Below are 144,179 nucleotides of genomic sequence, written 5' to 3'. Positions count from 1 at the left end.
CCAGCCATCATGTGTTGTAATGGCTTACTTATTGGAAATGATTACATGTGTAACAGCTAGCCTAGGCCTCACTCTGTGTTTTTATGATCCCAGTTCACAGAGTTATATCTCTCAAATTGTTGGTTCATTGAGATAATCAACTTAATATCATCAGTTTCATTTTATAATAATTATACAGACACAAAAAAGGATGTTGGGTTGAATTTCTGGATAAATGATTTTGAAACTAAAAAATGTGTTGCATTAAAATAGTTGTTATACCTATGGTATATATTAAAACGATTAAGGGATACCATACTAAAAATACTGATTTTCTTAAATAAGGGTATGAAAAATTATAAACCAATATTTTTACATTTAACCTAACAAATTATTTACCAGACTATTAGAATAAATAAAAAAGCATTTTTAGATTTTTTTTAATATAAAAAGAGTTAGGCAAAAATCTGTTTTATAAATGTGTTAGTAGTTATTATAACTGTACAACAATATAAAATCCTAATAGACTGTGCAAATTTATCTAAATTAATTTTGTATGTTATTTTGATTTGGTCTAAAAAAAATCAAAATAGTTGGTAAAAATTTCACCTCTGTAATTTTAAAAGTTATAAGAACTTTTGTGTATGAACTACGAACATTATTTTCTAGCAGGAATCTGTATTTTAAGATTCCACCAAGTTATAAGAGTATAATTTCCATAACAGGTATTTGTAGTAAGTGAAAGCTTTACTAATGTAGTAAAAGTATAGAAAACATATATTGTTAGTATATAATACAAAATAATATATTCAAATTCATATTTCTTTACTCATCACTGTATACATTCAGAAAATACAGATTAAATTGATTCTTTGTATTAGCTTAAAGTACCCAATGCAATTAAAAGAAACTTATTCTAAATTTATGACTATCAAATATTTTAAATTAAATTTAAAAAAATAAAACATCAATTTACAATGAAAAATATTCTAAATAATATTATTATTTGCAGTTGGTAAAGTAAAATTGGCTTGTGTTTGGTAAATTCTGTTCTAAAAATTCTTCAAAAGAATGTTGAACTAGGTGGTTTTTAAGATTTCACTTTTTTCTATGTTCTTTATATCAGAGGGAGTAAAATACACAACTTTAAACCTATATAGATTGTTTTCTTTTTCTATAACTTCAATTTATGGTCCTTAACCTATCCTGGTATTGTACTCATGATTTACAGAATTGGCCTTCCCATTATATATTTTGCATATGTTTCTGTTTCAAATATGTACTCATTATACTGTAAATATGTTTAATTCAGAAAATGGATGTTATATAGTTTTTTCCAATTTTAATTAAATATTACCGTGATAGATTTCTTTTGTAGTTTTAGGATCTTATCAAGATTTTTCTAATGATATTAATTTCGTAACTAAATGTGTATGCATTAATGCAAAGTAAATCAGTTTCAAAGTACCTTGGTTGCAAATATTTCAGATTTGTTTGAGGGCATATAGCTCAGATGATATTTTATTATTGCACAAGCTTGTTCCAGCTTTGTTTTTTATCAATTAACAAATCCATAAATTTGTTTCACCTACTTCCAATATACTATTATCTAAAACTTTTAAATTGAAAAACTATGTTTAAATTAAAAACATGTTAAATTTATTCTCTCTATAGCTATATAACAAGAGTACAAAATAAGTTTTAGTTTAAAAAAAAACTATTTCCGCTGCCGATCATAGTTCAGTTTCACCTAAGTATTGATGAGCAAGTGAAGTCCAGTATTCCCATTACTGTAAGTTTGATTACACATCTTGATCCATACTTCTAGAGTAAGTGGATATTTCAAAATTTGATATTGTACTCTGTTTTAGAAAAAACATAAGTATTATTTACTAACAATCCTTAATGAAATAAAAGTTGTTATTTCTGTATATTAAACACATTTCTATCTTATTATGTTTTAATGAAATAAACATACAGTCTACAATTTGGAAAGTTATTATTACAATCCAACATTATTCAGCTGGTTAAAGCAGTTTAATTTAAAAACAGTTGATTGTTGTTGCTCATAAGCAGTGATGTCATATAACAACAATTAATATTGATATACTCAGCTTTTTAAGAAGAAATTATCTCCCTTAGTTATCAACGACAGATGTCAAAAGTTGTTTTAGTCTCATCCAACGAATTATAATAATGGAACGCGCTCTGGGCCGGAGAAACCGAGCCGAAATCCTGGGCTGCGTTCCGAGTCTGCAGGCGCTGGAAATGGGCAAGAACTAACTCCGCCCATATGGCAGGCATTATAGTAATGATCTAATATCACTTTAAAAACGCCTTGTAGACTTAATACAATTGTTAGATACTACAATTTATTTATTATTACAAATGTTAGTAGCTGCTTTTTACCGTGGATTTTTATTTTCTGTTAAAAAAACTGATTTTTGTGCAATATCAAAATAACTGAGATTTTGACTTTTATTTTTCTTACAAAGTCGGAAACAAATATTACAGGCATTAAAATATTACCCAGATGAAAAAAAAACAACTTTTTATTGACAGTATTTTATTTCAAAATAAACTACAAAAAATTTACAAACATGACACACTTAATCTACGTGTTAGAAAATAAAATTATTTTGACCAATATTTTTGCCTTATTTCTAAGTTGGTTTCTTTTTTAATGTCAAAAGTTTTTGTTTTTTCGATGTGATGAGATATTATTTAAAAAAAATAGTTTAGTCACAGTTTTTAATTCAAAGTAACTCGTGGCTTCCTGTCAATTTAGAAGTGGTCGCATTTGTTTGAGATAACTAGAGTAAATAATAATATTTTACAATTTTCAATACCGTACATCATCACTTGATCTACTTAATTTACCCTTAGATTTAAAATCAATAAAAAGTTAATGTGTTCTAAGATCAGCATCATTGGCATGGAGTACAGAACTTGGTGAGTTCTTGCCCACTTTAAGCGCCTGCAAATCCATGGATACACCAGTAACGCACAGCTGTGTGCGACCGGAAAACACAACATGCTGCTTATGGGCAGTGCGCGTTCCAGTAGTATAGTTCGTTGGTCTCATCTCACCAGTAAACAAACAAAACAATCAGCTACTAGATGACAACAGCTGTTTGTAAAAACAACTGACTTTGGTATTCTGCTTGTTTAGTTGCTTCTTATTTTACACAGAGCAAAACGTTAAACATATATAAGCTACATAACACTGTAATACTAAAGAATTACCATAATTAGTTCACTGTATATTGTCAATGACATGAATAAGAATTATTCAGTGTTGCATTATAGGGGAAACACAAGATTTCAGTATTAAATCTACCAAACGCTATGGATAATTTTTCCACACTGATAAAAAGAACTTTTATGAGATATGTTATGTTTTTCTTACGTCTAACAACGTACAGAATCAGAAAAAAGACAAAAATGTTTGTTTGTTTTTTTTGTAAAATGGTTATTCTCCAGTGAAATCCTCTTAAGTGTATTTTTTTAGGGCAATCCAATATAATAAATGTTTTGTCTTATCCATTTCTCATTCTAATTTTGCTAGGATATATTTTGGTGTACTGAGCTTGAAAGCCATTGTACAATACTAATATTTAGAGCATTTCCTGTGAATGGATTGATTAGATAAGTTGGTATTTGTTCAGATCTGAGGCCGAAGGGAAGAGGACGTCCCCAACGCATTCTGCTGGGGATCTGGCCAGAAGCTCACATCCAGGGAGTGATCCGGGCAGTGGTATTCCGTGATCCACAACACATGAAGGAGGATCCCATGAGTTTGGCCTATCCTCGGCTACAGGTGCTCTCTCCCCTGCAGCAGGCTAACTTGGACAATAAGCGGGTATGTATATCCTTATAATATTATAAATGCCAAAGTGCCTTTATTTTTTTGTTTTGCTTGCACATGTAAACTGTTCAACCGATTGTACTGAAACTTTATATGGGCATTCTTACGTTCTCTGGTATGAATATAGGCCTATTATTATTTCAAATATCCATCTGGGCTACGCCCCACTAAGCTTTAAAGTAGCGAAAAGTTCCGCCTAAGTCTCTAAAGTTGTGAAATATTCATTGGAAGAACCCGTCAAATGTTATCAACTGTTCTGTGTAAACATTGCTCCTAATTCTCTAAGGAGTAACCATTAGTTTTCACATAATTTTTTTAGATTTCAGCGATTAGGTAAATACTTGTAAGAAGAGTCTTAAAACATGAGATGGTCAGAATTTGACTCCGAAGACTCCCTTTGAAGCAGTCGGCAAAAACTATGATAGATGAAAGTTTGTTGGACTGTACTTTTGAACTAATGTACCAATTCCAGCCCTTACTATTCTAAAATATTTTTCAGTTTATGAAGATACAAACACGTTAATAGTGTTATTGTTAATGGACTTTTTTAACTGTACATAGAAAAGACATAGTAACTATCTAACTTTTAGTATACATTCAAGACTGTTGTAAATCCCATATTAGTTGTGTTTTGACAGAAACAGGCTTCTCTGATGTGATATATGTTTTCTTGATCGTGATACAAGGTAAAATCGACCATGGAACAAAAAAAACAAAGAACCAGGTAAATTACAATGGCCATAAATAAACACTTTTTGATGTATTCTCTTATAAAAATCCACTGTGATATCTTCATGAAAACTAGTCTTATCATCCTCAAATAGATATTCCTTCCTTCAGCAGGTTAACCTGGACAATTTGTGGATATGAGGAAGGCTGTCTGTTGTCCTCAATTACAGATATTCCTTCTTTCAGCAGGTTAAACTGGACAATAAGCGGGTATGAGGAACAGTATATATTAGTCTCTCTTTATTGCAAAGATCTAGGCTGTGGTGTTACTTAATCTTCATGAAGGCTAAGTCTGTTATCCTTAATTTCAGATATTCTCTTTGACATTGTTGTTCATTAGAAGTGATATTAGTTTTGGAAGTAATCAAATTCCATGGGGTCAAGTGCAGTGTGTAAAAAGATTGTTGCTAACTGGAAAGTTTTCTTAACCTTCCAGAGGTGGCATCACTAAGTTCACTTCCTTGTGCCTCATATTTTGTAAATAAATCACAGAGTTTTGTGACGTGCGCTGTCAAACATTATGTCCTTAACAAGCCTCTTTTAAGAAATATCCTGCCCCAGTTTCACTTTTACTATTGGCCTAGCTTTTATCTAGCAGTACATCCTGTGCAGTTACAGAGTGTCCCTCCATGTTCTACCTCTCGCGTTTTAGAAACCCAGAGTATTATTCCGTTTGCCACCTACCAAGCATTAAATGATTTTAATTATTTAAATCATTTTGGAGTCATAATTGTTGCTTCAATTCCAATAAAATATAAAAAAATAGTGATAGAAATTTACATTATATCAATATAGACTTTGACAACTATTTCACTTTTAAGTATATATTTTACATGTTAGTAAAGGTATTTTTTGTTATTTTGTGAAAAATTCAGTCAGACATGTTCACGTTTTATGCTGTCCTAATATTTGTCAAAATTATGTATAATGGTTTGTATAATTGTCAAAACACAACAGATTTTTAAAGAATAACTAATGATGGGAACTGTTACAGCAACAGCAACAACAACAACAGCAGCAGCAACAGCAGCAGCGACAACAACAACAACAACAACAAGAGCAGTCCATGTACGGAAGCAACCCTTGCATCGGTGAGGGTGGTATAGTAACCCCCAGCTCTGCTGCATCAGCTGTGATCGCAGTGGCCCAGAACTTGCGTCAGCAGATGTTGGCAGCAGCCCACCACGGGGCTGACCCCACTCATGCTGGTTTCAGCTTCCTGGCGGCTCACTGCGGCAATGGCACCGGCCTCGGCGTCCACTCACCTCTACCTAGCCCTGTCGACAGCTCCCCACGCTCTTCTCCACTTTCTGCCGCCAACAATAACCTTGAAGTATGTAAAACTGTTCTTTAGCTTAAAAAACTTTGTACTGTACTCAATCTATTCTAACATACTTTATTACCGCTTTCTGTAATTAATTGCCAGTCTATTTTCAAATATGATATAAGTTTATGATCATATCAACAAGCATTGGTTCCCATTGTTTCCAAACAATTCTATGATTTGAATTGTATAAAAAGAAAGAGACCATTCACTTCTGGATACTGTTTGGTTGGGCAACAATAGAAGTGAAGTGGTTCAGTATTACTAGGTGTGGCTATAAAATATCCAGAGTCTCATGCTGCAGCTGGCCAATGAACACAGTAAAGCCGAGATTGGAGTGATGAGGTTCCACTATTTTCCTGTGCGTTCCACATGAGTTCATCTTCTCAGCTCACTTAACCTACTAGTATTAGTACTTTTTACATAGTTTGTGATTTTTTAACACTGTGCCAAACCTAGAAAGAGTAACTTGTAATGTAGAATTTTTGTTGGAAAATCAAAAGTAAAAACCATCTTTAATAGTTGTTAAGTAACGTTCAAAATCCTGGCAGTTGATTTTTCGGAGACCCTGTATATCAATGGTGCAACTAAGGAGGGGGATGAAGGGAATAGAAACTCCATCAAAAGCCTTTAAAATAAATATATTGATATTAATTTAAATTTAAATTTTTCTTAATCCAGATACCCCTCCAGTGTTGTGTGCTCTTCATTCAGATCCATCCCTCTAGATCCAAGTATATAATATATAATGCAATGTATAATGTGTCCCATGGTTTTTTTCATTTTCTTTTTTTGTTATTTGAGTTTTCTCATATTTCTCGTATTTTTCTGTTACAAAACTTGTAAGTACTATGGTGAATAAAAAGATTCATTCATTCATTCATATGACATTTTGCAATAACTTACATAGTTGACTTCTTTTGAAGGATGAAGTGAATAGTTTAAATGTTGTGGATAATAATTAATTCAAATTTGAATTGGAGCTAAACTCAACATTCAAATGTGTCCCACCTTGGTCAATTTTATTTAATAATAGTTTCAGACAAGGCATTTGTCCAGTCTTAAACTGGAAAAGTCATCCCTATATATAAAAAGTGATGGTTTGATCAAAATCAGCTCACAGTTAATTTACATATGCATATGTTGCATGTTCACTGAGTTTTAGTGCAAAAATTAAGTCTATAGCTCGTTTATTATTACATGCAAAATTTTGTCTACAGATGAAATCTTTCTCGAGGTATCTATCCATGCATTGGCCCTACAGTATCTGGGCTTGGACTGATGATTAATGCTTGTTATTTGTTTTAACCCTAACAGAAACAATTTTGCAGGTCAATCTTGGTCTGGGCTACAAACCGATCAAGTATGAAAACATGAACATAGCACGAGCAGATCATCTCTTTCAAGATGAGATTGAAGATTTGGTCAAGAGGCCTCAACCATCAGATACACCCAAAGTCAAAGTGAGTTTCATAAATAAACTGTTTTAAGCGACAGTGCAAAACTTTTAGAGCACATATTTGTGCAATGGTCTCCTTGCCATTTACTACATTTTATACTGATTCCTCATGCCTCCATGGCATTCTTCAAGAATACTCAGAACTAAAAAAAATTATTATACTTTTATTTCTAAAAAATTACAAATTCTTTATAATTAATTTTTACACATAACTTTCCTACTATTTACTACTTTTTTATACCAGATTTTGGAAAAGATATTCCAAAGAACAATTAACACTGCACAATGGACAATTTTCTAGTACAAAATTTACTGTCACCCTGAGTGAGCTAGTATTTTTTGGGAAAGGGTGTTACTTTACTGTTACGGGAATCTTCTGCCCACAGCATAATTGTCCCTTAAAATTCTGGCTTCTAAGGACACTTAAGTCCATTCAGCTTAACTCAGTAATGTGTACATCAGGTGGTGACTTCTTAAAACTAGTATTTGAGTGTCTGGCTTTAGTACATTTAGTATGTATTTTAGTACATTTGAAGTAACTTATTACTAAGTATAAGTGACTGAATTTGTATTTGGCATATTCATATATTGTAATCATTGTCAATTTGATTTACTTTTCTGTCAGGATTTTCAGACAGAAGGTTAGGATGCAGTTGTAACCTCATCTCATTCGTAACTCTTAGTCATTTACAGAGGAAACAATGATTATTTTATTACTGGTGAAGGATCACAAATAATGTTCTATAAGGTAGAATCAAATAATTTCTGGAAATATGATTTAAACAACATTTGAGGAATTTAACTTCTTACAACTGTCAATACTGCTGATGACAGCACAAAACCCTTTTCCATTACTTCCAAAATGTCAAAAACATAAGATCTTCTCTAATAAAAAAAGAGTATTCATTTTTCATATTTTAAAAATGTTGTATTTAGACCAGATTGAATAACATTATATTTTATATCATAAAACAGCCCTATGTCTCATCAAATGACAGTTTTCTTCAAGGAATAATGTTCAAAAATATGTGCAAAGACCATGTACTCACTTTTTTTCTGCTATTTTTATCATCTTATTCTCTTTGTATGTTCTTTTTATCATCTCAGGGATCTCTGATGATGGTTTCTATAGCAAAAAACATTTGACGCTCTATAAACATTTCTTGAAAATTAATTGCAGCCGTTGCTAAAATGGGAAAGCTTGACACTTTCAAAAGAGAAATTTCCCTTTCTGATTACAGCTGCTTGCATCTAGGTAATGATTCCAGAAAAATGTTTGACTCTGCATGAGGAACACTATGGTCGTAGTGCTTTTGAGAAAGGTCTTATCATATTTGTATTCTAACTATACCCATGAGAACAGCAGTTAGTTCTTAAAACAAAGCTGAACTATCTCTTTGTAAATAAAACATTAATTCTGTTCAGAAAAGTAAATAAAAATGGTATCAGTTTATTGAAAGCTGTTTTAATTTGATAAGTTTAGTCTATATATTTTAGATGTGTTCTACTGTAAATTGTACTTAGAACATATAACGAGATTCATACATTAGTAGCTGATGAGCCATTTAGAATTCTCTCTCAAGTCTTTTATGAAGTGCATTTGAAATGCGTCATTCCCACTATAAACTGAATGTATGTGAATAAGTTTATTTTTACTCCAATGAATTAAACAAGTTAAAATACGGCATGAGTGACATCTAAGTTTTTTGGTGTACATCATGTCAAAACATAGCTTACACAATTAAGTTCTTGAAACATTTTGGTCTCGCTATGGCTTGTCTCGAGATATTATACCAAATCTGACGATAGTACGCATCCATATGTATTGGTACTGAGCTAATTGTGATTGGATGTAGACCTTAGTCTACTTTGAAGTTATTTTCAATTATTTCTATTTTGCAGAAGACAGCGTCAAACTGTCAAAAATCTGGCAGCCTATGTGATTAAAGAAGCCATATTGCTTAGTAGTGGTCACATTGGTTACTGTTTAGTGAAGCTTCAACCAATTACAATATAAAGCTCTGTTCCTTTCAACTCTCCTATAAAGGCAGGTTTGATTTAACATCTGTTGACTGAATATGGCTCTCTACGGTGACGCCATATTCAAGAATTTAATTGTGTAAGCAATTTTGTGAACTGGAACTTGCCACCAGGTGCATAAGCATGACAAATATAAATGGGAAGTTTTGATCCCGGATTTAAAGTGGATATAAAATGGACATCTAATGGTAATTGTAAACTTGATTTCTCTAATTGTTTTAACTTTACAAATATTATGTAGATGAGTACTTGTCTGATTCTAATTGTGGTCCTGGATGTGTCAGAGTGGACTGGAGATGGGGTACAAGACACCGATAGTTGGTGAAAACATGAACATGGACTTGGCACGAGTGAATGAGAACATGAACAATATGAATATGGCCCATGCAAATGAAAACATGAATAATATTAATATGGCTCGAGCAGCCGAAAATATGGCACGGGCAGCAGAAAACATGAGTATGGCCCGAGCAGGAGAAAACATGGCCATGGCACGAGCAACAGAAAGTATGAACTTGGCACGGGCTGGAGAAAACATGAATAACATGAACATGAGTCGGGCAAATGAAAGCATGAACAGCATGAATATTGCAAGGGCTGGGCACCTTTTTCAAGATGATATTGAGGAGTTAGTGAAGAGACCCCAACCACCTGACACCCCCAAAGTGAAAGTAAGCAAAATTGTTGTCTGTGTCTCTTAATTAACCTGCATGTTTGCTGTTGTGCGTTTATTTTCAATCACTACCATATTTTTAAATACTACTATATAGCAATTATCGATTTTTCATTGTATTTATTTGTTTTACATGTTTAGAAGTAGATTATTAAACATTATTAATTTTAAATACTAATGGTTTACTACCAGCAAACATATATTCCTCTTGTCTATCTACAAATTGTTCTGTATCATAGAACAAAATTTGACACTGGAATAGAGTTTTTTAAATCTTATTGTTAAATAAGAGGTATCATACTAACAGTGCAAAAAGAATTTCAATATCTGCTAATTTCCAATATAATATTTTTTTATATTTTTATTATTCAAGAAAAAATCTGGTTATAATATGACATGCATACAGGTATTCATTTATATGACAAGGGCATTTAGGTCTTATTAGTCATTACTTTATGATTATTTATGGTTGTGTGTTTGTAATTAAAAAAGCACTATCAAAAAGTAATTGGATTCTGTTTTATAATTTTCCACCATGAGTGAAAGAACCTAAGCTTGCTATGTGTTATATACTTGATTATGCAGTAGAAATTTGTCATCTTCATTCACAAGTGAGTACGTTCTATGCATGGTGTGGTGTGAAAGTTCTTTTATGAAATTAATGGTTTTCTTATCCAATAAATTACTTACATTCATTTTATAAATAGATAAATTGTTTATCAAAATAAAACTGAAAAAGTGCACTGCTTGTACTGATCAATGTCATCTGCTGATATCTAACCTCAATAGTGGCTTACAATAATAAACGTTCAGTAGAGTTGTGCTACTAACTAGGGACAAAAACTCTGTTCATATTAGTGAAACGATAGAAAACTATATACAGGTGTCTCAAGAGGCCTCCTTCCTCTTCACTTTTGAACATGAAAACATCAACACTAAAAAATTAATTTCATTTTGTTTATAAATTATTTGTTTAATTATTAAAATAGCTATTTTATTAACAAAAGTGTTGATTTTTTATATATTTTAAAAATTAAAATTTTGACGGGCCACCCGCCATTTTAAATTGAATTGAAATAAAAACCTCTAGTTTGCCACTTTGTTTAAAAATTATATTTAACTCGATGTTGGGTTAACATTCTAAATTTTTACGTTACACCTCCTCCAATCCCCTTATATTGGGTTGGAGCGATTGAAGTTACTACACTCAATACTCATCTGCTAGTGTCATATTGAATGTCACTAAGGCATTCTAAACGCTCTAAACTGGTGTTGAAAATGGCCACCGCAATCGACTTTCCTACCAACTGTGAATTACATAGGGTCAAATCATTTATTGCCATTTATCATCAATATGAAATAGCATAGTCAAGTACAATATTTAGTAACAATAATACAATACAATGCGCATTATGTCAATAATTTATAAAAAAATATAAGTGAGGTTAATCTAGGTTAGTTATTTATTTTAAAAATTTATTTTTACATCACTTTAAAAACTCTTGAATAGTACGAAGTGGATTACTCTGCAACCAGATAATTAATTTATTCTTAAAACTATTGAGTGGAGCAATCTGAGCAGAATCATCTAACTTGTTGAAAAATGATACATAATTTATTTTTTCTGAGGAGCCAGTTTTTACTAATCTGTGCTGAGGATTATTAAGTTTACATTTATTTCTTGTTAAGTGGGGGTGAATGTCTTGTCTGGTGGAAAACAGCTGTAGGTTAATTTTAGTAAATATTAAGATATGATAAATGTAAAGGTTAATGACTGTCAAAATTTTGAGTTGTATAAACAGAGGTCGGCAGTGATCCAAAGGGCCTGCTTTATAGAGTGTTCTTATTACCTTTTTTTTGGATTGGCAGAATTTTTGAAATTGCAGTGGAACCCCCCCATAAAATCAAACCATGTTTAATGTGTGACTGAAATAATCTAAAGTAAATCACCCTCATTAGACTTCTCTTGGTAAGCAAATTACAACTGGTGGAAATCCATCCTTAATTGTTTTCTGTGTATGGAGAAGATGTTATGAGCCATACTGTAATTAAAATGGTGCCAGATGTTTCGTTAGGAACAAAGCAATGTTCATGTTGAAAAGTGAAGTGGGCAATAGCCTGAGGTTACCGATGACCTCACCAAACAAATCACTCATAACGTTAACGAAATGTTCACCATCACATGTATAGTATATGAAATTTTGACTGAGAAACTTTAATATCGTAAATGTTGTGCCCGGTGGCAACGCAAATTCTTGACTGATGAATCCACAACAAATAGAATGGGACCAGCTCTAGAGTGTCTTATCTGGTACCATGAAGAAGGTGACAAAATATTTTGACTCACATAGTCACTGGTGATGAATCATGGGTTATTTTTATTTCACTTTCGAACAATTGGAGTGGAGGTCACATCTGGATATAACTGGAGAAAAAAGTGCAGAGATGAAGAGTCAGAAGTAACGGGTTTTGTTCTGTTTTTACCCTGTTTAAGTCTTAGACTTATTAAGAATAAAAAAAATGTTCTACTAAAAAACAAATGTACAGTAAATTATCAGAATTTTTGTGTCTTACTATGGTAAATTGAGAGCCAACATTCTATCAGTTTTGCTAAGTATTAAAAGAATTAAAAGAGATATTTAAAACAACAAATTATTTACTTTTATAATTGGAGTTGACAACTGATATTCAATGATTATCCCTACATCGGGCGCTAAACGGAGTTTTCCTCCGTGTATTTTTTATTATTAAACATAGTACTACTTTTCTGATGTTGGCAGTCATTTCCCGCAGTGTACTTCACAAGCATCTTTCGGGGAAGCGAAACAATAGCCTACCGCTTATCTTTGTCAAAATCTGTCAGTATGAGGTCTACTTCCGTGCGAGACTGGACGATTCCTCCATGAGCGCCTTATAGTGTTTAGTTTTTATGGAGTAATAATCCGTGTGCGCCTAAATGTGTGACCTGTGATGGTTTCTTTTTAAATTTTACAATATATTTTATTTGAATTTTGTAAAATGGAGAATGAAGACGAGAGACTTGTCAGTACAGTACCCGTGTGCTAGGGAAAATTTCAGTACTGTTTATGGAGTGAACATTGTCGTTATAAGAACCAGAAGGAAAATGTTTTCAAACTTTGTGTAGTGTTTAAAAGAATTTTTAGTAAAGAATAAATTTTGATTTTAGAGTAATAATTGACATTACAATTGTATAATATCTCAAGAATTGAAGTAAGTTGTTTTTGTAAGAAGTTAAAAACTAAGTTAATTTCCATATATTATTACGGTAGGTTAAACATTTTTACAATTAATTGCATTATTTCTTAAAATAAATCATGTTGTTATTATACAATAACATTTTTTAAGATTTTGAATTTCTTATTTGTAAAATTCATTACATAAGAGAGTAATTTTTATTTAATTTCTAAAAATGTACATATTACATTGTAATTAAATCAGTATGAATATTTAAACAAATAAAAACAGTTTAAACGACTATGATATCCATTATTCGCTAACCTGGAGGAAATCTCCGTGAGCGCCTGATGGAGGGTTATTCAATAATTAAGGTCGTGGCCTGTTGCAAATGATTTTGACTTAAAATAAAAGAATAACAGAATGATAATTTACTTTCCTCTGTAGAGGTTATTGACTATGGAGGTACTGTAAGATTCCAGGAAGCAAAATTAAATTGTAGCAATTCTTTTGTATATCTAGATTATTATTTAAATTTTTTTTGCAATAAAAATAATTATTGAACGAAGATATAATAAGTACTACTATACTATATTAATCAACTCTACATTGATAACACAAATGATCATCCAATAAGCCTCAATGGCCTCAAGTAAGAGGCTGCTTCATTGATAAATGACAACCTCTAATTGAACAAGTGTCTTTAAATATTATAACCAGAGACAATTGGTTGAAATAGTTAACAATAACTTTGAACTAAGCCAGTGGCCTTGCCAATTGAGCAAATATACTCAGCATTGTACTCCAATTGCTGCCTGCTCCTCTTTCATAACTAAATGAAATCATTATTGACATTTTATATGCTATCAGCTTTTATGCCATTAGTCGATCAGTTACTGTAAGCCATAAATAAGTCATAAGGAAAAAGGTTTGACAATATTTGCAATTGAAGGTTTATCCAATACTATTATTTCCTTTATTTCATATCCATTTAATGTCAAACACTGAACAGGTATTTAAATGAAAATATTTTATTAATATATTAACAACAATGTTTACTTTTTTTAAGTTATAATTTCCAACTCGATTAGGCGTAAGCAATGCTATATACAGTACAGTATATTTTATTACGTCTTGGTTTTTTACTTATAATAACATTTTATATGCCTTACATTGATTTAATGATTAAAATACTTGTTGCATTTTAGTTAGAATGGTTAAAAATTTAAATTCAAAATATTTTTAGAAACTAATTTAAACAGAACAAAAGAAAAGTAAACAATATGTTTTGTTTTTTAATGCAACTTGGTAGTGATCCAAAGTAAAATAATTATTATGAGGGTTACTCTTAAAAGTTTTGAGGATTTATGGAGAGTTTTTGTTCAAGACTAACCAAATGTTAAGCGTGTTCAAAGTAGTCTCTCTAGCGTCAATTCACTTTTGAAGATTGATTTTCCATGCATTGAAAGAACCCAGCCATGAAAGTATTTACAAATTTCATCATCAATTTTGGCTTCTGAAGAAAGTGTTTCTTTCATTTGGTGCCATGAATATGTTTTTTCAGGTTAAAAAATAATCAAAAACTCTCATATTAAGATTGAGTGAATAAGGGGGTTGCTCCATTGCTTTGATGCCATTTCTGCCAAAAATTCGGAAGCTATTACAGCAGAAAAGGCATTGTCAGTGTACCAAACTGAAAGTTCCCAATTTTTCAAGTTTTTTTTTTTGCTGAACAATAAAATACATTATTTGATATTTGAATTTACAAACTAGAAGTGAGATAGTGGGTTCAATGATATGGCTGTAGCAAAACTCTGAGGTGCATTATCTTCACTGGCCTGATTGCCGTTGTCTCTACATAGGGTGCTGACAAGCAGGTGCCACCGAGAGCTTGGTCTAACCTAACATGTCAGACCTGCCACGAGAGTATGTTACAGTGATTTCGAGTAGAAAGCTGTGTTTACGAGATATAGACGACTACTGAGTAACTTTTGAGCACATAAATCTTTCCTTTTATATTGTCCCATGTACCACCATTAAGTTTTGGTGATGAAATCATAGCTATAACCACGTAAACAGATCCTCTGAGATCTAATAACTTTTTAATCAGCACAAAATCTAATAATCAAAATACGAAAGCTCTCTAATCCCCTGGAGCATACCCAGCCAGCTGTGACTATCCGTGGAGATTGCAGAAAGAGTGTAATGCAATGTATGGAATTGTTTGAGTGGTCAGTTATATGAGTTCTAATTATTGAATTTTCCAGGTTGGGATTGGTGTGAGCGGAATGCCTTTTGCCGTTAAAAACGAGAACTTCCCTTCTGGTCCCCGTCCTGAGTCACTATTCCAGACCGACATGGAGGACCTAGTGAAGAGTCCACAACCTCCCGCAACCCCCAAGGAGCAACCGTTGTGTCTGCAGGTCGACCAACGCGATTAAACATTCCCATCGTAAATGATCCATTCTCTATTTTAACTGATGATCTCTATTTTCTTCAGTGCGTTTAACAATGGGGGTTATAAAATATCTTATTATTATTATTTATTGTAAAATTTAATATTCTAAAGTGGTTTGTATAATGTAAGATAATGTGGTGTTTATATACAGTTTTAAACCTAAGTATACATATCCTTTAAATTCAGGAAATGTAAATTAGACAAGTCGTTACAAACAGTAAAGTACTTTTAAATGCCATCGTATGTCGGGTTCTCCACTGCATTTTGTGTACATTACAATGTGGACATTGAAATGTGTGTGTCTCACACTAACTGTGTATACCGTAATCCTACATAGTCTATTTAAATGTAACTAACGATTACATTTTGTTGGGCAGTATATTTGTACGGTTTATTTATTTATTGTATTTAAGTATTTTAAGAAGTTTGCATATTATTATTTATTAAAGCTAGTTTTATACCAAAATATGTTTTAGTCTGTATGTTACGCGTTGAACGCCACAGAGATTATTGTTATTGTGTAAATAGTATAGTTTAATGTGTGAAAGACTTTGTAAATATTCACGACTTCTGTTAAGTCCATATTATTTTATAATTATAATGATCAAGAAGTTTTTTGATTTGAGATAGATACATTTGTTTTTTATTTAACTGAATAATGTGAGTATTTTTGGTATTTAAGTTTGTATTTTTTGTTTATTTATCTTAACCTTAACTGTACATTTTTTACTGTTGTACTTATGATGTGTTAGTACTCACTATTCCTACTGGGCATATGTTAACAGTGAATAAGCATAGTATTATTTAACCTGTTGTATTAGCTTTGTTCAGCTATCACAGAATAAGCATGTTCGAGTTCGATACACCATTAATTTGTCAATCTCAACGAACTGATTTGTTAAATAGTATTTGTCAAGTGTTGTTTTTAATTATGTTTCAAGATTTTATTAGCTTGAAATGATGTACTCGGTTCATACTCAGTTGGAGATAGGAGGAATGAATGTGTGTGTGTGTGTATATATATAAATAAGAGAGGGAGTGTGTACAGGACACGCATTAGACTTAGGACCAACTTATGCTTCCTTGGACAGAATCTCACAAGATAGAGAACTACATTGAAGTGTTGCAGCTGTGTTCCGTTTCTCCGAATACTTGCACGATTTAAAATGGCTGTATTCTGTTCAACTTGTTGTTTAACAAATATGATTTATCTGTATTCATCATACCGTACCATAACATACAATACAGGACCCCAGGATATCAACATTCCATAGTAGACAGCACTGTGTTTAGTGTCAGACCTTGACTCCCCTGCCGGCCCGTGTCAGTGGTGTTTGTCGCGCCCCGTAGTTTGCCCTTGTAAATGCCAGTTAGTCTAGTCACTCTATAGAGTTCTTCTTGTTTTGTTACTGAGTGAAGAGTATTACAGGAGCCTCGCTCCGTACATGTAAATGCCATCGTCGGACAAAAAGTTTCCTACTCATTAGAAAATTGAAATTATCAAAGCAGTGGCCTTGAATTGTTTACATTGATTTTGTAGCTTTCGATATGATTTGATTTTAACAAAATTTTACCGAATCTTCTTGTAAATTACCCTCACCCGATGGATATGAGAAAAGCAATGACAAGCATTCATCAACTAGTGCCTATTAAAGGGTATGTTTTATTGTAAATTGAATTTCGACTTTTTCATGTCCATTATTCCTAAGTCTCGGCTCATTGTGTTCAAGCAAACTAGAAAAAGTGCCTTCCATTTTCTGACCACTTTCTGCCACTGTTACTTTCGTTCAATCTCTGATCTCGTTTCAACAGCAAAGGAAATTTTTTTTGACAGCATACTCTAAAACATCTGCAGGCATAAATTGTGTTTTCAGTTCTTGTTAGACAAATGAGTAAATATTTATTGCAGATTATTGGACATATTAGACTGTACCTTCTGTATAACTGTGTTAGCTGCGTATATATGATGCAATAAATTGTGTACTATGTAAACTGTGGTCTTATTTTCCTGTTGCCTTTTTGTGAAATTGTGGTAAAGCTTCTGATTAAAAGTAAACGAGCAGTTACCCATGGTTTCACTCATAATTTCATAGCCTATGCACATTATGAGCACTTCTGGTTAGAGTGAATTATATATCCAACACCAATGTTGAGTTTGCCTCATAGCCACAATCAAGAAAATTTCCAAAAATTGTATATTTTGGCCACTTTAATTTATTCTGGTTTTACTATTTTTTCCATGGTTGATTTTGCATTGTTTCTCGACAAAAAATAAAAATACATATAGGACTGAGAATCCTACTTCTGTCAAAGACAACAAGATGGGTTTTATAACAGTCTTTAAATTTATAGTAAAAGTTAATAGTAACTTATCGTTACTATATACAGTATATTTGCATTACAGTACTGACCAAGCTCTTTATAGATTTGCTAAAATGTACAGTTAAAAGTATATTGTTACTAAAAATATTAATTTTATTGTCTGAATATTTTCTTACTCTGTGCTCAACTGTGGTTGCATAACAGATTGAAATAAGAAGTGTTGTTACTATCAAGCTTACTCTGTCCTTTCAAGACTATAAATATAAACCAATTGAAACAGTGGTTAAATTAATTTAAAATATGGTTTTGCTATAAAGAACCAATGTTTACACAGAACAGTTGATTACATTTAACAGGCTCTTTCAAATAATATTTTGCAACTTTAGAGACCAAGATGGGATTTTTCCCTACATTAGTCACCAGTGGGGTGTAGCCCAGAGGGATTTTCTTAACCCTTTAAGGAGTGCGTGTAAACTCTACATAATATATAATATGATATTCCATGTAAGAATATCATATGACGTATACTCTTATAGTGGCCCAAAGGAGTACGGACGTCATATGACGTTTAGCCTCTGTATTTTTTTATTATTGTAAATGCATTGCTATTACTGATTACCTTTAAGTAGATTAGTCTGTAAAGTGGTTCCATCTATCAGCAACATACTTAACTTCCATTTTTTGTGCTCGGATTCACTTGTAATCTGATTTTACCACCAGATCGCAGTAGCCACGTGGTAGAAGCTACTGACTCAAGGTAGCGTTAAGCGCACATCGCTTTGCTGTCAGAATATGCCGCCACATTATACTATGTGTTCCTTATACTATACTGCATACTGTGGACATACTTATCTTGTGAGAGTGGCATATTTGTAGAGCAACCATCTAGTTTGTTACTGTTTTGCAAATGGCAGACAATATTGATTGAGTCTGCCGTAGTGAGACATTTGATTTTGAACAAGTACTGAAATATTGGCTTGTAGAACATGTAGTCCTTTTTTATTAAGCTTTAAAATGTAAATAACAATTTTTTAAAAGATTTTAATTTTCTACTCTTTTCAGTAATTTTTGGGATTTTATCCATTACTCAATTTAGCCTATCAAAAGAAGACGTCATATGACGTCTATACTCCTTAACACATTAACTGCTAAGCATTTGAGTATTAGCGAAACCCCGGTGCTAATTTTTTAAATTTGTTTAATTAGAAGATATAACTTGCAGAAGTGACATAAAAGCATAAAAGATTATTTTTTACCTATATTTACATTTTTTTTGACATCATTATACTGCGGGACCGATGGGTCCCGTCAGCATGGACCAATGCCCATTGAACCTGAAAATGACATTTATTACAAGAACTATTGTATTATTTAGGGGTGTACACGTAACCTTATGACTGTTGATAGTAGTAAAGACAAGAAATTAGGCATTATGTTCCCAAGACTCCTAAAATTATGTAATATGTTGCGGGACCGATGGGTCCCGTTGTCCTGGCTACAGGTCTTCGTTGATTTATACATGAGTGCACACTCTAAAACAAGATCATTTTCACTGAAAGGCACTAATAGTATATCATTTTATTATTTACAACCATCCCCTCCCTTCTTTGTAGTTTTTAACACGTCTTATTTACAATATGTACATCATACCAAACACTTTTTGTTATTGTGCATCTTATTGTCATGGCACTTGTTATATCATCACGAATCATTGGCAATGTATTACAAACTACTTTGTGGTCTCTAGATGTAACAGACATTGTTTATTTCGCTAAAAACGATAACGAAATAATAGCAAACACAGCACTAGATGAAAACAACTATAGTTAGCTGAACCGAGAAACTATGCACACTAGAACAAAGAACGAAACCGGCCCAACACGCTCACGCTATCAGAAAGGGCCTCTTTACAGTGCTGCCTAAACAGTGCCGAGAGCAAAACAACAATGCCCAGCGGGGACCGATAGGTCCCGCGCGCACCCGTGAATGGTGCCGAGACGCTCGGGCGGGACCGAATGGTCCCGTTTAGCACCGAATGTGTTAAAGGGTTAATAAGAATAGACATCTTTATTCATACCAAGGACGCTAAGAATATCCATGTAAAATTTCATTACAATTGGTTGAACAGTTTATGCTTGAAAGCATAACAAACACACAAACTCACTTTCCATCTAGAACATCTTGTCACAAATTTTGAACAAAGTTTAATTCCGTTATGAAAACAGTTAAAGCGTGATAAATGTTATCAGGTGAATTCCTTAATAAATATAGAAATTAAAAATAGGTGATAAATTCCTTAATTGCAAATAGAATATTCAAAGAGATTTTTTCAAAGCTAACTCATATCACAATATGGGGATGTGCTTTACCACACAGAGGTGAGATGTTTGAGCAAAGGTAGAGATTTAGAATGATTTTTCAATCTTTGATGAAATAATTCTATTTTTGTCTGAAGGAAAACTAGACCATTCTGAAGTTCATGATTTTGGTTGGTGGCTGAAAGTAGCATTCATTACAAACTAGCTGCTTCCCGCGGCTTCACATGCTTTTCGTTAGCTTTACCCATGTATGAGCACTTCTGGTTGAAGTGAATTATATTTCCAATGCCGATGTATAGCCTTGATGTCAAGATCAAGAAAATCTGTCTAAAGTGTATTATATATGTACATGTACTTTATCATAAAGTGGTCTATCACTCAAGCTTTAAATTAATCAGAAATTTATTTCAAAGACAAGTATACATCATAACTTAGTGCCTTAAAATAGTGTTTTACTGTTAATATATGTAACTGTCTCGTAATTGCAGTTTATAATGTGCCTGGTGGCAAGTTACATTAATGGGCATAGCAAATATATATTTAGATATCATGGGTTTTGTTAACGAAATGTTAATGAAAATGCAAGAAATCATCATAAAAAAAAATTATGTGTATTGTTTTCTCTTTGGAGAAAAAGCTTTCTATATACATTGAAGAACTCTTGCAGAGAATGATTTCTCTAGTTGTCCTAGCGTTAAAACCATTTTTGACGTAAAAGCAGATGAAATAAAAGATGTTTCTGAGATGGTAAAGCTTTTGTCAGGCCTCAAAGTAGAGATGTCTCTTAGGTTTGGGGATTTCAGGAAATATCAGGATTCATTTTGTTTGGTTGAAAATGCGTGGGCAATAACAACCAGTAATGTGCCTCAACTACCCCTGTTTGGGTATCCAACTAAAGATTTTTAAAACGAGTTAACAGATCTTTAGCGTCATACAGAGCTCAAAAGTGTTTTTAAAGAAGTTGACTTTTGGAAAATAGTATAAAGCTTTTTTAGCTTTAAATGATGGAAATGATTCTTTGCATATTTGCAACCACTTATATCTGTGAATCTACCTTTAGTAAATTCAAGTTCATAAAAAATAAGCACAGATCCAGACTAACAAATGACAATGTTGAAGTTCTGTTAAGATTAGCCGTCACTTCACAGTCTCCTAATATATATCTGGAATGCGACAGATTCAGACCTTCAAAGTCAACAATATAAGAATATGAAAAAAGTTACAGTGAAACTTTTTTATAACCTTGACATACACAAATATATGTTACTACATGTATTACATTCACAATTCTGTCCAGTACTTATTAACTAGAAATAAAATTTAATATAAAACAAGTTTTCTTTTATTTTAAATTATCTGAAATAGGTGTAGTATTTCCAAACTTGTTTAGTTTAATTGTTATAAACTAGGTTTTTACTGATATATATGTATCTCAGAAATATATGGAAATGTGGCCCTCAGATTGTTTTGAGAAAAGTAATAAGGCTTTTCATGAAATCCTAGTGAGGACTCTTAGTCTAGATACATAGTACATCCAACACACCATTTTCCATTGGTATAGTAGCAGCCACACAGATAAACAGATACATTAACCACCACCTGCTGACACAGCACTGCTAATGTCAGACACAGCTGTATTGCTACCAGCATACTTGCTTATACAGTAGTACACTACATATTGACATGACTATCAATTAACTATTATACTGATGTTTTACCATTTGATTTATTTTAAACTGTAATTACATTAAACCTAAACCTTGATTTCAAAATAGCTCTACTCTTGTCTTGTTCTATACTTAGCTGCACCTGTTGCAACTGTGATATAAGTATCATGTTTTCAGGGATAAAATGTACAGGTAAGTGTCAAAAATGGTACCAACTGGGATATAAAATCATTTTAGAAAATATATTGAAAAATGTGCTGAACATGAATTGCAAAATGGCAATGTGTCAGTTTAGCTAACCAACACTTAAATCAACCTACAGCACTATTTAAGGACTTAAAAATAGTTTCACTCAATATGATACTTTCTAATACCAAACTTCCTCTCTAATTAACACTAAATTCTAAATTGATGTCCGAACAATGAACATTTGAATTTCAAGATTTGGAAAAGTCTCTGACAAATGCCAGAACAATTTATTTTACTGCAGGAAAATAATGATTAAAAACAATATTTAAAGTTTAAGTAGTCAGGTTTCTATACTTGAAACTTACTTTGTTTGGAAGCAAATGTAGAACTCAGAGCTATAAAAGTGAAACATATGCAGAAAATCGTAACCCTGCTAAACAAATTAGGCAACGTAGAACAAGAGCTTATTAAATGTAAACAAGATAAATCTGATATTCAAACTATTTTTGAAGAACACAATGTAAAGCAATCAGAAATGCTTACCATAACACACACAAAATAGACGAACAGGAAAGAATCATCTCAAAATTGAAAAAAGTAATGCAGCAGACTGATAGATACAATTTTAAAACTGTTAATGTTACAATAAATTATACCAGTTTCAGGTCTAAAAGATAAAAACTGCTCACACAAAAATAACTTGAAATAATCCAATTGTTTTAGTGTTTTACAGCAGGTAAAATATCAATTCTGGCTCATTCGGAAGAAAGGTAGATTTCACATGATACCATCATTTTGAAATGAAGATGCATAATTGGTTTAGATGTTTAATTTGCACAACACTTATGGGGCAATAAATAACCCCAATTAATGTTGGCATTTCAATATAACCATAACACTTTCAAACATTTAGAAAGTCTATAATCTTGAAACCTTACTAAATAAAAGTTGTTACAACCATATACATTTTTTTGTTAAACCGTAAAATTTATTTAGTTACTATTAATCCAAAATTTTGTTTGTAAACATATCAACTTATAGCAGCTAAAAATTGTATACTTCTATAACTTTAAACGGTCTCCATCATGAAACTTTAAAAGTTATCGAAAAGTAAGTATTATAATATTTGGAATTACTCAACAGTTGTATGAAAAGTGTCAATTTTGATTTATTTTGTGAAGTACAGTAGACTTCCTCTGGATCGGCCACTAGATAATCCAGTCGTCTTCTTGGAAATGATAAATAGCCCACAGGACAGTTTCCTACAGCAGAAATCAACATGATTTAACATGTTTTTTACACTTCCAGACAAAACGTAAACAAATCATTTCAGTTCAGTTGAGAATCGATTTAGTTTGTTACGTGTCTAATATGTTTAACTGTATTAAGTGTCTGCAGGAAAACATGTGTTCGAAAATGAGTAATAAACGTAAACATACAATGGTACAAATCCAGGATAGACATATTTTAGTTTTTTAACTTACATTAAAACATAAAACCAATATATAAGACTTATTGTTTTGTGAGGCCTTTCGATAGCGAGGCTATCTTCTTCAGACACATTTTGTGATGTGTCTGATGAAGATAGCCTCGCTATCGAAAGGCCTCACAAAACAATAAGTCTTAAATATTGGTTTTATGTTTTAATGTAAGTTAAAAAAGTAACCAATATAAGCTCCATCTACAGCATATTTTACAGTGGTCTACATAAAAAAATTTAAAAGTACTGTTAATGACTGTTGTCGTAACAGACAATCCATTGAGGTTTTTTGTATGAAAATTGAAACAGAAAAAGTCCCGACTACTAGATCTACCTTACAAAAACCAAAACACAAACGGGTTGATGATGCATTCTATCTGTGGTTTATGCAGGAGCGTAGAAGAGGCTCTCCAATAAATGGAGCCATTTTAAAGGAAAGGGCAATTATTCTTCATACAAAACTTGGTGTAAAACTAACATTCTCGGCTAGTGATGGTTAGCTGACACAATGAAAAACCACCATGGAGTAAATTTCCTAGGAGTGTGTGGGAGAAATTGCTTGTGACAACCAGACCTCTGAACAAGTTTACAATATTGATGAGACGGGTTTAAACTACTAACGCTCAAGAAACTTCAGCGTCATGATTTAAGGTAAGTAAAGAGAGAATCACTGTCACGTTATGCTCAAACGCAACCGGTTCACACAAGTTAACTCCGTTTCTCATAGGGAAGCCGGTCAAACTCAGAGCATTTAAGAACTTAAATATGTCCTCTCTTCCAATCAAAAGTCTCTCTGGATGGACACATATTTGTTCAAAGAGTGGTTGGTGACTGAATTCGTTCCAAGAGTTAAAAAGACTTGAAATCCTTGAAGTTGCTGATTAAAGCATCTCTTGTACTTGATAATGTGTCTACGCATTCTGTGGAGTACCTTGAATGTGATGGTTACAGTGACGTGAAACTTGTACAGTATATGCCATCCAATGTCACAAGTATCTTTCAACCAATGGACTAAGGCGTCATTGAATGTGTTAAGAGAAAGTACCACAGGACGCTTCTTTTTGAAATCCTATGTATAATGGATGTTGACAGCAGCACAAGTCTTATTCAGTCTCTTAAGACAATTAACATTAATGGCATTATTTATATAGTGGCTAAATCTTATGATTAGATACCATCGTTTACATTCATCAAGTCCTGGAGAAATGTCTGGCCAGAAGTAGAAGATATTGTAGAGGTGATCAAAGGAGGAAACCAGAGCAGAAGAACCAATTCTCCATGTCTCTGAATTGGATGATAACTAGACCATGTTGAATGATCTACTACTCCAGCCCAATTATACAGATCTGATTCAGAATGTTTTGGGATGGATTTTACACAGTGATGATAAACTTGGGAATGAGATACTCAATGACGACGACAAAGTAGAAGCAGTCACGACTCAAGAAAAAGAATTGGAAGAGGAAGACAAAGTTAGCGAAGAGTAAAATGGTAAAGGAATGTTGCGCCATGAGGAGGGAATGGCAGTGCTGGAGTGTGCAATGACCTATATCGAGCAACAGGCCACTACATGAGCTGTTGACATAGTGTTTCAAGGATTCAGTATCTTGGAAACCATACATAATATAAGAAACACATTTGAAAAATCACTATTGTAAATGATGTGAGAGTTTTAAAACACTTTTAGTTTCGCAATGTAATGCATAATAATATAAATGGCCCCCATCTTGAAACTTTTAGAGATATCAAAAAAAGTGAAAGATAAAAAGTTGTTTATAATTACTTAATAAATGTAAAAAATTATTAGTTAGGGTCTATGTTGGGAATTAATTGAGTTACAATTTTTGTTTGAATGTGAATGGCCGCTATCTTGAAACTTTTCGTTTGTTAAGACTGACTAACAAAGTCATCCAAGCTACATTGCACATGCAAGTACTATCTTTGTACCGAGTTAAACCTGGATATTTTTAATTTTACAGCAGTTATCAGGTTCACAAGCTCGTGTTTTATTGCATACACACATACATATCAGTAGATAATAATATGTCAGTCCTAGATCACTTTTGGTATAGTACAAAAATAAACAAAGAATTACTGTCTAAAATATTATAAACAGATCTATAAAATCATATACTGATTGTAAATGTTCCTTTGACGTATTTTTTATAATTTTAACAAACATCAAAACTTTGTAAAATTTGAAGAAGTTTCAAGTATTATATTGTGTAATTTTGTATGACAGACCAAATAGTGAAATTTCAGTTTCTTTGAATCAGCTGGATCTTGGCACTTTTATGCTTGATTGGGTTTTAGTTATGTATTTATTTATTAATTTCATATACAGAACAAACTTTAAATGTAAAAATTAGTTTAATTTTATATTAGTAGATAGCCTACTTTTAGTCCTTTTAATATATTTGTGTACTTGTTAGTTACACTACAATATGTTTTATAAGTTAGTAACTCTGCACCAGCTTGCAGAGGATCAACAACATAGTCAGATGTTGTATAATAGGTTTTGTTTACATTGGGAATAGTGTGTTTTTAGTGCAGTAAGAAATAGATTATGAATTAGATGAATTAATAGATGAAAGAAAGTTATTTACTTTGTTGAGTGTAGGTTTGGTGCTTTTATCAGAGGGATTTGGCAAGCACGAGTGGACCAAAGACAATAACTAACATCAATATAGACATCACTGAATGAATCTTTGGTGTAACATATAATTCAACTGTATGTTTGGGCTGTTTGTACAGATCTTCTAAAAATATGCTCCCTTGTAAAACCTCCAAATGCCAATGAGGCCTTACCTGGACTTAACTGGAGTAAATGCCTTAAAGTTTCATTTATAGTGAATAGGAAGGTTGAGAATGTAGTAGGAGGGGGTATTTATGTATTTAATATGAGGATACTTCTAACTGTAACCCAATTTCTAGACCAAGTTGGAGTTTCTCGAGGTGATACAACTGAGAGTCACATGAAGAAAAGAGACCTGGACTGCCTTCGTAAAGCGAGGTCAACAGATAAGTACAAAATTTACGAAGTACATAGAATCAAGATAATACAAGAAGAAGCCCTAAAAAGGCTAGAGAAGGAAACTTGTATGGATCAGGAGAGTTTTAGAAAGTAAAATAGTTGGGATCATCTTTATGGATCAACCCGAATCTAGTACCATTTTAGAAGTTCAAAATGGTTATGTCTGTTATCAGTAAGCAGTAAAAAATATTGTAAAATTAAAGGACTAATTTTAATAATTTATTGTAGAACTCCTTTTTTGTCAGGATATGTAGATTACAGTACTAATACATACAAAAAATGTAGCAAAGTGTTTTTGTGAAAGGAATGACATGTTTTTGAATTTATAATAAGCTGCAGCTTCAGCACCTCCCCTTTAGGGACAATAAAACAAATTATTAAGAAACTTAAAACTAAATACACAATTAAATAAGTTTATTCAAGTAGTTTTGTGCATGTTTGTAGGATGTTTGCATCACTTGAAAGTATCTCATGAAAACTTCTGTGAATGAATGAAAATGTAATGATTAAATAAATAGCTTTCCTCATCACTACAAAAATCTATAAGATGTGCGTCCAGCTATTTTTATATAGCTTATAGAATATGCTCTTTAAATTCTTTGCATTCTTTATTTTATTGTTTTCTATACCACAAACAGTCAAAACCAATATTTCACCAGACACCAACAATACTTTTACTAAAATATTAAAACAACACTGATAAAGGTTTTTGGTTTTAACTAAATGTACAGCTAGACAGTTATTATACAGTAGTTTTATGTAATTACTGTACTTTGTAGGCTAACATAACATATACGATTTATGAAAAAAGCTAAAAGATGTACGGTAAACATACAAATAAAAATATAAACGCTCAGAAATAAGCAAAAATTGTCTGTTTCAGTTGCTTTTGACTTCTAACAAAATATATATATATATATATATATATAATAAGTATTGGGGTTTTTATGACAGTGTATGTTTGTAACACAAATTATAAAGAAATTACGTATAAAATTATGTTATGTATGAATTACAAATGCATTATGCTATTATAGACTAATAAATAATAGAATCTTGATAGGTACAAAAACAATAAGCAAATAAATGGTTATAAAACAAACACTAAAAAAACATGTCAATAATATTTGTTTTTAGTTTAAAAATGTAACCATTTATTAGAGTGTGCCTTGTAAAAAATAAAGATGCTAAATTCATAAGGAATAAATTTACTACAGACAAGAAATTATGCCAAGTCCAAATACCACAAATACCGGTCGATACCAACCTACCAATATTTGGCTATTCATAAATGGTAACTTGAAATTAGTATTTCACTTAAATGCGTTAAATTTCACCCACCCAAGAATAAATAAAACCTATTGATATTTATACTTTGGAATCTCCTCTTTTTATTGGTACGAAGGATATAATCATAACTATTTTAAATATTGCTACATTACCGATTGGGTTGAAGCAATATGCGCAACCCAGAAACTGGAATTGAATATTATTAGTACAGTAGAAACGGTACAAAGTAATGGAACTGGAAATGTGCAGTTAGCCTGGTGTACTGTTGATTCAAATTGCTGACTCAAGGGCTAGCTAGTCTCTCACACAGGTCCTAGTCCTTTAAGATTACCCCCGGCCGCTGCGGTGAAGAATGCCGCTTGACCTGCCGAACCGGTGGTTGGCAGTCACATACAAAATTATCTGTAGGTAACATCGCAGTCCACGTCCTCTTTCTACCTGAGGACAAATAGAAACAATATTCTTTTTTATATTGTTTCTACAAATATAATTTAAAGACCTATAATGTAATAGATTAATAGAGTCGCTTTTAAAATTATCCGTTTCAATGACCACATGCGTAGTTTTCATTTACCTAAGTCAAAAACTTCTGAAATTCAATAAGTGGGTTTAGCGAAGTTCACATTGGCAACAGTGGGACAAGATAACTTGTGGTGGGAACCAAAAACCTCACAAATCGTGCACTTAGCTACAATACAGCGCTCTCTACAACTAAAGTACAACACTTTGTATAGGTTTATATTTGGTGATATCACCTATGGTACCTGAACATGTTCTAGATATCTATACTTGATTTAATGCAGTAGAAAGTTTTTGCGTATTACATATTTTACATTTATCTTAATTTGCAGAATCACTTAGAATGGCATTAGTATCTGAGGCTTTTAATTAATAACCAATAAGATAGGAGTACGCCATATTACGTATCGTATTGTGTACGGGCTTTGATGAGTTGCATAATGAATTTTTAGGATATAGCTAGTTATATTCTCTAGAAGTCCTGGGAACAGACAGAGAGCCGGACAATCATATGGGCAAGACATTTTTACATACCTTCATGTAAAAAAGAAATTGTATCAGCTTACTGAGAAATAGGCTTCAATGACGCTCAGCAAAATTCCATGGTTAGACATGCACGATAATATAACTCATTTTTGTTTGTTTATAAATAGAGTTTAATGAAAACTTCTATAAAAATATGGATAAAGATAAACTCTTTTTATAGATATCTTACCACAATCGAGTCAAAATATTTCAAGAATTTTACTGAGTATGAAACGCGTTGACGCGGTGCTATGACCAGAAAATGTATATAATAGTCGAATACCCTAAGTTTAATTCCAAAATGTAATATATATACACAAACATGTTCAAGAAAGTTCTATGATATAACGAAAATAGTTTGTTTGCCCTCCATAAAAAATTAGAGATTACATTAATAGGTTTTAAAATTGTTTCTTAATTTATTAGGCTATTTGAGTTGTATATAGTATTAATACAGGATTTACATGACTAATTTCAAGGCATTGGCATTTCACTTCAAAAGAGATACAGCTGTTCATATCGTCCGCCACTTACATTACAATCGTCGTCTGCGTTGATAGTTTGTGATTTTGACAGCTAATATCTAAAAATTAGATCTTTCCTATTCTTTTATTTAAATTTTAAAGTCACACTAAAACACGATATCCATGGTACTCTTTTCCTGTATGCGTTTACACTCATTCGTCGTTCGAATCGCACGGTAGAATTGGACATGACATTCGAAGATCCATTTTTTGTTGTCAAAGAGTGAGTATCTACGTTTATTATGTCTTATGTTATCAAATATGATATAACTTGTTTAGTTAACTAATTCCTGGTGTGTTGGAATTGTCATTTATAAATCCTTAACTTTAATTCAAAAAAATCCAGATAAACTAATTTAATAAATATTAACTAAAGATATATAATACTCTTTTGAGAACACTTTTCTTTAACTTAGGCCCTATTATTTTTAATTTAATTTTGTTCATAGTATGTAATTAAATGTGCTATTAATTACACAATTACAGTCAGTTCACTGATTAAAAGATATGGGTAATTGGATAAGGATAATTTTTACTTTAACCAGTTAGGCTACTAAAATGATCTAAAAGAGCTTTTAGCAATTTCTTAAAATATTATATTTACATTTCTGGAAAGAATTTTAAGGCGTAAACCATATATTGCAAAGTAATTATTCAAGTGATTGGGTACGGTCCAATAAGCGGACCCGGTTTTTTATATCGAAGAATATAATCATCGATACCTAATATTCGCATATCGAATCATAGACTATCAATCGATATAAAAGTAATAACAATCATATGTTTAAATTAAAATGTTAATTTAATGATAACAAATAATAAATGAACATAACCAAAATCAGGGAAACTCATAACTTTAACTAAATGAAACAGAACGAAAACGTTTTTACTAAAGTTGTGTCCACCATTACCTTCTTTTTTTGCATCTGAAGACGACCATGTTAGCTCCTCTGACAGTTACATTTGTTACCTTTCCACAAATATCACATAATGGATTCTTAGGTACTAACCCAACATCCTGAAGCCATAAAAAACATATTTTATCGTCTTTTAAAGCAATTTCGTGAAGCTTCCTAAGATTGACGGCCATTTTAATACACAATGTTACGTGAAATTTAAAATATTACCTTAATTGTATTATTTGAAAGTGTTTACAGCTGTTCATATAGATTATTTAAGTTGTTAAAAATAATTCATCAGTATCGATTGATTATATCGATGGTTATGATTAAGTAATATCGTTTGCCAATTTCGATATAAAAAACCGGGTCCGCTTATTGGACCCTACCCTAATTTTAACCTTTCCAGCGTTATTGACGCGGATCCGCGGAGGGCCACTACAAGCTCAAAACGTTATTGCCGTGGATCCGCGTTTTTGCATTCTTTATTTTCTTACTGCTATGTTAGTTGAATATTTTGCTGCTAGATGGTTCTAGTAGTCATGCGACATACAGACGGGTTGCCCTGCCTCGAATTCTGTTACAATGGGAGTGGCAGTTGCTTCTAATTGGCCAAACACTGTCTAGCGGGCGTGGCCCCGCGCCTCTCACAAAGTCATTGACGGGAGCTCCCGTCAAGGCATCTAGCCAGTTGTTAGTGAGAAGCGTCCGGTACACGCATATGTATTTCGGTTATCGCTAATTTTCTGTTGTGTGTTATTCTTTTTAAAGTAAATTATTCATATTAAATACAGCAGTTTCCAGTATTTATTTAGTGTTTTTTACCATTATTCGTGTGAATGGCGAATCCAGACGATTCGGAATTTGAAGATTTGGTAATTCTGAGCAATTACTTGGTCAACCCCAAACTTTTTAATATTTTACTACGGTCAAAAGGATGTTATCACAAAGCAAGAAACATAATTCAAGCCCTGCAAGGCTGTCCTACAGGTTGCCGAGCGATAAGAAGGTTCAAAGTCCACGCGATAACAGTGGCTTGCGGGAGACGCGCGGAATGTCAGTTGTGACAGCCCACCACCAAATAAACACTCATTGTCTACTTTTGTATTTTTCTAATTTTATTGGATTGTAATATAGTATACGTTATCTATAAAAACTGTGTTTCATTCCCATACTTACTGAATAAATTATAAAAATATTAGTGACAACTACACTGCTATTCTACGATATTCTCAAAAGTTAAAAATTATCCTAGGTAATCTAAAAAAGGCTAAACAAATTTTATTTACCGTTAAATAACTCTATTTTGACATACAGAAACGAAAATAAATTTAACTTTACACATTGGAAATTTAAAAAAATTGTAACTTTATCAAAGATCAGGTCAAATTTTTCATGACGCTTAAAGGGTTAAGTTATATTTCAATTAGTCTAGAAGGAGTCAGGAAAACTTTAATGAGCGTTTAAATCTACTCCTGTTGTTCGATTGATATTATCAAACTAGGCTATTCAATATATATTATCCAAATTTGATATTATATATAAATTGTGGGGTAGGGTACGATAAGCGGACCCGGTTTTTTATATCGAAATTGGCAAATGATATATATTACTTAATCATAACCATCGATATAACCAATCGATACTGATTATTTATTTTGAACAATTAACATAATCTATATCAACAGCTGTAAACACTTTCAAATAATACACATAATCATATTATTATTATATATACGATTACGTGTATATATAATAAATAATAATAATTATTATTATACATACACGTAATAAAATATAACGTAAGAGTCTGTTAGGTAAATTACATATGTACAATTATAAACAATTCAATAATAATTATGAGCCACAATTATATGGTTTATTTATGGTTTATGTTTATATATGGTTTATGAGTTTTCCTGTTTGATCGATCTCGTTCTGGTTCGTTTATTATTTATGTAATTTCTTATTTATTTATGAGTTTTCCTATATACTCATATTTTAATTTAAACATATGATTGTTATTTAGGGCTATAGATACTTTTATATCAATTGATAGTCTAGGATTCGAGATGTGAATATTAGGTATCGATGATTATATTCTTCGATATAAAAAACCGGGTCCGCTTATTGGGTAGGGTACCCATTGTATGAAACAAGAATTGTAATACATTAACAACAAGAATAATAGATTACAATTTTTAATAATATAAATTTAACAATAATATTACAAAATAATAAATCCCACTCTGGCCTAGGCCTACACATCAGAAATACATTACAATATTTATAGATTGTGCAGATAGCAGTGAGCAACCGCTCTTGTGAAGGTAGTAGCCAAACCCACATTTATATCTAGAAATTTATCACATAATTTCCTCATATTTATCTTCATTTCAAATTCTCAACAAATTAGTAACTTCTTGCTGTTTATTGTTTACATAACAAATGAATGTAATCGATAAGTAGGAATAATATTTTTTTTTTTATAAATTGTAATGTTGAATTATTCATTCGGATAAAAACAACTGAATAAAGAGTGTATGCCGCTTATTAAAGTCTACCCGGATTATCAACCTTCGCGTGTGAATTTGAGCAGAAAGATTAGTTCTAACAACTGTATTTGAATTTAATTTAAGAGTTTTTCAGTGTATATTATATTTTTTGTAATTTTTGTCCATTTTTACCTCAATAGTGAAGAATATTCATCGTTTTTTCCTCTTTTATTTTGGTCCTGTTAGCTATTGTGCTTCTTTAGTCGTCTTGATGTTTTTCTTGATTGGTTGGATGTAGTTGTGTAACCGTTTACAGATATAGTTATTGTTTATTTATTTTGTGTTGTATTTTGTAATGAGTGGTGTTTTTCTGCATATTCAATGTAAAAGTTAGAGTTGTGAGTTCACTTTAATGTATACAATATATTGTGTCAAAATGGACAGAAAAGGCATTGTATTGTTTTATTTTACATTGTAATGCAAATGTAAATGGTTTATGCACTTCTACAATGGTTTGTGGATATTGTCAGCCATTGCCTTGCTACTTAGAATAATATGATTACATGAGTTTGTAACATTTTCAGCTCTCAAGCAGTGCTGATTTGCCTTTTGGAATTTCATATGTTACCGATCAGTACTATCTCAAGGGATATTTTTCGTACGTTGCCATCAGCACAGAGCAGTCTCGAAGGTGCTGCATAGCCCATGCTGTTGTCTGAAGGCATTACTGTTAGCCCGTTAGGTGCTTTTACGAGATTAAAAAGAAGTTTTGAACTTTCGGAAATTGAATTGTTATCTGTTGTTTTTAATAATTTAATTTTCCTTTTTAAAGAGCAGAAAAATATTGCGAAGTGGCTAGAGTAAACATTTACCCCAAATTGCGTTATGTGTATTGATTTTGTTTTTGTTAAGTACTATCCAGATTTTATATTAACATTAAGTAGACTAAAACTATCGAACTGGATTACGTAATATGTAGCCTAATTCAAATTATATTATAGTTCATCTATGTTTTTGTGACTAAAAAAGTACGGTAATAATTTAATGATGGAAGCTATCTAAGCGTGTTTGTTAAATGTAAGAACAAGACACTTATTACTTATTACTACCCCATTTTGAATGATAAAGGTGTCTGACAACTTGTGACACTTAAATAACATATGTTCATTGTCATTTTATTTGCAGCCATTACTAAAAAAAATTTTACTTTATTGGAACAAACTGAAAACCGTATCAGTTTTATATTAATTTGGAATTGAAATTTGGATCGCTGATTCGATTGAAATGGTGGAGGCTTATTATACTACAGCCTATTAATTTTATCCTCAAAACCTTTGATAATATTAGTAGGTGTAATTCAATTGAATCTAGTTTACTATAATTGCCTGTATTCACTACAAGCAAGGCATGCTAACATTTTTTTAAATTTATGCTTTAAAGTAGTGTTGCTTTGACCCTCTCATGGTTGAATTATCAGACGTGCTTATGGTGATAATAAGCTGAATTGATTAGACTGTTCTTTCGCGTTAGAACACACTCGTGTTTTTTATATTTTTTACTACTCTTTTCAAATAAAACTGTGACATATTAAATATCATTGTAAATGTTATTAAATTCTCTATAATGTGGTGGTCTTTGAAAAAGTATTAAGTTTATAAGGTAAACTAAATCTAAATGAATACTCATTTGTACAAGAAATATTTATTTGTATTGTTATATTAAAATAAAACTACATGTCTTGTAAAAAGATCCGTAAAACAACATAACAATATGTTAGTTAAACAGTAGATGCAGGAAGCTATAAATAGGTCTAATAATTAATTCTATAAGATAGCAATAAAAGAAGGAATTTTGATGGAAAGTGTATAAATCAGAGATCAACAATATGTTTCATATATTTCTCCTAGATAGCATCAATATAGCAGTTGGTTGTGATCGAAATTTAGCACCAGGCTCCCTGTTGGAGGCGGTGGAGGTAAATGCCCCGGAGTGTGTTAAAAGATATATGATCCAAGCAGCTTAATATTCAGAGATCCTTAAAGATCAACAATTCAACAGCAACAATTTAACAATTCGTGCTGTGACTAGGAACCTACAACGGTACGTGTGGAACAGTTGGTACTTGTGGTAACATTAATATTTTGTATCCATTTCCATATAAAGTTACTTGCTGAACATGAGTATACTGGTTTATTTTATCTAAAAAGTACCCAAATACAGTAAATTTAAAATAGTTAACAAAACACTAACAACTTTTATTGAGAATGGTTTTGAAAGGAGAGAAAAAACCTCTACAGCCTTTATAGACCTTACTGCAGCTTATGACACTGTCTGGAGAAAAGGCCTTTTAGTAAAGCTCTATAATCTAATTCCTTGCCCTTTCCTTCTGCGGCTTCTTAATTCAATGATTAGCGACAGGCTTATAAAAGTATGCCTTGGCCGTGAGGAAAGTTCTTTCAGGCAACTTAAAAACGGCCTTCCACAGGGCTCAGTACTTGCTCCTTTGTTGTTCAACGTGTACTCTGCCGACATCCCAACAACGTTATCCAGAAAGTTTATTTATGCGGATGATATTGCCTTAGCCTACCAACATAATGACATAAAGAAAACAGAACAGGCACTCACTGATGATCTTTCAGTCCTCGCAGATTATTTTAGAGCCTGGAAGCTAAATCCAAATCCTAATAAAACTGAAGTATCATGTTTCCACCTAAATAACAGACTGGCGAACTACAAGTTAAATATAACTCTTGATGGTGTCAAATTGAAACGTAATGAACATCCGCAGTATCTGGGAGTTACCTTAGACCGATCTCTCACTTTTAAAAGTCACCTTCAAAAGACAGCAGCAAAGCTGAAAACAAGGGCTAATATAGTACAGCATCTTGCTGGATCAACTTGGGGAGCCAACGCTAAAGTACTGCGTACCACTTCTTTGTCCCTTGTGTACTCCGCTGCTGAATATTGTGCTCCTGTGTGGCTTAATAGTGCACATGTGCGAGAGGTCGATGTCGTCGTTCTTAATAGGGCCATGAGGACAATTACTGGAACTCTCATGGCAACACCAACACCTTGGCTCCCAGTGCTAAGCAATATAGCACCACCTGAGATTAGACGCAAAGAGGCTCTTCTGAGAGAGTTCAATAAGATCGTGTCCAATCCCGAATTGCCCGTTACGCGCAACCTTCCTCAGCAAGATAGCCGGCTCAAATCACGCAAGCCATCACTACGAACAGCATCCCAGTTGATAGAGGAGAACTTTACGCCTAATGCTAACTGGGCGTCATCCTGGGAATCATTCGATGGACGGAACAAGTTCTTGATATCCGATCCTACGAAAGCAGCGGGTGGCTTGGAAATTCCTCGAAAGGAATGGGTTTTGTTGAATCGTTTTCGAACTGGGGTTGGGAGAAGCAATCACTGGAAATTCAAGTGGGGTATTACTGACGACCAGACGTGTGATTGTGGCGCAAGCTCTCAGACAATTGAGCATATTGTAAACGACTGCCCTTTGCGATTGTTTTCTGGTGGTCTGGCTGGTGTGAGTGGTTTAGAGGATGGGTCTCTAAACTGGCTCAGTAATTTGGATTTAGCTTTGTGACGGGAGATTTTAATATTATTTTTAATTTATGACTCAAGAACTTTGTTCTTACGTACTTTTTAATAATTGTAATTTTTAATTTATTTATTTATGGATAGCTGCCTTTGTCCCCCATACGATATATATATATATATATATATATATCATCAAAAATATAGTTAACAAAAGTGAATAAATCTTTAAATTTTAATTGTATTGATTAAATTTAGTACTTTTAATATGAATATTAATTTAGTTTATATAAAAATACCAGTTTTTATAATATTTGAGTAAAATGTAATGTTTACGTTATTATAGGTTAAATGTGTATGTTTCATGTGAATGATGAATAATAATTAGATGCCTTAGAAGTCTTCAATTAGTTAAGGTAATCTTTATTTAGATTTATTATTGCAATTTAACTTTAATAGCATTTTATTAGAAACAACTATCTACTCTATTTTGTAAGAACAAAAATCTGATGCATGTGACAGTTTAATTTTGAATCTAAATAGGCCCTGAAAAACCCTGATATCAACAGATGGCCAAAGACATTTGTGATTTCAAAGTAAACATTTCAATAACATTCAAGACGAATACAGGTCACAGGTGTCTAAAAAATAATAAATAAACTAAAAATAATAAATGAAAATATTAAAGCGAACATAGAATTTGTATGTCCCTTTTGACTATGTGTTATGCGATATAAGTAGGAAATTAAATTAGTATGTATTATAGATAAAAACAAACAAATAGTTATCCTGTATGAGCACTGATGCAATATGAGCTTGATTTTGGTAGTTATTCGTTCTTGTAATTTCGTGGGATTTTTTTTATTCTACCAAAATGATGGGGGAAGCCTTCACTGGCGGCCAGGGGCATTTCTGATTGATAATTTCCTGATCAAGAAAATGCAGGGTTGTAATCTTTAATAATCAATAAAGCTCATATAATTATCACAAGTCAAAGTCCATTAATTACAAGTCTGATAAGTCTCTACTAATTATTGTCTTTTAACTTCAAAGGATGGCTTAATTTAGTTACAAACATTGTTCATAACTAACTAAAAACTGCAATAAATACTATGTGCATGAAGAATAGTGTAAATAAACCAAACTCCAAAATCAGGTATACAATGAGGTGAGAAACATAAACTTGTCTCGTCACAAGAGGATGACAGATATTATGGACAAAATCAATACTGTGATAGGTTTAAAAATCTTTTTTGCACCATAGCATAACTAAGGATTCAATTTGTCTATAAATATTAAAAAAGAAACATTAATATTTTACACCAAACACCAACAGCAATACCTATTCTGAAGAAACATAAATATAATAACAAATACCTAGGTGACAATATGTTGCTCTCTGGACTTTAGTACCTTCACTGATTATGACAGCACTTGGAATTCTCACATACTTATTTGTTGCAATATGTCCTCACGTGGGATCTAGAGGTTTAGTTGCATTTTTGATGAAAGTTATGAGATAACAAATGAAAATAAATGTTGCAGGGAAGTATCTAAAGCACTAAACAAGACACGAGGACTGTATCGTCGCTGGTTAGAACTTCAGGAGGATATCGTCAGTAATATCACCAAGGATGAGTTGGAATGGACCACTACTGAACTGAGGAATGCTTTGCGCAGCATTGAATGGGATCTAGAAGACTTGGAAGACACTATTGATATCCTTTCCACATGTAAATTAGTAGAAGTTTTTCTATATTATTCTAAGTAAATTTTCAAATAATTTAAATGTAAACTTGATTTTAGTTTCAGCAGTGTGGAAAGGCTATTGACATTGATTTGAAGCTCAATGAAAATCCCATTCAGAGATTAACTATTTAGGTGGAAATGAACTAATCCATCTACAAATAATAATTTCCCATCGATTTTTAAATTGAGTAATGAAAGGATAACAAGATTTCGGACATTTGCCATCATTATCCGAGATCCTGTTATCCTTTCAAACCTCCCATTGACAATAACAAACTTAAAACAGAGACCTGAGTGATGAGTTGGAAGGGTGGGTTTTAAGGAAATTGAATTAAATAAATTCTATCCGATTTTAATTATGCACAGTTCTGCATTTTCTACAATAACAATAAAAGTTACTGGTTGACCACCAAATTTCTATGAACTAAAACTATAGCAGTACAAAAGTCATAAAATATTCATGAGAAATTCGTAGCTGATATAAACAAATCTAATTTTTAAAACTTTATAATATGCTTGTGAGACTTGATACCATAAATTAAATATCACTTGAATCGTGACTTTAAAACATGAGCTACACAAAACGAAAGGTTACAATGATATAACTGCTAGCTGTTAGCTAAACTAAAACCGATGAGGGAGCTCTCCCACTGCTACCTGCTGACAGTATTTTGCGGCAGTATCTTGTTTATACATATTTATGTGGTTAACAAGTGTGAAAGATGAGCTGTAAAGTTACACTTAGGCAGGATATACATAATTACAGTACTTGTAATAAACATTTGCTTAATTTATTATCTATTATACTTAAAAAACTAGTGGTAGTCATTTAAATATGAAAATAAAATTCCAGAAGCAACCTGGACGTACATATTAAAAGTCTCTTTAAGTAAATGGTTGAAAGCAGAAGCATTTTATTCTACTGCTGATTATTTAAACTATGGTACCTACTAGTAAATTTTTAATTTGTATGTCTCTATGTATGTATTCGTTTAGTTTGCATGTGTGTGTGTTTTAAATCAAAGATGATACTAAACTGTCATTTTATTGTTATTTCATCAATAATTGTATTTTGTTTTTAATTTACTTTTAGTTTGTGTGAAAACTTGTTATACAACCTTTTGCTGTGATTGTAGAATTTGCTTTGTACAGTTTTATGTTTTTTATTGGTGTGACAAGCTTGTTATACTACTTTCTGCTGTGATGGTAGAATTCAAATAATACAACTTTATGTTTCTTGTTGCGTGTGACAAACTTGTTATACAACTTTCTGCTGAGATGGTAAAATTGGCTGTGTTCAGCAGTTTTTTAAATTTTGTAACTTTACTTTTTAGGATTGTACTCTGAATAAATGAGCTCCAGTTATTTTGATAACTCCAGTTTTGACTGGTATCTTTCTTTTTCTCTAAAACAAAATTAATTGTACATAAAAGTTCTTAAAATGTGTTTTAAAGTTTTATAGCACAAAGTTTGAAAAATTATAGTTTACACATTAAAATTTTTTATGAAATTCTTCACTTATGTTTATTTAAAATATGTATAACTGCCTGTATGTAGTGGCACTTGAGTGATAACATAGTCAAACATTTCAACTACTATCAGAACAAAGAAGTTTCTTATCTTCAGCACAGTCTATTATCTGTCCATAAAAGATTAATTGTCTATAAAAGTGAATTATTCTTAAATGTAAACCATAAACAATATAGTTGTTGGCCTTGGCTTACCAAAACCAGTCTCAACCAAAGTTGAAGGCTAAAATACTTGAAAACAAATCTTTTTTAAATGTACATAAATTTAGTTAAGTGTATTTTATGGTGTTATACTGACCACAAAGTATAACTTATTATTTTAAACCCCATTTCCACTTGGTAACAATGTGCTCATTACCAATTAACTAAGAATTGTAAATATTGTTGACAATAAGATATAAGAAAAATGAACGTAAAAAAGTTATTAAATTAAATTACTACAACTTAAGAGTATGGTTATTAATTTTTGTTTTCTACCATTATAGATGTTATATTCTTTATGCTATAATACATATTTTAATCCTTATTTTATCTTAAAATCTTAAATGCAGTAGGCTATACATAATTACTGTGAACAAATTCACACACATAATATTAAAAATATGCTCAATAATCTTTGTCTCAATTAAGTGAAAAAAATAAATTGTTGTCTCTTAAATGTTGTAAATTCCTTGACTGATAAATTCACGAATAGTTGAAAAAAACCCAACAAAGTTCAAGATTGACAATAAGGAACTAACAAGTAGGAAGAACTTCATTGAGCAGACTCGAGAGGAGGTTAAGGTTTGTATGTAGTTTCCATCTATTAATATCAATAGTTATTGTAACTGAATTGGCTATATTTAATTCATATTGCTCCTTTCTTTTGGTTGGAACTCTAAATGTGTTTTTTGATGTTTGAAATTAGAACATAAACCAGTCTAGCATTGAGATATTTATTAATTTACAAGACATCTGATATTACTGATTATAGAGTTAGGATGATGCAATCAGTATCACAATCTTCTATGCCATTATCAAACTCCTACCAACAATTCTAATTGACCCATTAATTTACAGAACATCTCATATTACTAATTATTGATTTAGGATGATGCAGTTAGTATTGCAATCTTCTATGACATTATAAAAACTCCTACCAACAAATCTAATTGACCTATTAATTTACAGAACATCTCATATTACTAATTATTGATTTAGGATGATGCAGTTAGTATTGCAATCTTCTATAACATTATAAAACTCCTACCAACAAGTCTAATTGACCTATTAATTTACAGAACATCTCATATTACTAATTATTGATTTAGGATGATGCAGTTAGTATTGAAATCTTCTGACGTTATAAAACTCCTACCAACAAGTCTAATTGACTTATTAATTTACGGAACATAATATGATATTACTGATTAATTTAAAGTACATCTGATATTACTGATTATTGAGTTAGGATGATTCAGTTAGTATTGAAATCTTCTATGACGTTATAAAACTCCTACCAACAAGTCTAATTGACTTATTAATTTACGGAACATAATATGATATTACTGATTAATTTAAAGTACATCTGATATTACTGATTATTGAGTTAGGATGATGCAATCAGTATTGCTATCGCTATCTTCTTGACCCACTATAAAACTCCTACATGATCATAATATTTGTTTTATTGAGAAAGCATTGCTGTAATACCATTAAAGAGATTAAAGACATGTAAAACTAAGTACAGTAAAATATTATAGTCTATCATACATTTGATTACAATTACAGTACAATTTTTACAGTTTGTACTGTGTGATATTAAAATAATACTTAATTTTGGTTTGTGTTGATTATGATTGGAGAATAATTAAGTTGATCAATGTTATCTTATTTAATCAATAAAAAAGAAATATCAAATGTGTCTCGTTGTAAAATGTTTTTGTTAAGTGAAAAGTAGATAAGTTTTAAATGTAAACACTAGTATAAATAATGAGGACATAAATATATATACTTATTTAATCAGTAACAAAAAAATATCAGTTATATTTTATTGTAAAAAATGTTTGTTAAGTAAAAAGTACGTAAGTTTAAAATGTAAAAACTTGTATAAATAATGAGGAAATAAATAAGTTCAGATAATTACACAAATGCAAATCTCGAATAATGTTTCTTTGTTGATGCAGTGTATGAAAGAGAAGATGAACTTTAGCCGTGGACGAGACAGAGACAGAACTGCCAGACAGGTGAGGCATCTCTTAAAGCTGTATAAAAATTATAAAGTAAAATTATATAGTACTCTTAAGAGCATTTTAATTATTTTTAGTAATATACCTGAGGAGGTTGAAAATTTCTCAGCCTGTTATATTTGTAGCACTGTTATCAGTCCTTTGGTGAGTTTCTTCTAAAAACCATTTTACCAGTAAGCTGTTGTGATATATCATATTTACACCATCAATAGTCTGTCTCGATCATCCTAATATTCAACATAAAAGAAAAGAAATGAAACACTGCAGGATATTTATGAGCAAACTTCTGTTGTTTGTGGGATTGTGAACTCTTTTATGCTACAATCAAAATTTGGAGCAAGTTGTTTTAACAGGAGTCTCAATGAATTGAAGATTATTAATCCTACTGAGGGTGACTAAATGTTGCACTGAAACAACTGGTGTGGGAGTAACAACAAGAGTAAGTATTACACCTATCTGTTAATGTCAGTATGGCACGCTTTGATTGAACAAGAAGGAATAAGATGAACAAAGATGCCTTGACATTGCACCAGTTCACAGTTCAGTCCTGACTCCAAGTACTCTGTGACTTACAACAACAAAGAAATTAAAATGGCTGCTATCCCACTGTTTTCATGGAGAAGTATCCAACAACTATTTTAATGTTGTAAAAAACCTTCAAATAGATGTGAAAAGTATTTTATCTAAATGGAGGTTACGTTGGGAAAGTTGGATTTTTTTAATACTTTAGGCAGAACTTTTCAGTGTTTTTTCCCTCAATATAATTTTGCAAAGTATATAAATTTTTGTTTTTTTCACTATTCAACTTAATGTAAAAGATTCTTCCAGGACGATCAGTACTCATTTTTATTTATTTAAATAACTAGCTACTACCCAAATCTTCACACACAGTTATAAGCCTATATACTATTTAGGAAACGTGCATATGTTTTAATATGATATCTTTTGACACTTTTCAAACGTAGGTACGCATGAATCAGATACATAATATTTTAGCAATCATGGTTTAGAGGATCAGAGTTTAACCTGACTCTTACGTTATGTTTTGCACGTGTAGGAGCATTTTGATGATTTGAATTAATTATATTTCTGTTACGATAGCTGAGTCTGCCTTGTTGTCCCGATCAAGAAAATACAAATAAATAGGTCTTGAAAACCTACTCCGGACAGAAAGCGATTACCTCTAGCCCCTGTCATATACTTCTGGTCCAAGATATTTCCAGTCCCATAGTAGAGTTTGCCTTGTCTCGAATGAAGAAAAAAATATATACATACTTAAGACTGAGAAGCCTACTTCAGTTCAAAGTTGTCTGCTTCCGGCCGTTTAAATTCACTTGCAGTGCCACACTTGTTTTGGTCAATACCTTAAAATCTGCTTTTGTCCATAAGCATCTACTTCTGTAATCTATTGGTTTAAGGTATTTCCAGTGCAATAGTAGAGTTTACCTTGTTATCCCGGTGAAGAAAATATACATACGTAGGATTGACGAGCCTATTACGGCCTACAGGGAAATCATACAATTCCTATATGTACCCATCTATTTCTGTTATAAGGGGGAAATACTTATTAAGTTTATGCAAAATTTCAAAATAATTGTTATTAGGTTTTGCGTTATTGAAGTTGATTTACTGATCCTAGTCTAGGAAGAATGGATCGTTGAGGCATGTTATTGTTCATTTCACCATTTTCCATTAAGCCACTGTGCCACATCATAAATTCATGGAGGCCCACCAGTTTAAAGTACCTAGGTAAAAACATTCAGGACTTTGCTCATCAAAGTTGGTTTTATAACAGTGTTTAAATATTATTTACAAGGGCGATCTCTCCCATAACAGCCAGACATGTGGCAGGTCCACGGTGTCAGTATTAGCCGATGGCGCATAATCTCCGCTACAACATTTGTCATTGCCAAGTTCAAGTAGTTAGTTTGTGCTGAACAGCAGTCACATACATTGTGTAGAAAGCTAAATATGTTGACTACTGACACCCACAAAAATCGCTGAATAACTTCAGCTTTAATATTTTAAAAATTTGACATTCGGCCATCTTTAAAGTTTCGACATGATTCACGCCCAGCACCAAGAAAACGTTTGGGTACTCATAATGTTTCCCCTTAAACACAGAACATTCTGTGGTGGAAATAGATTGAATTGAGGGCCATTGAAACAGGGCCATTTTCATGCAACTGCAATTCAGCACAAACTGACTACTTAAACTCGACAGTGACAAGTATTGTAATGGGGAAGATGCGCGATCGACTACTGCACACACTGCGGATCTACCATGTGTCTGGCTGTCATGGCGTGACATCGTAGATTAAAAAAATGACTCTTGTACAATGCATTAGAGGTTTTTAATTTGTCACTGGCACAATCTGGATGAAAAGTTAGATATTATTTTGTCTTTGCTATCTAAATTACACTTCTGATCTAGCACTGTATACTTAATATTTTTTAAATTTAGATTCAAACAGATGTTTCAGCTACTTTGCCTGAAATTGTCAACAGCTGTTTATTGTCAGTTAAATTTGGATTATAAAACATAAATATTACCAATTGTTTTTTGTTTTTTTTTTTTTTTAATTCCAAAATATTCCAGGTAACTTTCCCAATTTTTCTCTTCTTATAAACCTTTCTCGTATTTGAAGAATTGGTCCAGCAGTTATCAAGATTATTGATTAGCAACACATTTTGTGATTAATTTTTATTTTAAAGATTTAGACCTAAGTATTTGAATTGTACCACTCTCTTTATATGTATGAGTATGCATTGTATCAAAACTTAAAATCTAGAATATATTAATGTAAAATCCATGTAACACAAGGCATAGAAACAATTTTTAAATTTACCATAGAGTCACTATTTTTGAAAAGAAAACACACTTTTAAAAAACAAAACATTTAATCCTAAACTAAACCCTGTTTTTATTAGAAAAAAAAACTGTTTCCATAGTGTGGAAGAGTTTTTAACTATAGGGCATGAAAACCATCCAACCCTGACTCTCCAAGAGAAAATTGACCTGCAGAAGCCCATCATTGAGCAAATTTCCTGCAGAATTGAAATGATCAAGTAAATAGGTATCAATCTACCAAATAAATTAGTGTTGTTTTAAAATTTAGTATTGAGAACTATAGACCGATTTTCATTTATCTGTTTTTCAAAACTCATGGAAACAATAATGTGTGATGGCTGGTTCAATTTCGCCAGAAAAACGTCATCAATATTCATCAACATGGTGGTATGAAAGGAAAATCCACTTCTATGGCTGTGTTTGAATTCATCAACTCTGTTTTGTCCTTCATTGGTGGTAAATTGACTTCTATTAGTATTTCTCTAGACCTCAGCAGGGGATTTGACTGCAGTACAATATGCCTAGTTGACGTAACTTGAAAGCATGGTGGAGCATTCAGTTTATTCCATTCTTATCTTTCAAATAGAAGTACCCACCAATTTATGTCTTCAAGAAACGTCATTGTGGTTCTTAGAAAATGGGCTATCACTCAATGAAAAAATTCTGTTTTCTTGAATTCAAACTTCTTGCATTACAAAACAGACTGCTGTCAACTGATATTCAAATAAATAGTAATTCATTAAAGAAGCAATGACCATTCAATCAAGTTTTTGGGCTTACATGTGGACACGAACTTTTCTTGGGGTTTCATATTTTTTGGGGATTCTTGAGCAATAAACACTTTTTAAGACTGTTTAAATTACACAAAATGGTGTATTAGAGCAATAACAAAAACCAATATTATAGAAACTTGGAAACCATTATTTGCAAAACTGGGTATAATGATATTGGCCGGGCTGTGTAGATGTGAATGTTGCATGTTCTTCAGGAGTCATCCCCAGCTATTTATGAAAAACAGTGACTATCATTCGCACTTCACAAGGGAAAGAGGAAATCTTGAAATGCCTAAACATAAATCAATGTTTTAAAAGGGTCCTTATAACTAGTAGACCTTGCTCATAAGAATTTGCATTTGTATGTTACAGCCACTACTAGAGAATAGTCCAGTGAGAATGGCAACAACACATGGCACTACCAAGTATTCCAAGCTGGAGAATGAGATGGACAGTCCACACAGGCACTTCCTGGACAGTACTCTGGGCCAGCAGAACTTGCTCATCAGCTCACAGGATGACCAGTTAGAGCGGATTACTCACTCTCTGGGCTCTCTTAAGACAGTTTCTCGCCAGATTGGCTCAGAGCTTGATGAACAGGCTGTGTCAGTATGATAATTCCTCTCTTTAGATAACAGTTATCATCATTAACTCGGGAGATTAATATTAATGTAGTACATTGTTATAGTGTCAATACTTTTTAATACTTTCATTACAAAGTAGAAAATTCCTTACTTAGTGTCTAAATTACAGTGAATTTTGAGTTTCCATTACTTGAGATTTGGAAGAATCAGCACTGTCTGAGTTAAGTTTTTCCTATAATATTCATGTTGATTAAATGAAAGTCAAAATTCAAAATCATGTTTATTCACTTATCAATCAAAAGATCATAAAAGCAAATTGTAAAATGATACTGGAACATATACAGTGTGTTCCAAATTTGATGCACACTGAAGGGATCATGGAAACTACAAGAGATACACAGCAAAACAAGAGATACACAGCAAAGATTAAACAGACAAAGTTGTATGTAAGAACCTAACCAATAAAATAATGTGGTCAAGTTGATTGTTGGTTGTTTGTTCACTCGCTGGGCTCAAAAAACTGTTTTTGCTAAAAATTTTCAAAATATCACAGCTCTCTTTATAGTTTGTGAAGGGAATTTTTAGTCTACTATTCAAATATTTGGTAAACCTGACTGTTATTTCACTGCACAAATTGTTGGAATCAGCTGTTAACTAAAACATAGAAATTGTCAGACAAGTTTAGTCTAAAAATGGCCGTTTTTGACATGTTTTGTAATTGTTTAGCAAGTCAGCATGTTAGTTTCAAATTGCATCATAATTTAACATTTTATAAAAAATAAAAATCATCATATAAAAATAATGTAATAAGCGAGATACCTTCATTTGTCAATTGTCCTCTTTAGGAACTCTTCATTTGTATAAAAGAGGTGATCAACAAGCTAGGAGCTCAGTGCTGTCTTCAGTCCTAATCCTGTCTTGGATTGTAAGTCCGTGGGGAGGCATCTGTATATTTTCTTTCCCATGTATATTGGTTTTTTCATACAGTATGAGATAATGTCTCGTAAAGGGGTACATTGATCCATTTCTGATGTGGTTATGTATGTTGTAAAATCATTGTCAGTGCTCTTGGTTGATTTACAAAATTACCACATAGATGTAAAGGCCAGCTACTGTCAAGATTTTAAGCATCTTGTAGGAATCCCTGCAGCTGCCAAGTGGTTGTCAAATTCAAATCATTTTATTGATTTACATAAAATTCAATTTTAGTACAGTCGTTCTAAAATACAGTATTAAAAGCTGCAATTTTGTTTGAAGTTTATTTTTGATGATTTTTCCGGACATTTGCCATCGTTCAGTGAAACAAAAAAATCAGTATCACTACATTTTGAGATCTGCAATCTGATCTCTTCTTCAGGTAAATAACTAACCTAATACATAATTACAAACTAGGTTAAAATAAACAAATCATACCAAAGTGTTGTGGCACGTCTAAAGTCAGGAATCACAACCACCATGTTGTGTGTCAACTTCACTAACTCTAAAATATGCTCTTAATAAAAAACTATACACAATATGTCTGCATTCGTCTACCAACCACCTACGACTCTCTTCAGGTTTTGTGATTCCCATTTACATATAAAAGATTATTTTTATGTCAGCCTTTGTTTACTGTTTCTAACTGCGCCAATCATATCCCAAACTGCCTGACTTATTATCTGTTCTATTTAGGTAGTCAGCTGATGCCCTTTCTCCTAGAATTTTAAGTCCTTAACCCTGCAACTGGCTTTAAGCGATTATCGACGCATTAACTACAGTTTCAAAATGGCACTAAGCTATTTTCGACGCATTAACTATGTCGTAATATGATCTCTCACAGCAAGTCTATTTTTACTTTGTTTGAAGTAAAACATACGTAAATCTAAAGATAAAGATTCAAGGTTTCATATTATATCATAAAATGCGCTATAGTTAAGTTAAATCTTTTATTATAAAATTCTAAACTTGGGTGTTCACATTTCCGATTGCCATTTGTTTGCGTAATTTCCGAACACGCTAAAATTACCGTATGTTTGTAAAAATTCCTTATCGTGAGTTTACGTTCTACACGATCGTAAGTGTCGTCATTGAAAACAGTGTATTCTTGGCTTTCAGAAACATCTTTTCAATAGCCAGTAGGAAAATAAATATTTATAAAATAAGCGTTTGAAAAAGCTCGTGTTTTGTAAAATCCCAAAATGCCTAATGCGTCGAAAATAGCTTAATTAAATTTTGTTATTTTTGTTACTTTATCTATGTCTGGAAATAGTGAAAATCATATCAAAACAAAGAACAAGAATTGCTCTAAGCAACAGTATAATAGACAACGAAGACTATGAACTAGTATTTTATTTTTGTTCTGTTGCGCAATCACCTACTCAGCCAGTAGAGAAGAACAACGCATCGCATGGTTGCCATATTGATTTCTTTGTTGTTATTACGCTATTGCCGGTATTAGTGTATTGCTTGCTATTTATTTGGATATTTTAGACTTTTTGTTATTTAGTGTGTATAAATAAAAGTTTGTTTATTGTTTTTTTTTTAATTAGTGAAGTGAAAAATGTAGAGGTTAGGTTATGTTTTAGCGAATAGGTTGGATTTTTGTGAAACTGAAAATAAGCCTATGTTCACGTAGGTTCAGTGTTTTATTATTTTGTAGACAATTTAATTTTAATTAAAATTAAATTTTGATTTAAATTTATGCAAAGGTATTTATTATAAAAGTAAAAAAGTTTTTTTTTACTTTTTCTAAAGTTATTTGCGTTTTATTTCTATGACCATCGTTTGTTTTATTTTTTTAACAACAAAAAAATAATAGAGATAAAAATACATTGTTGTACATTTTTGTAAACTTCAATAAACGTACTATCTTTATAAATAATATTTGGATGAAAAGAAAACTGTTAGCTAAAAAAGTTAGGCATTTATTTCACAATTTTGACTTTTGTAAAAATAAAAAAAGTTTGTTGCCATATAAAAATATCTTACACAATGTAAACTTCTATAAATATCACATTTTTCTCTTCTACATATATTTACCTCTTAGAAAAAAATATTTGTTCATCCAATAGATTCCAAAACGTCACAATGGTATACATAATAGTGCTATACAAACATTTTTCAGATTTTGTAGTTTTTATAGATATATTATCCAAAAGTACCAATAAACTTCTTTTACCTAAATATTTGTTTTGTAATTTGTAATTGAGGTATATAAGCAAACTTTTGTATATTTTAGAATTATTCTAAAATCTTCCATATTACCTGAGAGGGTGCTATACATTTTGAGAAAAATCTATTCTTTACTAATATTTTTAAGTTAATCTGTAAAAAAATAAAAATATATTAAATGATTCAATCTTATTTATTTGGGATACTGCATTTATTTCTAAAGACATTGATGTTTTTAAAATGTTTGTATCTTAAAAAAAAGATGAGCAGTGATTAAAATACAAAACCCTTACAAAATCACCAAATGTGCCTGCCATTTTGGGAAAAATGATGGCCAGTTCCAGGGTTAATCTATAATGTCTTCTTTCTTTGAGAAGTTATGTCTTTGTCCACATCACTTCCAGTAATTTGAAATTGTAGGAATTCTAGATAGAATTTTTTAAGTCGTAAAGTTCCTTCGTCAGGAAAGTAAGCACTTTCAAAAGCTTGTTTAGACTTCTTTTAATTCTTAAACTTTTTTTTTGTGCAAGCTGTGTCTAAGGTGATCCTTAGAACTTATTAAATAAATCTTCAGTACATAAAAACCTCTTCTCAGTTTCTTTTTAGAAGGAGTAATTTTTGGACATCTATATTTCTTTTCTTAAGACACGTCTGAAAGTAACTGGTTTATATTGTCTCCAAGCCATGTTGATTGTACTGGTTTGTGTTGAGTGGTACGATATGCCTGTGTGAATCACTTTAGTTTTCAAATTTTGCATGTTGATATTTGTACTAATCCAGTCAATGGATGATTTTGTGTCATAAGTAATTCTAGTGGCTGGTAGTTTTAGCCGTTCTATATAGTGGAAGGCCAGGGTTTTATTTAGTTTTGATGTATTTCTTATATCTGGTTTTAATATATCAATATTTATAACTCCCATTAAAAGTACTTTTGAATTTTCAAGTTTGGTGCCTTTCACATTAATTTTTAAATCATGTCACAAGCTTTACCGACATTGTAGTTAGGATATGTATTGATATATGTTTGTTTTATGAAGGGTAATTTTTATAACAGCTTCTTTGTATATGAAGTCATACTGAGATACATAAATCATTAATGCACTGTGTCTGTACTCCCAAGTGGACTTTTTTAAACCTTTGGGAGATCAACATCACAATATTTTTAATCTTGCTAAGCTCTAATTTACAATTTTGTAATATTTTACTAAAAATCTATTCATCTAAAAAGGAAACTAGACTTGGAATTGATTTTGTTCCTTAGCTCTTAAGTTATTTTATTAGAAAAACATCTAATATTAAACCATCAAACAAATTCCATTTTAAAATTATAATGTTTTACAGTTTACAAAAGTAAACAAAATAATATTTTTGTTAAGAAATATTTTAAAATATTGCACCCATTCAAGACCTTGTTCTGCTACTGTCCTTAAAGTTATTGCTATAATTTGTGATTATTTCAAAAGAAATTAGAGAATTAATGTTTAACGATTATTGAAGAGCTTATCTTTCACCTATAGGTATTAGTAATAAATTACACCAAGCTGAAGCTTCTATGATTTCAGGATGTTGGATGATTTTGGAACAGAAATGGAGAATACAGATTCTAAACTTGACTCAACAATGAAGAAAGTAGCTAAAGTTCTTCACATGTCAAATGGTAAGTTTGGAGCAGTAGGCAATCTTGATAGTGGTTAATTGTCAACAAGAACATAAAAGCTCTGTCATTTGTTAATTTATCCAGTCATCGTAGCTTTGTGGTATGATATTGTTTATTATGATCCTGTACTTGATTGTTTGTCTGCAGAGAAATTCTTTCAGTAGTTCAGTAAGTTCATTTTACCTACCCTGTGTATGTACGTTTTTCCTCTTATATTTTAAAACACAAATTATATAAGGATGGTAAAATTGTGTCAGCAATAAATAAAAATAAATGTAAAAAACTTATTACATCATTTGATTTTAGACACAAGTAAAATATACAACTTCCCATAATTAATTGTGGAAGAACATTTTATAACTGTTGTTGCTTTTTAGTCTGAAAAGCTTCTTCACTCTATCCCCACTGACACAGACATTTTAGCATGAATGGTGATCCTTTTGACAATGCTTTTTTGAACAAAGCTATTATAAAATACAAAGGTTTAGTAAAGCCTCAATATCTTTTTGTCAGGTCTTCCAGATATGTTTCACTGAAATACTTTTAATGAAATTTGCAATACATTTATAATAATATTTTTATTGTATAGGTATGTTTATTTGCTTGAAATTAGTTATTATTATTAATGTATATATTATTACATTCTGGAAATTTTTTTAATTTAATTTAATGTTTATATCTTGATTGAACAAGAGTTCTACAAAGTCTTGGCCTCATGTATTGTAGTAACATATAACAATAGAAAATGTCTGAAACCCTATTATCCTTTCTAATCTTCTACCATCAATAACAAATGTTAAAGAACTGTGTATAATTATCATTAATGCACTACCTTTTATCAATAATGTAAAACCTTTTTTTGTTTTTCATTTATCTTGAAATATCCTAATAATATTATAAATGTGAAAGTAACTTTGTTTGTTTTTTTTTTCATGCATACTTTACTCAATCATTTCTACTAAAATTTCATGGACATTCTTGTGGTTCTTGAAATGAATATAGGCCTATTCTTATTTCGTAAATCCATTCGGGCTATGTCCTACTGGTCTTTAAAATAACGAAAACTCCCAAGGAGCATTCCACAATAGACATGCAACGAAAGCCAACTGACGAGTGAATCTGATGATTTCCGAGTATTCTACGGGTATTAGTCATCAAGTGCCACACCACACCGGCTGGCCCTAGCAACAGTCAATAGAGACAACGGAAGCTAACTGACGAGGGAACCTGATGATTTCCAAGTATTCTACGGGTATTAGTCATCAAGTGCCACACCACGCCGGCTGGCCCTAGCAACAGTCAATAGAGACAACGGAAGCTAACTGACGAGGGAACCTGATGATTTCTAAGTATTCTACGGGTATTAGTCATCACGTGCGACACCGCGCCGGCTAAACCTAGCAACAGTCAATAGAGACAACGGAAGCTAACTGACGAGGGAACCTGATGATTTCTAAGTATTCTACGGGTATTAGTCATCACGTGCCACACCACGCGCCGGCTAAACCTAGCAACAGTCAATAGAGACAACAGAAGCTAACTGACGAGGGAACCTGATGATTTCCAAGTATTCTACGGGTATTAGTCATCAAGTGCCACACCACGCCGGCTGGCCCTAGCAACAGTCAATAGAGACAACAGAAGCTAACTGACGAGGGAACCTGATGATTTCCAAGTATTCTACGGGTATTAGTCATCACGTGCCACACCACGCCGGCTAAACCTAGCAACAGTCAATAGAGACAACGGAAGCTAACTGACGAGGGAACCTGATGATTTCTAAGTATTCTACGGGTATTAGTCATCACGTGCGACACAGCGCCGGCTAAACCTAGCAACAGTCAATAGAGACAACGGAAGCTAACTGACGAGGGAACCTGATGATTTCTAAGTATTCTACGGGTATTAGTCATCACGTGCGACACAGCGCCGGCTAAACCTAGCAACAGTCAATAGAGACAACGGAAGCTAACTGACGAGGGAACCTGATGATTTCTAAGTATTCTACGGGTATTAGTCATCACGTGCGACACAGCGCCGGCTAAACCTAGCAACAGTCAATAGAGACAACGGAAACTAACTGACGAGGGAACCTGATGATTTTGATTGAGTATTGCCATCATGTTACATGCAAGATTGTCTTAGCAATAGCCTATAGAGACTGTTCAAATTGCAACTGCATCACTTCTCGCTGTAGTGACCTGTTTAAAAAAATGTTGTTTCATATTTTTACTTCCGACTATTAGTTTAGTTAATTTGGAGGCTCGGTTAACCATGCCTCTGATAATCGGGAGTTTACAGTTTATGGTTTGCTTGTGATAAGTTACATTTCAATGAATCAAAAGCATTAGATTTTTCTTTGTCCCAATCTAGTAATTTTGGCTCATCCTTAATAATTTGTTCAATAAATTGTAGTAAGGATATTAACTGCAGCATGGTTAATAAAGGTAGTAAAATAAAGTATCTAGGTTTGACACTATGTACGTAGGTAGGATACTTTATGTAAGTTCTTTGAAAAAATCTCTATGATCATGATTTTGGTAAGTTTTTCATAAATAAGTTTGTCCTCCCTTACTATTGAGACAGGATTATTTTTCCATGGTTAATTTCAAACTGGAGTATGGATTGTCTTCATGGAATAGTTTGAAAGTTTCAAATTTGTCTAGTTTAATAGTCCTTCAGAAAAATTTTTAAAAATTGTAAAATTTTTTTAAGATTGATGTGTAATGGTGATATTAGAGAACATTAATTTACACTGTTTGTCAATAAACATAGTTTGCCATTAAGATACTTGTAGGTTTTAAAAGACTGAGTACTTTTTCATATAGAATGGTAACTACGGACCTGTTACTGCTATACTCTAGTTATACTACTAGACTCAGTAATCAAAAATATTTAAGATTATCGGAGCCAAAATTTTCTTTTTTAAAGATATGTTTTGTGCTTTTAAGTTAAAAGTTTTTAATTTTAATTCCAAGTGGATTCGAAATGGTTTTGGCTGTTCTACTTAATTTGTGTCTTTTTAATAGTATAAAACAATTTAAGATTGTTTGTACGTAATTATATTTTTTTTTGTATTTTTAAGCTTGAATTGCAAAATTAAGGCTTGCTGCTTAGCTTTTAACTAAAAAGCTGATGATGACTCCCACCCAAGTGCAATAGTATTTCTTTTTGGACTAGTATATTTTACTTTTTAAGCTGTATATTGTTTTGTACTGTATTTACATGTATATGAATGAAAAAATAAACACATTTAATTATTTATTTTATCTTCTAATTTGTATAGAATGTTGCTATTTGGGTCATGGTGAAGTGGGAGAGTAATAATATTGACACCGGCAGTTGAAGGGTTGTTTGAAACCAGGATAGAAAGACCTTCATGGTTTGTTGCACAAATCCTCGTCAGTGAATTTCCACTGATGTCCTATCATGCATCCTATGCTGAAGTGAGAGAGTAATTATATTGACACCGGCAGTTGAAGGGTTGTTTGAAACCAGGATAGAAAGACCTTCATGGTTTGTTGCACAAATTCTCGTCAGTGAATTTCCACTGATGTCCTATCATGCATCCTATGCTGAAGTGAGAGAGTAATTATAACAACACCGGTAGTTTGAGGGCTGTTTGATACCAGGTTAGAATGACCTTGATTGGTTTGTTGCACAGATCGGCGTCAGTGGATTGCCATCGCTGTCCTGTCATGCATCCTATTCGTGGTGGTCATGCTGCTGATAGTTCTCTGAGTAGCCACCACACTGTGCAGTGATGAGGACTGTTGCAGCTACCCGGACACTATACAGTAACGTCATCAGTTCCATCTAGGTTGTCTTCTCCTAAGTTTTTATACTTATTTTACTGCATGACTATTCATGAGTTTCCTAAATTTGGTTTCTATCTTTCTAGTCGTTCTTGTAGATGTAAATGAAAGCATTGCAGCTTATCAGTGGTGACTTGTAAATATCTTGTTAATCTTGTAAAATGTTATGGATTTGTATAAGACTGGATGACTCTATAAGGGACTTAATCTTTGCTACTTTTAAATCTTATGATCAGTATAAGTTATTTGGTTTTAGATAGTATAATTGCTTATAAAGTTAGTATTTCTTTGAATGGAATCATTGGGTTTGTATTATCGATCATTTTCTTAGTCAAATATGATGATTATTTTAACACAATTTCAACAGCAAAATTAAATTTTACAATTACATCAATTACTGGTTCACCAATCCTCTACAATTATAAGCATGTACCTATATTTAATAAATTTCACAGAATTATAAAAATGATGTATTTTAAATTAAACTAAGAATTGTAACTCAATGAAAATTGTGTGGTGTGTGTTTGTTTTATTTACATTGCTAAAACAAATTACAGTAGAGCCTCAAGCACGTATGTTACTTTTATATTGTTTTATAACTCGTACTAGACTACAATGAATAGTCCAATTATTACCATGAATGATCAATTAGCTAATGTTAATGGAAATATATATAATACAGCAATACAGTTATTTCAGCAATTTATTGCTCTTTAAGATAATCAAAATTGTCGGATCCTTTTGAAAGGATTTTAACTGTTTGGGACAAAATATATTGAAATTTAAATATTTTTAAATAACAAAATTCAAAGGTAAAAAGATACATTTTTGTAGAGTTTTTATAAGTTGGACTTGCATGATAAATTCTACCAACATCAGATCACCCTTTCAGTGTACCACAGTCTAAATTTTATTTGATCCCAAATTCAAATTAATCTTATATGGATTTGATTATGTTTACTGCGGCAGAAACTTACAGCACAGTGGCATTGTGAGATTGGTAAATATCATTTGCTATAGAACTGCAAGTGAAAGTATTAAATTAACATTTTTAGATATAACTTGCGCCATTCATTGGGGTGGTTCACTATAAAACTTCTCATTGACCCATTTTTTTAGATTTGAAGGATTATTTTTGAAATTTTTGTTTAGAAAATATGTGTACTATTATAGATTATTTTATTCAGAACATTCCTTTCAGTTCAATTATAAGTTTTAGAATTACTAAGCATGTATAATAGTTTAAAAGTTTTGTACAAGTTATAATATAAAAAGTTTAAAATACTAAATTTTACTTCATGATTCTGATTACTATAAATCAAAGGTACACACTTCAGAACAATTATGAAATAATGGTATTTTCAAATATTTTTTACACAATATGTATAAATTTTGGAACAGTAAAAATACAGCATATTTATTTTAGGTGCTCAGTGTAACAGATTATATATAAAAACAAAACTGTAATGCACTATGTAGTAAATCTCCTTGACTTTTACACTTTCTCTATGTTTTCACTCTGCGTCTAGTTGTGCATGTATTCACACAGGTTGACGACAGATATTTTTACAGTGTTGTGACAAGGAATGTCACGATCAAGCTATCTTTGCCTTTAATCATCTCCATGACTTGTATGCTTTCTCTATCTTTTCACTCTCTATTAGGTTCTGCATGTATTCCAACATGTTGACGACAGATATTTTTACAGTGTTGTGACAAGGAATGTCAAGATCAAGCTACCTTTGCCTTTAATCATCTCCATGACTTGTATACGAGGTCCAATCAAAAAGTATCGTACCTTTTGGTGCAACGTAAAAACTGAAGTTACCTGAAAAAAGCTGGCGTTAATTTTCTTCAAAATAAGCACCCTGAGAAGCAACACAACGATTCCAGCGACGTTTCCACTTCTGGAAGCAGTCTTGAAAATCACTTTTCGGCATCGCCATGAGATCAGCCGTCGTTTTTTACATAATTGCTTCTCGACTTTCAAATCTGGTGCCTTTCAATGGTTTTTTGAGGTGGGGGAAGAGCCAAAAATCGCATGGAGCCATATCTGGAGAGTACGGAGGCTGAGGAACTTGCGGAGTGCCGTGTTTCGCCAAAAAAGTTTGAATGAGCTGGGAAGAATGAGCTGGCGCATTGTCGTGGTGTAGCCGCCAATTTTGAGACGCCCACAAGTCAGGTCTTTTGCGGCGAATCGCATCTCGGAGACGACGTTGGACACTTAAATAGTACTGTGCATTCACAGTTTGACCCTCAGGGGCATATTCATGGTGCACAACTCCACGGTGGTTGAAAAAAACAGTAAGCATCACTTTGACATTGCTTCGAACTTGCCTTGCTTTTTTTGGCCGAGGATCCTGGGGAGACTGCCATTGTGATGACTGAAATTTGGTCTCAGGGTCATATCCATAGACCCAACTTTCGTCTCCAGTTATTATCGATGTCAAAAAGTCCACATCATCGTCACAACATTGCAGCATGTCCTCGGCAACATCCAATCGCCGTTGCTTCTGCTCGTCTGTCAGCAATTTTGGCACAAATTTTGCGGCTACCCGGCGCAATCCCAAGTCATCCGTTAAAATTGCTTCAGCTGATCCGAAACTGACATCTAACTCAGTACTTACTTCCTCCACAGTCATTCGACGATTTTCACAGATCAAAACTTTTGCTTTCTCGATGATTTCCGGAGTTCGACTTGTTTTTGGTCGGCCCGAACGCGCGTCACTTTCTGCCGAGGTTCGACCACTTTTGAAACGGTTTATACCACTCTTTAATCTGCGTAACACTCATTGCCTCATTTTCAAATGCTAGCTGAATTTTCCGAATGGTCTCACTTTGTTTTTCTCTGAGTTTCACGCAAAATTTAATGCAATAACGTTGTTTCACTTTTTCCGTCATCTTCACAGTTAGAGAAAACCGATACGCGCACTTGACTTATCAGTACATACTGACCCGTCTCCGGCGAACCAGTTGGGGGATCAAGATAAGACTTTGTACCTTTCCTTATCATAGTAGGAACTATTGTCGCAACAAATCTTATCTCATTATTGGCAGCAGAAGCCGCGATACACGACGAGGTCGGATACTTTTTGATTGGACCTCGTACTTTCTCTATCTTTTCACTCTCTATTAGGTTCTGCATGTATTCCAACATGTTGGGGACAGATTTTTTGACAGTGTTGTGACAAGGAATATCATGATCAAGCTTCCTTTGTCCTTTATCACCTCCATGACTCTTACACTTTATGATCAAGCTTTCTTTACCCTTCTTAATCACTTTCATGACTTTTACACTTTATCTATGTTTTCAATCTGCATCTATTCACATGTGTCAGTAACAACATTTTGAAGGTTTTGTGATAAGGAATTTCATGATCAAGCCTTCTTTGTCCATAATCACTTCCATGACTTTTTCATTTTCTCTATTCTTTCACTCTGCTTCTGGTTGTGAATGTATTCACATATGTCAGTGAAACCTTTATGAGGTCTGCAATATTATTTGTTCTTGCCACTTGTACCCTCGGACAAGGTAGTATTTCTTACTATATTATGATTTGGCAGCATTTATGAATTGTTAATAGGTTTTATTTATGTTTATCTTTGTGTTTGTTCTACTACCATCGCACTTTCAATCTTTGTGTCCTTGGCCACACTCAGTGTGCCAAAATAGATTCGGATCTGGAAATTTTTACTGGAAAGGTTCTACTGTAATTAAAAGCTCTTTAGTTTTTTAAAATCATTTTTATTAAGAAGAAATTCTTTTTGACATCTGATAAGCATATGTGACTCAACAGAGAAGCCAATATTTGGATATTTTTACATGAAAAGTTTAATGCCAATAACATAATCAGGTCAATTGGTTTATTACCTGTTTTATTGTAATATCAATAATTAATCAGATCACAGTTTTACTTCTTGTAACTCTTGGTTTTCTTTTTTTTCTCATTATTTTCTCCATACACAGCATGCAAAATTGTAGTATTTTGAGCAGTTGTATTGAAAAAGAACCAATACCAAACTAATATCTAGTAAATGATGAACCCATCAATTTAATCTGTGGTGTTTAATACACCAATAACTTGGTTGTTAAATGTTTCTGATATTGATTTGTTGTGCGTATGCAGTCAATAAAACCAAAGTATTTTGAAATAAAGACAATTTAAATGATAACAATATGATATAAAATAAGTAAGGTTATTTAAGTTTTTATTGATAGTGACTACTGTATTGTTTCCTAAGTGATGTTACCTAACTTGTAGTACAAACTGGTTTAATGGCCCATATTGTATAACAGTTTTTAATTGGAACGTTAGCATGTGCTGTCAAAGGATCAGTGGCTCGCAGCAAAAGGTCGTGTTGACAATTAACGAAATGAGAAAGCATTTAATCTAAGCCAAACTTAAGGTCTCACTAATATAAGAGTTAACAGGGTCTTGAGTTTTTTATTTTGTTGAATATTGGTAAAATAATGTGTGCTGTCTTTATACTTGATAATAATTTACTGTAGACTGGTTGTATTATTTACATATTGTATAGAGGTTTATTATACCTTATCATTATTGTTGTAGATTTGTTGTGACTTTTTTTATATGTGTGTCAATGACACACAAGTTATTTTAAGTGCAATAAGCATATGCTGCATAAATATAGTTAGATTAAAATGTATCACAGTTAATTTAAAGTACATGTAGTGACAATTATATAAGATACTGTAAAGAATTGAAAGAAATAAAATTATTATCTTAAGTGTAAAGTGTTTTTGTTATTTACACATCTCAAATAACTCTAGGCCTACATTCATTTCTTTATAATTGAATCTGTTTCCTTTAATCCTTGATATTTTTACTCAATACAGGTAGAAGGCGTTTGGGCATACAAAACTTCTAGAAATGTATATACTATATGGTAATAGGCTTTATTTCAGTGGAAACCAAAGTTTTATTACAAACATTGAAAAAAACCACTAAAAGCGTCAGTGAATTATGTTTTATGAAGAGTTCAATTTGAGCTTCTTTGTTACTGACTTTTTAGCATTTTTTACATAGATCCCTTATAAAGTCTTATTCTGCTCATCCTCATGAGCCACAAACGTCTCATCTTATCAAACAGAATAAGGGGTAGAGTTGATACAACACAAGAGTCGATGGTGCTGATAAAAAGTGCTACAATCACAGACAGGATCTAAATCTGTTCTATCTCTAACTCAGATTCAAAATCAGACGTCTTAGACTCCTCGGCCACAGCACTCCCAGCCTTTTAATATGTTTTCATATTTTTATATTTTTGGATAATTTTTGTACTACATGTATAGAAAATGATAGTTTTGTATTCTTAAAACCATATCACCAAAATCAAGAAATTCTTGAAATGATATAGAAGATTCCCCAGAAAAATGTCTTGTTCATATGGAAAAGTTAAAGTTAATTCAGGAATTGTAGGGCCAAATATAACAGTTCTGATGTACTAAGAGATCAAAATTTTGAAGACAATTTGCTATTATTGTGATCTCTAAAACTACTTATAGCACCTTCTAATAAAAGCCATAGTGTAAGTAGCAGTTTTTAGAAGGAGAGTTTACTCTGTAACTGAGTAAGGTACCAGGGCTAGGATCATGAGTAACTTGTTCCTAAATTATGAAGAAGAAATAAGGAGTTTCATTTACGTGTTTAGGAAACTGAGGTTCAGGTAACTTCATCAGTGCTACATGGTATATTTATGTTATTAAAAAAGAAAGAAATAGTCAGTGCTAAAAGAAGATCTCTGTTTATTTATTTTCTTCAGTTTTCACTTCATTCTCAGCTGCTGAACTTTCTTCCTCATCTGAACTACCTTCACTTGATCCTTGACTCTCTGGTGCATTTAACAAAGCATTCCTTTTGTCCAAATATTCTGCAACGTTTTGCCTGCCAAATGTCCTAGCCTCATCAAGTGGTGTCTTTCCCCACCTAAAACAAGTATTTTAGAATGGTTATTTTAATAAAAGAGTTTGATATAATGTACAATTGAAATTTAAATAATATCTTAGATTCTATACAAAACATTTCTCTGAGAGAAAGCAAAAAGTAAATAAAATTTACAGAATTTCAACAATAGATATATGACTACAATAGAAGAACTTTCATATATGTATATATATAGCCCCTGTGCTGGTTAGCGATATATACTGTTGTACTTTAACTAAATAAGATAATAATGTCTCCCTTTTACTTTCCTACTAATTTTGTAATGGTTGTAAATAAAAGTATGAAACTTGTGGAATGTTTCTAGATCAATAATGCTTACTTTTTTACTTACTAAATTTTTCAAGCCGTGGCTCCCAAAGAGGATACGTCCTCAACTCAAAATAATCTTTCAGCACTATCACAGCAACATAATGATATATCACTAAGTCTATGTCACCACACAATGTAATCAAATCTGTAGACTTCAGCAAAACAGACTTAAGTTTATCTTCCATCACAAGCAGGACTCAGATTATACAACAAATTCCCAGAATTTATTAAATTAAAAACCAATGATAAATCATTTAAAATTGTGACACAATTAAAAATGAATGGATGATAAATTCACTCAGCATAGTATAAATAACCAAATTAAAAATCAGAGATATATATCTGATATATTAAAGGCTAATTCTCATTTAAGCCTTATCCTGCTTGTCCTCATTGGCCACTGGCCTGTGTGAGAATCTTATCAAACAGAATAAGGGGTAGAGTCGATACAGTACAAGGTCGATGGTACTGATAAAAGATGGTCACTGACAGGATTTTAACCTGCGCTATCTCTAACTCAGATCCAAAGTTCGACGTCTTAGACCATTTGGCCATTGACACTATCATTTATCAATGACATTGGATACACAACTTAATGTTGTCAGTATATTAAAATGATTATTATTATTAATGTTCATCGTTATGATTACCAATATATGCTGATATTACTGACTTCTGCTATTCAATCAGTGCTAGCACACTTTTAAACATATGGCTTTTAGTGCTGGGTAAGAATGATTGCTAGACTGATTTTTCCCAAAAGGTGAGTTTGTGCTTGTACATGTTGTCTAAAAGCATGTTCAAAGAGTTCACAGCGAAGAAACGTCTAACCCTCATAAGAGAAATGATGTCATCCCCTTTTATGACTCACAAAAATAGGTAGATATTCTCCAAAAACATCTGTTACTCTTTAGTCCGATTCCAGTGTTTTGATTGCAGCATGAGGATACAGACAGACACTACAAAGGCCAAGAACATGAAGCTAATTAGTGACTTGCAAGTTGAAGTGAAGATTGGAAGGATTACAAGAAAACTCTGGTAAATGCCATTGTAGCTCTTTTACTAAATCCTTTCAGTGACATAATCAAAAAGGGCTATTGGGGCTACAGCCTCTCACAATGGCTCATGATTGACAACATTTCCCAAGTACATCACTGCGACTTCTTTTTTTTTGTATAAACCATAACAGATATACTGATTATGATTGATCCTTTTTGGAGGTTTCACCAATATTTCGTTGGTTGCTCAAATTCCTAAATAAATCACAATGAAAGTTTTACTTTGTAAACTTAACAGTTAGAAGAGTCTACAGAACAATACAGTTGTGATTTATTGTTGTGCAAACAATTAAATCAGCAAAATTCAAGACATTGACAACTCAAAATTGCTTTTTGAACTTCACATAGTAATTATAACATAATGAATAAAGTATGCTTATTGTATTTTATTTTATTGCACTTATAAACATAGTGATTGCAATCTTATTAGACTTTAACATCTGATATTCCCTTTCATGGAGTAAAAAAAGTCAGTTAAAAGATATTATTGCTGAGGACTCATGCATTGTAGTACCCTCCATAGTTCACAGGAACTGTTATTATTTGAAAAATGCTCTGAAACCTCATTAAATTTACAAAAATGTGAAAGCATCATGTTGCAGGTTATCTCAAGAAAGATTTGAACCATACACTTAGCATGAAACTTCATTTCCACATAGATGTATGTGAGTTCTGATGGTGCATGAAGCCTATCCCTAATCAGGATGCCACAATTTCTCTTTTGTTTGCTGGGGCATGTAAACATATCTTTTATTGATGATTGTCTGTCTGTCAATCTGTCCACAACAATCTTAAGAATAAAATGAACCATAGCGTTGAAATGTTGCTAGCAATTTCAGCGCTTGTTACATTACTCATGCTGTGGTGAACTTATACCTAGTATTAAGTGAAGTAACATAGTAGAGTACCTGTCTTTACAGTTGAGGGGCAGTTTACACTGGTCGATGAGGAAAGGAGACACAGAGGAGATGACCCTCAACAGCTGCCAGGTGCAGAGATATCCGCTTATTATAATCTGTCTCACTCATGTCCATCCCTGACACCTTGTGCCTAGTATTAAGTGAAGTAACATAGTAGAGTACCTGTCTTTACAGTAGAGGGGCAGTTTACACTGGTCAATAAGGAAGGAGACACAGGGGAGATGACCCTCAACAGCTGCCAGGTGTAGAGATGTCCGCTTATTATAATCTGTCTCACTCATGTCCATCCCTGACACCTTGTGCCTAGTATTCAGTGAAGTAACATAGTAGAGTACCTGTCTTTACAGTTGAGGGGCAGTTTACACTGGTTGATGAGGAAGGAGACACAGGGGAGATGACCCTCAACAGCTGCCAGGTGTAGAGCTGTCCGCTTGTCATAATCTGTCTGACTCATGTACATCCCTGACACCTTGTGCTAAGTATTAAATGAAGAAACATAGTAGAGTACCTGTCTTTACAGTTGAGGGGCAGTTTACACTGGTCGATGAGGAAGGAGACACAGGGGAGATGACCCTCAGCAGCTGCCAGGTGTAGAGCTGTCCGCTTGTCGTAATCTGTCTGACTCATGTCCATCCCTGACACCTTGTGCCTAATATTAAGTGAAGTAACGTAGTAGAGTACCTGTCATTACAGATGAGGGGCAGTTTACACTGGTCGATGAGGAAGGAGACACAGGGGAGATGACCCTCAACAGCTGCCAGGTGTAGAGATGTCCGCTTATTATAATCTGTCTCACTCATGTCCATCCCTGACACCTTGTGCCTAGTATTAAGTGAAGTAACGTAGTAGAGTACCTGTCATTACAGATGAGGGGCAGTTTACACTGGTCGATGAGGAAGGAGACACAGGGGAGATGACCCTCAACAGCTGCCAGGTGCAGAGATGTCCGCTTATTATAATCTGTCTCACTCATGTCCATCCCTGACACCTTGTGCCTAGTATTAAGTGAAGTAACATAGTAGAGTACCTGTCTTTACAGTTGAGGGGCAGTTTACACTGGTCGATGAGGAAGGAGACACAGGGGAGATGACCCTCAACAGCTGCCAGGTGTAGAGCTGTCCGCTTGTCATAATCTGTCTGACTCATGTACATCCCTGACACCTTGTGCTAAGTATTAAATGAAGAAACATAGTAGAGTACCTGTCTTTACAGTTGAGGGGCAGTTTACACTGGTCGATGAGGAAGGAGACACAGGGGAGATGACCCTCAGCAGCTGCCAGGTGTAGAGCTGTCCGCTTGTCGTAATCTGTCTGACTCATGTCCATCCCTGACACCTTGTGCCTGCAGAGTTACATCAGTTGAAAACTTAGACCACTCATCATTCTTAAAAATACTAATCAAAACTAAAATCTTCTGTGAGAGCTGTAAGAAGGAAATTGACCTTGGGTGTTATTAAAGTCAAAATAAATTTCCTTAAATATATAGACTACTTTTTTCAGAGAGTATACGATGGAATACATTTTTAACAAGCGTTTAGACCTAATAAGAAATAATTTATCTATCTCTTTGAGGATATTAATTTATACTTTATTATTATCCCTAGACTTTCATTCTCAAATTATATTTTGAACACTCAGAAATTCAATTACCTACCTCCTTAATGCTGCAATATCTCCCCGAGCAGCTGAATAAAGTAGATTAACTATACTCAGCCCTCTTGAAGCAAATCTTTCCTTGCAAGGATCTTTCTTTCCTCTAGCATGTTTAGGATTGTCATAGTGGTGGAAGCTGAATATTTTTACAATTTCCTGCAAACAAGTAATGAACTTTAAAATGTAAATTATGATGTGTGAATCCTTAAATATAATTCTAAAAACTTTTGATAACATGTCTATAGCATTCTCAGTTTAAAAATGTAATTAAAATTAACGCTACTGAAGCTCATGGTTAAAAATAGTAATTATTCCATTCTAGATCTGATATTTAATGAAATCTCAAAGAACACTAATTTTTCTGGGCATTTGCGATCGATTTCTGAAATGATTTTTTGTACCAATAATCGATCCGGAAAAATCTTGTTTCCTTCATAGTCCTTCCATCGTCAAAAACAAACTTCAAACAAAGAACACTCATATTTTATTTTTTTATTTTTACTTTCTTTGAAATCACTAAATTTTAATGAGCCTACATTCTCTAAAGTATAAACTTTACTGCAAATGAGGCTCTAAATCAATTTTTGTTTACCTCAAAAAACTGTACACCCCGGCAACTGTTGTTCCATTTATCAAGAGGTGGCGACCATGTACAGATCCCCATCACATTGGGGATCACCACCATCATCGTGCCTGGGGCTGCAGACTTAGATGGCAGGCCAACCTGTAAAATGTCAACCAATTGTGAAATACAAAAGCAAATCACAATTTTATCAAGTCTAATTCATAACTAACCTGATGAAGAATAATACTATAGAATGCAGCTTTAGAGTGGTCATTAATTAATATTTTTAAATACTAATTGAGGGATATAGATGTAAGGGGGGTGGGTCATAGAGGTCAAGACGCCTTGCCGAATGTTTCCCAAGTACATATTTTTTAGCTTTTGTTTTGTATAAACATAAATGTTAGGCTCCAAAATGCATAGAAATGTGTTTTAAGATGTGTATTTTTTACATTTTTCTGGGGGAGGGCACAGAGCTCTCATCCCATAAACCCCAGATTCCCCAGCTGTGACCCTCATGTTAAATCCACTCTTCAATAAGATACATGTTCTAATTCAAGAACTTACATTACTGCATTGGAGGAGATGTATAAGTGTATAACCATAACAAAGTGTTGCTATTAATGTAAGTAAAACAGATGTTCTTTTCTAATTTTAAATTCAAAAAGGCCATTTTGTTAATTTATACATTATTATTAAATTTATATATAATACTCAAAGTCAAACCCTATGATATATTGTTTAAAATTTTGTCCTCGTATAACTAACTGAAATATGTTGTCTAAAATAAATATTTACATAACTATTACATTTTTACATTGTTCAGATAGTTTATTAAATTTAAAATGGTACTTAATACATGCTATGTCGTCAGTTTTATTCAAAGTTTTACATGAAATTTGACTCAGTTTCACAAAATCTTTTTGATACCTTACAAATATTTTTCTCACAGAGGAAATAATGTGAAATGGATACAAAATCTCTTCACTTGGCTGTATAATTATTTATAAATTGTTATCTAACAAAATGTACATACACGCTCCGAAGCAGATAGGTGCCATAAGAATACTGGGTGGGTGAAAAGTAACTAGGTATTATAAAACTGTTATAAATGATTTAATAATGATCCTGATTTATTATGAAACCAAGGACATTTGTTTCGCTACATAAGAAAACATAGGAATAAGTTAAATCTCAACGTAGGCACCAGTATTGTGAACTAACTTCCTCAAATAGCCAGGGATACACACACACAGCTACGGTTTACACTTTTCTGAAGGAAGTCAATTGGGATGTTGGTAATAACCTCTTGAATTCTGTTTTCCAATTCCTCCAACATACGAGGTTTGGACTTTTATACCTCCTTGGCGTAGCCTCACAAAAAAATCACATGGAGTAAGATCTGTACTTCTTGCAGGCCATTTGAGTGGTCCATGCCATCCCAGTCAATGCTCAGAAAATGTTTGGTTCAATCACTCGTGAACAAATATTGCAAAGTGGGGTGGCGCACCATCTTGCATAAAAATGAGTTCATTAATGTTTTCCCATTGTGATATCGTAGGCCACACATATTCTCGAAGCATCTGAGGATAGCGATCAGCATTCATGGTGTCACACAGAAGATATGGACCAATGAACTTTATTGCAGTAATTCCTCACCAAACGGTCACTTTGGGGTGAGTTTGCAACTTTTCAACTGTTATGTCAGGATTTATATCACGTGGTTCACAGTAATGGCAGTTATGGCGATTGACAATACCACCAATATGGAACCTGGCCTCGTCACTCCACAAGATATTTCCAAACAGTTGTGGCCAATCTTCATGCCAACCCAGCATTAATTCTCCAAAATTCCATTCTTTGGTCATAGTCTTCTAATTTCAACTCTTGTACATAATGATGTTTCCATGGGCAAAAATTTGGTCCCTTATGTAACACTATGTACAGTATGTCTTGTTTTAGTTCACTTTAACGAGCTGCTTGACGTCTTAATTTTTTTGGACTACCAGTAAACATTTCCTGAACTGTTACCAAATTTTCCTCCGATCTTTATGTGCATGGGCGGCCATTTCTTATGTCTTACACAGAGTCTGTGGTCATCAGCTAACAGATTTTATGACAGTTTTATAATAACTAGTTACTTTTCACTCACCTGGAAGTTGTAACATTACTTCTGCACACAAAATAGATTATAAGACAGATGAATATATAATATAAATAAAAAATTTGGTCATGTCACTTTTCCTAAATCAGAAAACAGGAAGTTTATGGAATTGTGAATAAAAGAAACAAATATATTTTATATAAAGTATAAAATTAAGAACTATATAAAAATACAAGACAACTGGCCACTGATTCTGTTTACCTTGAAGGCGAATTGGCCTGAGTACTCGTACATGCCACAACTGTGCATGAGAGAGAGCACATCTCTGATAGCATCAGGCTCAAGGATCCTGTCTCCGGTTAAAGGACAGACTCCTCCATTAGCGAATGTGGCAGCGATCACAGACAAACTGTTGCAATTTCCCTCCAAGGAGCAACACTGTTGTATACATACATCAAGTGTTATAAATAGTCAGAAATCATGCAAATGTTCACATCAGTAATTAAAAAAATTATTATACTAGAAGCTGAATCCAGCAAAGCAAGGCATTTATCGTTACTGTAAGTGCAAAAGGTCGTATGTCAAAAATTGTGATTTTTTTTTTATTGGTGATAAACATAGCATTTTATATTCTGCAATTGCTAGCAAAATATCTTATGTCATCAGCTGATTATACAGAAGTTATATTGAATTATCAAAAGGTTGTATGTTTATGCAGCTGATTTTTGTTACAGCAAAAAGTCTTATGTTGTTACAAGGCTAACAGTGCAGTTCTGATTAGAATAACTTCGTTCTTTCACTTCTGTTCGATATTAAAATAGAGTTTTATTTCAATAATTCAGTTTTAACGAGTTTTAAATGTTATTTTGTTTGTTTTGATTGTTTATATTGAGTGAAAACTAGACGAAACATCAGCTTAAATAAGGTAAGCATTTTTAGGTTATGTTTTTTCAGTGAGTTTTAAGCACAAAATAGTTTGTACAGGTTTTATTAGGTTCTAATCTTGTTATATAATACCATAATACGCAATATACAGTTTTACATTATAGGTAATGCATGGATTTATATAGTTATTTTTAAGTTTTTGTGTGTTCTGCAAAAAGTCGTATGTTTCATTAATGTAAAATGACCATTGGCATTGAGCAGAATTTGAACATACGACTTTTTGCAGTTTGTGTTATTTGATAGATTGTAAATGAATTTCAACACTTGGAACATATTAAAGGTCCACATTTCCAAAAGGATGATTTTTAGTGTGATTAAGATTGACTGATTAGACCCTACTACATAATATATAAGTTTTTGAAGCTATATTCAAAGGTTAGGTGTTAGGTTTACTGATGTTTTGGTTAATAAAAACATTTTAAAAGGTATAAGATCCTATTTAATTATAATAGGCTAATAAAAATAATTTATGAGAAACATCTAATCTTGTTCATGTTTCAGAAGAATGCTGCCAAGGGGAAACTGTTGGTTGCCTTGGTGACAGGAAAATCGGAACAGAGCCTACCTGCTCTTGAACAAGTTTATAAGTGAGTATGGTACCTTTTCAATATAACTGTTTAAAATATACAATATTATAACATTTTATTATTGTGGTTTGGTTGTGTTTCAGAACACCACAATCGGACTTCTCTGTTGCTGTAAACAATGTACAAGAAGGCAAACTATCTGCTTCAGAGGACTACAAAGGCAACTTACCTACTGGTGAAACCAATGAAGTGGAACTACCTAGGCCTATTGCTAATATTACTAATGAGTTAGTATTAATTTTCTGTCAGCTGAAAATTTTCTTATTTACACCAATTACCTAGTTATGTTATTGAAGTCAACAACAATGTAAAATAGGAATACATTTAAAGAGATAAAAAGCTTCCCGAATTTGGAAACTACATTAAAATTAAAACTTAAACTAGTAACTTATGTAGTTTAACTGAACAGGCAAAAGTAAATAAATTTTCTTCAGTGTAGTTTTTTTTTTCAGGAGAGTACTCTCTGCAAGGAACTTTCCTGAATCTGATATCCAAAACAGAAACACACCTGATAACGATGTCCAGGAAGTCGAAGCTGATGCTGAGATCGAAAAACTACGTATCCCTATTCCTGAAATGGCTCATGAGCCAGAGAACTTGCCTATTTCTGCAGGCTTGGATTTAGATTCACCTGCTGTTGATAAAACCAACTTAGCCTGTGCACATTCCTCAAAATATAATTCACCTCTTGCTAGCATTACATCACTGCCTGTTGTTGTAGAAAGGGTGGACTTTGAAAAATTACATTTTACCTCTACCGATCAAGATACTCCGGTGACTGCTAAAAGGCCTTTTAGAGCCACTAAGGAAAAAAGCAGAGAAAAAATGAAGAAAATGTTAGACAATATTAATGAAAGCACGATTTATGAATCGTTGTTTTCTTCAGATTCAGACTCAGAAGAATACCAACCTTTATCAAGCTCAAGTGATGAAGATAATGATAATGCCTCTAAGAGACAAAAACTGTCAGTAAAAAGAAATGTTACACAGGAAGCCAAAACTAATAAGAAGCCAAAACTGAATCAAGAAAAAAATAAACCGCATGAAACTGATTTAATTCTTGCACAAGAAGGAACTCAGGGGGCTGGTCTTGAAGAGGTAGAATCTGTGCCTTTGGATACAAATAAAAGAAGAAAGGGGGAAAATGTAAACTCAAGTGATTGGGAGAGAAAACTTACATGCAGGAAAAAGAAGACGTGGTGAAAAGTATTTAGGCCTTAAAAAAACAAGATACTGGTAAGTATAAACTATCCGTTGAAAGAGAAGAAAGAAAACTAAAAGGCCGGTGCAGTTGCAATAATGTGAGGCACTTTAAATGTGAAAAAGTGAGTGAACCTGATAGATTTAGACTGTTTACAAACTTTTGGAAAGGTATTGAAAGTTGGGAGGCCAAAAAAGCAACAATAGTATCTTTGGTGGAGAAGTCAACACCAAATTTTCGGCGTAGTTCTTCTGTTCCAGGGAACTCGCGAAAAAATACGTCTTTTATGTACTATCTAAAGGTTGGAGATGAAAGATTGCGAGTATGTAAGAAAATGTTTTTAAATACATTCTCTTTAGGCGAAAAATCAGTGCGTTCTTGGGTAATGAAATCACCTCTGGACTTACCTGTTTGTGGAGAAAACCATGAAAGTAAACATTGTAAACACACAAACAAACGATCCTGAACCTAATCTTCAGGCATCACATAATGATGACACTGAGAAAAGGATGGGAATACATGGGTTCTTAGATGCTTTACCAAAAATGGAATCGCACTATTGCCGTGTTAAAACAAGTAAAATTTATTTTGAACCAATGTGGGAAAGTAAGAGCCAACTTTACAGAGAATATCTACGTTTCTGCCAAGAAAAGCATCTTCAACCAGCATCAAGGGCTCTTTTTCATATCGTGTTTTACACCAAGAACATAGGGTTTTTTATTCCAAAAAAAGACCAATGCGAGACTTGCTTAAAATACAAATTGGGGAAAGTTACAATCGAAGAATACAATGACCACCAAAAGAGGAAAGTTGAAGCAAGGAATGAAAAGGAAGATGACAAAAAAAGAGCTGAAAACTCAAGTGAAGTATTGGTCTATGCTGTAGACGTGCAAAAAGTTCTAACTTGTCCAAATATAAAAGCGTCAACAGCGTATTATAAAACCAAACTGAAGGTTCACAACTGGACAGCTTATAATTTGGAAAATCATGAGGGGACATGCTACGTCTGGCATGAGGGAAACGGAGGTGTTGACAGTGATATTTTTGCATCAATGATAGTGAGATTTTTAAGAAAAGAATTAGAAAAGAAACCAAGTGCCACTGAAATAATTATTTGGAGCGATGGCTGCGCCTACCAAAACAGGTGCGAAACTGTTTCAAATGCTTTACTTTACTTTGCAATACAGAGTGGTGTTACAGTTTACCAAAAATATTTGGAAGTAGGGCATACTCAAAATGGAGGTTGACGCCATGCACAGCAAAATAGAGAAAAAGATTATGCATAAAGAACATTATGTGCCTGCTGATTATGTTAGAGCCATCCGAGAGGCAAGGACAAGTCCAAGTCCGTACAATGTGGAAAGCCTGTCTTTCAGAGACTTCTTTTGTTATTCTGAAGGATATTATAAAAGTATCCGGCCCGGATCCAAAAAGGGAGATCCGTACGTCACTGATCTAAGATGTCTTAGGTACAAGCCAGATGGCCACATTTGGTTCAAATTAATGTTTTCTGAAGATTGGACTGAGCTGCCTAAGCGTCCTAAACCAATACGTGAAGTGTACAATGAAATAAGGCCACTCTATACAAAGCCTCTTTCTATTCAGGAAAGGAAGTTTAAAGATTTGCAGGAGTTAAAAGCATGCCTTGAAGAGGACTATCACTTATTTTATGATAACCTGAGTCATGGAAACTAAGCAAAAATTTGTCCTTGCAGTTTACTTTTTAGTATAGTTTACAAAAGTGTTACAATACATTGTAAAATTAATGATTTATGAAAGAATAAATCTTTTAAAAAGTCTTATGTCTATTTATTTTCTTAATAGTTCAGTGCAAAAAGTTGAATGTCTAGTTGAAAAATGTCGTATGTTGAGTTATGACAAAACAATAAATTGTAAAATGTCATATGTAAGAGCAAATTGGTTATTAATGATTAAATTTGTATAAACTTTATACATTTTTAAACTTTTTGATTTAATAGCTGAAAAAATGTAACTATTTTGAAAAAAATGCATACTACATCAAAACCAATCAGTTTTTTCTCTCTCCTGTAAAGTACACTAGTTTTACATACGACCTTTTGCACTTACAGTAACGTTATAGTATTTATGGTAAACTACTCGTATAAATAGTTTTTTGTGTTTGATTAAATCTATATTCCTTCATAACCATGTTACTTAATACAAATATTACTTGATCAGATTTTGTTAGTTAAAATGAAACAATCTTATTCACTTGATGGAAGAAGTCAATCAGCTGTCTGAGATCAGTCCCCTTGGGATAACACTTGTGTTCCCTCAAGTAGAACCCGAGGGCGTAGTTGCGGTCCCCTGCAGCTTTCTCAGCCAGAAACACAGAGTTGTTGAATCCTATGAATTCACCACCCGCAAGCCTCTGGAAAATAGAATTCTGTTACAGTTTTGGAATGTTGCCTATGTGCTCTGGTACACTTATGTATATTTAAGGATTATAACTGAGAAATTTGAATGGAATGATCACGAGCATGTACGCTACAAAATACGTACTTTGTTATTATAAGGATTACTGTTTGGTTCATGGTTGATCCTTAGTGAGAATAGGATCAATCCTATTTCCACCAGATGGTGATCCTGAAATTGGCAGGTCAGATCTGGAGAGTACAATGTGTTACCTGATTGGATAGAGCCACTGCCTACTGGCAGCATGATCCCTATTTCAAATCCACCTGGACCCTAGTAAACTTTTTGCTATAGAAAAAAGAAATACACTATTTATTATATTATTATATTTTTAATTTTATTTATCAAGAACCAAAATACCATACCATAAATTCCATAAAGAGGAACATTTATACTACTGTCTGTTTAATTGATTATATAACAGATAATTATTGCAGGGGCTATGCCTAATAAATACCCCTGTGGAGCTTGTGCCACCAGTGTAAGATACAAAGCACTCCTCTGTACAGGCCCCTGTAATAAATGGTTCCACTCAAAATGCCTTAATGTGGCAGACAAGATGTTTAAAACAACTGAAAATTGAGGAAATAGAGAAATGGAAATGCCCCACCTGTACAGCCACCCCACAAAGCCAGAGTATGCAACATGTTGAAGAAAAAAATAAAAAATCTACAAAATCAACAAGAACCAGATCTTGAAACCTCTCTCACTCTGGCTGCTGAAGTAGGGAATGCCCTACTGGTGGAAAATGAGAAACTTAAACAAAGCCTGGAACAGATAAAATTGGAAAACCTAAAACTAACTACAGAAATTAACCAAATAAAAAATACTAGCAATGTGTACTATGAAGCTCAAATTGAAAAATTGGAAGAAGAGAAGGAAACTATACTGCAACGAAACCTGAGTCTTCTTGAAACCGTGAACGAAACTGACCGACAACTGGAAAAAGAGTTTAAACTGCGAGAAGAACTAACAAGGACTTTTGAAGATCATGACAAGAAAAATGGAGAAATAATTCATAAATATGAAGAAAAAATAAAGCATCTGCAAGAGGAAATGACACAACTTAAGACAAACAAGTATATGGTAACAGATAAATTAGACAGCCAAAAAAATGTCAAGAACACAGAAACGCAAACTTATAACTCAGAGTCACCGGCTGACTCGGCCCAAAATGCACTGCAATTGGCCTCAAATAAATTCTTACTGACAGAACTAGCCAAACTGAAATCAGGACAAGACAATATAGAAAATATCATACAGCTATCAAACTCCACTGTAATTTGGGACATAGCCCAAATAAAAATAAGGCAAGGTCAAATAGAAAGCTTGATTAAAGACATGAAAGATCAAGCTCATCCCTCTGATACCCCCAAACCAAAAATGAAAAAGCTTAATAAATCTGTCTTAAAACCCTATACTGCCTCCTCTTTAACACCTGAAAACAAACACAGACAGGTTAAACATGGGAAAAACTACTTCAGCATCTCATTGCAGGCACGAAAATACAGAGAGGAAATGCGAAATAAACAGATAGTCAACCACAGCAACAGAGAGAGCAATCACTCCTGCTTGAAACCAGACCTACACTACATAAAAATAAGTTTAAAGTCACAATATCTCCCCCAATCACAGCAGTCAGGCGAGACCCCTCTGAATCATTACAAACGTTCTATGACAGAAGCATTAAACAAGTACTAAGTGAATCATCCCTATCTAAAAATCTAAATATCCCTAGAACCAGACTTCACCCAAATAAACCCTTAAAAGAGGTTTATCAAAGGGATGTGAAACTCTCAACTGAAAAAATTACAGATGCCAGCCAAACTTCTTTTTTAGTGCCAACAACCAAGCGACTAGCAACAACATAGCCAAACCTAAGAAAATGCCCTTGCCGCAACCAGCCAAGTTCACAATTTTCCACCAAAATATTAATGGCCTCGGGAGTAAAATTGACAGACTAAACCACGAACTCAAACTCGCCAACCCAACCATGGTTGTACTCACAGACCATGGTCTTTCTAAGGACAAACTAATAAACACCCGGCTTGATAATTACGAGTATGTAGGGGGGTTCTCAAGACTTGAACATAGGAAAGGTGGAGTTGCAATTTATGCCAAAAAAAACTTAGGCAACGAAATTTCCTGTATTGACATCACAGGGAAACAAATAGAACTTGTCTGTGAAACGCAGCTAATAAAAATCAAAATAAAAAACTCTGAACTATACATCCTGGGTATATATAGGCCTCCCGCTCACCATTATCTCGAAAAGGCCCTTGATAACTTGTATAACATACTTGACGACATCCCTACCTGGAAAAATCCAATTATCATAACTGGAGACATAAATGTGGACTGCCTGGCTGACGGAGATGACAATAAACTTCTGAATGAAGTTCTTATGAGTCATGGTATCATCAGGATCCCTCTACCACCAACAAGGATCACTGCTTATTCAGCAACATCAATAGACATAATTGCAACAAACCTGATGCTATCAGAAGTTGAAACTGCAGTGCTTCACACAAGCCTATCAGACCACACCGGTCAGATATGCAAAATAAACCTGGAACTTGATAAGGCTGTAATGCCAAGAATATCTCGAAGGTTTTTCAATGCACGTAACCTGGAAAACCTCAAAAATATTCTAGTGCGTGAAACTTGGGAAACTGTCTTAAATACACGAGATGCAGACCAGGCATACACAGAATTCAACAAGATTATGAGAGAAGCATTGGACATAGCATGTCCCACCGTACAGTCAAGATCTAAAAAAAAAAAAGTCAACACAAACCAAGAACAGGAACGTGAACTGATGAGACTGAAAGGAGCATATACTGCAGCTCTTAATAAATCAATCTTGATGAGCACTGAGGAAAATAAAAAACAAGCCAATGAAAGAAAAAAAGAATATGATCTCCGACTGAAATATTTTAAAAAGGAAGCAGCAATACACTACATTGCAAATGCAGAGAACCAGACCAGAGCAGTCTGGCAAGTAATAAATAATAACCGTTTCAGCAACAAATCTCAAAAAAATTATATAACATCCATTAACACAGAAGACTTAACAATAACAGACCCTCAACAAATAGCTGAATACATGAATCACTTCTTTGCTAATACTGCAGAACAAGCTCTGTCAAACTCCCAGCAGGCAATTTTAAAAAAACTGCCAACAATCCATGAGAGTGAATTCAGGTCTTTTCAAGAGGGCTTTAGACCAACAAGTAGAATAGAAGTACACAAAACAATAACATACTTGAAATCAGGACTGTCTTCTGGAACAGATGAGCTCCCATCAACAGTCTTCAAACATTGCAAAAATGAAGTGCTAACTCCTATAGCTGATGTAATAAACAAATCTTTCCAACAAGGCGTCTTCCCCTCTCTCCTAAAAAACTCGTTAATTTATCCAAAGTACAAGAAAGGACCCACTTCCCTGGCCAGCAACTACAGACCTATATCTCTCATCTGCACCCTATCAAAAATTTTTGAGAAAATAGTACTCACAAGATTACTTACTCATCTAGAAAACAACAATCTTTTAACCAGTCGGCAACATGGGTTTAGAAAAGGCAAGTCCACCACCACAGCCATAACTGAACTAGTCGAGACTATCATTGATGCAGCTGAAGAGGGGCCACAACAACAGGAATCTTACTTGATTTTAGTAAAGCTTTTGATAGCCTGAGCCACAAACACCTTCTTGATAAACTACACACACTAGGAATAAGAGATGCAGCGCATCAGTGGCTCCAGAGCTATCTCAGCGGAAGGACACAAATGACTGAAATAACTCAAGTGGTCAACAAGACATCTCATAAATTTAGATCCACACAAACACAGATAACGAGAGGAGTTCCGCAGGGGTCTGTGCTTGGCCCTGTACTATTTATTTTATACACAAATGACATCATTTCGACGCTACAGGACCACTGTGAAGTATTCCTCTATACTGATGACACTGCCCTCATGGTTTCACACAAGAATGTTAAAGATCTGGAAATTAATGCCTACATTGCTGCAAGTATAGTAAAACAGTACAGTCAGGAAAATGATCTTGTACTGAATGAAGAAAAAAACGCAACAGCTTTTTTTTGGCCCACAAAGAAGGAGTGCTCTCGAGCTACCCAATGTCTCAACATCTAATGAGGCCAAATACCTTGGGATAACCCTAGACAGTGATCTCAATTGGAAAGCTCATGTAGACCAATTGAGCAAAAAACTTAGCACTGCCCTATACATCATTAAGCGACTCAAACACATCAGCGACACAGAAACCTCAAGAACAGCTTACTTTGCGCTATTTGAGTCGTTAATGCGCTATGGACTGACTATATGGGGGTTTTCATCTCAAAGAAATCTACAAAGGGTACTGCTCTTGCAAAAAAAGGCCATCAGAATAATAGCTGAATTGGGCTTTCGAGATTCCTGCAGAGGGGTGTTTAAGAGACTGAAGCTGCAGACAGCGGCCAACCTGTATATCAGCGAAGTAATAATATATGCAGTTCACAAAGGACTTGACCAATTCTTGGAGACCCATTCCTATAATACCAGGAATAGAGTTAACTATAGACTCCCTGCACACCACCTGACTGCCTACGAAAAAAAGCCTTCCTATATCGGGGCAAGGCTATTCAACATCCTTCCATCAAAGCTGAAATCACAAAGAAGCAACAAGAATTTTAAAGGATCTCTTCTTGAGTGGCTAATGGAGAGGGAGTTCTACTCTGTTGAAGAATGCCTGCAGATGGGGAGACCTTCTCATTGAATGACCATGTACCTCAAGCTAAAAAACTCTTGACGCCATGACTGTACTCTATGTCCATGTCAATAAAGATAATTTTGTCTTTGTCTTTGTGATTGCATAATTGTGCATAATCCTGGACTTTGATTATGTATCAGTCTATGAGAAGGTATTGCATGCAATGCTAAAATCTGTTGCAACTTGAAACTTGGTGGTTGTGCGCTATTGATCAGCAAATGAAGGAAACAGTGATTATAAATATATTACAGACAATTATTAAACACATGTTATATTGATTAACTCTGACAATAATAAAGTTCGCAACATTTTAAGGGGAGCACTTCGCCCTATCTTCGTAATGTTAACATAGGTACACTTATCTCAAGAACTACTTGAGGTATCTTCATAATTCTTTTTTTCATTTAAAGAGGGCTTCTAGGGGAACACGTGGAACCAAAAAAAAAAATTTTTTTTGGCATATACCCTAAAAGTTATATATTTTTGTTTTAACGCTTGTCAAAAACCTATATAAATATGTGTATATGTATGTATATAAATATTGAACTCAGTGAAATGTGATGTTTTTAGTGGTTCCACATATGTAAAACAGTGCTACAAACATAAAAAAAAAATTTCATATTCCTACCATTTGTAGTTTTTGAGAAACATGTACTTTTGTATTGAAAACCGCAACTTTCGGAAAAACACAAAAAACGGAAAAAATACTGCTTTATTACCTTTTTCAGTACAGTTCCAGGTGCATAGCTGGCTGATCTCCTTCCTGCTCCTCATATTCATCCTCCAGACTTCTTTTTAGTAAGTTTTTCTTCTGTCTAATTTTTTTCTCTATATCTTCTTGAGCTTTCTCTGCCTTCCAAATTCGCCGCCGGTCAAGCTTTTTCATTGCTGTAATAAAATGCTGCCCTGGTGACACTCCTATTTCTTGAAATACTTTGCATTTGCCCAATGTAGCCATCATTAAAAGCTGTAACAGCTTCATATATGCCAAATTTCAAAGTTTTAATCTCCACAAATGTTCTTTTAGGTATGTAGGTCCAAATGACATTGTTGAGGGACTCATTGGGATTTTGAGTTTTTCCCTTAGTACATTTGCCCAGTAGAGTTGGATTGGCTAGATCTTGAAAAATAGGTTTAATAAATGTCATTAGGTTTTCAGGCAAGTGAAAATGGCTGCCATGATCATAGTTTTCATTGGATTTTACGGCTTTGCGGTACTTACACCAGGTTTCTTCATCATCTGGACATAGTCCATGTTGAGGCCTTTCATTAGAAGACATCACATGGAAAAACTCTGCCCAAATGGCTTTTTTCATGTCTTCAACAGAGTTTGTGTTGCGTCTAATTGCCAATCCGTAGTATTTTTGGAGCTGAATAATGGCAGAATCTGTTAGCTTGTTCTTGCCGCCAAGTCGTGAGCCGTCAGGGAGTGTTTTAGTCTTAGCTTTTAGATTTTTTAATCTCGATCCCATCCGTTTCTGGACATGGCCTATGCATTCTATCTTTGTTATGGCAGTATCCACCATAGGGCTTGGCTTCGCATACACTGGAGTACGCCTTGCCTGTCTCCATCACCAAGGTATTCAAGGTAACGAGCCTCATACAATGCCTGCGAGCGCTGAAAAATTGCGACTGCTCCAGCAACTTCCATGGCTCCACTAGAACCTTCAAAGTTTGCGATACAGCCATCACCATGCGTGTTTGTTTAGTCTATTAGTGCATCTGCAATATTTAGATAAAATCTCGATGTCTAGGACCTTACCCGGTTGATAAAGATGTCACTGATACCACTCCATTTAGTGAAAGGTGACCCCGCTTCTGCCATGAGCCATCAGCAGCTATAGCGAGGTCTCTGCAACCATCATTATCCGATACAGCTTCTTGCACAGCACTTTGCATTGACTTCTTACACACTAACTCAGCAATTGAACCCAAGTAATGCTCATGTTCATGATATCTCAAAGGCGGAGGTGTAAGATTCATAAAAGCGCAAATTTTCTCTCCGCAGCCACTCTACCTTTGCCTATGTTACGCATAGCATAAACCAAACGAAGATTTAGGTCATAAAATGTGTTAGGCCTATCAGACTTTGCTTCATTCTGATTAGTGTTAGGCCTGACTAATTCAGAGTTTGTCACAGTAATAGTGTTTTCACAATCAGAACAGCTGACTATAATTTTTTGATGCTAGGCCTACAATGTGTTTTACTTTGTAAACAAGTTGGCCATGGCAATTTTTACACACTGAAACGTTACTAAGAGCCTCATTCAACAATCCTATATTAACTATACAGTTTTTCAGACTCATCATTTCATTCAATTGGTACTGTTTCAAAAAAGGACTGACCTTCTTAGAAGATGCACTTTGAGGTCTTGGCCTATCCACATTTGGAGTATTGGTACCTCGCTCGATTGTTACTTGATCCTGAGAAACTAGGCCTAGGACTAGTTGGAGGGTTATGTTGATTTCCTTTGAAAACGCGTTTCTTGAAAGCAGGCTTTGAACGTGGCATTATAAAATTCACTACACTTATAACAAAAAATACTCAGAACTCTCCACTAAACTCACAAAAAACCATAATCATTTACGTAATTTTCACTCTCTAAAACAGAAATGTCAGTAACCAAAACATGTATGCTACCTAGGTTATAAGCAATGGTTATAAAACAGATGTTTTGTTGGTTAGTGTAAGTTGTTGACATAACAAACTGTCACTGCCAACCAAATCATGAACATGACTGCAACGAAGTAGTACTATAACAGCACCATTCAAAGTGTGACTGCTACAGGCCCGAAACTGCCTGCAGGCCTATTTAAAAAAAAATATTTCGGACACTTCTAGTCATCATAAAAAAAATTTAATACCACCATTGTTATCGGGAAATTCCAAACTTTAATAAAAAAAAAAAAAAAAAAAATTTGTAATTTTTGAGATTTTTTACGAAGTGCTCCCCTTAAGTTTATCAAAATGAGGTAATTACTATAATATTAAAATGAATTACAACTCTGAACAAAAGATTTAGTATAGTAAAGTAAATCTATGTTTTACTTATTACTTTTTTGATAGAACAGAACTAGCTTTACTGAACAACATTTTTGCCACACAATCCTCATATGGATGCAAAGTCTATTCTCTGTGAAGTCAAAGCCTTGCATAGCTACATAAGAAAGTCCAAGTTGCCTTTGGATAAAAGGCCAAAATACCTTGTGATCTGGTTTCCACATCTTTATGTCAAAATTTTCTTGTGCCAGTCTAAAGTACAAAGTACTGTTAGTAATAAGCAGTACAAAAATCTACCATTTACAAAGAATCATCAAAGGAGAAAACAAATTCAAAGTCTCAGAAAATTAGCAGACACTTTGCTCCGACAACCAAGATAGAGTATTATGTTTACAGGAAATTAATGGAAAAATCAGTGCTTTTTGCAATGTTAGACCAAAGGCTTCTCTGACTCGGATTACAGAGCTTAAACTCTTGTTAGAAGAGATAACTCCACTTATAAGGGCATGAATGACAGTTTCAATGATAACTTTCAGGAAACATTCGAAGGCTATTGATAATGGCATCAAGAAATTCTGTCTCAAGTTGGTAATCACAGTGAATGAGTGAAAAGTGTTTTATTTTGAACTCAAATACAGTACAATACATAAAATAATAAACACTACATAAACAATGGTGTAAAGGCTGTCCGTTATGGTTAGGAGATCTGAGATATAAAAATGTAATAATGAAGGAATAAACAAAAATTAAATTGAAATAGCAAAAAATAATTTTAGCATAAAAATACTGGGTCACATTTTCCCAAAACTAAAATCTACCTAAATTTATTTAACTGTAACATTTTAAACTACAAACCATCATCAAAGAGAACTTTCTAAACAAACAATAGAACTGTACTTATAAAATTAAAAAGATAAACAACTTCGTTAAATAAACAATTAAAATAATAGAAATATACCTAGATAAATAATGTATTTTGATCACAACTTGCCATTGAATAATATGCATACAAGCCACATACACGTGCATACATACAATCACACCCACTCCTCATAGTATAACACAGAAGGTATAGTCAAAATAAAATTGCAATTTAAAACAAAACTGTATTTAATATGAAGGGAAAAACAAGGTGGTTAAATGGAGGGAACGTATATTGTTGTACTCATAATTTTTTTTTTTTTTTAATTTTTACTCCTTTTAAAAATTTAATTCCTTTGTTATTGACAAACTGCATTTCCATGTGTATGTGTGTGTGTGTGCATAAAACTACCAAACATCCATCAGTTTCTACTATTAACCCTCTACCACACACGCGCCACAGAGCGACACGTATATTTGTTGTTTCGAATAGTGGTCAGAATGGGTTGAGCATTGAGCCCACGAGTAGCTTTCCCCTCCAACTGTAGAAAGACGTGGTGAGGTTTTTGGGTGTGTATTTTCAGTCACAATTGAGCTGTGACTTCAAAACCATCCCTGCAGAGTGATGTTCCACATTCCGTGATGTTCATTATCTGATATAACGGAGTATTGTTCCGCTGTCTTCTACACTGCATAGATCATTAGAGTTGGTTGGATACGAAATGTTTGGATTGGCTAACTATAGCTTAAATGAACACTGGAATTCAAAAGATGAGTTAATAAATGCCAGAATAGAATAAAACAGAATATATCTTTATTGAACATAAATTCTTTGAGAACAGAGCATAAGCCATAAAGTTTTAATGTTGCAAATCATATGTGTGTCAGTGTTTGTCAAAAGTTGTGTGTCCTTCATTGAACAAACTCTTCGATAGTGTAGGGTGGACACTCCAGCAGCCAGTTTCTCAAAGAAGTTTTTGAAAATTTTCTCTAGCAATCCTCTTAGGGTTTGAGGTAGAATGTTGAAGAACATTACTCCTCAATATGAAAGTTTCCTCTCAAATAGGCTGAGATGATATTGATGTAGGAGAAAGTTGCTCCTGTGTCTGGTGTTGAAGGTATGGCCTTGCTTGCCCTGTTTTTATTCTAAAGAAGATTGTTTCTAGAATGTGGAGTCCTACAACAATCAGGATTCTCACCTCCTTGAAGACTGCTTGGCATGTGTCCAATGGTCTTAGCCCTTTAGACCTCTACTGTATAACAAGCGTCCTTTGAAGATTTGATATCATCATCCCTCCCCAGACTATTAAGCCATATCTCAAGTAGGACTCAAACAAATACTGTCATGGATGGATACTTTAGTGCTGCTAATTTGTGTCATTCTTTTTACTGTATAAAAGCTGCTGTTGAGTTTACAACAAAGTTGATTAATATGAGGTTCCCAAGATAAGTTTTGGTCCAAAGTTAATCCTAGGTATTTCCCCGATTCTATTGTAGTTTACCTCTGGAAGTGTATGGCAATGGTTTTTAAGTAGTATTGAAAATTAGCAGTTAGATTTGTTATTCATTTAAATCAAATCATTGAAATACATAGCAGTATTGTGTAGCTATGTTGAATGCAACAAAGAAGTCAATCTCAGGTTGGTATTTTGTATATTTTTTGTTAGAATAAGGACTGTATCATCAGTAAACATCACCATTCCACAGTGGTTCTGAAGGTATTTTTGAGAAGTCATTGGTTAAGAGTATATACAATACTGGTTCGATAATAGAGCCTTGTGGCAGTCCTCTGCTCACTGGCAGTTGTTTCATATTTTACTTTTGTCACAGTTTTTATTTTTAGTATTAGTTTCTACTATCTGTTTTGTGTTGTTAAATAGCTTTTGAACCAGTATAATTTACTTATCAGTGATTCCCAAGTTTTTCAGCTTTTTTTATTATGAGGTTTTGTGATCTAAACAATCAAATACTTTGCTATGTCCAAGAATATACTTGTAGCTATATGTCTTTCTTCTAGTTTGTGGATGATGGTTTCAATTTGTTGAACTATTGCAGTAGTCATTGATCTGTCTTTTATAAAACTATGTTGTCTCGGAGTGAGGGATGGTACCATTTGAGGTAGTCCTGCAGTCTGATTAGCACTACTCGCTATAGGATTTTGGAAAATATGGAAATGAGAGACATTGGCTGATAACTGGTGGCTTTATCAGATGCTCCATATTGATATTTTGTGTAAATAATTGCAAGGTTTAGCCCGCTGGGGCATGAATGTTCCTTGTAACAGTGATTTGCTTGTAATACTTTTCCTAATGGAGCGATGATCTCATGTTTGCTCTATTTCAATTTCTTGTTTTTTTTTGTTTCATGGGAATTAATTATGGTATTTGAGGTATATGGTCTAGTTTCTATTGATGAATTTGTCTGATATGTACTAAAGTTTTAAAATAATATTAAAATATTTTATAAATAAAAAAATACTTATTACTGATTAATTATTTATTTTGGTTTTTAAAATGGGACTTTACCTTGATATAATTTACAACAAAGATCAAATTTTTCAGCCAGCCCCCATTTCAGGCTTGCAAAGTTGTTTGTAGCAAGGCCCCGACCAGAATGGCTCCTGCACTGATCATGGGATTATGAGGCTTTTTCTGAAATCAGTAAAAACAATGTTACAAATAATGTTTGTTAATAAGAAATATACCAGTACTTTCTGGTATATTTCTGGACTACTGTGTATGTAAGTCTTAGCCCTAACTTCACTCACCTGGTAAAATAAGATATCTTTTTTTAGTACTTATTTATTTATTAAAATCAATTTTTTACTTAAAAATAAATGTTATTATACATTTTTCAGGTGAAAATTGATTGTCATTGATAAAGTCTGATCATGCTATCTCATAAATATTTAAAATAAAAAAGAATAATATAGAATTTATTCACTGTTTTTTCTGAAATAAAAAAATACATCTAAAATACAGACAAACAGATAGTAAACCCACATTTATATTACAGTTTTTGTTTGCCTTGACTCAAAGAAAAAAAGTCCTCAAAAGATCCCTGGAGAATGTGTAAACACACTGTATAGCCAAAAGCAATTTTTATAACGTAAATAACAATTTTGAGTCCTGATTTCTTGATTCTTTTTGAATGAACTTGAATGGGGTAAAGATAATTGTAAATCATTTAAGAATTTTAAATATTTCTACAATCCTACAATATTTAATAACAATGGCCTACATTGGCCAAGATAGAAAGAAGACACCAGAAAACAACTGAACATGGTTTGAAAGCTTACTGTTATCATCCAACACCAACTCGTTTGCATTCCTGCCACTGGGTTCCTGACCGATGTAATCTGTGCACAGTCTCATCTCCCAGTTTCATTCAGTGCCAAGGCATAGGTCATAGGCTTCCTGTACAAGTAAAGAGCATTAGTAAAACATATTAATCTTAATAGAAACTGAACTTAAACTTAGTTCTTGATCTCAAGAAAGCTTTAAAATAATTTTGCTGTTAGTATTGAATTTTGTTATACCTCTTTCCCATAGCAGGAAGCCACTAAAACTATTGGTTGTTTTTAACATTGTACATTTTATGTTTCCATGCAGATGGTTCAAATGGAATTGTCAAAGAGCTCTAAAGACACTCACTCTCGCAAGATCAGTGGACTACATTTTTCTTTAGCCATAGCATACTTTGACTTGATTAAAATGATTGATTACAGTTAATTGCTGAAGTGTTTCTATCATATCCAAGGCATTTAATTCTGTAAATCATCAAACATTCATTCAAACATGAACATGACGATGAAAGTTGGAATATAAAACAATGCTATAGAACTTATAAAATCTAAATCAATCCTCAGAAGAAAATGTTCAATTGTTAGTATGAAACAATTTCACAGTGGAGGAAAGTTACTGTGTATGTGGTCCAAAAGTCAATTCTGGACTACATTTATTTTTGATTTACCTTAAACATATTTACCTAATATTGAAGGAAACAGGATTTTTCCGGACATTTGCCATCGTTTCAGTGAAACAAGAAATCAGTAACACTACGTTTCGAGATCTGCAATCTGATCTCTTCTTCAGGTAAAGAACTAACCTAATACATAATTACAAACTAGGTTAAAATAAACAAATCTTACCAAAGCGTTCTGGCACTCCTAAGTCAGGAATCACAACCACCACCATTGTTTGTCAACTTCACTAACTCTATAAACATGCACTTAATAAAAACTATACACAACACTAATCATTAAAACTGAACTAACGGAATACAGGTCAACAATTACGTCTTCATTTCGTCTACAAACCACCTACGACAGAACGATGGCAAATGTCCGGAAAAATCCTGTTTCCTTCACAATCCTTCCATCGTCAAAAATAACCTTCAAACAAAGTACCTAATATTATTCCTAAGGCAATTTTTATTTTTCAAATAATACCAAATTGATAATTAATTAATATTCTACGAGTATTTTCAAACTGAAAACCTAAAAGTGAAACACTGTCTCCATCACATTACTGAATCCATTTATATCGCTTGCTAATAAATAAAAATAAAATATGCAATACTGTTACAATCAAGAATGCAATAAAAATTAAATTATGACCAATAAATAAAATGAGTTGTTTCTCATGTTGTAAATGCACTTTTTGTAACAAATAAATACACAAAAATGACAATTGTACAAATCTTGATGATTATGTAATAAACAATTCCTTATGTCTGATGAATTCCTTGGAAATTTTATTGATATAAATTTTAATTGATAAAATACTGTTAATTCATGTATAATTCCTTTAAAAAAAATTATTTTAATTTTTCTTGTATGTATTGGTCTTGATTTTTTAATACTGAAAGATACTGTATCTATTGCTAAGTATAAATCGTCATAGTACACACACACACACAGTAGGTACAGCATAAAACAGTAAAGTACAGTACTACACAGCAAGTAGGTATTACTGTATTGAATTTCCAGCTTAAAATATGCATTAGTAGTGTTGAATAAGAGAGTTGTCATCCTGTATTTCATAAATTAGCAAACCTAATTAAATCAGATCTATACATTTTAAAATTTGGTACACAGAAATCCAAACATTGTGGAAAAATTTTCTTTTTTCACAACCAGATTCAAATTTCCAACTCAGAACTCTTAAATATAAACCTCATATATTTAGATTTGATGGGGATTTCGTGGCAACCCCTTTTTAGAGTCTTTATAAAAGAAGAATAGTAAGAAATAAAAGTGTTTCTCTCATGATCATGTCTACTGCATATGATTTGTATTGCTGTAAAATAACTTAAACCAATAATGAGGATACATTTTTCTGAGGTTTATAGATTTATTTTAACCACAAACAATTAAGCATTGGGTATTTACATTTTATAAACGAATATTTCAAAATAATTACCATCCAAACAGTATATTAAAGAATAAAGTTTTGATTTATTAATATAAATACAAGATTAAATACTCAACTAACACTCATAAATAAATTTGATTGAAATAAATGTAAGTTAGAGTATTTCCACTTTGGTATATGGTTGAATTAGTTTTAGAAAAAAACTTCTGAATACATATCCTCATAATTCTTTTATAATGCATATTTTAGCCAACAATCAATAAAATTACTCAAATTTGGATTAAATAAGTCCAAATAGACCATTATTTTGGACAATTTAAGTGTAGAACAAACATAATTGTTCAAATTATTCTTTTTGTTATTAAGACTTTTTTAAATAAGGCATGATAATTTGCGGTTGTCCTATTAAAGAAATTTTAAGATTCATAATTTTGGGAATGATTGTAACAAAAACATGATTTCAGGCCTAATAACCATTTGCCTGCAATACAAAAATTCAATCTGAACTCTCTCAAACAAAAAGAGAGGGTGCAATGCTTTATTGAAAACCATATTGTACAAAATAGTTTATTGGGTGGGGGGGGGGGGGGGTGGGGGGGGGGGGGGGTGGGGGGGGGGGGGGGTGGGGGGGGGGGGGGGTGGGGGGGGGGGGGGGTGGGGGGGGGGGGGGGAGTAAGCTGTTGTGATATATCATATTTACACCATCATAGTCTCGATCATCCTAATATTCAACATAAAAGAAAAGAAATGAAACACTGCAGGATATTTATGAGCAAACTTCTGTTGTTTGTGGGATTGTGAACTCTTTTATGCTACAATCAAAATTTGGAGCAAATTGTTTTTAACAGGACTCTCAATGAATTGAAGATTAATCCTACACAGCGACTGAAACAACTGGTGTGGGAGTAACCACAAGAGTAAGTATTACACCTATCTGTTAATGTCAGTGTGGCACGCTTTGATTGAACAAGAAGGAATAAGATGAACAAAGATGCCCTTGACATTGCACCAGTTCACAGTTCAGTCCTGACTCCAAGTACTCTGTGACTTACAACAACAAAGAAATTAAAATGGCTGCTAGCCCACTGTTTTCATGGAGAAGTATCCAACAACTATTTTAATGTTGTAAAAAACCTTCAAATAGATGTGAAAAGTATTTTATCTAAATGGAGGTTACGTTGGGAAAGTTGGATTTTTTTAATACTTTAGGCAGAACTTTTCAGTGTTTTTTCCCTCAATATAATTTTGCAAAGTATATAAATGTTTGTTTTTCACTATTCAACTTAATGTAAAAGATTCTTCCAGGACGATCAGTACTCATTTTTATTTATTTAAATAACTAGCTACTACCCAAATCTTCACACACAGTTATAAGCCTATATACTATTTAGGAAACGTGCATATGTTTTAATATGATATCTTTTGACACTTTTCAAACGTAGGTACGCATGAATCAGATACATAATATTTTAGCAATCATGGTTTAGAGGATCAGAGTTTAACCTGACTCTTACGTTATGTTTTGCACGTGTAGGAGCATTTTGATGATTTGAATTAATTATATTTCTGTTACGATAGCTGAGTCTGCCTTGTTGTCCCGATCAAGAAAATACAAATAAATAGGTCTTAAACACCTACTCCGGACAAAAAGCGATTTCCTCTAGCCCTTGTCATATACTTCTGGTCCAAGATATTTCCAGTCCCATAGTAGAGTTTGCCTTGTCTCGAATGAAGAAAAAAAAATATACATACTTAAGACTGAGAAGCCTACTTCAGTTCAAAGTTGTCAGCTTCCGGCTGTTTAAATTCACTCGCAGTGCCACACTTGTTTTGGTCAATACCTTAAAATCTGCTTCGGTCCAAAAGCATCTATTTCTGTAATCTATTGGTTTAAGATATTTCCAGTGCAATGGTAGAGTTGTTATCCCGGTGAAGAAAATATACATACGTTGGACTGACAAGTCTATTACGGCCTACAGGGAAATCATACAATTCTTATATCTACCCATCTATTTCTGTTATAAGGGGGAAATACTTATTAATTTTATGCAAAATTTCAAAATAATTGTTATTAGGTTTTGCGTTATTGAAGATGATTACTGATCCTAGTGTAGGAAGAATGGATTGTTGAGGCATGTTACTGTTCATTTCACCATTTTCCATTAAGCCACTGTGCCACATCAGAAATTCATAGAGGTACCACCAGTTTAGAGTACCTAGGTAAAAACATTCAGGACTTTGCTCCTAAAAGTTGGTTTTATAAAAGTGTTTAAATATTATTTACAAGGGCATTTTTTTTTCAACCTCCGATCCCTCCCATAACAGCCAGACATGTGGCAGGTCCGTAGTGTCAGTATTAGCCGATGGCGCGTATTCTCCGCTACAACATTTGTCATTGCCAAGTTCAAGAAGTTAGTTTGTGCTGAACAGCAGTCACATACATGGTGTAGAAAGCTAAATATGTTGACTACTGATACCCACAAAAATCGCTGAATGGCTTCAGCTTTAACATTTTAAACATCTGACATTCGGCCATCTTTAAAGTTTTGACATGATTCACGCCCTGCACCAAGAAAACGTTTGGGTACTCATAATGTTTCCCCTTAAACACAGAACATTCTGTGGTGGAATTCCCTTCTGCTTGCAGGAATTTCTCAATTCAATAGATTGAATTGAGGGCCATTGAAACAGGGCCATTTTCGTACAACTGCAATTCAGCACAAACTGACTACTTAAACTCGACAGTGACAAATATTGTAATGGCGGAGATGCGCGATCGACTACTACACACACTGCGGATCTACCATGTGTCTGGCTGTCATGGCGTGAGATCGGAGATTAAAAAAATGACTCTTGTACAATGCATTAGAGGTTTTTAATTTGTCACTGGCACAATCTGGATTAAAAGTTAGATATTAATTTTGTCTTTGCTATCTAAATTACACTTCTGATCAAGCACTGTATACTTAATATTTTTTAAATTTAGATTTAAACAGATGTTTCAGCTACTTTGTCAAACTTTACCTGAAATTGTCAACAGCTGTTTATTGTCAGTTAAATTTGGATTATAAAACATAAATATTACCATTTGTTTTTTGTTTTTTTTTTAATTCCAAAATATTCCAGGTAACTTTCCCAATTTTTCTCTTCTTATAAACCTTTCTCGTATTTGAAGAATTGGTCCAGCAGTTATCAAGATTATTGATTAGCAACACATTTTGCGATTAATTTTTATTTTAAAGATTTAGACCTAAGTATTTGAATTGTACCACTCTCTTTATATGTATGAGTATGCATTGTATCAAAACTTAAAATCTAGAATATATTAATGTAAAATCCATGTAATGCAAGGCATAGAAACAATTTTTAAATTTACCATAGAGTCACTATTTTTGAAAAGAAAACACACTTTTAAAAACAAAACATTTAATCCTAAACTAAACCCTGTTTTTATTAGAAAAAAAAAACTGTTTCCATAGTGTGGAAGAGGGCATGAAAACCATCCAACCCTGATTCTCCAAGAGAAAATTGACCTGCAGAAGCCCATCATTGAGCAAATTTCCTGCAGAATTGAAATGATCAAGTAAATAGGTATCAATCTACCAAATAAATTAGTGTTGTTTTAAAATTTAGTATTGAGAACTATAGACCGATTTTCATTTATCTGTTTTTCAAAACTCATGGAAACAATAATGTGTGATGGCTGGTTCAATTTCGCCAGAAAAACGTCATCAATATTCATCAACATGGTGGTATGAAAGGAAAATCCACTTCTATGGCTGTGTTTGAATTCATCAACTCTGTTTTGTCCTTCATTGGTGGTAAATTGACTTCTATTAGTATTTCTCTAGACCTCAGCAGGGGATTTGACTGCAGTACAATATGCCTAGTTGAAGTAACTTGAAAGCATGGCTGAGCATTCAGTTTATTCCATTCTTATCTTTCAAATAGAAGTTCCCACCAATTTATGTCTTCAAGAAACGTCATTGTGGTTCTTAGAAAATGGGCTATCACTCAATGAAAAAAATTCTGTTTTCTTGAATTCAAACTTCTTGCATTACAAAACAGACTGCTGTCAACTGGTATTCAAATAAATAGTAATTCATTAAAGAAGCAATGACCATTCAATCAAGTTTTTGGGCTTACATGTGGACATGATCTCTTCTTGGGGTTTCATATTTTTGGGGATTCTTGAGCAATAAACACTTTTTAAGACTGTTTAAATTACACAAAATGGTGTATTAGAGCAATAACAAAAACCAATAACATAGAAACATGGAAACCATTATTTGCAAAACTGGGTATAATGATATTGGCGGGGCTGTGTAGATGAGAATGTTGCATGTTCTTCAGGAGTCATCCCCAGCTATTTATGAAAAACAGTGACTATCATTCGCACTTCACAAGGGAAAGAGGAAATCTTGAAATGCCTAAACATAAATCAATGTTTTAAAAGGGTCCTTATAACTAGTAGACCTTGCTCATAAGAATTTGCATTTGTATGTTACAGCCACTACTAGAGAATAGTCCAGTGAGAATGGCAACAACACATGGCACTACCAAGTATTCCAAGCTGGAGAATGAGATGGACAGTCCACACAGGCACTTCCTGGACAGTACTCTGGGCCAGCAGAACTTGCTCATCAGCTCACAGGATGACCAGTTAGAGCGGATTACTCACTCTCTGGGCTCTCTTAAGACAGTTTCTCGCCAGATTGGCTCAGAGCTTGATGAACAGGCTGTGTCAGTATGATAATTCCTCTCTTTAGATAACAGTTATCATCATTAACTCGGGAGATTAACATTAATGTAGTACATTGTTCTAGTGTCAATACTTTTTAATACTTTCATTACAAAGTAGAAACTTCCTTACTTAGTGTCTAAATTACAGTGAATTTTGAGTTTCCATTACTTGAGATTTGGAAGAATCAGCACTGTCTGAGTTAAGTTTTTTGTATGATATTCATGTTGATTAAGTGAAAGTCAAAATCATGTTTATTCACTTGTCAATCAAAAGATCATAAAAACAAATTGTAAAATGATACTGGAACATATACAGTGTGTTCAAAATTTGATGCACACTGAAGGGATCATGGAAACTACAGGAGATACACAGCAAAGATTAAACAGACAAAGTTGTATGCAAGAACTTTACCAATAAAATAATGTGGTCAAGTTGCTTGTTGTTGTTTGTTCACTTGCTGGGCTCAAAAAACTGTTTTTGCTCAAAATTTTCAAAATGTCACAGCTCTCTGTACGGTTGTGTGAAGGGAATTTTTAATCTACTATTCAAATATTTGGTAAACCTGATTGATATTTCACTGCACAAATTGTTGGAATCAGCTGTTTACTTAAATGTAGAAATTGTCAGACAAGTTTAGTCTAAAAATGGCTGTTTTTGACATGTTTGTAATTGTTTACCAACTCAGCATGTTAATTTCAAATTGCATCATAATTTAACATTTTATAAAAAATAAAAATCATCATATAAAAATAATGTAATAAGCGAGATACCTTCGTCAATTGTTCTCTTTAGGAATTCTTCATTTGTATAAAAGGGATGATCAACAAGCTAGGAGCTCAGTGCTGTCTTCAGTCCTAATCCTGTCTTGGATCGTAAGTCCGTGGGGAGGCATCTGTATATTTTCTTTCCCATGTATATTGGTTTTTTCATACAGTGTGAGGTGATGTCTCCTAAAGGGGTACATTGATCCATTTCTGATGTGCTTTTGTATGTTGTAAAATCATTGTCAGTGCTCTTAGTTGATTTACAAAATTACCACATAGATGTAAAGGCCAGCTACTGTCAAGATTTTAAGCATCTTGTAGGAATCCCTGCAGCTGCCAAGTGGTTGTCAAATTCAAATCATCTTGATTTACATAAAATTCAATTTTAGTACAGTCGTTCTAAAATACAGTATTAAGAGCTGCAATTTTGTTTGAAGTTTATTTTTGACGATGGAAGGATTGTGAAGGAAACAGGATTTTTCCGGACATTTGCAAAAAATCAGTATCACTACATTTTGAGATCTGCAATCTGATCTCTTCTTCAGGTAAATAACTAACCTAATACATAATTACAAACTAGGTTAAAATAAAAAAATTATACCAAAGCGTTGTGGCACGCCTAAGTGAGGAATCACAACCACCATGTTGTATGTCAACTTCACTAAATCTAAAACATGATCTTAATAAAAAACTATACACAATACGTCTGCATTCGTCTACCAACCACCTACGACTCACTTCAGGTTTTATGATTAATAACCCATTTATGTATAAAAGATTATTTTTATGTCAGCCTTTGTTTACTGTTTCTAACTGCGCCAATTATGTCGCAAACTGCCTGTCTTATTATCTGTTCTATTTAGGTAGTCAGCTGATGCCCTTTCCCCTAGAATTTTAAGTCCTTAATCTATAATGTCTTCTTTCTTTGTGAAGTTTCGTCTTTGTCCGCATCACTTCCAGTAATTTGAAATTGTAGGAATTTTAGATAACATTTTTTAAGTCGTAAAGCTCCTTCGTCAGGAAAGTAAGCACTTTCAAAAGCTTGTTTAGACTTCTTTTAATTCTTAAACTTTTCTTTGTGCAAGCTGTGTCTAAGGTGATCCTTAGAACTTATTAAATAAATATTCAGTGCATGAACCTCTTCTCAGTTTCGTTTTGAAGCAGTAATTTTAGGTCATCTAAGACACCTCTGAAAGTAACTGGTTTATATTGTCTCCAAGCCATGTTGATTGTACTGGTTTGTGTTGAGTGGTACGATATGCCTGTGTGAATCACTTTAGTTTTCAAATTTTGCAAGTTGATATTTGTACTAATCCAGTCAATGGATGATTTTGTGTCATAAGTAATTCTAGTGGCTGGTAGTTTTAGCCGTTCTATATAGTGGAAGGCCAGGGTTTTATTTAGTTTTGATGTATTTCTTATATCTGGTTTTAATATATCAATATTTATATCTCCCATTAAAAGTACTTTTGAATTTTCAAGTTTGGTGCCTTTCACATTAATTTTGAAATCATGTCACAAGCTTTACTCACATTGTAGTTAGGGGATCTACCAGTATATGTATCAATATATGTTTGTTTTATGAAGGGTCATTTTTATAACAACTTCTTTGTATATGAAGTCATTACTATACTGAGATACATAAATCATTAATGCACTGTGTCTGTACTCCCAAGTAGACTTTTTTAAACCTTTGGGAGATCAACGTCACAATATTTTTTATCTTGCTAAGCTCTAATTTACAATTTTGTAATATTTTACTAAAAATCTGTTCATCTAAAAAGGAATCTAGACTTGGAATTGATTTTGTTCCTTAGCTCTTAAGTTATTTTATTAGAAAAACATCTAATATTAAACCATCAAACAAATTCCATTTTAAAATTATAATGTTTTACAGTTTACAAAAGTAAACAAAATAATATTTTTGTTAAGAAATATTTAAAAATATTGCACCCATTCAAGACCTTGTTTTACTACTGTCCTTAAAATTACTGTTATAATTTGTGATTATTTTAAAAGAAATTAGAGAATTAATGTTTAACGATTATTGAAGAGCTTATCTTTCACCTATAGGTATTAGTAATAAATTACACCAAGCTGAAGCTTCTATGATTTCAGGATGTTGGATGATTTTGGAACAGAAATGGAGAATACAGATTCTAAACTTGACTCAACAATGAAGAAAGTAGCTAAAGTTCTTCACATGTCAAATGGTAAGTTTGGAGCAGTAGGCAATCTTGGTAGTGGTTAATTGTAAACAAGAACATAGAAGCTCTCATTTGTTAATTTATCCAGTCATCATAGCTTTGTGGTATGATATTGTTTATTATGATCCTGTACTTGATTGTTTGTCTGCAGAGAAATTCTTACAGTAGTTCAGTAAGTTCATTTTACCTACCCTGTGTATGTGTGCTTTTCCTCTTATATTTTAAAACACAAATTATATAAGGATGGTAAAATTGTGTCAGCAATAAATAAAAATAAATGTAAAAAACTTATTACATAATTTGATTTTAGACACAAGTAAAATATACAACTTCCCCTAATTAATTGTGGAAGAACATTTTATAACTGTTGTTGCTTTTTAGTCTAAAAAGCTTCTTCACTCTATCCCCACTGACACAGACATTTTAGCATGCATGGTGACCTTTTTGACAATGCTTTTTTGAACAAAGCTGTTATAAAATACAAAGGTTTAGTAAAGCCTCAATATCTTTTTGTCAGGTCTTCCTGATTTGTTTTCACTGAAATACTTTTAATGAAATTTGCAATAAATGTATAATATTATTTTTATTGTATAGGTATGTTTATTTGTTTGAAATTAGTTATTGTTATTAATGTATGTATTATTACATTTTGGAACTTTTTTCATTTAATTTAATGTTTATATCTTGATTGAACAAGAGTTTTACAAAGTCTTGGCCTCATGTATTGTAGTAACATATAACAATAGAAAATGTCAGAAACCCTATTATCCTTTCAAATCTTCTACCATCAGTAACAAATGTTAAAGAACAGTGAATAATTATCATTAATGCACTACCTTTTATCAATAATGTAAAACCTTTTTTTGTTTTTCATTTATCTTGAAATATCCTAATAATATTATAAATGTGAAAGTAACTTTGTTTGTTTTTTTTTTCATGCATACTCTACTCAATCATTTCTACTAAAATTTCATGGACATTCTTGTGGTTCTTGAAATGAATATAGGCCTATTCTTATTTCGTAAATCCATTCGGGCTATGTCCTAGTGGTCTTTAAAATAACGAAAACTCCCAAGGAGCATTCCACAATAGACATGCAACGAAAGCCAACTGACGAGTGAATCTGATGATTTCCAAGTATTCTACGGGTATTAGTCATCAAGTGCCACACCACGCCGGCTGGCCCTAGCAACAGTCAATAGAGACAACGGAAGCTAACTGACGAGGGAACTTGATGATTTCCGAGTATTCTACGGGTATTAGTCATCACGTGCCACACCACGCCGGCTAAACCTAGCAACAGTCAATAGAGACAACGGAAGCTAACTGACGAGGGAACTTGATGATTTCCGAGTATTCTACGGGTATTAGTCATCACGTGCCACACCACGCCGGCTAAACCTAGCAACAGTCAATAGAGACAACGGAAGCTAACTGACGAGGGAACCTGTTGATTTTGATTGAGTATTGCCATCATGTTACATGCAAGATCGTCTTAGCAATAGCCTATAGAGACTGCTCAAATTGCAACTGCATCACTTCTCGCTGTAGTGACCTGTTTAAAAAAATGATGTTTCATATTTTTACTTCAGAATATTAGTTTGGTTAATTAGGAGGCTCGGTTAACCATGCCTCTGATAATCGGGAGTTTACAGTTTATGGTTTGCTTGTAATAAGTTATATTTCAATGAATCAAAAGCATTAGATTTTTCTTTGTCCCAATCTAGTAATTTTGGCACATCCTTAATAATTTGTTCAATAAATTGCAATAAGGATATTAACTGCAGCATGGTTAATAAAGGCAGTAAAATCAAGTATCTAGGTTTGACACTTTTTGTACGTAGGTAGGATACTTTATGTAAGTTCTTTGAAAAAATCTCTATGATCATGGTTTTGGTCAGTTTTTCATAAATAAGTTTGTCCTCTCTTACTATTGAGACAGGATTATTTTTCCATGGTCAATTTCAAGCTGGAGTATGGATTGTCTTCATGGAATAGTTTGAAAGTTTCAAATTTGTCTAGTTTAATAGTCCTTCAGAAAAATTTTAAAAATTGTAAAATTTTTTTAAGATTGATGTGTAATGGTGATATTAGAGAACATTAATTTACACTGTTTGTCAATAAACATAGTTTGCCATTAAGATACTTGTAGGTTTTAAAAGACTGAGTACTTTTTCATATAGAATGGTAACTACGGACCTGTTACTGCTATACTCTAGTTATACTACTAGACTCAGTAATCAAAAATATTTAAGATTATCGGACCAAAATTTTCTTTTTTAAAGATATGTTTTGTGCTTTTAAGTTAAAAGTTTTTAATTTTAATTCCAAGTGGATTCGAAATGGTTTTGGCTGTTCTACTTAATTTGTGTCTTTTTAATAGTATAAAATAATTTAAGATTGTTTGTACGTAATTATATTTTTTTTTTTGTATTTTTAAGCTTGAATTGCAAAATTAAGGCTTGCTGCTTAGCTTTTAACTAAACAGCTGATGATGACTCCTGCCCAAGTGCAAGAGTTCCTTTTTGGACTAGTATATTTTACTTTTTAAGCTGTATATTGTTTTATACTCTATTTACATGTATATGAATGGAAAAAATACATTTAATTATTTATTTTATCTTCTAATTTGTATAGAACGTTGCTGTATGGGTCATGGTGAAGTGGGAGAGTAATAATATTGACACCGGTGTTGAAGGGTTGTTTGAAACCGGGATAGAAAGACCTTGATGGTTTGTTGCACAAATCCTCGTCAGTGAATTTTCACCGATGTCCTTTCATGCATCCTATTCGTGGTGGTCATGCTGAAGTGAGAGCGTAATTATAACAACACCGGTAGTTTGATGGCTGTTTGACACCAGGTTAGAATGACTTTGATTGGTTTGTTGCACAGATCGGCGTCAGTGGATTGCCATCGCTGTCCTGTCATGCATCCTATTCGTGGTGGTCATGCTGCTGATAGTTCTCTGAGTAGCCACCACACTGTGCAGTGATGAGGACTGTTGCAGCTACCCGGACACTATACAGTAACGTCATCAGTTCCATCTAGGTTGTCTTCTCCTAAGTTTTTATACTTATTTTACTGCATGACTATTCATGAGTTTCCTAAATTTGGTTTCTATCTTTCTAGTCGTTCTTGTAGATGTAAATGAAAGCATTGCAGCTTATCAGTGGTGACTTGTAAATATCTTGTTAATCTTGTAAAATGTTATGGATTTGTATAAGACTGGATGACTCTATAAGGGACTTAATCTTTGCTACTTTTAAATCTTATGATCAGTATAAGTTATTTGGTTTTAGATAGTATAATTGCTTATAAAGTTAGTATTTCTTTGAATGGAATCATTGGGTTTGTATTATCGATCATTTTCTTAGTCAAATATGATGATTATTTTAACACAATTTCAACAGCAAAATTAAATTTTACAATTACATCAATTACTGGTTCACCAATCCTCTACAATTATAAGCATGTACCTATATTTAATAAATTTCACAGAATTATAACAATGATGGATTTTAAATTAAACTAAGAATTGTAACTCAATGAAAATTGTGTGGTGTGTATTTGTTTTATTTACATTGCTAAAACAAATTACAGTAGAGCCTCAAGCACGTATGCTACTTTTATATTGTTTTATAACTCGTACTAGACTACAATGAATAGTCCAATTATTACCATGAATTATCAATTAGCTAATGTTAATGGAAATATATATAATACAGCAATACAGTTATTTCAGCAATTTATTGCTCTTTAAGATAATCAAAATTGTCGGATCCTTTTGAAAGGATTTTAACTGTTTGGGACAAAATATATTGAAATTTAAATATTTTTAAATAAAAAAATTCAAAGGTAAAAAGATAAATTTTCGTGGAGTTTGTATAAGTTGGACTCGCCTGATAAATTCTACCAACATCAGATCACCCTTTCAGTGTACCACAGTCTAAATTTTATTTGATCCCAAATTCAAATTAATCTTATATGGATTTGATTATGTTGACTGCGGCAGAAACTTACAGCACAGTGGCATTGTGAGATTGGTAAATATCATTTGCTATAGAACTGCAAGTGAAAGTATTAAATTAAAATTATTATAGGTTATTTTATTCAGAACATTCCTTATAGTTCACTTATAAGTTTTAGAATTACTAAGCATGTATAATAGTTTAAAAGTTTTGTACAAGTTATAATATAAAAAGTTTAAAATACTACATTTTACTTCATGATTCTGTATTACTATAAATCAAAGGTACACACTTCAGAACAATTATGAAATAATGATATTTTCAAATATTTTTTTACACAATATGTATAAATTTCAGAACAGTAAAAATACAGCATATTTATTTCAGGTGCTCAGTGAAACAGATTATATATAAAAACAAAACTGTAATGCACTATGTAGTAAATCTCCTTGACTTTTACACTTTCTCTATGTTTTCACTCTGCGTCTAGTTGTGCATGTATTCACACAGGTTGACGACAGATATTTTTACAGTGTTGTGACAAGGAATGTCACGATCAAGCTATCTTTGCCTTTAATCATCTCCATGACTTGTATGCTTTCTCTATCTTTTCACTCTCTATTAGGTTCTGCATGTATTCCAACATGTTGACGACAGATATTTTTACAGTGTTGTGACAAGGAATGTCAAGATCAAGCTACCTTTGCCTTTAATCATCTCCATGACTTGTATACGAGGTCCAATCAAAAAGTATCGTACCTTTTGGTGCAACGTAAAACTGAAGTTACCTGAAAAAAGCTGGCGTTAATTTTCTTCAAAATAAGCACCCTGAGAAGCAACACAACGATTCCAGCGACGTTTCCACTTCTGGAAGCAGTCTTGAAAATCACTTTTCGGCATCGCCATGAGATCAGCCGTCGTTTTTTACATAATTGCTTCTCGACTTTCAAATCTGGTGCCTTTCAATGGTTTTTTGAGGTGGGGGAAGAGCCAAAAATCGCATGGAGCCATATCTGGAGAGTACGGAGGCTGAGGAACTTGCGGAGTGCCGTGTTTCGCCAAAAAAGTTTGAATGAGCTGGGAAGAATGAGCTGGCGCATTGTCGTGGTGTAGCCGCCAATTTTGAGACGCCCACAAGTCAGGTCTTTTGCGGCGAATCGCATCTCGGAGACGACGTTGGACACTTAAATAGTACTGTGCATTCACAGTTTGACCCTCAGGGGCATATTCATGGTGCACAACTCCACGGTGGTTGAAAAAAACAGTAAGCATCACTTTGACATTGCTTCGAACTTGCCTTGCTTTTTTTGGCCGAGGATCCTGGGGAGACTGCCATTGTGATGACTGAAATTTGGTCTCAGGGTCATATCCATAGACCCAACTTTCGTCTCCAGTTATTATCGATGTCAAAAAGTCCACATCATCGTCACAACATTGCAGCATGTCCTCGGCAACATCCAATCGCCGTTGCTTCTGCTCGTCTGTCAGCAATTTTGGCACAAATTTTGCGGCTACCCGGCGCAATCCCAAGTCATCCGTTAAAATTGCTTCAGCTGATCCGAAACTGACATCTAACTCAGTACTTACTTCCTCCACAGTCATTCGACGATTTTCACAGATCAAAACTTTTGCTTTCTCGATGATTTCCGGAGTTCGACTTGTTTTTGGTCGGCCCGAACGCGCGTCACTTTCTGCCGAGGTTCGACCACTTTTGAAACGGTTATACCACTCTTTAATCTGCGTAACACTCATTGCCTCATTTTCAAATGCTAGCTGAATTTTCCGAATGGTCTCACTTTGTTTTTCTCTGAGTTTCACGCAAAATTTAATGCAATAACGTTGTTTCACTTTTTCCGTCATCTTCACAGTTAGAGAAAACCGATACGCGCACTTGACTTATCAGTACATACTGACCCGTCTCCGGCGAACCAGTTGGGGGATCAAGATAAGACTTTGTACCTTTCCTTATCATAGTAGGAACTATTGTCGCAACAAATCTTATCTCATTATTGGCAGCAGAAGCCGCGATACACGACGAGGTCGGATACTTTTTGATTGGACCTCGTACTTTCTCTATCTTTTCACTCTCTATTTGGTTCTGCATGTATTCCAACATGTTGGGGACAGATTTTTTGACAGTGTTGTGATAAGGAATATCATGATCAAGCTTCCTTTGTCCTTTATCACCTCCATGACTCTTACACTTTATGATCAAGCTTCCTTTGCCCTTTATCACCTCCATGACTCTTACACTTTATGATCAAGCTTTCTTTACCCTTCTTAATCACTTTCATGACTTTTACACTTTATCTATGTTTTCAATCTATATCTATTCACATGTGTCAGTAACAACATTTTGAAAGTTTTGTGATAAGGAATTTCATGATCAAGCCTTCTTTGTCCATAATCACTTCCATGACTTTTTCATTTTCTCTATTCTTTCACTCTGCTTCCGGTTGTGAATGTATTCACATATGTCAGTGAAACCTTTATGAGGTCTGCAATATTATTTGTTCTTGCAACTTGTACCCTCGGACAAGGTAGTATTTCTTACTATATTATGATTTGGCAGCATTTATGAATTGTTATTAGGTTTTATTTATGTTTATCTTTGTGTTTGTTCTACTACCATCGCACTTTTAATCTTTGTGTCCTTGGCCACAGTCAGTGTGCCAAAATAGATTCGGATCTGGAAATTTTGACTGGAAAGGTTCTACTGTAATTAAAAGCTCTTTAGTTTTTAATTCATTTTTATTAAGAAGAAATTCTTTTTGACATCTCATAAGCATATGTGACTCAACAGAGAAGCCAATATTTGGATATTTTTAAATGAAAAGTTAATGCCAATAACATAATCAGGTCAATTGGTTTATTATCTGTTTTATTGTAATATCAATAATTAATCAGATCACAGTTACTTCTTGTAACTCTTGGTTTTCTTTTTTTCTCATTATTTTCTCCATACACAGCATGCAAAATTGTAGTATTTTGAGCAGTTGTATTGAAAAAGAACCAATACCAAACTAATATCTAGTAAATGGTGAACCCATCAATTTAATCTGTGGTGTTTAATACACCAATAACTTGGTTGTTGAATGTTTCTGATTTTGATTTGTTGTGCGTATGCAGTCAATAAAACCAAAGTATTTTCAAATAAAGACACTTTAAATGATAACAATATGATATAAAATAAGTAAAGTTATTTAAGTTTTTATTGATAGTGACTACTGTATTGTTTCCTAAGTGATGTTACCTAACTTGTAGTACAAACTGGTTTAATGGCCCATATTGTATAACAGTTTTTAATTGGAACGTTAGCATGTGCTGTCAAAGGATCAGTGGCTCGCAGCAAACGGTCGTGTTGACAATTAACGAAATGAGAAAGCATTTAATCTAAGCCAAACTTAAGGTCTCACTAATATAAGAGTTAACAGGGTCTTGAGTTTTTTATTTTGTTGAATATTGGTAAAATAATGTGTGCTGTCTTTATACTTGATAATAATTTACTGTAGACTGGTTGTATTATTTACATATTGTATAGAGGTTTATTATACCTTATCATTATTGTTGTAGATTTGTTGTGACTTTTTTTATATGTGTGTCAATGACACATAAGTTATTTTAAGTGCAATAAGCATATGCTGCATAAATATAGTTAGATTAAAATGTATCACAGTTAATTTAAAGTACATGTAGTGACAATTATATAAGATACTGTAAAGAATTGAAAGAAATAAAATTATTATCTTAAGTGTAAAGTGTTTTTGTTATTTACACATCTCAAATCCATTACTTTGTAATTGAGTCTGTCTCCTTTAATCCTTGATATTTTGCAATCATTAGAAGGCATTTGGGCACACGCAACTTCTAGAAATGTATATACTATATGGTAATAGGCTTTATTTCAGTGGAAACCAAAGTTTTATTACAAACATTGAAAACAACCACTAAAAGCGTCAGTGAATGATGTTTTATGAAGAGTTCAATTTGAGCTTCTTTGTTACTGACTTTTTAGAATTTTTTACATAGATCCCTTTTAAATTCTTATTCTGCTCATTCTCATGAGCCACAAACATCTCATCTTATCAAACAGAATAAGGGGTAGAGTTGATACAACACAGAGTCGATGGTGCTGATAAAAAGTGCTATAATCATAGACAGGATCTAATAATCTGTTCTATCTCTAACTCAGATTCAAAATCAGAGTCTTAGAATCCTCGGCCATCAGCACTCCCAGCCTTTTAATATGTTTTCATATTTTTATATTTTTGGATAATTTTTGTACTACATGTATAAAAAATGATAGTTTTGTATTCTTGAAACCATCGCACCAAAATCAAGAAATTCTTGAAATGATATAGAAGATTCCCCAGAAAAATGTCTTGTTCATATGGAAAAATTAAATTTATTTCAGGAATTGTAGTGCCAAATATGACAGATCTTATGTGCTAATAAATCAAAATTTTGAAGACAAATTGCTATTATTGTGATCTCTAAAACTACTTATAGCACCTTCTAATAAAAGCCATAGTGTAAGTAGCAGTTTTTAGAAGGAGAGTTTACTCTGTAACTGAGTAAGGTACCAGGGCTAGGATCATGAGTAACTTGTTCCTAAATTATGAAGAAGAAATAAGGAGTTTCATTTACGTGTTTAGGAAACTGAGGTTCAGGTAACTTCATCAGTGCTTCATGGTATATTTATGTTATTAAAAAAGAAAGAAATAGTCAGTGCTAAAAGAAGATCTCTGTTTATTTATTTTCTTCAGTTTTCACTTCATTCTCAGCTGCTGAACTGTCTTCCTCATCTGAACTACCTTCACTTGATCCTTGACTCTCTGGTGCATTTAACAAAGCATTCCTTTTGTCCAAATATTCTGCAACGTTTAGCCTGCCAAATGTCCTAGCCTCATCAAGTGGTGTCTTTCCCCACCTAAAACAAGTATTTTAGAATGGTTATTTTAATAAAAGAGTTTGATATAATGTACAATTGAAATTTAAATAATATCTTAGATTCTACACAGAACATTTCTCTGAGAGAAAGCAAAAAGTAAATAAAATTTACAGAATTTCAACAATAGAAATATGACTACAATAGAAGAACTTTCATATATGTATATATATAGCCCCTGTGCTGGTTAGCGATATATACTGTTGTACTTTAACTAAATAAGATAATAATGTCTCCCTTTTACTTTCCTACTAATTTTGTAATGGTTGTAAATAAAAGTATGAAACTTGTGGAATGTTTCTAGATCAATAATGCTTACTTTTTTACTTACTAAATTTTTCAAGCCGTGGCTCCCAAAGAGGATACGTCCTCAACTCAAAATAATCTTTCAGCACTATCACAGCAACATAATGATATATCACTAAGTCTATGTCACCACACAATGTAATCAAATCTGTAGACTTCAGCAAAACAGACTTAAGTTTATCTTCCATCACAAGCAGGACTCAGATTATACAACAAATTCCCAGAATTTATTAAATTAAAAACCAATGATAAATCATTTAAAATTGTGACACAATTAAAAATGAATGGATGATAAATTCACTCAGCATAGTATAAATAACCAAATTAAAAATCAGAGATATATATCTGATATATTAAAGGCTAATTCTCATTTAAGCCTTATCCTGCTTGTCCTCATTGGCCACTGGCCTGTGTGAGAATCTTATCAAACAGAATAAGGGGTAGAGTCGATACAGTACAAGGTCGATGGTACTGATAAAAGATGGTCACTGACAGGATTTTAACCTGCGCTATCTCTAACTCAGATCCAAAGTTCGACGTCTTAGACCATTTGGCCATTGACACTATCATTTATCAATGACATTGGATACACAACTTAATGTTGTCAGTATATTAAAATGATTATTATTATTAATGTTCATCGTTATGATTACCAATATATGCTGATATTACTGACTTCTGCTATTCAATCAGTGCTAGCACACTTTTAAACATATGGCTTTTAGTGCTGGGTAAGAATGATTGCTAGACTGATTTTTCCCAAAAGGTGAGTTTGTGCTTGTACATGTTGTCTAAAAGCATGTTCAAAGAGTTCACAGCGAAGAAACGTCTAACCCTCATAAGAGAAATGATGTCATCCCCTTTTATGACTCACAAAAATAGGTAGATATTCTCCAAAAACATCTGTTACTCTTTAGTCCGATTCCAGTGTTTTGATTGCAGCATGAGGATACAGACAGACACTACAAAGGCCAAGAACATGAAGCTAATTAGTGACTTGCAAGTTGAAGTGAAGATTGGAAGGATTACAAGAAAACTCTGGTAAATGCCATTGTAGCTCTTTTACTAAATCCTTTCAGTGACATAATCAAAAAGGGCTATTGGGACTACAGCCTCTCACAATGGCTCATGATTGACAACATTTCCCAAGTACATCACTGCGGCTACGACCTTGAACATTGTTGACCTCTTCTCGGTTCAGTTCCGAGATGTAAAAATCCTGTGCTACCCTAGCACTTCCTTGTGTTGATCTTCCATCCTCCTTTTCGGGACAATTTTTGGCAAAATGGCCAACCTTGCCGCATTTGAAGCATTTTCCCTTGAAATTACCTTTTTCGCCGCCGCTGCTACGTCTACCAAAATTACGTGTTCTGGATCTGGCCATGAATGCTTTGTCTTCGGCGTCTTGTGAATCGCCTACCCTGGCCAAACATTCATTTAAGATTTTTATCTTGAGCTCTTCCGGCTTTGGCAATTGATCACGACTCTCGATTACGCATCTAAAATTCTCAAAACTTGGTGGCAAACCGTGCAGTATCATAGTAGTTAACAGATCTTCATGAATCTCGATATCCATTTCCGCCAATTTGTCAACTACGTCGAAGAAGTTGTCCAGGTACTGGTGTATACTTTCCCCCTCCTTCACCTTGTGCACGAACAGCGACTTCAATAACGTGGCTTTCCTTGCCGGCCCTTTTGATGCGTAGATCGTTTCAAGTTTCAGCCACAGCTCACGAGTTGTCTTACAATTTTTAATATTTTTCAACTCTGATGGCGCCATCGCCAAAATGATGCTTGCCTGAGCTGATTGATCTCCATCTTCCCACTTGACTACAGCGCTTCCATTTTCAACACTTTCTGCCGGTTTCTGGAGACTTCCATCGGCATACGGCCATAATTTCTTCTGAATCAGCAATGCCCGAATCTGAATTTTCCATGTGTCGTAATTGTCCTTCGACAGTGCTTGTATATTGCTACTTGTACCAGCCATCCCTTTTAGGTTATACAAACCACTTTTTAACACAACGTGATACACACACTTAATTTCACTTTTACTGACTTTTATTAACTTTTAATGCCCAACGCTATCACACAAACGTTACTGGGCCCATAACCTGTTGTAAATAAATAGTCAGAGGATTAATAATCAAGTTAATGTTTATTAATTAGCAAATATACACATTAAGCACACCGACAATGTAACACGTGGAAGACGTACGGAAAAGAATAATAATAATATTTATCTATAACAGCTGTTGTAAAAGTTGGCGCATGCGCACGTTGATTTCTTTGCTGTCGTAGTGTGTGTCTGTGTGAACCACCAATACACGCGGGTATTGTCAATTATTTATAACACCCCTCCTCAATATCTGCGTGGATCGGTTACTTCAGACCCAAGGTCCCACAATGTTGCCAGTGTTTGATTGATGGTAGTGATTTCGTGAAAATATCGGCTACCATTTCGTCCGTCGGTATATGTTCCACCTTGATCTGGCCTTCTTGCACTTTCTCTCGGATGAAGTGATGACGAATGTCTATATGTTTTGTCCGGGGGTGAAACATAGCATTTTCTGACATCATTTTGGCACTCTGATTGTCACAAAGAATTGTGCCGTCGATTGACTCCGTTGCTCCCAATTCAACCAGTAGATGATTCAGGAATATTGATTCCTTTGCAGCCTCGCCCAGAGCCATGTATTCGGCTTCGGCAGTTGATTGTGCCACTGTTTTTTGTTTTCTGGCTTGCCAGCTTATGGCTGCGCTGCCCAACAAGAAGGTGTATCCTGTGTATGACCTTCTGTCCAGTGTACATGCACCCCAATTCGCATCAGCGTAGCCTGTCAATTTTCGGATATTTCCATCAAAATGCAGGGAATGATTGGCTGTCCCTTTGAGGTATCTCAAAACCTTTTTAGCCGAACCCCAGTGATGATCGGATGATTTGTCGTTGAATTGTGCGAGCACACTCACGGTGTATGCTATATCCGGCCTCGTACATACCGCCAAGTACATCAATGAGCCTACCAGCTCTTTGTACGGATGATTATTTGAAGATTTTCCTTGGTCTTCTGCTGTTCCCTCGATTTTTGTACTTGGACTCGCTGGTATTTCCACCGGGTTACAGGAATCCATTCCAAATTTCTTCAAAATTTCCAGAACGTATCCTCTTTGTCCCATTTTGATCCCGTTTTGTTGATCAATTTCGATGCCTAAGAAATATTTGGCTTCTCCAAGGTCTTTGATGCCTATTTCTTTATTTATTTCATGTTTTACGTGATCCAGCAGCGCCTCATTGTCCGCAAATACCAACATATCATCTATCCAGACAGCAATTACGATGATATTATTTTCGTGCTTTGCAGTGAATAAACACGGGTCTGATACCGTCGGTTGCAATCCAATTTTTCTTAAAATTTTGGTTAAATGGTCGTACCACATTTTCCCTGATTGCTTTAACCCGTAGATAGCCTTCTTCAAACTGCATACTTGGTTCTTTTTCTTCAATGCTTTCTGCATCTCCATAGCTGCTTTGTATGTCTTCGAATCACGTCTTTCAGTTCGTACGATGTCATTCACGGCCTCAGCTAGCCCCTCAGGCAGTTCCATGTACAGCTCTTCCTTGAGCTCACTGTTCAAATATGCCGTCTTGACATCCCAATGCTGAACTTTGGTATTCAACCCTGCTGCTAATGCCATCGCAGTTCTAATCGACTCGAATCTTGCCACCGGAGCAAATGTATCGTCGTAATCAAATCCTGGTCGTTGAGTAAACCCTCGTGCGACGATGCGCGCCTTTCTGCGCTCGATTGTACCGTCTGGATTTAATTTATTCTTGAGTACAGTTCGTGTACCGATGACGTTCTTGTTTTCCGGCCTTGGCACTACTTTCCAAGTCCCATATTCGAGATGTGACTTCACCTCGTCCATGATAGCACGCTTCCACAGCTCAGCGTCATCTCCAGTTAATGCTTTATCTGTTTGCACGTCGGCATTGAACACTAACTCCTCGAAGATGTGCCTATCTTCGTTGTTGCATTCATCAGAATCGCAGGAGTCTTTTTGCTCGCGGTGTCTCTTTCCAACTTGCACAAAGGATGATTCTAACGGCCTTTTAAAAACACGACCTTGCTCGTCGTCAATGAATACGTCGTCGTCACCAGTATCCATATCTTTTCCGCGGCCTGATCCAATGCTAGAGACACTTTCGGGTCTACGATACTTTCGTGGACGGCCTCGGCTGCCGGTCCGTATCTTAGGCGGTCTGCCGACTCTTTTTCCTTTGACGATGAAGATCTCCCCGTTTTCCTGCTCGTTGACGATTTCTTTTTCTTCTTCTTCTTCGAATTCAAGTGGGTCCAATTCGACCTTCGCGTAGATTATCTCTGGCTGGTCCTGAATTTTCGATTGTTGATTCTCAAAATTTTTATTTTTTATCGACTCTTCCAGTGGATCAACGTTGGCTCTCGATGACCCCATATTCTCGTCAAAACGTACATCTCGGGTCACGACCGTTTTTCCAGTATCCAGCCGCACTCTGTACGCTTTTGATTCCAGGTCGTATCCTATGAATCTACCTGCAGCAGCTCTCGGGTCCATTTTTCCAAGTCCGACTGTGTTATCTAACACGTACGCTCTCGAACCAAATATACGCATGTGTTTGAGGTCCGGCAACTTGCCGTGCCAAATCTCGTACGGGGTTTTTCCACCAATACATGTACTTGGACAGCGATTCCTGATATAATTCGCCGTCGCAATGGCTTCAGCCCAAAATGATTCTGGCATCCCGGTCTCGATCAGCATGCATCTGGCTGTATCCAGCAGCGTTCGGTTCTTCCTCTCCGCTACACCGTTCTGCTCAGGTGTGTACGGCGCTGACAGTCTTCTCTGGATCCCCTCCTGCTTCAGGTACTCGTCGAAATCTCCATTTCGGTATTCCCGACCGTTGTCCGACTGTAAAAATTTAATTTTTCGGCCAGTAAATGTCTCAACAAAATTTTTATATTCTTTGAACTTACCGAGTACTTCGGATTTCTTCTTCAAGAAATACACCTCGCACCACGTACTGTAGTCATCGGCAAACGTCACCATGTACTTCGATCCGCCGTTGGAATTTGCCCTCATTGGCCCGCAAACGTCGGTATGTACAATCTCTAGTGGCACTCTACTCCTGTCAACCCTTTCTGTGAACGGTCTGGCAGCCTGCTTACCGCGACAGCAAACGTCGCATACTGTTGCTTTGCCCTTGAACGACAAATTTATCCCGGTTGCCAGCTGCTCATCAAATAATTTATTGACTGCATCCATGTGTATATGCCCAAGTCTCCTGTGCCAAATTTTCGGTGAAATTTTTGCCCCTTTTCTAAAAGGTTTTTGACTTGACGTGTCCTCAGAATTTGCTTGCGCTCGCGTAACCACCTGCGCATGTTCAGTATTTTCTTCTCTTACAAAGTACAGGTCTCCCAGTCTATCGGCGATAATCACGGTTTTGCCATCTGTATTACGTACCTCAGCTAATTTGTCATTGAAGATTACTGTATTACCTTTGTCAGTAATCTTCGATACCGACATCAGATTAGTTCTTAATTCCGGTACATACAGCGTGCCATGCAAGTTCGCGGTTGAAATAACTCCACCACTTACATTTATCTTGGCTACGCCCTTTATATTTGCATTTGTCGATGCTTCTGTTGCTAACTTGAGCACCGAATCGCACGTCACCGTATCTTCAAGAATATCCTCGTCGCCGCACATGTGAGTTGTGCATCCACTATCCAAACACCACTTGGATTGGCTACGACCTTGAACATTGTTGACCTCTTCTCGGTTCAGTTCCGAGATGTAAAAATCCTGTGCTACCCTAGCACTTCCTTGTGTTGATCTTCCATCCTCCTTTTCGGGACAATTTTTGGCAAAATGGCCAACCTTGCCGCATTTGAAGCATTTTCCCTTGAAATTACCTTTTTCGCCGCCGCTGCTACGTCTACCAAAATTACGTGTTCTGGATCTGGCCATGAATGCTTTGTCTTCGGCGTCTTGTGAATCGCCTACCCTGGCCAAACATTCATTTAAGATTTTTATCTTGAGCTCTTCCGGCTTTGGCAATTGATCACGACTCTCGATTACGCATCTAAAATTCTCAAAACTTGGTGGCAAACCGTGCAGTATCATAGTAGTTAACAGATCTTCATGAATCTCGATATCCATTTCCGCCAATTTGTCAACTACGTCGAAGAAGTTGTCCAGGTACTGGTGTATACTTTCCCCCTCCTTCACCTTGTGCACGAACAGCGACTTCAATAACGTGGCTTTCCTTGCCGGCCCTTTTGATGCGTAGATCGTTTCAAGTTTCAGCCACAGCTCACGAGTTGTCTTACAATTTTTAATATTTTTCAACTCTGATGGCGCCATCGCCAAAATGATGCTTGCCTGAGCTGATTGATCTCCATCTTCCCACTTGACTACAGCGCTTCCATTTTCAACACTTTCTGCCGGTTTCTGGAGACTTCCATCGGCATACGGCCATAATTTCTTCTGAATCAGCAATGCCCGAATCTGAATTTTCCATGTGTCGTAATTGTCCTTCGACAGTGCTTGTATATTGCTACTTGTACCAGCCATCCCTTTTAGGTTATACAAACCACTTTTTAACACAACGTGATACACACACTTAATTTCACTTTTACTGACTTTTATTAACTTTTAATGCCCAACGCTATCACACAAACGTTACTGGGCCCATAACCTGTTGTAAATAAATAGTCAGAGGATTAATAATCAAGTTAATGTTTATTAATTAGCAAATATACACATTAAGCACACCGACAATGTAACACGTGGAAGACGTACGGAAAAGAATAATAATAATATTTATCTATAACAGCTGTTGTAAAAGTTGGCGCATGCGCACGTTGATTTCTTTGCTGTCGTAGTGTGTGTCTGTGTGAACCACCAATACACGCGGGTATTGTCAATTATTTATAACAGTATAAACCATAACAGATATACTGATTATGATTGATCCTTTTTGGAGGTTTCACCAATATTTCGTTGGTTGCTCAAATTCCTAAATAAATCACAATGAAAGTTTTACTTTGTAAACTTAACAGTTAGAAGAGTCTACAGAACAATACAGTTGTGATTTATTGTTGTGCAAACAATTAAATCAGCAAAATTCAAGACATTGACAACTCAAAATTGCTTTTTGAACTTCACATAGTAATTATAACATAATGAATAAAGTATGCTTATTGTATTTTATTTTATTGCACTTATAAACATAGTGATTGCAATCTTATTAGACTTTAACATCTGATATTCCCTTTCATGGAGTAAAAAAAGTCAGTTAAAAGATATTATTGCTGAGGACTCATGCATTGTAGTACCCTCCATAGTTCACAGGAACTGTTATTATTTGAAAAATGCTCTGAAACCTCATTAAATTTACAAAAATGTGAAAGCATCATGTTGCAGGTTATCTCAAGAAAGATTTGAACCATACACTTAGCATGAAACTTCATTTCCACATAGATGTATGTGAGTTCTGATGGTGCATGAAGCCTATCCCTAATCAGGATGCCACAATTTCTCTTTTGTTTGCTGGGGTATGTAAACATATCTTTTATTGATGATTGTCTGTCTGTCAATCTGTCCACAACAATCTTAAGAATAAAATGAACCATAGCGTTGAAATGTTGCTAGCAATTTCAGCGCTTGTTACATTACTCATGCTGTGGTGAACTTATACCTAGTATTAAGTGAAGTAACATAGTAGAGTACCTGTCTTTACAGTTGAGGGGCAGTTTACACTGGTCGATGAGGAAAGGAGACACAGAGGAGATGACCCTCAACAGCTGCCAGGTGCAGAGATATCCGCTTATTATAATCTGTCTCACTCATGTCCATCCCTGACACCTTGTGCCTAGTATTAAGTGAAGTAACATAGTAGAGTACCTGTCTTTACAGTAGAGGGGCAGTTTACACTGGTCAATAAGGAAGGAGACACAGGGGAGATGACCCTCAACAGCTGCCAGGTGTAGAGATGTCCGCTTATTATAATCTGTCTCACTCATGTCCATCCCTGACACCTTGTGCCTAGTATTCAGTGAAGTAACATAGTAGAGTACCTGTCTTTACAGTTGGGGGGCAGTTTACACTGGTCGATGAGGAAGGAGACACAGGGGAGATGACCCTCAACAGCTGCCAGGTGTAGAGCTGTCCGCTTGTCATAATCTGTCTGACTCATGTACATCCCTGACACCTTGTGCTAAGTATTAAATGAAGAAACATAGTAGAGTACCTGTCTTTACAGTTGAGGGGCAGTTTACACTGGTCGATGAGGAAGGAGACACAGGGGAGATGACCCTCAGCAGCTGCCAGGTGTAGAGCTGTCCGCTTGTCGTAATCTGTCTGACTCATGTCCATCCCTGACACCTTGTGTCTAGTATTAAGTGAAGTAACATAGTAGAGTACCTGTCTTTACAGTTGAGGGGCAGTTTACACTGGTCAATAAGGAAGGAGACACAGGGGAGATGACCCTCAACAGCTGCCAGGTGTAGAGATGTCCGCTTATTATAATCTGTCTCACTCATGTCCATCCCTGACACCTTGTGCCTAGTATTAAGTGAAGTAACGTAGTAGAGTACCTGTCATTACAGATGAGGGGCAGTTTACACTGGTCGATGAGGAAGGAGACACAGGGGAGATGACCCTCAACAGCTGCCAGGTGCAGAGATGTCCGCTTATTATAATCTGTCTCACTCATGTCCATCCCTGACACCTTGTGCCTAGTATTAAGTGAAGTAACATAGTAGAGTACCTGTCTTTACAGTTGAGGGGCAGTTTACACTGGTCGATGAGGAAGGAGACACAGGGGAGATGACCCTCAACAGCTGCCAGGTGTAGAGATGTCCGCTTATTATAATCTGTCTCACTCATGTCCATCCCTGACACCTTGTGCCTAGTATTAATTGAAGTAACATAGTAGAGTACCTGTCTTTACAGTTGGGGGGCAGTTTACACTGGTCGATGAGGAAGGAGACACAGGGGAGATGACCCTCAACAGCTGCCAGGTGTAGAGCTGTCCGCTTGTCATAATCTGTCTGACTCATGTACATCCCTGACACCTTGTGCTAAGTATTAAATGAAGAAACATAGTAGAGTACCTGTCTTTACAGTTGAGGGGCAGTTTACACTGGTCGATGAGGAAGGAGACACAGGGGAGATGACCCTCAGCAGCTGCCAGGTGTAGAGCTGTCCGCTTGTCGTAATCTGTCTGACTCATGTCCATCCCTGACACCTTGTGCCTGCAGAGTTACATCAGTTGAAAACTTAGACCACTCATCATTCTTAAAAATACTAATCAAAACTAAAATCTTCTGTTAGAGCTGTAAGAAGGAAATTGACCTTGGGTGTTATTAAAGTCAAAATAAATTTCCTTAAATATATAGACTACTTTTTTCAGAGAGTATACGATGGAATACATTTTTAACAAGCGTTTAGACCTAATAAGAAATAATTTATCTATCTCTTTGAGGATATTAATTTATACTTTATTATTATCCCTAGACTTTCATTCTCAAATTATATTTTGAACACTCAGAAATTCAATTACCTACCTCCTTAATGCTGCAATATCTCCCCGAGCAGCTGAATAAAGTAGATTAACTATACTCAGCCCTCTTGAAGCAAATCTTTCCTTGCAAGGATCTTTCTTTCCTCTAGCATGTTTAGGATTGTCATAGTGGTGGAAGCTGAATATTTTTACAATTTCCTGCAAACAAGTAATGAACTTTAAAATGTAAATTATGATGTGTGAATCCTTAAATATAATTCTAAAAACTTTTGATAACATGTCTATAGCATTCTCAGTTTAAAAATGTAATTAAAATTAACGCTACTGAAGCTCATGGTTAAAAATAGTAATTATTCCATTCTAGATCTGATATTTAATGAAATCTCAAAGAACACTAATTTTTCTGGGCATTTGCGATCGATTTCTGAAATGATTTTTTGTACCAATAATCGATCCGGAAAAATCTTGTTTCCTTCATAGTCCTTCCATCGTCAAAAACAAACTTCAAACAAAGAACACTCATATTTTATTTTTTTATTTTTACTTTCTTTGAAATCACTAAATTTTAATGAGCCTACATTCTCTAAAGTATAAACTTTACTGCAAATGAGGCTCTAAATCAATTTTTGTTTACCTCAAAAAACTGTACACCCCGGCAACTGTTGTTCCATTTATCAAGAGGTGGCGACCATGTACAGATCCCCATCACATTGGGGATCACCACCATCATCGTGCCTGGGGCTGCAGACTTAGATGGCAGGCCAACCTGTAAAATGTCAACCAATTGTGAAATACAAAAGCAAATCACAATTTTATCAAGTCTAATTCATAACTAACCTGATGAAGAATAATACTATAGAATGCAGCTTTAGAGTGGTCATTAATTAATATTTTTAAATACTAATTGAGGGATATAGATGTAAGGGGGGTGGGTCATAGAGGTCAAGACGCCTTGCCGAATGTTTCCCAAGTACATATTTTTTAGCTTTTGTTTTGTATAAACATAAATGTTAGGCTCCAAAATGCATAGAAATGTGTTTTAAGATGTGTATTTTTTACATTTTTCTGGGGGAGGGCACAGAGCTCTCATCCCATAAACCCCAGATTCCCCAGCTGTGACCCTCATGTTAAATCCACTCTTCAATAAGATACATGTTCTAATTCAAGAACTTACATTACTGCATTGGAGGAGATGTATAAGTGTATAACCATAACAAAGTGTTGCTATTAATGTAAGTAAAACAGATGTTCTTTTCTAATAATTATAATTCAAATTCAAATTTGATTTTGAATTTGAATTATAATTTCAAAAAGGCCTAAATTCAAAAAGGCCATTTTGTTAATTTATACATTATTATTAAATTTATATATAATACTCAAAGTCAAACCCTATGATATATTGTTTAACATTTTGTCCTCGTATAACTAACTGAAATATGTTGTCTAAAATAAATATTTACATAACTATTACATTTTTACATTGTTCAGATAGTTTATTAAATTTAAAATGGTACTTAATACATGCTATGTCGTCAGTTTTATTCAAAGTTTTACATGAAATTTGACTCAGTTTCACAAAATCTTTTTGATACCTTACAAATATTTTTCTCACAGAGGAAATAATGTGAAATGGATACAAAATCTCTTCACTTGGCTGTATAATTATTTATAAATTGTTAGCTAACAAAATGTACATACACACTCTGAAGCAGATAGGTGCCATAAGAATACTGGGTGGGTGAAAAGTAACTAGGTATTATAAAACTGTTATAAATGATTTAATAATGATCCTGATTTATTATGAAACCAAGGACATTTGTTTCGCTACATAAGAAAACATAGGAATAAGTTAAATCTCAACGTAGGCACCAGTATTGTGAACTAACTTCCTCAAATAGCCAGGGATACACACACACAGCTACGGTTTACACTTTTCTGAAGGAAGTCAATTGGGATGTTGGTAATAACCTCTTGAATTCTGTTTTCCAATTCCTCCAACATACGAGGTTTGGACTTTTATACCTCCTTGGCGTAGCCTCACAAAAAAATCACATGGAGTAAGATCTGTACTTCTTGCAGGCCATTTGAGTGGTCCATGCCATCCCAGTCAATGCTCAGAAAATGTTTGGTTCAATCACTCGTGAACAAATATTGCAAAGTGGGGTGGCGCACCATCTTGCATAAAAATGAGTTCATTAATGTTTTCCCATTGTGATATTGTAGGCCACACATATTCTCGAAGCATCTGAGGATAGCGATCAGCATTCATGGTGTCACACAGAAGATATGGACCAATGAACTTTATTGCAGTAATTCCTCACCAAACGGTCACTTTGGGGTGAGTTTGCAACTTTTCAACTGTTATGTCAGGATTTATATCACGTAGTTCACAGTAATGGCAGTTATGGCGATTGACAATACCACCAATATGGAACCTGGCCTCGTCACTCCACAAGATATTTCCAAACAGTTGTGGCCAATCTTCATGCCAACCCAGCATTAATTCTCCAAAATTCCATTCTTTGGTCATAGTCTTCTAATTTCAACTCTTGTACATAATGATGTTTCCATGGGCAAAAATTTGGTCCCTTATGTAACACTATGTACAGTATGTCTTGTTTTAGTTCACTTTAACGAGCTGCTTGACGTCTTAATTTTTTTGGACTACCAGTAAACATTTCCTGAACTGTTACCAAATTTTCCTCCGATCTTTATGTGCATGGGCGGCCATTTCTTATGTCTTACACAGAGTCTGTGGTCATCAGCTAACAGATTTTATGACAGTTTTATAATAACTAGTTACTTTTCACTCACCTGGAAGTTGTAACATTACTTCTGCACACAAAATAGATTATAAGACAGATGAATATATAATATAAATAAAAAATTTGGTCATGTCACTTTTCCTAAATCAGAAAACAGGAAGTTTATGGAATTGTGAATAAAAGAAACAAATATATTTTATATAAAGTATAAAATTAAGAACTATATAAAAATACAAGACAACTGGCCACTGATTCTGTTTACCTTGAAGGCGAATTGGCCTGAGTACTCGTACATGCCACAACTGTGCATGAGAGAGAGCACATCTCTGATAGCATCAGGCTCAAGGATCCTGTCTCCGGTTAAAGGACAGACTCCTCCATTAGCGAATGTGGCAGCGATCACAGACAAACTGTTGCAATTTCCCTCCAAGGAGCAACACTGTTGTATACATACATCAAGTGTTATAAATAGTCAGAAATCATGCAAATGTTCACATCAGTAATTAAAAAAATTATTATACTAGAAGCTGAATCCAGCAAAGCAAGGCATTTATAGTATTTATGGTAAACTACTCGTATAAATAGTTTTTTGTGTTTGATTAAATCTATATTCCTTCATAACCATGTTACTTAATACAAATATTACTTGATCAGATTTTGTTAGTTAAAATGAAACAATCTTATTCACTTGATGGAAGAAGTCAATCAGCTGTCTGAGATCAGTCCCCTTGGGATAACACTTGTGTTCCCTCAAGTAGAATCCGAGGGCGTAGTTGCGGTCCCCTGCAGCTTTCTCAGCCAGAAACACAGAGTTGTTGAATCCTATGAATTCACCACCCGCAAGCCTCTGGAAAATAGAATTCTGTTACAGTTTTGGAATGTTGCCTATGTGCTCTGGTACACTTATGTATATTTAAGGATTATAACTGAGAAATTTGAATGGAATGATCACGAGCATGTACGCTACAAAATACGTACTTTGTTATTATAAGGATTACTGTTTGGTTCATGGTTGATCCTTAGTGAGAATAGGATCAATCCTATTTCCACCAGATGGTGATCCTGAAATTGGCAGGTCAGATCTGGAGAGTACAATGTGTTACCTGATTGGATAGAGCCACTGCCTACTGGCAGCATGATCCCTATTTCAAATCCACCTGGACCCTAGTAAACTTTTTGCTATAGAAAAAAGAAATACACTATTTATTATATTATTATATTTTTAATTTTATTTATCAAGAACCAAAATACCATACCATAAATTCCATAAAGAGGAACATTTATACTACTGTCTGTTTAATTGATTATATAACAGATAATTATTGCAGGGGCTATGCCTAATAAATACCCCTGTGGAGCTTGTGCCACCAGTGTAAGATACAAAGCACTCCTCTGTACAGGCCCCTGTAATAAATGGTTCCACTCAAAATGCCTTAATGTGGCAGACAAGATGTTTAAACAACTGAAAATTGAGGAAATAGAGAAATGGAAATGCCCCACCTGTACAGCCACCCCACAAAGCCAGAGTATGCAACATGTTGAAGAAAAAATAAAAAATCTACAAAATCAACAAGAACCAGATCTTGAAACCTCTCTCACTCTGGCTGCTGAAGTAGGGAATGCCCTACTGGTGGAAAATGAGAAACTTAAACAAAGCCTGGAACACATAAAATTGGAAAACCTAAAACTAACTACAGAAATTAACCAAATAAAAAATACTAGCAATGTGTACTATGAAGCTCAAATTGAAAAATTGGAAGAAGAGAAGGAAACTATACTGCAACGAAACCTGAGTCTTCTTGAAACCGTGAACGAAACTGACCGACAACTGGAAAAAGAGTTTAAACTGCGAGAAGAACTAACAAGGACTTTTGAAGATCATGACAAGAAAAATGGAGAAATAATTCATAAATATGAAGAAAAAATAAAGCATCTGCAAGAGGAAATGACACAACTTAAGACAAACAAGTATATGGTAACAGATAAATTAGACAGCCAAAAAAATGTCAAGAACACAGAAACGCAAACTTATAACTCAGAGTCACCGGCTGACTCGGCCCAAAATGCACTGCAATTGGCCTCAAATAAATTCTTACTGACAGAACTAGCCAAACTGAAATCAGGACAAGACAATATAGAAAATATCATACAGCTATCAAACTCCACTGTAATTTGGGACATAGCCCAAATAAAAATAAGGCAAGGTCAAATAGAAAGCTTGATTAAAGACATGAAAGATCAAGCTCATCCCTCTGATACCCCCAAACCAAAAATGAAAAAGCTTAATAAATCTGTCTTAAAACCCTATACTGCCTCCTCTTTAACACCTGAAAACAAACACAGACAGGTTAAACATGGGAAAAACTACTTCAGCATCTCATTGCAGGCACGAAAATACAGAGAGGAATGCGAAATAACAGATAGTCAACCACAGCAACAGAGAGAGCAATCACTCCTGCTTGAAACCAGACCTACACTACATAAAAATAAGTTTAAAGTCACAATATCTCCCCCAATCACAGCAGTCAGGCGAGACCCCTCTGAATCATTACAAACGTTCTCTGACAGAAGCATTAAACAAGTACTAAGTGAATCATCCCTATCTAAAAATCTAAATATCCCTAGAACCAGACTTCACCCAAATAAACCCTTAAAAGAGGTTTATCAAAGGGATGTGAAACTCTCAACTGAAAAAATTACAGATGCCAGCCAAACTTCTTTTTTAGTGCCAACAATCAAGCGACTAGCAACAACATAGCCAAACCTAAGAAAATGCCCTTGCCGCAACCAGCCAAGTTCACAATTTTCCACCAAAATATTAATGGCCTCGGGAGTAAAATTGACAGACTAAACCACGAACTCAAACTCGCCAACCCAACCATGGTTGTACTCACAGAGCATGGTCTTTCTAAGGACAAACTAATAAACACCCGGCTTGATAATTACGAGTATGTAGGGGGGTTCTCAAGACTTGAACATAGGAAAGGTGGAGTTGCAATTTATGCCAAAAAAAACTTAGGCAACGAAATTTCCTGTATTGACATCACAGGGAAACAAATAGAACTTGTCTGTGAAACGCAGCTAATAAAAATCAAAATAAAAAACTCTGAACTATACATCCTGGGTATATATAGGCCTCCCGCTCACCATTATCTCGAAAAGGCCCTTGATAACTTGTATAACATACTTGACGACATCCCTACCTGGAAAAATCCAATTATCATAACTGGAGACATAAATGTGGACTGCCTGGCTGACGGAGATGACAATAAACTTCTGAATGAAGTTCTTATGAGTCATGGTATCATCAGGATCCCTCTACCACCAACAAGGATCACTGCTTATTCAGCAACATCAATAGACATAATTGCAACAAACCTGATGCTATCAGAAGTTGAAACTGCAGTGCTTCACACAAGCCTATCAGACCACACCGGTCAGATATGCAAAATAAACCTGGAACTTGATAAGGCTGTAATGCCAAGAATATCTCGAAGGTTTTTCAATGCACGTAACCTGGAAAACCTCAAAAATATTCTAGTGCGTGAAACTTGGGAAACTGTCTTAAATACACGAGATGCAGACCAGGCATACACAGAATTCAACAAGATTATGAGAGAAGCATTGGACATAGCATGTCCCACCGTACAGTCAAGATCTAAAAAAAAAAAGTCAACACAAACCAAGAACAGGAACGTGAACTGATGAGACTGAAAGGAGCATATACTGCAGCTCTTAATAAATCAATCTTGATGAGCACTGAGGAAAATAAAAAACAAGCCAATGAAAGAAAAAAAGAATATGATCTCCGACTGAAATATTTTAAAAAGGAAGCAGCAATACACTACATTGCAAATGCAGAGAACCAGACCAGAGCAGTCTGGCAAGTAATAAATAATAACCGTTTCAGCAACAAATCTCAAAAAAATTATATAACATCCATTAACACAGAAGACTTAACAATAACAGACCCTCAACAAATAGCTGAATACATGAATCACTTCTTTGCTAATACTGCAGAACAAGCTCTGTCAAACTCCCAGCAGGCACTTTTAAAAAAACTGCCAACAATCCATGAGAGTGAATTCAGGTCTTTTCAAGAGGGCTTTAGACCAACAAGTAGAATAGAAGTACACAAAACAATAACATACTTGAAATCAGGACTGTCTTCTGGAACAGATGAGCTCCCATCAACAGTCTTCAAACATTGCAAAAATGAAGTGCTAACTCCTATAGCTGATGTAATAAACAAATCTTTCCAACAAGGCGTCTTCCCCTCTCTCCTAAAAAACTCGTTAATTTATCCAAAGTACAAGAAAGGACCCACTTCCCTGGCCAGCAACTACAGACCTATATCTCTCATCTGCACCCTATCAAAAATTTTTGAGAAAATAGTACTCACAAGATTACTTACTCATCTAGAAAACAACAATCTTTTAACCAGCCGGCAACATGGGTTTAGAAAAGGCAAGTCCACCACCACAGCCATAACTGAACTAGTCGAGACTATCATTGATGCAGCTGAAGAGGGGGCCACAACAACAGGAATCTTACTTGATTTTAGTAAAGCTTTTGATAGCCTGAGCCACAAACACCTTCTAGATAAACTACACACACTAGGAATAAGAGATGCAGCGCATCAGTGGCTCCAGAGCTATCTCAGCGGAAGGACACAAATGACTGAAATAACTCAAGTGGTCAACAAGACATCTCATAAATTTAGATCCACACAAACACAGATAACGAGAGGAGTTCCGCAGGGGTCTGTGCTTGGCCCTGTACTATTTATTTTATACACAAATGACATCATTTCGATGCTACAGGACCACTGTGAAGTATTCCTCTATGCTGATGACACTGCCCTCATGGTTTCACACAAGAATGTTAAAGATCTGGAAATTAATGCCTACATTGCTGCAAGTATAGTAAAACAGTACAGTCAGGAAAATGATCTTGTACTGAATGAAGAAAAAACGCAACAGCTTTTTTTTGGCCCACAAAGAAGGAGTGCTCTCGAGCTACCCAATGTCTCAACATCTAATGAGGCCAAATACCTTGGGATAACCCTAGACAGTGATCTCAATTGGAAAGCTCATGTAGACCAATTGAGCAAAAAACTTAGCACTGCCCTATACATCATTAAGCGACTCAAACACATCAGCGACACAGAAACCTCAAGAACAGCTTACTTTGCGCTATTTGAGTCGTTAATGCGCTATGGACTGACTATATGGGGGTTTTCATCTCAAAGAAATCTACAAAGGGTACTGCTCTTGCAAAAAAAGGCCATCAGAATAATAGCTGAATTGGGCTTTCGAGATTCCTGCAGAGGGGTGTTTAAGAGACTGAAGCTGCAGACAGCGGCCAACCTGTATATCAGCGAAGTAATAATATATGCAGTTCACAAAGGACTTGACCAATTCTTGGAGACCCATTCCTATAATACCAGGAATAGAGTTAACTATAGACTCCCTGCACACCACCTGACTGCCTACGAAAAAAAGCCTTCCTATATCGGGGCAAGGCTATTCAACATCCTTCCATCAAAGCTGAAATCACAAAGAAGCAACAAGAATTTTAAAGGAGCTCTTCTTGAGTGGCTAATGGAGAGGGAGTTCTACTCTGTTGAAGAATGCCTGCAGATGGGGAGACCTTCTCATTGAATGACCATGTACCTCAAGCTAAAAAACTCTTGACGCCATGACTGTACTCTATGTCCATGTCAATAAAGATAATTTTGTCTTTGTCTTTGTGATTGCATAATTGTGCATAATCCTGGACTTTGATTATGTATCAGTCTATGAGAAGGTATTGCATGCAATGCTAAAATCTGTTGCAACTTGAAACTTGGTGGTTGTGCGCTATTGATCAGCAAATGAAGGAAACAGTGATTATAAATATATTACAGACAATTATTAAACACATGTTATATTGATTAACTCTGACAATAATAAAGTTCGCAACATTTTAAGTTTATCAAAATGAGGTAATTACTATAATATTAAAATGAATTACAACTCTGAACAAAAGATTTAGTATAGTAAAGTAAATCTATGTTTTACTTATTACTTTTTTGATAGAACAGAACTAGCTTTACTGAACAACATTTTTGCCACACAATCCTCATATGGATGCAAAGTCTATTCTCTGTGAAGTCAAAGCCTTGCATAGCTACATAAGAAAGTCCAAGTTGCCTTTGGATAAAAGGCCAAAATACCTTGTGATCTGGTTTCCACATCTTTATGTCAAAATTTTCTTGTGCCAGTCTAAAGTACAAAGTACTGTTAGTAATAAGCAGTACAAAAATCTACCATTTACAAAGAATCATCAAAGGAGAAAACAAATTCAAAGTCTCAGAAAATTAGCAGACACTTTGCTCCGACAACCAAGATAGAGTATTATGTTACAGGAAATTAATGGAAAAATCAGTGCTTTTTGCAATGTTAGACCAAAGGCTTCTCTGACTCGGATTACAGAGCTTAAACTCTTGTTAGAAGAGATAACTCCACTTATAAGGGCATGAATGACAGTTTCAATGATAACTTTCAGGAAACATTCGAAGGCTATTGATAATGGCATCAAGAAATTCTGTCTCAAGTTGGTAATCACAGTGAATGAGTGAAAAGTGTTTTATTTTGAACTCAAATACAGTACAATACATAAAATAATAAACACTACATAAACAATGGTGTAAAGGCTGTCCGTTATGGTTAGGAGATCTGAGATATAAAAATGTAATAATGAAGGAATAACAAAAATTAAATTGAAATGGCAAATATAATTTTAGCATAAAAATACTGGGTCACATTTTCCCAAAACTAAAATCTACCTAAATTTATTTAACTGTAACATTTTAAACTACAAACCATCATCAAAGAGAACTTTCTAAACAAACAATAGAACTGTACTTATAAAATTAAAAAGATAAACAACTTCGTTAAATAAACAATTAAAATAATAGAAATATACCTAGATAAATAATGTATTTTGATCACAACTTGCCATTGAATAATATGCATACAAGCCACATACACGTGCATACATACAATCACACCCACTCCTCATAGTATAACACAGAAGGTATAGTCAAAATAAAATTGCAATTTAAAACAAAACTGTATTTAATATGAAGGGAAAAACAAGGTGGTTAAATGGAGGGAACGTATATTGTTGTACTCATAATTTTTTTTTTTTTAAATTTTTACTCCTTTTAAAAATTTAATTCCTTTGTTATTGACAAACTGCATTTCCATGTGTATGTGTGTGTGTGTGCATAAAACTACCAAACATCCATCAGTTTCTACTATTAACCCTCTACCACACGCGCCACAGAGCGACACGTATATTTGTTGTTCGAATAGTGGTCAGAATGGGTTGAGCATTGAGCCCACGAGTAGCTTTCCCCTCCAACTGTAGAAAGACGTGGTGAGGTTTTTGGGGTGTGTATTTTCAGTCACAATTGAGCTGTGACTTCAAAACCATCCCTGCAGAGTGATGTTCCACATTCCGTGATGTTCATTATCTGATATAACGGAGTATTGTTCCGCTGTCTTCTACACTGCATAGATCATTAGAGTTGGTTGGATACGAAATGTTTGGATTGGCTAACTGTAGCTTAAATGAACACTGGAATTCAAAAGATGAGTTAATAAATGCCAGAATAGAATAAAACAGAATATATCTTTATTGAACATAAATTCTTTGAGAACAGAGCATAAGCCATAAAGTTTTATGTTGCAAATCATATGTGTGTCAGTGTTTGTCAAAAGTTGTGTGTCCTTCATTAAACAAACTCTTCGATAGTGTAGGGTGGACACTCCAGCAGCCAGTTTCTCAAAGAAGTTTTGAAAATTTTCTCTAGCAATCCTCTTAGGGTTTGAGGTAGAATGTTGAAGAACATTACTCCTCAATATGAAAGTTTCCTCTCAAATAGGCTGAGATGATATTGATGTAGGAGAAAGTTGCTCCTGTGTCTGGTGTTGAAGGTATGGCCTTGCTTGCCCTGTTTTTATTCTAAAGAAGATTGTTTCTAGAATGTGGAGTCCTACAACAATCAGGATTCTCACCTCCTTGAAGACTGCTTGGCATGTGTCCAATGGTCTTAGCCCTTTAGACCTCTACTGTATAACAAGCGTCCTTTGAAGATTTGATATCATCATCCCTCCCCAGACTATTAAGCCATATCTCAAGTAGGACTCAAACAAATACTGTCATGGATGGATACTTTAGTGCTGCTAATTTGTGTCATTCTTTTTACTGTATAAAAGCTGCTGTTGAGTTTACAACAAAGTTGATTAATATGAGGTTCCCAAGATAAGTTTTGGTCCAAAGTTAATCCTAGGTATTTCCCCGATTCTATTGTAGTTACCTCTGGAAGTGTATGGCAATGGTTTTTAGTAGTATTGAAAATTAGCAGTTAGATTTGTTATTCATTTAAATCAAATCATTGAAATACATAGCAGTATTGTGTAGCTATGTTGAATGCAACAAAGAAGTCAATCTCAGGTTGGTATTTTGTATTTTTTTGTTAGAATAAGGACTGTATCATCAGTAAACATCACCATTCCACAGTGGTTCTGAAGGTATTTTGAGAAGTCATTGGTTAAGAGTATATACAATACTGGTTCGATAATAGAGCCTTGTGGCAGTCCTCTGCTCACTGGCAGTTGTTCATATTTTACTTTTGTCACAGTTTTATTTTTAGTATTAGTTCTACTATCTGTTTTGTGTTGTTAAATAGCTTTTGAACCAGTATATTTACTTATCAGTGATTCCCAGAGTTTTCAGCTTTTTATTATGAGGTTGTGATCTAAACAATCAAATACTTTGCTATGTCCAAGAATATACTTGTAGCTATATGTCTTTCTTCTAGTTTGTGGATGATGGTTTCAATTTGTTGAACTATTGCAGTAGTCATTGATCTGTCTTTTATAAAACTATGTTGTCTCGGAGTGAGGGGATGGTACCATTTGAGGTAGTCCTGCAGTCTGATTAGCACTACTCGCTATAGGATTTTGGAAAATATGGAAATGAGAGACATTGGCTGATAACTGGTGGCTTTATCAGATGCTCCATATTGATATTTTGTGTAAATAATTGCAAGGTTTAGCCCGCTGGGCATGAATGTTCCTTGTAACAGTGATTTGCTTGTAATACTTCCTAATGGAGCGATGATCTCATGTTTGCTCTATTTCAATTTCTTGTTTTTTTTTGTTTCATGGGAATTAATTATGGTATTTGAGGTATATGGTCTAGTTCTATTGATAAATTTGTCTGATATGTACTAAAGTTTTAAAATAATATTAAAATATTTATAAATAAAAAAATACTTATTACTGATTATTATTTATTTTGGTTTTTAAAATGGGACTTACCTTGATATAATTTACAACAAAATCAAATTTTTCAGCCAGCCCCATTTCAGGCTTGCAAAGTGTTTGTAGCAAGGCCCCGACCAGAATGGCTCCTGCACTGATCATGGGATTATGAGGCTTTTCTGAAATCAGTAAAACAATGTTACAATAATGTTTGTTAATAAGAAATATACCAGTACTTTCTGGTATATTTCTGGACTACTGTGTATGTAAGTCTTAGCCCTAACTTCACCTGGTAAAATAAGATATCTTTTTTAGTACTTATTTATTTATTAAAACCAATTTTTTACTTAAAAATAAATGTATTATACATTTTCAGGTGAAAATTGATTGTCATTGATAAAGTCTGATCATGCTTCTCATAAATATTTAAAATAAAAAGAATAATATAGAATTTATTCACTGTTTTTTCTGAAATAAAAAAATACATCTAAAATACAGACAGATAGTAAACCCACATTTATATTACAGTTTTTGTTTGCCTTGACTCAAAGAAAAAAAGTCCTCAAAAGATCCCTGGAGAATGTGTAAACACACTGTATAGCCAAAAGCAATTTTTATAATGTAAATAACAATTTTGAGTCCTGATTTCTTGATTCTTTTGAATGAACTTGAACGGGGTAAAGATATTGTAAATCATTTAAGAATTTTAAATATTTCTACAATCCTACAATATTTATAACAATGGCCTACATTGGCCAAGATAGAAAGAAGACACCAGAAAACAACTGAACATGGTTGAAAGCTTACTGTTATCATCCAACACCAACTCGTTTGCATTCCTGCCACTGGGTTCCTGACCGATGTATCTGTGCACAGTCTCATCTCCCAGTTCATTCAGTGCCAAGGCATAGGTCATAGGCTTCCTGTACAAGTAAGGAGCATTAGTAAAACATATTAATCTGAATAGAAACTGAACTTAAACTTAGTTTTTGATCTCAAGAAAGCTTTAAAATAATTTTGCTGTTAGTATTGAATTTTGTTATACCTCTTACCCATAGCAGGAAGCCACGAAAACTATTGGTTGTTTTAACATTGTACATTTATGTTTCCATGCAGATGGTTCAAATGGAATTGTCAAAGAGCTCTAAAGACACTCACTCTCGCAAGATCAGTGGACTACATTTTTCTTTAGCCATAGCATACTTTTGACTTGATTAAAATGATTGATTACAGTTAATTGCTGAAGTGTTCTACCATATCCAAGGCATTTAATTCTGTAAATCATCAACATTCATTCAAACATGAACATGACAATGAAAGTTGGAATATAAAACAATGCTATAGAACTTATAAAATCTAAATCAATCCTCAGAAGAAAATGTTCAATTGTTAGTATGAAAAAATTTCACAGTGGAGGAAAGTTACTGTGTATGTGGTCCAAAAGTCAATTCTGGACTACATTTATTTTTGATTTACCTTAACATATTTACCTAATATTGAAGGAAACAGGATTTTTCCGGACATTTGCCATCGTTCAGTGAAACAAGAAATCAGTAACACTACGTTTCGAGATCTGCAATCTGATCTCTTCTTCAGGTAAAGAACTAACCTAATACATAATTACAAACTAGGTTAAAATAAACAAATCTTACCAAAGCGTTCTGGCACTCCTAAGTCAGGAATCACAACCACCATTGTTTGTCAATTTTTACTAACTCTATAAACATGCACTTAATAAAAAACTATACACACCACTAATCATTAAAACTGAACTACGGAATACAGGTCACAATACGTCTTCATTCGTCTACAAACCACCTACGACTGAACGATGGCAAATGTCCGGAAAAATCCTATTTCCTTCACAATCCTTCCATCGTCAAAAATAACCTTCAAACAAAGTACCTAATATTATTCCTAAGCAGTTTTTATTTTCAAATAATACCAAAGTGATAATTAATTAATATTCTACGAGTATTTTCAAACTGAAAACCTAAAAGTGAAACACTGTCTCCATCACATTACTGAATCCATTTATATTGCTTGCTAATAAATAAAAATAAAATATGAAATACTGTTACAATCAAGAATGCAATAAAAATTACATTATGACCAATAAATAAAATGAGTTGTTTCTCATGTTGTAAATGCACTTTTTGTAACAAATAAATACACAAAAATGACAATTGTACAAATCTTGATGATTATGTAATAAACAATTCCTTATGTCTGATGAATTCCTTGGAAATTTTATTGATATAAATTTTAATTGATAAAATACTGTTAATCATGTATAATTCCTTTAAAAAAAATTATTTTAATTTTTCTTATATGTATTGGTCTTGATTTTTTAATACTGAAAGATACTGTATCTATTGCTAAGTATAAATCGTCATAGTACACACACACACAGTAGGTACAGCATAAAACAGTAAAGTATAGTACTACACAGCAAGTAGGTATTACTGTATTGAATTTCCAGCTTAAAATATGCATTAATAGTGTTGAATAAGAGAGTTGTCATCCTGTATTTTATAAATTAGCAAACCTAATTAAATCAGATCTATACATTTTAAAATTTGTACACAGAAATCCAAACATTGTGGAAAAATTTTCTTTTTTCACAACCAGATTCAAATTTCTAACTCAGAACTCTTAAATATAAACCTCATATATTTAGATTTGATGTGGATTTCGTGGCAACCCCTTTTTAGAGTCTTTATAAAAGAAGAATAGTAAGAAATAAAAGTGTTTCTCTCATGATCATGTCTACTGCATAGGATTTGTATTGCTGTAAAGTACTTAAACCAATAATGAGCATACATTTTCGGAGGTTTATAGATTTATTTTAACCACAAACAATTAAGCATTGGGTATTTACATTTTATAAATGAATATTCAAAATAATTTCCATTCAAACAGTATATTAAGAATAAAGTTTTGATATATTAATATAAATACAACATTAAATACTCAACTAACACTTATAAATACATTTGATTGAAATAAATGTAAGTTAGAGTATTTCCACTTTGGATACATGGTTTAGGTATGGTTGAATTAGTTTTAGAAAAAAACTTCTGGATACATATCCTCATAACTCTTTTAAATGCATATTTTAGCCAACAATCAATAAAATCAATAAAACACTCAAATTTGGATTAAACTTTAATAGACCATTATTTTGGACAATTTAAGTGTAGAGCAACATAATTTTCAAATTATTCTTTTGTTATTAAGACTCTTTTTAAAATAAGGCATGATAATTTGCGGTTGTCTAGTAAAGAATTTTAAGATTCATAATTTTGGGAATGATGTAACATTTTCACCCAAAAACATGATTTCAGGCCTAATAACCATTTACTGCAATACAAAAATTCTATCTGAACTCTTTCAAACAAAAATAGAGGGTGCAATGGTTTATTGAAAACCAGGATGTTCAAAATAGTTGATGAGCAGAATTAAAATAATGTAAACTTACGTAAGAGAATGAAGAGTAAAAGCAACATTGGCTTCACCCATCGAGAACCGTTGGCCATCAATGGTACATACACTGACAGCCCAGGTGTCCGGGTTTTGTCTGGCTAACTGCGGCAAATACGAGGCTACCTGAAAAATATGTTAAGTTACTTGTTGACATTTAGTGGTTACATTTTACACTCCTATTATAATAACAGAAGAATCCTGCTCCTACGATGTAGGGAACCAGTAATAAAAAAATAACCCATGCCACAGAAAAAAAACATACAAAAATTAAAGTTAATGATAATAGACATATTTTTTTGTAATTAAAAACATTAACAACTAGGAAACTTATCTTATATTTTATTTTATATTTTTCACAACGGGTTAACATCTGTTAGTCTTTTGCTCACTTTGTTTTAAAAATAATTAGAATGTTTTAATGTTTTTTATATTCAACACATTTTAAAAGTGGATTAATTCTTAAAACATTATCCTAAAATAATTGTCTTAATTTTTTCCACACAACAGATCCCTTATTTTCTGTTATTTTGTATTACTGTATATACATGTATTCATAATTTTAATATATAAATAGTACTGATTTAAATTTTTCTAAATATTTAGCAAAGTTGATACAGAAATACTGTAGATTAAATACAGTAGAGTCCCGTTAATCGGACCTAATTGGGACCGAACCCTATTCGGATTATGTGATTGTTCGGATTAGCCAGAATTACAGAAAAATACGGTTTTAAACTTGAGAATGGGTCTATTTTGTTATAGAATTATCAATATTGTTTATTAAAACATTATTTCTGACTGTTGCGTTGTATTTCTTGACAAATAAACGTGTTTGCGAATACTAAGCACATTTACCGTATTTAGTGTGACAGTTCTATTGTTAAGCAATGTGAGCGTACTGGATATTGTACGGGTCCATGCGTTCAATAGTTGTACGAAACTATGAGTCATCCAATAGACCCTCTTTAATGCGACAGAAGACAATAACTGAATTTATGTCTTTTAACAATTAATATTGTACTCAATAATAATATCAGTACTGTACGTCCAATTTTTGTTTGATTTCACTTCTTAATACAGTAATTTAACTCATACTTAACCTATAACTTTCAATTTGGTACTGTATTTAACTTCATTATTTATTTACTGTACCGTACACAATTTGTCTTAATAAAATACTGTATGTCTATTTAATTAAAGTTTTCTTTGTTTATGTACGAAATGATGCACCCATTTTCATTTTTTATGTAATTAGTTCCTATAACTGTTCATTATCGTTATAAATAATTCCTCCTGGACCTGTTCGGATTAACCGACGTTCGGATTACACGTGTTCGGATTAGCGGGACTCCACTGTATGCCTAATCTGATTACCAAATTTGGAAATTGTGGTGAACTGGCACAGGTGCAATCTCTTGACTATTAATTAAAATATTCAATAATTTTCTACAATATTGAACACATTGTGTGATCCTTTCTTGATTCTGAAACCTTCCCAAGAAAAGTATACAAAGTAATTATCTTTATAAAAGACTAGGCTGTTACCTGCACCTTCACATGCAATTTTCAAAATCGAAACCCTCATAATACTTAGTAAAAGCACTGATGTAATATGATGGAGTCTTAAAACATTTTTCAAACATAAGTAGGCATACATCAGATACGTATTATTTAATTGTTCATGCTTAAGAATATCAGAGTTAAACCTGACTCTTACATCATGTTTTGCACCTGTAAGACCATTTCTGATTCAAATTAATTATATTTGCAATGCAACAGCTTGTTGCTCCCATCAAAAATTTACAAATACATACAAGTAGATCTCAGAAATGTACTTTGGCTAAAAAGCATTTACTTAAAACCTTGTAATGTTCTTCCAGTATAAGATATTTCCAGCCATGTTAGTGTTCATTTCTCTGTTTTTCCCTAAGCCACTGTAAAAATGTTTTTTCACAATGTTTAGGAAGCATACCAATTTAGAGTGCTATATGTAAAAACATTCACAGCTTTGTTCATTAAATATAGATTTAGAATTGATCAATACCTACATGTCCTTCTTTATTTTCAGCACACTTCATATAAAATTCTTCTATTTGCTTCTGGAATGCCCCAAAGTCTGGTATCACTAAATCATGCCTTAGTGCTCTAGAGATAATCATCAGATTTGGTGAAATCAATCTGAAACACATTAGTCATGCATTAAAGTTCTTACTTAACTTTAAACTGTCTTGATAGTAATCTGTGCTGGAAGTCACCTGAACAAAATATTTCCAAAAACTTGCTAGAACTCTTTGTTTATTGAGGAAACTAAAATTATTTATTAGTTTTGGTTTACTTATGACAAAGTAATACACCTTTTTCACTCACACAGTGAATATGGCTTAACAATATGGGAAAACAGTAGTGCAGCAAAGGGGGGTTTTGTGTAGCAAAAGAAGGCTTTGAGGATTATCAGAGAGATACCTGACAGAATATCTCATTAAACAATTTTCAAAGAAATAAATGTCAGTACATATTTTGTTGTTTAATTTAGGTGAAAGAAATCTTAAGTATTTATCAACAAAAAGAACTGTACACAGCTATACTACAAAAAATAAGGGTAAGCTTAACCTTATATCTGTTAAATTAGAGTAAAAAAAGAAAAGTACAAACTTTTAAATAGATTACCTGGAAATACATGCGTAGTTAATTTATACAAGTATAAAAATGTAATAAGCCACTGACTGAAGAAATGTCTAATATCCTGTACATCAATATAAGTCTTGTGATAATAGTTATATAAATTGTTAAATAATTGTATTGGCGAATTTTGAAATAACAAGTTTAATATGATGTTAATAGATACAGTTCACCTTCCTCTTAGTGCAGCATCTGAAATCTGACCTAAACCTAGCAAGACTTGTCATGACCATCATCCCATATTTAACTACTCGAACTCCACCTCTATTACCTATAAAGATTGTTTATCATACACATTTCCATATCAGTGTTATGTGAGAACTTGTCATCTGGGGCCATTCTGTGACAGAGCAAGATATACTTCTCCTGCAGAAAAAGGCGGTGAGAATACTGAATATAGAGACCACTGTAGGCCTTTATTCATTCATCTTGCTATTCTTACAGTGGTAAGCCAGTATATGCACAGTGTAGCCTATTGGTTTAGTAGAAGGAAAAGCCAGCCATTATAGCTGTAAAACCAGGAATGCCATTAATCTGGATGAACCTTGCTGTCATCTGAGTCACATCCTGAAAGAATACCCTTACTCTGCTATCAAGATATTCAACAGTCTACCAGCCGATGTAAGCAACTTGAGGACAAGAACCTTTAAAACTGTTCTGCAAGAATACCTAATGAAGAGACCATTATATTCGCTAGATGAATAATGCTTAAGGAGAAGACACTAATGTGCTTAAAGTGACCTCTGCCTCTTGTATGTAGTTTGTAGACATAACATGTATGTATTTTGTAATGAAAGATGAAGACGTCAGGTATTAATATGACAATTTATAAGTTTTAAAAAATGAAACCTTGAGTTGCTTTAATAAAAACAGATACATCAGATTTTTCAAGGTAGATTATAATTTACAGCATGAAAACACAGATTGAGCCTGAAAACAATTAAACAGGAATAACTAGAGAATAATTCCTCTGTCACATTAAAACAAAAGATTATCCAAGAGACCCTTGAACCTAATAATAAAATCTGAAGTTTATTTTTCTAACAGTCCAAGAATCTTGCCTAGGATAACAGGATTTTGGAAACTTGCCATCATTATGTAAAAAAATATATAACACAATGTTCCTAGGATTGGAATCCATCCTCTTCATCAGTAAGTTGAGGGAGGTATAAATACATACAAAAACAAAGAACAGAAAGGAGAAAAGAAGGGAGAGAAAAAGGTTTAAACATACAGGCTGCTTCCAGTCCAGGCGTTGTTACTGCACAGGTTGCAAGTCCTGAGCACAAATCAGAAGTACAAGAATCACAATCACACATTACACCAGCACAGACTGCAGTGAGATATTAACAAGAATGTTGATATCGTATTTTTCATCAGCACCTTTTAGTGTCGTCTGAAACAATACCTCCCCAACCTGACAAAGGGGATAGATTCCAATCCTCGGAACGTTATATTATACCTTTTGGTATATATAATGATGACAAATGTCTGAAATCCTGTTATCCTTTTAAATCTTCCATCGTCAGTAACAAACTTTAAACAAAGAATCTTGTCTAAATATGTCTTATCTGCACCTCTTAATTAGAGGGGATTGTATCTTGGTACTTTGCCACATCATCTTGCAAAACTCTTTTTCCGTATGGAGGTGCTAATGTTCCATTGAGTGCCTGGTGAATTCAGTAAACCAGGGTCAACATTACTTGCAAAATTATCAAAATAAAGGAATTTCTTTCAAAACCTGAAATGTGTTCCATAAATTACAAAATTTGAATAATTTAACTCTCTTGATTCTTGAAAGGTCCAGAACCTTAAGTTAGTTTTTCATTAGTTGGGAGAGGTACGCTACAAGTAATGTAGTGGAACATCCCTTTTCAACTTTGTGCAGAAATTTGAACTATCCAACAAACTCAAAATCAAATTCTACCTCACAATGTGATAGTAATCAACAGTGAGTGATGTCATAGGGGGAATCCTCTCACACCAGTTTACATATACCATCCATAGTGGCCTTAATAGGCAAATTGTTGTTGCTTCTAACTTAGAACACCTGTTTATAAATGGATAGATTGAGCTTCTGAACACTCAAACAAATTATGTTTATAAAATAAAAACAATGTACACACATCCATGTGCAAGTATAAACTAAAAACCAAATAATATGCTATTTTTATTCCTAGCTTAAGCAAGCATATGCTTGCTAACCAACTGTTTGAGAGATCTTATTTAGTAAAACTTGCCAAAGAGAAGTATTTACAAATCAAATGAGTTTATCTCTCACTTATGAATGGTTAACACCGGCTATATTAATTTCACCTACTATCAATACAATATATAGCTTACAGTCTAGGAGCCGAAAGCCATTCTACTCTGTATAAGTTCACAACCTGGTTGTTTTAAAATCAATTGGGGAATTGATTGTCAGCCATGCTTGTTTGAAAAGGTGTAGTATCAAAAAGGTAAAAACAATTGAATGATGATTTTTTCTCAAATTATATTTTTGCAGCTTGATACACTTAAAACCAGCCCTCAGACACATAATAGCTATGTCACCATCAGAACACTCCCCAATAAATATATTGCATGGCAGAAGAGTTTGAGAAGGTTGCCATGAATTTTAGACTGTCATGGTTTACATGATGTAAAGTCACCACCGAATTCTTGGATCAAATGACACAATGCTGTAAGAACTTTGGTAGCTGTGGATTTATACAAACATGAAATACAGGAACAAGTACTTAGTACAGATTACAGATGATGTATGACCAATATATAACTTATAATTGTTGTCGATACTAAGATGTTAAGTTGTGTTGTGTGGTTGGAATATTGTGTGGATGGTTAAAATAAAGACCAGCTTCATCTCAACTAAACAATATTATCTTGGTAAGTTCAGGCCCATTATATCTCAGTTGCTTGAGAAGATCATGACTTGGCAACTATCATCTTAGCTACAGATATGGGAGAGCTATTCCATCAAGGGATATCACCAACCTACTTGCTAATGTTGAATTCAGTTCCAGTTCTGGAATCAAGAGTCATGTACGTCTGAAGAGATACAAAAAAAAATCAGTGATGAAGTAGCTCAAAACTAACTCTTTACATCGTTTCGACATCAGAGTTACCTACACTATAAAATATAGTGGAATATTGGTGAAGAGGTATTATCATTGTTTCATAAAGTGAACAGCCCTATTTATTGGAAACAGATGAATAGAGAGGAATCCGTATCATGGTTATCAATACTCTTTTAAATATCAGTGCATTTCAAGATATCAGCTCCTTTCCTACATTTCCTTTCTTATTCATCTCTATTTTTAAATAAATAAAAAATGCCTTTTATTGCAAGCAGATACTGACAGCACTAAAGACTGTGTGAGTCTGAGCTTGACAGAGCTTGGTAACAAGCTTCTGAATCTGTACAGACCCCTCAGCCTGAGAATGGCTTGTTGGTTAGTGTGTGTGATATAATTGGTGAACAAGAGACCGCTTTCCAATATTACACCAAGAGCCTCGACTGTGTCACAGACTGCCACTCTCTTACCACCAAGCATGACACTCACTCCATGCTCCATTAGGGTCTTTACAAAGTCATGTGGAGCTACATGAATGATGCTGCACTATCCATTAAATTTGAGACCTTATCAGCTGAACATCTTCAAATGGAATCAAGCTCAGTTTTGATTAGGGTCTCCTTGATTGAAGAAGTTTCATAGGACAGGTGCAGCTGGCAATCATCTGCATACTGGTGGTCCGTGAAGTTCTGCACACAACTGGAGAATTCAGATGTAAACAGACTGAATAGCATCGGTTTCAGATTGAATAGCAATAAAAATGTCACTTTCCATCTTTGTAACCTGCATTCTATCCTGCAAGTTTGGTTTGACACTTTCAACTGATATCATATCAAATCTATAAAATTTCCTCTTAACTAGTTAAAGGTCATAACTGATTGAATCAATGCCTGTGAATAGTCCATCCCACATAACCATTAAACTACGATGCTTTGTCTTTCTCATGCAAGAGATCACTAAATAAATTATCAGACCTGTGCAGGGGTAATGATTCTTTCTGAATCCAGATTAGAGCTTTAGCATCATTCATAAAAGGAATAATTTGGCACAATACTACATTTTCTAATACTTTAGAAATGGATAGTAAAATCGTGATGGGTCTCAACTGCTGGACTCTTTTAGGGGCATTTACTTTTGTGTAAGATGAACTTGATTTATTTTCCAACTTTTCTGAAACTCTCCACTTTCTAATGACTTATTTACCAGATGTGTAAAAGCTTTTAGTGCATACAGACTCACAACTTTGAGCATCTCAATAGTAAGACATTAATTGCTTGTTTGGCATTTGTCCTGTATTATTCTTTGTGGTGCTGGCTGTGTGTATAACATGTTTTGGCCTAAACTTATTATTTAAATACACAACTGGATTTGAAAATAATAAGAAATGTTTTATGTGCTTATGAGATGTGAAACTTACTCCATAAATTTTTCCTTCGAAAGTTTCTGGGACTCAGATGAACCGCCGAGGATACCTGATTCTCTGTAGGCTTTTGTCAGTCCGTTTATGAAATCCTTGAGCCGAGGATCTGTGTGGGGCTGGATTCCTGTCACTTGTATTGCCTGCCAAACACAAAGTTTATTAGTAAACACTTTATCTATTTGTTAATACATACATTAGAATTGTAAGGTTTTCATCAATTTAAAATGTTTCAATTACAGAACAGATCAGGTTATTTACATATCTCTCACTATTGAACATCAGCGTCTGTGTGTCATACAGTATATAGTTGGGTGCTGTGTTTGGAAAACTTAGTAATTTAGTTTGAAATATCTAATACTTGGAAAGTATCAAAGGACCATGGATTATGCAACATTTTTAATTTACCTGTTATCTTGTTTTAATGTAAACTTGTTTCTGATATCTTTATATAATTATTATGATTACACTCATAATTTCAAAAGAATCTTAACTGAAACCTGGATGTACTACAAGTATGTGACAAGTTCAAGTTTGTTGTTGAGGTTAATCATTCCTAATGGAGCAGAGTCCTAGAGTCAAAGCCATTTTCTACAAAGCTACCCTGGAGATCTTAGATATCCTTGGATTATAAACACAATCAGTATAAACATTTTGCAAAGGTTTGGGTCTCTCTGGGGTTTTGGTTTGATGGACAACTGTATTCAGTACTTATTTCAGAATTAATAGACCTGCATAAATAAATTCATATCACAATCTAAAACTAAATAATAAACAAAAAAAGAATCAACATTGTAATTAACTGCTATACCCTAAAGGGAGATGAAGTTCTTATTCTCAAAACAATAATATGTAACAATAGTTGGTTATTGGATTAAAATAAAGTACTTCACATAAAAAATTTAAGTTAATATATTAAACAGATTTGATCAAGTAAAAAATTTGTTTCTTGTCCATATAACAAGTAAATAAATTTTGTGGTTATAATTCAAAACCACTACACATTGAATTTTTAATAAATATTTTTATGGATGTGATCTTTCAACTAACTTGTATAATTTTCAAAACATAATTCAAATTTGTCTGAAGTTATTCTAGTTACTTAATCATAACAACAAAGTGTTGACAAGGAAATCAATTTAAAATCTTAAAATTTAACTGTCTTCATGCAAGCTGGCCTACTCGAACATTTTAAAAATTGGTTTGTCTGATTTTTAAAATACATAATTATTACACAGAAAATCTGTGATGTTATTTTTTTAAGAATATTTAATATTTATATAATGTATTAAATATACAAGCCTTAGCCAATAGTAATGTTAAAATAACTGATTTCAAGGTTAAGGTACTTGTGGACTACATATTTTAAGATTTTTAGCCTGAAACACCAAAGCTGTTCGTTATCAGTTATCAATCTTGTCAGAGGCCTCTCAGAGATGTTGCAACAGTGTTGAGCTCTCTAGCAGAGTGCCGAGTGCCAAGAACAGCGAGTGTAAGCAAATCATCAATGTTTACCCCTGAATAATTGATTGATAACATGTTTTCCTTGTGATGTTTAAAATGTTTCAGACCACATTTCTTGCCTCACAGAGTCTATTGGGAAACATCTCAACATACAGTCTTGTGCTGACTGACATCATGTTGTAAGTACCTAATGTGGTGTTGTTATTGGGAGAACTATTTGAAGAGAAACTGTAAGAAGTATTATCCTCGGTAACTGAGTGTTTATTGTCTCAGTTGATCACCCCAGAAATCCGGGTTCAAATCTGAGTTCGTACACAGCATTTCATATACTGATAAATATTTTATATGAGGTTAGCCTAAATTCTGAGATAAACGGTTCCGAGATCAAACTTAAGAACATCAATAGAAATTTAAATGTTTTAAAATACAATCCACAACATTCCTAATACATTATATACATTACTATTATTGTCATTTGATAGTTATTTTTTCCATGTGACATTTGATAGTAACTACAATGGTGAAAAAGTATTTTTATGTTTTATATTGATAAAGAGTTTCTCTTTCTTAAGTGAAACCTTTTATAAGTTATTAATCTCTCCCAGTACTTTTAATATATTTCTTGTGTAATATGCATTTCTGTTTCTTATTCCTACATTAAAAAAATTTACTAGCTCTCTTGATTTTTTTCACACATAGCCCTCAAACTGTTCCCATTTTGGCTCATGTTTTTGGTTGGTTAAAAATCCAATACTTCCACTTGGTAGCCTAATTTGACAAAATGAATCCATTTGTTTAGTAAAAAAAAACATGAGTGCACAAATGAGAAATACTTTGTAAAAACAAAATGTTTTATATGGGGGAAGGGAGGGGGAGAGATAATTGTTATAATGGTTTTTTCTTCTGAAAAATTGTTTCCCATCATAACAATTTTTCCTATACAACGAGAGAAAGAAAACACTAATTGAAATCCACTTTGTTATAAAACAAGTGATTCTCATTATTACACACACCTTGCAAACTGTTTGTTTCTCATGATTGATGGTTTAAAAAGAATAATAGGATTTTTGACATTTGCCATATGTTACAAAATGTATAATACTACATTCTGAGCATTGTGTGTTCCACTTTCTCTTGTACGAGTGTGACATATTGTTTGTGCTCTTGACCTCTGTTCAGTGACATTTCTTGGGTCAACTTTCTCCAGTCTGGACTTTGTGTATAAGTCAGTATGATACATATCTTAAAGTGGCAGTCTACTGCTGCATGTTGTAGGTTTTAAGTGTATGTTTATGTATTAAGGTTCTAATACTTAAGTAAGTGGATAGATTTAAATCCTTGTAACGTAGTGTTATGCATTTTGTAATATAGCAATGACAAATTTCCGAAATCCTATCTTTGACACACCCTTGAAGTATTTCCAGTTCAATACCATTTTTTTCCATAGTAAAAGTACACTTTTAATTTAGTGAAAAATATACAAAACTATGAAATTTATACTTACAGTGATGAACTTTTGTACATTGACATATTCCTCATTGACTTCTTTAAACATTTCATAAAACATTACTTTTGTCTTCTCGGAGTAGTCTTCAATAGGCCTGAAATTACAGCAAAGTTAGTAAAATTATTCAACTTTGAATATTACTTTTTAGTTTCCACACTATACTGTAAGCAATTTTACACTTTTGCCATGGTGTAATAAAATTAAATACCTTAATAGGAGTAAAACAAATAATAAAGAGCTCTATACAGGAGTAAAAATTAAAAAATACATTTAAATAAAAACCTAAAATTTATTTGGATTTAATAAGATTAATAAATTATATTGAAAAGTTTCTTCTGTGATTGCAATGGTCTCTCTTGCTTTTGTTGCAAATATACACAATGGTGTTTATAATATATTTGAGTTTCTGACGTATTCTCTGAAAATAAAACATAACAAAATGTAGTGTGTCAAAAGCTTTACTTTTCTTATAGATCTTTTAATTTTAAAGTATTAAAAATCAGTTCCATAAGATTAAAAGAATGCCATGGTCAGAATTTAACACCAAATACTTCCTTTGAAGCAGTTGGCAAGAACAGATGAGGGATTGGAGGATTGTGCTTTTGAGCTAATGTATTAATTCCAGCTCTTAATGGTCTAAAATATTAACAATATTTTTCAGTTTATAAAGAAACAAACACTTAATGTCATTTGTTAATGTATTTTTAGCTGTAAATTTTTGTCAAATAGTAAGTATTAGATCTAAAAGGCAATGTTACTATCTAACAAAGTATATTAGAATGACTATAAATATAAACTTTTTGATGTATTTTCTTAATTGTGGCAACAAAGCAAACACAACATTGGCGTCAAAAATATAATTCACTCAAACCAGCAGTGCTCATACATGTGCAATGCCTACTAATTTGCATGCAAAGGAGCGGGTAACTGCTAGCAGTGCAGATATAAATGTAGACAATGTAGTCTAACCTTTACTTTATATTTAAAGACTGTTATGAAATCTAAATTAGTAGTCTTTTGACAAAAGTAGGCTTCCAGAGCTGTGTATGTGTACATATTGTCTTGATCAGCAAGAGGCAGAATCAGCAATTGAACAATAAACAGTAACATTGAAGTAAATTACAATGAACATAAATGTACACTTTCTACCATATTTTACTAATCATGGTAAAAAAGCAAACTCAACAATAGAGTCAGAAATATAATTCACTCACACTAGAAGTGCTCATGCAGGTGCAAAATCTACGAAATCTATGAAATTGCGAAGCCACGGGTAACTTTCAGTGATAATATAATAATATATAGTAGCAGTAAACATTCAATTCAAATAAAAGTTTGAAACATTCCTGAACCAAAGTTTGTTATACTGTACAGGTAACATTTGTGTTTGTCTTTATTTTTTACATTTGTTTGTTTGTTGTTCTAATCTGCAATAAAATAAACATTTGTTTCAAATCTGGTGCCTCAGATGTTATTTTCCCTACAAAAGCTTACGTACTTAACTGAGCTTTTCTGCTTCATATTCAAAACAATCAAAACAATATTGATTTTATAATTTATGTGTGGAGTATTAACTATGTATATATATGAATTTCTTAGGTTGGGACTGGCATAATTTTATTTATTCACTTAATTTTGATGTACTGATAAATTGGATTTAGCAATAACAATAAATAATAACACAAAAGAAAAGGTACCCAATCAAGTCATTTTAGACAGAAACCATCAAATATGCCTACATCCCTTTGTGTGAAATTTGGAATTTTTATTTCTCTTAATTATATTTTCAAAACAAAAGAGAATGGGGTTTGATGATTGCCTGACTGCGTTATGATAAATAGAGGACTGTAGTCGTCAGAACCCTTTTGAATGTATTGAATATTAAAATCTGTTTTTTATGTTACTAAACGCCTAACATTTTAAATTGGAATAGTTAATAAAAGTTCCTTACTTTTTTATTTCCATAAAATAACAATTTTGTACTTTGAAGAGTTTACAGTTTTTATTACCATGAAAGAATGAGTTACCTCTGGACTCCGTCCACATCTGTGAAAACGTTAGTCAGCATTTCCTTTGTAGTGTAAGCATTTTGTGTTAATCTCACGTTGTAGTTCTGGAATCAACATCACAAAAGGTTGAGTTAAAGTTGAAAATGGTCAGTTATGACTTAAACATAATTTATTTAAATTATATATCTACGTAACACTTTAACTTCCACATGGCACATTGTTTTGTATTGGTTGGTGCAGAAGACTCAGCAATATGTTATGTTCAAAGAGTTGAAATGAATTCTTGATGTAAGGACATAATATTCAATTTTTTATAAAAATTCATAAACTGAAAATTCAAGTTTCTGGTTCAGAACATTTCATAGGTTTATACTAAGAGTAGCAATAAATTCAAAGAGACTGCATTTTTTGTGTTTTTGGTCAAAGAACAGTTATAAGCAAAAATAATTGTGTGGAAAAGTTTGTTAAGATTAGAACAAGAGTAATACATTTTATTTGGAGGCATTCACATCATCTTCCAACTTTGTGTGATAAAGTAATACAAACATATGTGTCAGATCAAATTATTGTAACAGAGTTCCTTACAACCACACCTTGTAGGAAATATGTTTGTGATCTCGTAACAGCCAGTGTCTGGTGATTTTACACAAAAGTTGAATGGTGTTACTGTGTACAAATAACTTGTATTTTAGAGCTTATCTTTCCCATTTTAAGATCATAGCTTAACTATCAGGCTCATTATGAATTTAGTCTGTAGGAAGTAACAAAAATTAAGCCTTAGTAAATACAAATAAGTGAACTTTAAAAACAGCATAGCTTAAAGCTAAAGACTGGAGAGGTATTGAATTTAGACATAAAAACAATGATCTGTAAACAATAATTAAAGACAAACTCTGAGTAGAATATTACCAATAGATACAGTACCAACATTAATAACTTTTGTTTTAGTCTTAAAAATGAAAATAAATAAAAAGAGACCTACATAGAATATATATGGTTAAATACTGTTCATAGTGTTGTATGTACTATGTCTGGAAAAAAAATATTCATAATATAATCATATATGTTTTAAAACGTCTTAATTATATATCAATACATTTCAGCTATAAATTATTCTTTTTTGACTCAGGCATTAAGTCTATTACTTTTTTTGGCCAATTTAGGCCAAAATCTATTTGAATAAAAGTGTTTAGTAATGAAAATAAATGGTTGAGTGTGTAAATAGGCTGCATGATAAACTTATTATAAATAAATGGATTTTGTTCTCTTTTGGTTGGTGGGTTTAGAATTATTTGAATCAAAATGTGCGATAATTTTTGAGCAATTTTAGTGTCAGCTTGTTATCAATGAAAATGTTACTTCTAATAATATTTGTAATCATCTACACTAAATGTTGAAAACACCAGAAAGGTAAAATTATATTTGGATACTTAGAGACAAAAATAATAAAAAAAAATTATAACAATCACTTATATTTTATTTTTATACCCAATAAACAACATATTCCTGTATTGTTAATTCTGATCATATTTATAATTAGAAGAATAAATTATGGCATTAACATAACAAAACAAAAACTGTCTCTAATACACTCTGGTTGTAATTCACACAAACGAATAAATCACTTACTGTTGATGAGTGTAAATAACATCTCTGAAGAAAGAATGATTTCCTCCAGCGTCTGGAGGAAGACAAAGAGTTCCAGCCTCCATGGTATGAACAAACATTCTTGCACACTTGGGGTCTCAAAGGGGTTTTCAGGAGCCGAGAAACAATCAGTTCAATCTGCATATTGCCACTGGACCAGGCAGTGAGTGTTGTACCTACTGAAGTGATAATTCAGCTCGAGGCCACTTTACCTCGTTATCAGGTGATCGACTAAACCTCTTCCCATCCGGGAGCAGCAAACAACAATAAATCAAACAACCTTCCCTAATACATTGTTTTACAAGGGGCTAACCTAATTTACATAATATAAATTTATTAGAGATGTAATATTTAAATTAGAATAGTTCATTTCTAAACAGTACTACACTATTATTACTTTCCATGTCAACTAAAAGTTAGAAATCATACCAAATCTGTCAATTCAAATGGTTTTTTTTTCTAAATACCAATAATCCCTAAATGTTTGTAAGTTATTATTGTGTTATATATAATTACAGTATTGGATCACACACTCAAGTACATGTGTAACCACTTGTGTGACGTATGGTTGATAAAATGAAATCAATACTCTCTAAACTTTTGTGACGACACTTGTTTTCTTGAGATTACATCTGTATTTGTACTTGCGACACTTAACTACAATCAAGTGGACTATTATGATAAACACGCCAGTGGTCTTAAGCCAGTGCATTTCGTCAAAATAAAAACAATATATAGAAGCACTTATCTTACTTAACAAAAAATGGTGGGAATTGCTTAAAAAGAGAGAACATTGATTTGAGTATTTTTTCTTTCAAATATTACTTTGACGTATTCATATACAAAGCCCAAGAACCATTGTCCAACTGTGAGCATGCCATAGCTTGTTCATTCTGTCTGTCTTTCTGGACGTCTTTAAATCGCAATGAATCCTCTCTTTTTTAATTACTACCCAAAACATCAACCTGGCTGAAATCTGAGACTGTTCAGGTCTGTTCTTGTCAGTAAATATACAGCTAGAACCTCTGAAACCCAAAATCAATGTAATGTAGTGCAATTGAAAACAACGCTGTAATATTTTCTATCCCATTTCCATTTCCAGGCTGTAAACAGAGAATCCAGCTGTGTTTGTAAACTAAATACAAATAGTTTTTTCTTAAATAATTTCATTAAAAATATTTTAATAATGAATAATCCGTTAACTATAATTTAATATTCTCTAAATTACCACAGGGTAAAATACAATTTACAAAGTTATGTTAAAAAATCAAAGATAAATTAGACAAAATAAAATGTAATGTATCCAAACCAATTTCATAATAAACATTAAAAATGACAACAATGAGCAAGTAATTCCAACTATTAAATTCAACAATCAGCTCAATATTAGCGAGCAGTTAACAAGCATTAATAATAACTAGATTAGTGTATTTAACTAATCAATTGAATTCAGTAAGACAGTCGCGTAGTGAGGATTTTGGCGCCATGGAGCGACTCAGTCGCTGGCGCCCCTTCCCCAACTTTTACTTACATGATCAATCAGTGCCGACAGTTCACCTCACTACCGTAACAAACCTTTCTTGGCCATCATTTCATCAGCAATGTAAGGCGTCTTTGACCAAACATCATTTTTTATAATAACTTACAGTCTACTATTCTTTATAAAGTTTTGTTCCTTG

The 144,179-nt window shown here is 33.7% G+C and overlaps 6 protein-coding genes across 9 annotated transcripts in view; 3 read left to right on the top strand and 3 right to left on the bottom strand.

Moving 5' to 3' along the window:
* The window catches only part of LOC124358511 (protein bric-a-brac 1-like), a 524,334-nt gene extending 506,617 nt beyond the window's left edge, over positions 1-17,717 (top strand). For 2 of the 4 annotated variants that reach the window (XM_046810813.1, XM_046810808.1), the window contains exons 7-11: positions 3,648-3,841; positions 5,571-5,909; positions 7,232-7,363; positions 9,684-10,070; positions 15,535-17,717. In XM_046810813.1, the coding sequence (XP_046666769.1) occupies positions 3,648-3,841; positions 5,571-5,909; positions 7,232-7,363; positions 9,684-10,070; positions 15,535-15,708 (1,226 nt within the window). In that variant the 3' untranslated portion in view covers positions 15,709-17,717. The remainder of the gene's footprint in view (positions 1-3,647; positions 3,842-5,570; positions 5,910-7,231; positions 7,364-9,683; positions 10,071-15,534) is intronic. The other 2 variants (XM_046810817.1, XM_046810823.1) reach the window with 2 other exon arrangements.
* Positions 17,718-29,576: 11,859 nt separating this feature from the next.
* LOC124358494 (syntaxin-6-like) lies at positions 29,577-56,632 on the top strand. Its single transcript, XM_046810791.1, has 7 exons — positions 29,577-29,816; positions 38,085-38,257; positions 40,506-40,600; positions 41,983-42,042; positions 46,042-46,274; positions 50,966-51,060; positions 54,725-56,632. The coding sequence occupies exons 1-7, from the start codon at positions 29,782-29,784 to the stop codon at positions 54,799-54,801; spliced, it is 768 nt and encodes a 255-aa protein (XP_046666747.1). The 5' UTR covers positions 29,577-29,781; the 3' UTR covers positions 54,802-56,632.
* Positions 56,633-60,625: 3,993 nt separating this feature from the next.
* Positions 60,626-84,942, bottom strand: LOC124356359 (glutaminase kidney isoform, mitochondrial-like). Its single transcript, XM_046807555.1, is given in 10 exon segments — positions 60,626-60,823; positions 63,637-64,469; positions 64,782-64,936; positions 65,373-65,504; positions 67,711-67,887; positions 72,416-72,574; positions 83,777-83,902; positions 84,533-84,622; positions 84,625-84,667; positions 84,905-84,942. Coding segments are annotated over 9 exon segments (1,119 nt in total). The 3' UTR covers positions 60,626-60,823; positions 63,637-64,270.
* Positions 60,643-64,107, bottom strand: LOC124356508 (serine/threonine-protein phosphatase 6 regulatory ankyrin repeat subunit B-like). The gene is made up of 4 exons (XM_046807588.1): positions 63,983-64,107; positions 63,637-63,777; positions 63,291-63,431; positions 60,643-60,823 (listed from the first exon to the last, which is right to left on the bottom strand). Exons 1-4 carry the CDS (start codon positions 64,105-64,107, stop codon positions 60,643-60,645), a joined length of 588 nt encoding a protein of 195 aa, XP_046663544.1.
* Positions 84,943-91,112: 6,170 nt separating the features above from the next.
* On the top strand, positions 91,113-99,028 carry LOC124358485 (syntaxin-6-like). Its single transcript, XM_046810781.1, has 3 exons — positions 91,113-91,369; positions 94,253-94,347; positions 97,235-99,028. The coding sequence occupies exons 1-3, from the start codon at positions 91,128-91,130 to the stop codon at positions 97,309-97,311; spliced, it is 414 nt and encodes a 137-aa protein (XP_046666737.1). The 5' UTR covers positions 91,113-91,127; the 3' UTR covers positions 97,312-99,028.
* A 3,961-nt stretch (positions 99,029-102,989) lies between these two features.
* On the bottom strand, positions 102,990-142,837 carry LOC124358474 (glutaminase liver isoform, mitochondrial-like). The gene is made up of 14 exons (XM_046810771.1): positions 142,483-142,837; positions 140,872-140,957; positions 138,842-138,938; positions 135,874-136,016; positions 130,752-130,881; positions 128,699-128,826; positions 126,025-126,140; positions 125,275-125,396; positions 116,589-116,747; positions 116,163-116,339; positions 113,770-113,901; positions 113,179-113,333; positions 112,726-112,866; positions 102,990-103,240 (listed from the first exon to the last, which is right to left on the bottom strand). The coding sequence occupies exons 1-14, from the start codon at positions 142,642-142,644 to the stop codon at positions 103,060-103,062; spliced, it is 1,929 nt and encodes a 642-aa protein (XP_046666727.1). The 5' UTR covers positions 142,645-142,837; the 3' UTR covers positions 102,990-103,059.
* Between the last annotated feature and the right edge of the window lie 1,342 nt (positions 142,838-144,179).

The sequence above is a fragment of the Homalodisca vitripennis genome, chromosome 1 (genome assembly GCF_021130785.1).
Source record: "Homalodisca vitripennis isolate AUS2020 chromosome 1, UT_GWSS_2.1, whole genome shotgun sequence".
NCBI lineage: Eukaryota > Metazoa > Arthropoda > Insecta > Hemiptera > Cicadellidae > Homalodisca > Homalodisca vitripennis.
The sequence above is the reverse complement of the archived record's forward strand: the minus strand, read 5'-3'. Positions and strand labels throughout refer to the sequence as shown.

Coding starts and splice junctions, on each gene's coding strand:
- LOC124358494 (XM_046810791.1), top strand. CDS start 29,782: ATGACATTCGAAGATCCATTTTTTGTTGTCAAAGA. Junction 42,043..46,041: donor GAGACAGAACTGCCAGACAG/GTGAGGCATCTC, acceptor TGTATGTTACAG/CCACTACTAGAGAATAGTCC. Junction 46,275..50,965: donor GAGCTTGATGAACAGGCTGT/GTCAGTATGATA, acceptor CTATGATTTCAG/GATGTTGGATGATTTTGGAA.
- LOC124356508 (XM_046807588.1), bottom strand. CDS start 64,107: ATGGACATGAGTGAGACAGATTATAATAAGCGGACATCTCTGCACCTG. Junction 63,432..63,636: donor CCCCTCAACTGTAAAGACAG/GTACTCTACTAT, acceptor ACTGAATACTAG/GCACAAGGTGTCAGGGATGG. Junction 60,824..63,290: donor CCCCTCTACTGTAAAGACAG/GTACTCTACTAT, acceptor TACTTGTTTTAG/GTGGGGAAAGACACCACTTG.
- LOC124358474 (XM_046810771.1), bottom strand. CDS start 142,644: ATGCAGATTGAACTGATTGTTTCTCGGCTCCTGAAAACCCCTTTGAGA. Junction 116,748..125,274: donor TTGTTGTAAATTATATCAAG/GTAAGTCCCATT, acceptor TCTATTTTCCAG/AGGCTTGCGGGTGGTGAATT. Junction 113,334..113,769: donor GGGGTGTACAGTTTTTTGAG/GTAAACAAAAAT, acceptor ACTTGTTTGCAG/GAAATTGTAAAAATATTCAG.
- LOC124358485 (XM_046810781.1), top strand. CDS start 91,128: ATGTTACAGCCACTACTAGAGAATAGTCCAGTGAGAATGGCAACAACA. Junction 91,370..94,252: donor GAGCTTGATGAACAGGCTGT/GTCAGTATGATA, acceptor CTATGATTTCAG/GATGTTGGATGATTTTGGAA. Junction 94,348..97,234: donor AGTTCTTCACATGTCAAATG/GTAAGTTTGGAG, acceptor TTTGTTGCACAG/ATCGGCGTCAGTGGATTGCC.